This window comes from Carassius auratus, chromosome 13 (assembly GCF_003368295.1).
Source record: "Carassius auratus strain Wakin chromosome 13, ASM336829v1, whole genome shotgun sequence".
Classification (NCBI taxonomy): domain Eukaryota; kingdom Metazoa; phylum Chordata; class Actinopteri; order Cypriniformes; family Cyprinidae; genus Carassius; species Carassius auratus.
Genome location: NC_039255.1, coordinates 9189801 through 9307641, shown reverse-complemented (window position 1 = coordinate 9307641; position 117841 = coordinate 9189801). Strand labels below are relative to the sequence as shown.

Sequence of the window (117841 nt, the reverse complement as noted above, 5' to 3'; positions counted from 1 at the left end):
AAAAAAACACTGTTACAACATTTTAAATCTCACTGAGTTAAAGTTTTCCATTTTTTTTCATACAGACTTATCAGTTTTTAAATTTTTGCCACTTTATGATTACAGTGAAACCTGAAAATGACATCAAACTCTTAAAAAACTAGTTTAATCATTTAATTTCAGTGCGTGTGTCTGTCTGTCAGCCTATTCTCCGTTTTGGATGTGTTTAACTGTCATCCATACATCCAGGTTGGCTCAGACCACCTCAGAGGCCTTAATGTGCTTGAACCCCGTAAATGCTGCTTGCAGCTTTAATTATTATTATTATTATTATTCTTCCGCCTTAAAACTGAACGTGCAGCCCAACCGTAAGGCCTAGAGAGCTGAAACTTGGTCAGATGGTAGTAGTCTTGCTCGCTACTCAGATACAAAGAACCGGCCAATCGGCCTAACGGGGGCGCTACAGCGCAAAAAACAAAAATTTTGGACAGTTTTGGCCGTAAATCGTATACCGTTAGCCGTAGACTCAAAAACATGGCATTGTTGCAATCCTTGGGTTAGCCCGAACAAAAGTGCACGGCGCCTTTTTGGGGTCTACGACGCACCGTTTTCTCGCAAAATCGAGCTATATCCGAAACCTACTTTTGCGAACTAGTCCTAGGATTTTCAACCAATCAGAACCAAACCAATTCATAAATATTCCCTGGACACTCAATATCAATAATTATCAAAAAAAAGTTGAAATTTCAATTCTTACGCGAAACAGTACGCCAAAAAGCGTCTATGCTAACGTTAGCCAAAGGCTATTTTAACTATAACTCTTGAACGGAATGAGATATCTTCACCAAACTCGGTACACATATGTATGAGCTCAATCTTTGGTCAAATCAAAAAAATTGCGCATCTCTGCCACTTGGGGGCGCTATAAGATAGAAAAAACACATAAATTGCTATAACTAGGCAACCGTTGGCTCGATCGACTTGAAAATCGGTATGCAATGTCTTGGTCTGATGGGGCACAAGTACCTATGAGGACATTTGCATATCTCAAAAAAACATGGCTGCCATTGGCCAAACAATTTTAAGCACCTATTTGAAAGGGTTAACGGATGTTGATCGGAACGAAACTCGCTGGGTACGTTCTACTCATGAACCTTAAGGTCTGTAAGAATTTTGAAAGAAATCGGCTACTAGTTGGCGCTAACGAGTTTTATGGCTCTGTAATCACGTGGTGTTTCACATATCAACACAATATGCATATCATTTGATAGATCTCCTCGTAATGCACAACTTTGCCTCAAGAACCATTGCTGTCAATCAAATCGTTCAATTGTTATTTACAAATATGTTAAAAACCTACTTTTACGAACTAGTCCTAGGTTTTTTGCCCGATCGGAACCAAACCACTGCATTAATATTCTGTGGACTCTCTAGATCAATAATTATTAAAAAAATGTTGAATTTTGTCCTTTGGTTAGCTGTAAGGGGATAATTTAGGAAAAGGGGTGTGGCCATACATACCCCAAAGCCTATAAAACCTAAACGAAAACTCAAAACTTTATGAAACTCAGTGAAATCATGTGACACATGACTCTTAACAAGCATGCAAAGTTTCATGGAGATCAGACCATAGGTGGCGCTATAACAGTAGAAAAGGTCTCAAAACACAAGATTTATATGGTAAAGGGCCCAAATTGTTTGAAAATGCTCATATATTCACTCAAAAACACTAAATCTTCATATCATATGATAGATCTCCTCATTCTGAACAACTTTGCCTCTGGGACCAATGTTGTCAATAAAGCTGTTAATTAAATATTCAAGATTATTTTAAAAAGTTACTTTGGCATAGTTGTGATACTGTTTAAGATGAAAATCAATAAAACCACTGAAGTACAATTCTCTAGACTCTGAAGGTCAATAATTATCAAAAACATGTTGAACAATTGCATTTGGACAACTATAAACCAGTAATCTTATAGTATGTTCTTTTCATAGTGTACACAAAGGCCTATTAATACAAACAGAAAGCCCACAAATTATCAAAACTGTGTAAAACAATGCATAATTTCATTCTAAACAAGCATGCAAAATTTAAGAGAGATTGGGCAAAAAAAAAAACCAAAACACTATAACAGTTATGTTTAAAAACAGTGTTGCTTGAGTAAATGCAATTTATAACCTCTAGATGGCAGTGGAAGACCACTAATGGGCTCATTCAGTTAAGTTGAACAGTACTGTTGAAAGGATTCATGAATTCATCCCAAAACATTAAAAATGTAAGTGTTATAACATTTTAAATCTCATTGAGTCAATGTTTTCCATTTTGTTCTTACAGATATATCAGTTTTTACTATTTTGCCACATTGTGATTACAGTTTAACCTGAAAATGACATCTAAACTCTTAAAAAGAGAAGACTTGCAATAAGTTTATTGTCACCTATCACTTATTTCAAATACCTATATCTGCAACAAAATGTTTGTGCATGTATATGTGTGTCTTTCTGTGTGTGTGTGTGTGTGTGTGCATATGCTTATAGAGTATACATATATTAGTCTAATCATTTACTTTCAGTGTGTGTGTCTGTCTGTTAGCCTGTTCTCCATTTTGGATGTGTTTAACTGTCATCCATGCATCCAGGTTGGCTCAGACCACCTCAGAGGCCTTAATGTGCTTGAACCCCGGTAAATGCTGCTTGCAGCTTTAATTGATTTTTATTTCCTCTTCACTTTTATCCAAGGAGACAAAACTATTTGCACTGTATTTACAGTGGAACAATATTCATACAATACTATAACCTAGACATAATTTAAAGGCGTGACTTGCAAGTCACAGCAGCACGAATTATGTGCGCAGCAACATCTGACTCAAATATTATGTTAATTAACAGTGAGCGGTGGTTTCTAGACACTACTCTTATAAGACTCTTATTCTGAAAGAATGTAAGATCGAGTTGAAGGCGGAGCGATCCGACCAATCAGATGAAAGGAGCGTTTCAGCTCCGCCCACAAGTGCGAATGAAATATTGAAGCCATAAGCCGTTTTTTAAACCCAAAACGACAAAATGAGAAATCAAGTCAAAAACTCATTTTCCGTTTGTTAACCCAGATGGAATAACGAATAAACGAGCCATTTTTCCATTTCTCGTTATTTAATTCATGTTCTCTCACTTGAATCCTCTTGAGTTTTTCGTTTTCTGTTTTTTTAATTTGAAACGGATATGGAATGGACGGAAGATACCCTGATTAAACTTTGATGATGATTTTTATATTTCAGAAACATCCAAATAGCAAAAATTTTTTGTTTTTTTCTAGTATATGTTTATTTGCATGTGTAAATGTGTGTGAGTAAATGAGTGTGTGTTTGTTTGAGAGAAAAAACCAATGCAATCACAGTCAATGGTGCAAATGCAGCAAACATGGATTAGTCAGCTGTAGGGCTGGATGAAATGAAATGGCTGAACACAGCATTACTCACCTTGGCTATAATGAGACCATCACTTTTCTATTTCAATACAAACTGTTTCAACACCAATTGTGTTGAGGATCATTTCTGATGATGACAATTAATAATACAAATTGGTCACACACAGGTAAACATATTAATCAGTAAGCTGTTTTCCATTTATATTTTCTAAACAAATAAGTTAGTTTATCAAAATAAACTTGTGGTTGAAATGGTGGCTAGACAGAAACTGAGGGGATTTTGAAGGGAAGTATTGTACATATATTTATAAGGTTGTTTAAAGTGTGAACTGACTGACAAGTTTTTGAGTTTAAAAGCAAGGCCAAAGCAGGAGTTCTCCTGTGACAAGTCTGAGAACATTGAGAAACTACAGACAACATCCTAGATATGAAAGCAGCTTCCCCAAGTGACTCTGCACTTACAAGGTTCAATGACAGCTGCTACTTATATAATAAACTGTTTACCTTATTAGTGTTGCAAGGCACATCTCTGTGCTCCTCCATCTGAAATCCCTCCTTATTTGGTGGCCTTACAGTTGCCTTGTGTTTCCTTAGAACTGAATGTTGTCTGAAACAAAGTCACATGGAGCCTTACTTGTCTAAAGAACTAACCTGTAAATTATGTATAATGATTATACTTGAACATTATTTTCCTGTAAATATCCTAAACACATAACCAGATGTCTAAATCAAGTCCTGTCCCTTTGGTAGCAAACTGAGTGTTTCATTATGGGGAGTCAGTCTCTCCTTAATTAACCAAATGTTTATTCTTGACTCTAAACACATCATCTAAAGTATTAAGCTAAATCAAACAAGGTCAGATATTAGATTTCCAATGCTTAGCCTCAAATGAAGAATTTCTACAGTGTCTCACCATAGATTCTTTATAACTGCACTTCAATTGGTACAATGTTACTCAGTTTGCAAGTGTTCACTTCTGTGGTCACATCTAAATGTATGGGTACATGTGTGTGTGTGTGTGAAAGAACTAATACTTCTATTTAGCATTGCCATGAATTTTTCGTTTTTATTTTTAAGTGGCAGTAAAGATTCACAATGTTTCAAAAGATTTCTATATCAAATAAATGGTGTTCTTCTGAACTTGCAATTCATCAAGGAATACTGAAAAACAAAGTATCACACTTGCATTTTAAAATAAATTACAATGGAACACCATTCTTTTAAACTATAAAAGTTTAAAGAATGCCTAATGGTTAGAGAGTCAGACTCCCAATCGAAAGGTTGAGGGTTCGAGTCCCGGGCCGGCAGGAATTGTAGGTGGGGGGAGTGCATGGACAGTTCTCTCTCCACCCTCAATACCACGACTTAGGTGCCCTTGAGCAAGGCATCGAACCCCCAACTGCTCCCCGGGCGCCGCAGCGTAAATGGCTGCCCACTGCTCTGGGTGTGTGTTCACAGTGTGTGTTTGTGTGTTCACTGCTCTGTGTGTTGCATTTTGGATGGGTTAAATGCAGAGCACAAATTCTGAGTATGGGTCACCATACTTGGCTGAATGTCACGTCACTTTCACTTTTTTTTGTCACTTTTCACTAAAAATATTTCACATAAAAAAATTCACAGTTTTGGTAAGTTTAAGAGAAACTTTTGAACGGTTGTGTTCAATAAAAACCTAGATTTAAAAGTAGCCTATATATTTAAGACTATATTACTGTAAAAAGTCATTTACCGGGCACGTGAACTTCTGGACATTGTGTGCTGCTCATCAGGATTATCTTCTAAAACTAAGATTAATCAATTATCCACCTACACATTTCGTTCATTCACGCAGAAATGATCACATGAAGAAGACATCAGCAGATGATCCGAATTAAACGCCTCAGCCTGAATCCAGACATGCCTGTCAGTTACTTTGCTGCCATTTTACTAACATCATTACCTATCATTAAATCAAATGTAATCCGCTGAATCCTCATCCAATCCGAAGCATTCCCTTTTTGGCTACAGTCTGCATGACGTAGTCAGGGAAGCTCTTATCACAGGTAGGGTGGGGGGGAAGAGAGTGGAAACAGAGAACAGTGTCAGCGCGCACCAATCAAATGCTCCGCCTGGCGTGAAACCTTTGCGCTGATTGGTTGACGAGCCCTGGCTCTTTTAAGCCGCGCGTTCTCTCGTACTTTGGTTATCCACAAGAAGGCGTCGGCCGTTGGGGAGGTGTTTCGGGATTTCTCTGCATGAGTGGAATATACCCTGGAATAGACATTACAGGGGAAAACGCTCCACAGTGCGAACTCGTGCCTTTTTCTCACTTGTGTTGAGGATATTTAGATTTCAGGATGCCAGTTTTCCACACCAAGACGATAGAGAGTATCCTGGAGCCGGTGGCTCAGCAGATATCCCACTTGGTTATCATGCATGAGGAGGGCGAAGTTGATGGGAAGGCGATCCCAGATCTCACCAGCCCAGTGGCGGCAGTGCAAGCGGCTGTCAGCAACCTCGTGCGGGTGAGGGTCCTGACATCCATACAGCAGTTTTTTTTTTTTTTTTTTTTTTTTTTTGACTCTTTTAGTTTAACTGTTTTATTTTCTTTATTAAGGCGCTTTTCATTTCGTTAAAACGTCTCCCTTTATAAAAAATTACCATACACAATAGGTACCAAAGTTATTGTTGCTGCCTCATAATATGGTTTTACTTATTATTATTTACTTGTTATTTAGTTTATTTTTAATGACAGTGACTGACAACAAGTATTGCTTTATTTTAGTAACAATGACACTGTGTAGGCTACTTTGGTGGAAATTATTGTTAATCATGGGGTGAAGGGTCATGGTCTGATCAGGTTAATATGTTTCATTAGGAATTGTAAATACCAACAGAGTAAACTGATCATGCTGAGTTTGGCTTCATAATTGCATATTACTTTCTTAGTTTGTGGCTATAGGAAATAATAGTTGATATTAAACACTTGGTCCTGATGGGTCAATGAGGAGATGGTCTGAAGCAGAGCATTTTTTTTCTCATAAAACATAGTTTACACATGGTAAACTAAAGTTCCTACATCTGAAAAGGGTTGTTTTTCTGTTAAAAAGGTTGTATGCAATAGTTGAAAATGAGTGTAGCTAAATTATTTTCAACTTGACGCCCCCAGCAAGAGCAGAGGGATGTTGTAATTAAAGACATGCTGTAAACTTTCCAATTCTGTCAATATTTTAGATGTTCCCTAAATGCATTATCCTGTATAGGAGTAGTTACAGTTTTTTAAGTACAGTAAGTGAACTGGCAGGAAGCAATGATGTTTGCATCATAAAGGTGAAGTGATTTTGGTATAGTGGAGTCTTTATAGGTGGGCTATATTCTTCTCTGTACAAGGAGTTCATGTGTTTAGAAAAGTAAGCTGTTAGTTCCAGGAAACATCAAAAACAGAATCATCAATCCCAGAAACCTCCAAGAGTGTTGTACCATTATTTTCCCAGTGTATCCACAGCAACTAGACAGAACCTTGCTGGTATGTTCTCCTTCCTCTCTGGTCTCAGTAAGGGTGTCTCTATTTGAAGAAAGTTACAACAACAACAGTCTCTTATTGAAGCATTACTTATTTGAAAGAATTAATTTGATTGCTGGCATATATACCGAAAAGTTATAGAATCATGTTTATTGTTTATGAGTTTGATTTAAACATTTCTGATTTGAACAAGCTAACATTTATTCTGGTCTGTTCTGTCATGTGTCCTACAGTATAAGTATTGTAATGCCTTCAGCCATCTGAAACACATTTTTGTTTTAATAAGTATATACCTGTAGTTTAATATTCTATTTTAGAATAGAATATTCTAGAATAATTATATTCTATTCTGAGAGGTCAGAAGGGCTTCCAGTATTAGGCTATTTCTTCTTGTTTATCTGTAACAAGATAATTAACTGCCAGCTGTCATTAAATAAAGTAACGTGAAAAGAATTTTGTGCCGGGAATAAAAAAGGCTTCTAGTCTGGGAAGTAACACGGTCTCACAGTGCATGGCCAGACGGGTGTTTCATGTGCAGGGAAAGTGACTCCCTGCTGGCTTGAGGAAGTCTAAGGTGTCAGCGTCTTCACTGGAGAGGAGACGCACCCCACCCCCCTCATATGTGGCACCTGTTACTGCTGAAGTGTCCAGCACATCAGCCAAGCCTGGAAATCAAGGCTGAGTGAAGAGGCTTTATACATCTCCTCACTCTAAAGACCGGTCTGTATCTTGGAGACTGTTCTATGTTTAGATTGTCAACATTCTCGTAGTCGCTTTGGGATTGTGGTAAGAGATTAGATTATATATACATAGTAGTCAACTAATATGTATATAATGGCAATATAATTGTGACAAATAAAGAATTGAATGTGTAATTGTTTGTTTTAATGGTGACTCTCTCACTAGTTCAAGCTTCTGCAGAATATATGGCCAAGATATAAAAGATACAATCCAGAACCATATTTGGTCTTTGGTAACTCGAACTGATTAATGATCATTGCTGGGTGGAATGAAGCCAGTGAGGAACAGCCAACTAGTTGTACCTGGATATGGACTATTTGAGTTGTTTTATCCCCTTTCTCTGAATGCTTTTTATGGATCTTAACGGAGAAGACGGCAGGGGTCTGGCATGGAGGGGAGTCTCCATCTCTGTCTGTCTGTCTTTTCAGCCAAGTCTGTCACAGTGCTTTGGAAAAGAGCCATTGGCATACTGTCCATGTGCATTTGTAAATGTGTGCTGTTTATGTCATCCATGGCTAAGCTTTTAGATTCCCTTTGGACTGGAGCCAGCAGTAGTGCAGAACTACAGGATATGTGAACTACTGCTGTTGTTTTGATGTCGCATTTAACAGTTAAATGCAGTTATTTAACAGGCAGTGCCTGAAAATAGTCCCCAGCTAGTTTGTAATATCTTTGCGCCTGCTGCACCCATGGTACGGCAGCCAAGCTGCTTGATTATTAGGCTGGAATGAGAGTTTAGTTTCTAGCCATTTTAGCCTAGAAAATCGCAATTTTAAATTTTCCGACAGTTTTAGCACACAATGTAACTACATAAGATTCATGTTTTTTAATAGGTAAAATATAGTAACTCTTTGGTCATTTTTGAGCGAAATGTAAACGGTCTAATCAGATTCAATGATCTATGCTAAGCTAACCTAAAAGTGCTACCGCCAGACCCGGAGATCGGCTGAATAGATCCGAAAATGGTAAAACTCAACTGTTTAACTCTAGGGGGTTGGAAAATGAGCCTATTTTCAAAAAAAGTGGAGTGTTCCTTTAAAGCCAAACTCCTAGTACATTAGTGAATTGCCACTCGCAGGGAAAACTCCCTTAGTGATAAAATGATTGTGTGAGACGAGGTGATGCCCTTTGAAATGTGTTAAACTGAAGTAAATTCTAGCCATGGATACAGATCTGTCATAGTTAGACCCACACTGAGGACACAAGCAGAAACTACTTTGCAGTTTACTTCCCCCAGCTCCCATAATCCCTCAAGTACTTTAAACAGGCATATTGTTTTTAAAGCAAGTCTTCCATTTAACTAAATCCAGCCTTAGAGAATATATGTTGAGTGGCAAAATAAATGCCTGTGTGAGTTTATCTGTGATGGTTGATCGATCTCTGTATCGACCACTGGAAAACCAATATGTAGAATATAACATTTGATTTATAAACAATACTCAAAAGTTTGGGGTTTGTGAGATGTTCTTTTTTATGTGTTGCTGTTTGAAATAAATCTCTTATGCTCACAACTCAAAACATGACTCAATGGAGGTCTTAGTTACTTTGCACTTAATGTATGTTTAATGTATGTTTTGGGAAATTGGGCTTGATGTAATCATCCACAATAAATAACAAGTTCTTTAAGTGTAACCTCTTCAGTCCTGTTTGCTGAAATTGTCTGAATTGTCCTTAATGATATCTGACAGGCGGGAGCAGGAGCAGCTGCTGACCCGGGCTGCTCTCTCAAAACCCATTATCACAGCAAGAATGCACCTGAGATCAAAGAGCCTTTTAGTGAAGCTACAGTTGCTAGAAATACTCTACATTAAATATGCATCAAAAGTGCATAATCAATGCTCTGATCCCTTTTGAGTCTGTCTTTCTGTTACCCATATGCTTTGTTTGACACCATGAAAAGTGCCAAATGTGGTAATTTGAGGGGCCTTTTATCAACCTTTTATGGATCTGTCAGAGTGTGTGCAAGAGTTTCCCTTTAAAGGAGTCTTAAGTCTTTGCAGAGGTTGTGGGAATGAATGCGAGACACTTCAGAGTTCGAGCGTAAACAGTCAACAGATGACAGAGTGCTGTGACAGTGCAGGAGCCTTGTTATATAAACAGCCATCATCATGGAGAGAGAATGCAGTCGCACCCGCTCCGCTTTCACACACATATGAACTTTAGAGGAATATCTTATAGTGGGCTCTTATTTACCATCATTTCTTCTTGCCCCAGACCAGGACACTGAACTAAGAATAACTGTGTTGAATGTGGTTGCAGGTTCAGTATCTGAAGAGAAGCTTAAGGTGGAGGCCCCACTAAGATGAGCGTTTCAATGTATCAGGTGCCAATAGACACTAATAAGCCTCAGATACATAGAAAATAATAAGTGTAAGTGTTCAACTCTCTGACCACATGACAGTTTGACTGTATTTAAAAAGTTTTTTTGGAAGGGTACATCATGTTTATCCAGAACTGCAATGAAAGGGTTTTTCATTCTGTGCAATACATCTAACTGTACCAAACAGGCCGTGCAGCATCCTTCACAGTGTGCACAGGGTTGATGTTTGTGACTGGCTGCTGTGTGTGCATATGAGATCTCTGTTCTCACTTTATCCCAGCAGTTTACCAAGTTAGCCTTATTTATGGGTCCCCTTCACCCATTTAGATTAGAACTCAGTAAAAGAGCGTTCTGGACTACAAAAGCACCATCCTCCATTCACAGCTGCCTGCTTTGGTCCTTAGCAGGTCATCGGCTGTGAATCAATGCACTCTATTATTTACTACTTGCGTTTGTTTGTTTGGCCTGTTTCTCATTGTTATTCCTTGTTATTTTCACCCATGCAATCAAATAAAAGTGCTATATGTATGTATATATATATATGTATATATGTGTATATATTATTTCCAAATGTTACCTCATGAAAAGCTTAATGGAAGCTTAAAAATCTTCTTCAAATATGATTCCGAGATGGAGGAGAGAAATGAATGTGACCGCCTCAGTGTAAAAAAGAGCAGGCGGGAAGTGGCCATGTGCATGTGGAGATAACAAACATCTCTCTGTTACGCTGCTATCTCTGCATTAGTGGACTCTAAAAAAGGACACTGTAATGTCATTCCTGAAGTCCAGTGAGAGGGCAAATAGACCATGTGCATGGGAGCAAAGTGTGTGTGGTCTGATATCTTGTCACCTCAGGGTTATGTTTTTAAAATCAAACAGTGGTTTTGCTGTGATGTAAGAGAGAATTGGGACACTTTTCTTTGCTTGGACACACTGAAAATGTTCAGATTAATGGTTGATGGGTGATTATAGCTAAAGAAAATCTCTGTTTTTGTCTGATGCATCATGCAAATAAAGCAATGACTCAGTGACAGGTTTTGAATCGATGAAACTGACCATTTGAACTGATTTATGTTGTTTAATTAAATAAAGCATTGGATCAAAAAAAGAGTTTAATAACATGGTGTTTTGTTTAGTTTGCAGATGTGTTGATTGCATCTTCGTCTTCCAATGTGTTCATTCTGGAAATACTAAATAACTGGGTGTGATAATGGCAGATGAGCAGAATGGGTTGTTGTTTCAGACTGGACAGTTGGAAGTATTGGCAGCATCCCAGACAGCGAGTTGTAGATCAGCCTAAGGGCTCATCCAAGACACACAGGCCCTTATTGTGTCCAGACACTCAGAGCGACTCCATTCACAAGCTGTGTCAATCTGGTCTGCCTAAGGGCTGAAGCTTTTCCTAATGAGTGTGTATAACCTTTTTGAGTGGCAGCTGGTGTCATAAAAATAGAAATGCATTTAATGGTCTCATTAAATGGTCTTCATCTTGTAAACCAGCTTGTCTTACATGTGTTGTCAGGTGGGGAAGGAGACGGTTCAAACCACAGAAGACAAGATTATGAAGAGAGACATGCCTCCGGCCTTCATTAAGTAAGATCTATGCTTCCTGTATCTCTCCAGGCGCTTGTCATGTGAACACACATTAGTTCTAATCACACTGAACACATATGTGCCCATTGCACAGGCTACACTCACAACCCTCTACATTATGAGTGAATCACTCGCATATGCAAACAAATCTTCACTCTGGGTGACTAAATGATGTCTAATATTAGCAAATGGATAATAAATTCTCAGATTTAACTCGCCATTGCTTGAGTTGGATAAGTTTGGCACATACAGATTTTCAAGCTCTGTCACGCGATACAGTATGTGCTGTTTTTCAGTTCATCTGAATGGATGTGCAACGCACCTGTATTTGACATACTGTACTGTAAACTCCAGTGTGAAGGCGCATGACTCGCCGTCGCTTTGTCTCACATACACGCATCTGTTTTGATTTCAGCAAATCAGTTCGAGAGAAAGCACAAAACCTGATTAATTTTCATGAACCCAGCAGCTCAGTAATCCTTAGTAATCCTTAGTGTGTTTTATAGTTCTTATTAGTAGAATTTGTATCATTATTATCTTATCAGTATTTTTGTTAGCACCCCCAAAATTTGTATTTTTTTTTACATTTTTTTACAAAAACACTGAATGACCACCACCATTCCAGTTAAAATGTTCAGTTAAAATGACTAATATGCGTTCAAACATGGTGATCCAGTTTATTTCTATTACTAAAGTTCTATTATTAAATAATACATGATTATAATGCTTGACTGACTGATGTTAAGAGTGTACTTTCAGATAGATTCAGTCTGGCGAGTAAACCAAACTATGTACTAGCCAATGGCGATTCAGTTGCTAATGAGGGTTGCAGGATGAACAAAGTATGTGCCTTTACCTTGTAAAGAGAAGTTTAAAGTGATGATAGATTGTCAAAACTGATTTTAGATGCCTACAAAGCCTAATGTCAGAGTTTGAGGTCTTTGATGTATTGAAATAATGTACAGAGTAATGGAGGTTAAATAAGGTCTTGCAGGTGCGATTGCCTGAGTTTGGCTGAGTCATCCGCTCACTGCTGAAGCTTGGGGGTTGTTTTCCACAGAGCTTACGATGCATTATTGATAAGTCTACGCAAAAACTATATGACTGCTCTCCCCAGTCCCCCCGGCTTTGTGAAGTGATGTCTTGGCAGCAGATGCAGATGGAGCAGTTAGTATTGAATCTGTTTAATATTGATGCACACTGTCTGTTTGTTTCTCTTTCTCCATCTTTTTCATCACTCTCTCAGAGGCGCTAAGTCAGAAAGTCACAGAGAACTTGTTCCTCCCTTGTTCCTCAAACCTTAAAACAGTCCAGAAAACAGCAAAAGTCATTTTTTTAAAATGCTTTTTTGACAAGGAATGTGAGGAGATGACTAGCAACGAGAGAAGAGGAGGTAACTGGGTTAAGACATTATTTTCTACATTATATATTAAATCTATTTATGTATAATTATTATCTGTTAAATTTGCATAAAAATTAAATATGTCTGTGTGTATATATATATATATATATATATATATATATATATATATATATATATTGTAAGTGAAGCGATGGCAAAAAATTATGGAGAGAAAAGGAGAGAACTGGATTAAGAAAAACTATTTTATATATTATATGTCTTGTTTTTATATTATATGTAATGAAATATAATATTCTAATGTACAGTATATTTAAGTTGTATAAAATAATTCATTTAATAATTTATATATATATATATATATATATATATATATATATATATATATATATATATATATATATATATATATATATATATATATATATAATATACACACACAGTGCCCTCCATAAGTTTTATAACAGTAAAAACATAATTGCTTACTCTGCTGTGGAGTCAAGACATTCGCAAATATGATTAAAGGATGAATAGGACATGACAAAACTACAGAATGTCACATTTTATTATTAGGTCTTTCGTTACATACATGTTTTACTAAATAAAAAAGGACAGCACTTTTAGAGTTCATCCCACTATTCGATGTTATCATAAGGATTGTAACAGTTGAATTTAAGGCAGATGTAAAAGATTAAAATCTAATATTTAGTTGCAGATCACTTGCATGCAATCAGAGCAGTGAGTCTGCAACCCATAGACATCAGCAGACTCTTGGTCTTATGCTTTGAAATGCTTTTCTTCAGCCTTTAATGCAGCCAATTCCAACTGTTGCTTGTTTGGGGGAGTTTTTGTCTTTAGTGTCCTCTTCAGCTGGTGGAATTAATGTTCAATCGGATTTCAATCTGGAGATTGATTTGGCCAATCTAAGACTTTACATTTCTTTGCCCCGATAAAGTCTTTGACTGAACCGGCAGGGTGTTTTGGGTCATTTTCCTTTCTAAAACGTTTGGTGTCATTTTCTTGAATATTGGTAGTCAAGATGATTTTGTACCCTTCCAAATTTATTCGGCTACTGCCATCATACATTAAGTTATCATTAAAATGAAGTGGTCCTGTTCTAGAGACAGCCATGCATGCCCATGCCATGATACCACCTCCACCAAGCTTTACAGATGAGGTTGTATGCTTAGGATCATTTTGCAGTTCCCTTTTTTCTCCACACTTTTGTTTCCAGTCACTTAAATAAAGGTTCATCTTTGTCTCATCAGTCCATCAACTCAGTTCCAAAACGCTAGTGGCTCACATTTGTGAAGAATCTTTACTTTGTATTTTTGGTGCTGATCAGAGGTTTGCATCTTGCTGTGTAGCTTCTGTAATTCTGTGTCAAATTCTCCTTTAGGCTGTAGACTGACAGAGCATCACCCCCGCTTTCTGGAGGTTGTTGGTGATTTTACAGATGTGTATTTTAGGGTTCCTTTTCACAGCTTTTATGATTTGTCTGTCATCAACTACTGTTGTTTTTCTCAGCTGATCAGGTCGTCGTTGGTTGCTGATGTCGCCGGTAGTTTCCAGACTCTTGATTTCTCCATGCCCTTTGTTTTTCCTATAGTCCTAACTGACTTCCTCTTTTCTTTTAGCATCCAAATTGCTTGCTTTTCTTTCAGAGTCAGCGTCCTCGTCTTCATCCTGGTTTGTGTGTGTCATCATCAAATTCAAGACTTAGAATGCAGAAGCAATGGATATAACTGAATTAATGCAACAGGACACAGCTGAACACTTAGATAGACCTGTGAGGCAACTTTTCCAATACTTATGGAAAAGTATTCCATATAAGTATATTTAGTTTTTGCCCCCTTTTTCATGAGCTGAACTCAAACATCTAAGACTTTTTCCTAAGTCCTATTTCTCTCAAACATTAATCACAAATCTGTCTAAATCTGTGTTAGTGAGCACTTCTCCTTTGCTGAGATAATCCATCCACCTCACAGGTGTGGCATATCAAGATGCCGATTAGTGTGCCTTAGGCTGGCCATAATAAAAAAGCCACTCTTAAACATGCCGTTTTACTGTATTGGGGGGTCCGGAAACCAGTCAGTATCTTGTGTGACCACCATTTGCCTCACGCAGTGCAACACATCTCCTTCGCATAGAGTTGATAAGGTTTTTGATTGTGGACTGTGGAATGTTGGTCTGCTCCTCTTCAATGGCTGTGTGAAGTTGCTGGATATTGGCAGGAACTGGAACACGCTGTTGTATACGCCGGTCCAGAGCATCCCAAACATGCTCAATTGGTGACATGTCCGGTGAGTAGGGTTGTGCAAAAAGACAATAGTAGCGTGTATCGACGATAGCAGATGTCTCTGTCAAAGGTCAAGATGATATTAGGCTCATTCTCCTATTAATGTATTAAATTACAATAATTTATATATATTTTTAAATTAGGCAGCCTAATTTGGCTATCAAACTGCCCAGCTATTTCATTTAAGCACCGCACTTCACACACGCAAAGAAGGATTTGAGCCTGTAGTGGGGAAGAAGTCTCCATCTTCAAACAGACGTACATCATCTGCAGATGTAAGGTATTTCATTGCGCTTTAACAACTAATCTAAACAGCCTATATGTGCAATATTTTAGACGAGCCCTCACTAACTAAAGTTTAATGTTATGTTAGAATGCATCTCATTCTTGTTTCTGTGGTGGTGTGTCAGGCTCGTCATGGGGCGCACAGGAGCGATGATGACTGATGCATCAGTTCAATTCAACTTTACTCTAAATATATGAACTTACCTGTTTTCAATACTTTATATTTAACGTGTTCGTTTATGTCCAATATTAGTGTTCAATTGTTGGACTGAAAATGTGAAATCTACTATTGATTTTCACCGTTGATTAATTTTGCAGAACATTTAGACTGATAACTTCCGTGCGCAGATGGGGCAAATTTGTCACAAGACAAGTGATATGACAGTTGCATCCGACTACATATGAACTAGCTGTTTTAAGTACAGTTTTTTTATATTTAACGTTAGTTTATCAGTATGTTTGAAAGTATATTTTTGATAGGCTCTATCTCACACACCTGCATGGTTTAAAACACCAAATAGTTATGCTATGACAAGAACAAAGAGTCTCTCTCTTGCTCCACCCATGCATGATAATATAGTGTATCGTTGATCTCACGGGCTGACTATATGGCGATTTGAAAAATGACCATATTGATCCACAATGTTGACATCAGCAAACCACTCACTCACATGACGCCATACACACTGTCTGCCATCTGCCCTGTACAATGAAAATCGGGATTCATCTGTCAAGAAAACACCTCTCCAAAGTGTCAGATGAAATCAAAAGTGAGCATTTGCCTACTTACGAAGATGAACTGCAATCAGGTCAAGACCCCAATGAGGACGATGAGCATGCAGATGAGCTTCCCTAAGACTTTAAGGTTTCTTTGGAGATGGTTTATGGTAGAGAAATTAACATTCAATTCACGGGCAACAGCTCTGTTGGACATTCCTACAGTCAATCGCACGCTCCCTCAAAACTTACGACATCTGTGGCATTATGCGGTGTGATAAAACTGCACATTTTAGAGTGGCCCTTTATTGTGGCCAGCCTAAGGCACACCTGCGTAATAATCATGCTGTCTAATCAGCATCTTGATATGCTACCTCTGTGAGGTGGATGGATTATCTCAGCAAAGGAGAAGTGCTTACTAACACAGATTTAGACAGATCTGTGAAAAATATTTGAGAGTAATAGGCCTTCTGCGTACATAGAAAAAGTCTTAGATGTTTGAGTTCAGCTCATGAAAAATGGGGGCAAAAATAAAAGTGTTGCGTTTATAATTTTGTTCAGTGTGTATGTATATATATATATATATATATATATATATATATATATATATATATATATATATATATATATATAAACAAATTTAGGTAAAATTTAGAAGAAATATTTACAAGATTAAATTAATACAAGATTAATTTAAAAATTATTTTTATTGCTCATAGTCAATTATAATAAGGTTTTAGTTTGCATTTACACCATTTGTCCTGCAGGCATGAATTATAACTCAAATTATAATTGTGCTGTATATCAAGGAGAAGGTGTGCTGTTACCTTTCAAAGTGATGAGACTTGATCAGTCTTGGTGGAAGATAAAGTGTTGGTATCTGTATTAATCTGCATCTATTTGAAATGGCTGGGCAGATAGGCTTAGTTGAAGACAGCAAAAGTCTTAGCTGATTTGGCACCATAAACACAAGCTGGCACAGGGTTTATCAATCAGCACACATGTGGTTGGTGTCAGGAGATGTGAACCTCTCTGTAAATAGGCTGTGTTGTAAGCACTGACACTGCTGCTCTCATTCTGGAAATTGAGTGTCATCTTGATTTGTGATTTAGTGGGCCATTGATTTAATTGCAGTTAAATCAATTAGTAATGTCACCTTCAATTTAAATCAACTGTATAGTTTTTCTTTTTGCACTGAATATTGCATTTATTTGAACATTTTTAATAGTGCAAGCCATTACATATTTGTATAGATTTATACAGTATGAGTTAGTATAAAAGGTTCAGTAGTTAGTGAGTCATGATGTTTTTCTTTGTTTCTCAGGGTGGAAAATGCCTGTGCTAAGCTGGTGGAAGCCGCTCAGATGCTGAGGACAGACCCCTACTCAGTCCCGGCCCGTGATTACCTCATCGATGGCTCACGGGGCATCCTGTCAGGCACTTCAGACCTGCTTCTGACCTTTGACGAGGCAGAGGTATGAATGGGAATGGGGGCTATATCTTGATGATGAAGTCAAGGATTTCAATAAAAATAATTGAGATTAATGATTTGTTTTATTCACGTCACTTACAGTGTAGCCTTAGCCTGATACACATTCAAAAGAAGCTCAGTATTCAGCAAGGTGCACTGGCTTTTATTCCGGCCTATCAACATTAAACACATAGTCCCTTATCATGCGTTGTGATTTGCTTTCTTAATGTGCCATGCTCCACGTATCCAGCCTTCCCTGTGAGCACATGATCTGAGGGAGCCACCTCACACACAGTGTGTCTTCTATCAGCAAGCGTTAGTTTGAAAGTTCCTGCTTCTGTGGGTCACAAGATTTCTCATCACAAGACAAGACATGAACCCAGCAGCACAGTGGAAATGGGCTTGTAATATGTATTCAAAACCAAATATGATCCTTAAAACTAGTGAGAACACATGCAGATTTACTACCAATGACTGCTATACTATTATACAATAATTAAAAAATTATATTCTAACAGGTACATCTACCGGCAAGATATTAGATCATCGGTTTGTGGTGAAAGCTTACTCTGAGCTATGTTAATAGTACTGCTATCATCTTTCTCAAGGTGCTGTGTTGTTCACAGGGCACTGAGTAAGCATGATGTTATGATACTTTATCTTGTGGGTCTGTCTGTTTGTGGCAGAGACCTGCAGAATAAAACATTAGTCCACTGGGATCCCTGTTGCACAAATAGTAGAGCATGGTGCTTGCAACGTAAAGGTTAATTCCCAGGAAATACTGATGAATTATGTAGCTTCAGTCCACTGTAAGTTGCTCCTGCCAAATGAAATGCAAATGGTCCTTTGTGTCTTTTTATATTGTATCATTCATATTTTTGTGTCTTTTTAAGGTGCGTAAAATTATCCGTGTTTGTAAAGGCATCCTGGAATACCTGACCGTTGCAGAGGTTGTGGAAACCATGGAGGACTTGATCACTTATACTAAAAACCTCGGACCAGGTACATCTGATAAATGCTTTTACTTCTGTTATTTCTTTTTGAAGAGGTTTCTTTTTATTTTTTTTTTATTTTTTATTATTTAAAGTTGACACTTGACATCTGGCTTTTGCAAGTGGAGAGTTGGCAGAGACTTTCTGAATGGAATTCATTGTTATTATGGCTGAACTATTATTTTCAGATGCTTTTGTAACTTTGTTTGTTTTTTAGAGATTCATCTCTTTGAATTATGGTATGACCATGAAAACTGATTATTTGTTACTTGTCTCCTCTTCAACTGTTTTTATTAGCTGGTAGGTTGTTTTTGAAGGAAGAATTTTTGTTCAAGTGAGGCATTTTCAGTTTCTAGTAGCCTTGATCAGGCTCTTTTCCTCACTTTTATTTGCACTTTATGTATGGCATACGCTATTAAAAAAAAATATTATTATTTTTTTAACAATGTACATTAAAAAAAAAAAAACTATCACAGTTTTCACTAAAATATTAAAATATTAGTTCACTCTTGAATCAAAATTTCCTTTTAATTTACTCATCCCCATGTCATCCAAGATGTTCATGTCACTCTTTCTTCAGTTGAAAAGAAATTACGTTTTCTTTTTAGGAAAAAGTCCAGCGAAGCATTTAACCACAAATGCTGATCTTGCACTAACTCTGCAATGCGTGTCTATGACTTCACCATTATGTAATCACGTTTGAAAGGTCACGCGCTTAGTCTCAGGAATGAATTACATTTGAAAATAAATAAAAAATGGGAAACAATTATTTTAAGTTGTAATAATATTTCACAATATGATTGTTTTTTGTTTTTTTTATTAAATCAAATAAATGCAGCCTAAGTGAGCATATGAGACGTTTTCAAAGACATTTAAAAATCTTACTGACCCCAAACGTTTGAAAACTATATTTTTAGATTTTGATGTTGGATATACATGTATTAACTTATATTGGATGTTCAGTTGTTCATGCATAATTTTTACATAGATTACCCATGTTGTCATCACGTTCACTTAAAGTTAATCTTTAAAAATCTAATATAATTACACTGTTAAATGTAATCTTTGTCAAATCACAAAGTGAACATCAATTTTTGACCTCTACATCATCACTTTATTGACGTATGAATTTGTTAGGAATGACGAAAATGGCAAAGATGATTGACGAGCGGCAACAGGAGCTGACACACCAGGAGCACCGTGTGATGCTGGTCACCTCCATGAACACAGTGAAGGAACTGCTGCCCGTGCTTATATCAGGTGAACTGCTGTGTGTGTGTGTGTGTGTGTGTGTGTGTGTGTGGTCTCAGTGTGCCAGCTTGTTGATATGGCAACACTGATAATTGAAGCCATTTAACCGCCTTGTGGGGAAGGATAGATTTTTCCCTTCATTCATTTGGCTTTCTGCTGTTGGCTCAGTAATAAAGAGCCAGGTTGATTGCAGCTTATCTGCACACGCGAAAAGCAGAAAGGCTTTTAATGTTGATGTTTGCAAATATGTCTACTAATATGGTGACAATTAGTAGCCTGATTTTAAACCACACTCTCATCTTCATCTGTACAACAGTCTTTAGATAAAAGAAAAGGGAGGACTAACAAAACTGTTTGTTTTTGGATACCCATCAGCCATTAAAATCTTTGTGACAACCAAGTGCATCAAGAGTCATGGTGTGGAGGAGGCCTTGAAGAACAGAAACTACACGTTTGAGAAGATGAGCGCCGAGATCAACGAAATAATCAGAGTGCTGCAACTCACTTCATGGGATGAGGATGCCTGGGCCAACAAAGTATGAGCTTTATCATGTACATACATACATACATACATACATACACACATAGACTCCTTTAGAAAATCCCACCTTAAACAGCTACACTAAGCTATGTAGGCTTCCCTGGGTGAGACAACTACTGTCCTGCAGTCCCTGGGCAAGTTAAGTGAACACACTTAGTGTTATTGTACTGTGTTTACAAAAGACATTGGCAGCGGTGAAGAGAAGTCCAAATCTCACACATTTCGTCCGAGAAATTCACTTCTAGGGATAATGTGTCAATCTTTGTGATTTCTACATTTTAATAAAATAGTTTTTCTTTATTTTATAAGACACTGAAAATAATCTGTAAAGTCTCTGTTGTTGTAGAAATAGCAAAATATCTCAGCACTGATCTTAGCTGCATATGCACACAATGATAATAGTTTTACCAAAATAAGAGGGATCATACCAAATTCATGTTATTTTTTATTTAGTACTGTCTTGAATAAGTTATTTCACATAAAGGACGTTTACATATAATCCACAAGAGAAAATAATAGTTGAATTTATAAAAATGTCATCGTTTAAAATAAGCTTGATGCTTAATGCTGTGTTGTCACCTGGATGAGCCAACTGTTTTTGGTTTTGTTTAGTTATAGTTGTTCTTGTGTCCCTTGTTTGTACTGAACAGTTAAACTGCCCGCTGTTTTTCAGAAATATCCTTCAGGTTCCACAAATTCTTACATTTTTCAGCATATTTAGCATATTTGAACCCTTTTCAACACTGACTGTATGATTTTGAGATCCATCTTTTAACAAGGATGACAACTTAGAGACTCATATGCAACTATTATAAAAGGTTTAAATGCTCACCGATGCTCAAGAAGGAAAAACAATTCATTAAGAACCTGGGGTGTAAACCAAAAAAGATGTGTACATATTCCTTATTTTGCCTAAATATTATATATATCTTTTAATTATTACTGCCCTTCAGAAGTTACAGAAGATACTTACATGTTTCCCCAAAGACAAAATAAGTTAAATTTACCCTGATCCTCAAATCAAAAAAGTTTTGGCCTCCAGGCTCTTAATGCATTTTTTTTATGTACATATTAAAATTTACAGAAATTATACATTGCCACTTCAAAAGTGGGCATTCATTGCTGTGCTCTATTGAGACCTCTTGGTGTATCTTTGTTTTTCTCCCTGAATGATTGTTATACTCCCCTCCTGCTAATGCAATAATCTGTTGCATTTCCCAAAACTGTTCACTGACTATATGACATAAAAACACAGGCCTGATAACCAGCATAGGTGTAAAAACATCACTTATTACTGTACACATAGCATAAATGTTTGACAGTAAGATTAATGATCTACTTGTCAATACTTCATGAAGTCTACTGAACCATTTGATCCCTTGCTAACTGATGACACCCTGCTTGCTGAGCATGCATATTAAATATTTCCTTAAGAAATCACTCTACTCTCAAAATCAGTTTCCTAAGCTTTCCTTTACTTTGCTGTCACCTCTGTTTTTCAGTTTGCCCTGGTATAACTCTGTAAAAATGCCTCTTTCTTTTTGCTCTTTCTTTTCTGTGTTCTTCCATTTTTTTTCCCTTCCCATAGAAGGTAAGCTCCTCTCTCCTGCTCTGTAATGCAACAAACTGCATGCCAGATCATTGTGTTGCTAACAGTATGAGTGTGTTAGTATATACATTCTTGTTTTTCCTACATGATGTTTGATAGAAGCCTTTTTTCTCAGCCTGGCTTGCCATATTATATGCTGTAAACAGTGAATTGCAATTAGAGAGGTTATTTTCAGCCGTGCCGTAGAATGACACCGTGCCATCTCTCACCCTCCACATCCATATTTACTTCAGTCTCATTTCATCCCTCATTTAGACACACTCTCACAGTTAACCACTAACATCTGAACACAAGCTGTCTTTCCAGATTAATATGAATTTATGCTCTATGTCTACCGAGACACAGCTATTCCCACTTTTAAAGATTGAAGTTTGCTTTCATATTCACATATTTCCGGTTGTAATAGGAAATTACGGTGGGATATATTGCACCTGTTTTTATTAAAATATCGGTTAAACTTTAAGGTGTCCTTGTCACAGTGTAATTAATAGTAAGAGCATAGCCTTTGTTTTACCTTTCAGTTTAGCAATTAAAAGTGGTTTAATCTAGAGCTGTGCAATTAATCGATATACAGTTTCAGTTCCAATGGTTATGATATTATAACCTCATTTACAGAAAATGAAAAATAAATCACTCATGTACAGTTTTGGTCATGTGGCCCACTCATAATCATGATTACAATATTGACTTAAATAATCGTGATAATGATTTTTGCCATAACAGAGCAGCCTTGGTTTAGTTGGCACCATTCTCTATATAACAATTTCAAGTTATAGTTGGCCCAAATCTTTCTTGACACTATTTACTCTGTTAGCCAAAGAGAGACAGATGTTGTCATCCAGCTGAATAATGTTTAAGCTTTCCAGTGTCTTATTCTTGAAGAGTAAGTTCATCAGTCTACCTTTTTATATTGTAATTCTCCACAGCTTGAGATATCGGTCATGAGATCAGGCACATAAGAAGAATGCATATTCAAGCAGATTGTTCAAACAGGCTCCATCACGAAATATTGATCTGGTTTAGACATCCTGGCCTATTTCTGAACTCTTTGCTTGTAATACCACATCAAGGGAAATACTAATGCAACATCAAATTCTAAAGCTAGCATTAGGTTCGTTTTTATACATTTTACATAGAAATATATAATGTTAATTTCTTCTGTACACTAACGGTCAGTTTGTGGTTGTTTTTTTGCTTTTATTAGTAGTCTCTGTTCATGAAGGCTTCATTTATTTGAACAAAATTACAATAAATATTGTGACAATAATATTGTGAATTATTATTATTACAATTTAGAATAACTGCATATGTTGTAATCTATTCCTGTGATGGCGAAGCTGAATTTTCAGCATCATTTCTCCAGACTTCAGTGTCACATGATCCTTCTGAAATCATTATAATATGCTGATTCAGTGCTCAAGAGACATTTCCTGTCATTCTCAGTGTTGAAACCAGTCGTGGTGCTTAATGTTTGTGGGGAAACTGTGAAGCATTTTCAGGATTCTTTTATGAGTTGAAAGTTCATATCCTAAGTAAAAGTAAAAAGCAAAAAAAATAAAAAATAAATAAATAAATATGTACTGACCCCAAACATTTGAACTGTTTATAAATGCAGATGCATTTACTACATTGAATGATATTTTTCTGCAATAATATCTGAAGTAAAAAGAACAAAAAAAACCTGAATAACTGCATATAACATTTTTCCCGGCTTGTGAATGAAACCCAACCCTGAGCTGAATCTATCCAAGAATGCACACAAATAGGAAATGACTCATCAACTTAGAAATAATGTGATCTCTCTTGCTAGATGCTGAACAGTTGGCTTGAAAGCGGCAGTTACTGGACAGCAGGAAGGCAAAGCAGGCAGAGGAAATGGATTGGGTGGATAATTCGTTTTAGCTGAGAGAAGACGCATTGATTTATACTTGTGCTTCAGTTCTGCTTTGGGATGACCACAAACTATATTAAGGCTTTTTGATATGGATTCTTGAAAGCTGGCTGACATGTATTTAGCTGCATATTTTAGAGAAATTTTAACATACAGTATTTTACCGTTGAGATTTAGTGTAATATGCAGCAGAATTTCCTGCCCATCTCTCTCTCCTGATTGGATCTGACTGCTGCTTCAGCTGCCTGAGTGTGTCTCCTGCTGGGAAGACCACAAGCACAAAACAAGAGCTCAAGGTCCATTATTGTCTTGTCTTGCTGAGTCAAAGACAACAAACATTTTCAGGTCACTATCTTGAGTGGGGCTTGCCACAGAACTTGTGGCCAGGATGCCTGCTGCACCGAGTCAAAAGAGACAATTCCATGTTTTAAAGATATAAGTAGTAAGACTGAGACCCTCAGGGGCCACAAAACACTACCAGAAGTCAAAATACAAGAAAATGCAAATATATTTGCACTGAAAAAAGAAATGGTATAAAACCCTTTTTTCACTCAGAAATTGTTAGTACATTTCACAAACAAGTAAAAAAAACCATGTAAACCAGTATTGTTTTTGTATCTAGATACTTTTAGTTTGATTAATATTTTGAATAATTACAATTTGTATATTTTCCATTTTCATTTTTAATTTAAAGTTTTAGTAATGGTGTGTTTTTGTCATTTTTAGTTGTTTATATGTCTTTATAGTTTCTATACATTTTTACTTTTATTTATTTATTTTATTTTATTTAATTTAATTTAATTTTATTTTATTTTATTTTATTTTATTTTATTTTATTTTATTTTATTTTATTTTATTTTAGTACATCAAGTTAATTTGAAATTATAAAATGAGACATGTTGCCTTTGGCAACTGGCCAAAATTAAGTTTTTCTTAAAAAAATGTTCATAACATTATGGTTTTAGTTTTAGTTGACTATAATAACCCTGCAAGTAACACAATACATTTAAATTAAATTCAGAAATTAAATTCTAAGTAGAAAAACAGAAACAGTATTTTTTATTTTACCTACTCCAGTAGTCTTTGTTTTATTAAAAAACTTTGTATAATGCACTATGCATGTTTTCAGTTGCTAAGGTGTTATGGATGCTCGGTTTTGCTAGGGTATTAAAAATTGCCAGCAAGCAAAAGTCTGATTGCTTAGAAAATTAATTGCATGCATCTCCTTAATAAGCCTTAATATTTTTAGGCATCAGTATTGAAGGCATGACCTTGATACTTGTACTGAACCTAATTTCACACCCATGCCCTTCATTTGTCTTTCAGTGTAATGCTCTTGATGTGAATGCAGTGCCTTTGCAGATGACTATTGCTTTAGACTGCAGTAGAGAAAAGTGCCATACACACGGCTGAGTGACCGAACCAGACGGGTTCTTCTTTAAATGTGTGTGTGGTGCAGTGGAGTGTGAAGTGGTGATAATGTGGGCCGCTCTCACACTTTTTGTGTGTGATTGAGGGAAAGAGCTGCAGAGCCCCCTCCCTTCAGAATCTACTCCTTCATATGACCACATAAACTGTTACTGCAACAAATAGCTGTAACCGCTCAGATCCTGCCCTGTGGGCCAATATGACAGACATTACTGACTAACACACTCTCTCTCTCTGAAGGACACAGAGGCCATGAGGAGAGCACTAGCACTGATCGAGTCAAAGATGGGTCAGGCTAAAGGCTGGCTGAGGGACCCTAACGGTCTTCCAGGTAACATAACATCCATTAGCTCACTGGGATATTTCAGCTTTTTGTGCTAGAAACACTGTGACTTTCAGTCAAAACTTCCACAGTAAAATAAGACCATTTATTGAAACTATGCTGTGGAAATTACTAATTGTCCTTTAGCTTCCATATTTAAGCACATACACACGATCGCTAAAATGGATGCATAAATGATGTCTATTTGGACCTGTGTCTCATTTTACATGCTAAGGGAGCATGTACAATGGAGTCATTGATTATACAGGTCAGAGAGATTGATTATACACTGGTAAAACAGGGGTAATGAAAAAACGAATTATGCATGTTTTTGAGATTACAGTATTCTCGAAAAAAAAAAATATTCCAAAATTTTTAAAACACTAATTAAATTATGAATAATTAAAATAATACCCTAAATTTAGGGGAATAATAATATGACCCCTGGTGTTAGTCCTGTATGAAATACCCTTCTGATCAAAAGTTTGGGGTTCAGTAGGATTTTCAAATGTTATTTGATAATTCCTGTGATGTCATTACTCGTGTCTTCAGTGTCACATGATCCTTCTGAAATCATTATTTAATGCTGATTTGGTGCTCAAAAAAAAAAAAAACTTTCTTGAAATCAGTTGTACTGCCTTATATTTTGGTGGATTTATTTTAATCAGGATTCTTTGATGAATAGAAAATTAAAGGACCAGCATTTATTTGAAATGTAAATATTTTGGAACATTATAAATGTCTTCAGTGTTATTTTTCCAATACAATACACAATTTAAGGCATCCTTATGGAAAAATGTATGAATTTCTTATTAAGAAAACACTCTTATAGACTCTAAACTTTTGAATGGTACACAAAGCCACAAAATCTTTTCAAAAGGTACTAATATGTAATTTGTACCTTTTTTATGTACTTCATATTTGTGTAATGTACATGATTTGAAATGGATCAAAAGTGTATGTGTAGTGGCCTAACACTGTGTTTTTAACGTCTGCTCTGGACGTTCTCGTACAGGAGATCCGGGAGAGCATGCGCTGCGTCAGATACTGGATGAAGCAGGAAAAGTGGGTGAGCTTTGTGCGGGGAAAGAAAGACGAGAGATCCTAGGAACAGCCAAGACCTTGGGCCAGATGACGGATCAGGTGTCAGACGTGCGCACCAGGTACGCCCCATTCAGGTGCACCCGGAGAAAAAGCAGAATTATAATCAAAGCCCATTATACTGCTGATTCAACCGACTAAGAGATTCCTCAGTTCAGCATTTCACACTGAGAGCCAAATGCCAACACATGTTTCTGTGGCGCTTGCGTGAGCTGAATTATGCATCAGTGCAACCGTGTGCTGTTAATAATGATATTCATCATCATTTATACAATGCATTACCCCTGTGTGATGTTTCTCAGGGGCTGTAACTGCGTCTAATTTACGAAACGAGAAAGTGTGTCAGGTTTTTCAATAAACACAGTATAGACGTTGTTTGTTAGCGGGCTAATTCTCCAGGGATAGTTTATTTCTGACTGCTGAGTACAGGAGAAGGAAGGAACGGTGTGGTACAGTTTGGCTCAACATGTCAGGGATGTTGAAAGCTGGAGTGAAAGTGAAAGATCAGACGCTGGGCTCTGACTTCATTAGATAGACTCAAGGAAAGCAGATTAAAGCTGCAGGGCCAGATAATTAGTGGCTGCCTCGGCCCACTGATCACTGTCAGACACGGCTGACCTACACATGCTATTCAGATGCTTTTCATGTTCAATTTGTTAACGGGTAGTCAGAGAGATCTTAATGTATGATCAAGTCATTCTCTTCTCCCGTTGATTGTGTGATCATGTAATTCTACTATTAAAATAGATTATATTATATTGTTTCTTCAGAGGTCAGGGTGCCACCCCTATGGGTATGCAGAAAGCTCAGCAGGTGGGCCAGGGTTTGGATATTCTGATGGGGAAAGTGGAGAACGCTGCTCGGAAGCTGGAAGCGCTGACCAATGCCAAACAAGCCATCGCCAAGAGAATCGACACGGCCCAGGTCAGTCCTGAAGCATGTTTTGTTAGCGGATTGCAGTGCTCAGGCAGGGTTTCTTAGGTGTTGCTCAACTGGTTTTGGTTAGAGGCTCAGTTGACATGTCAACAAAATACCAACATTTATAACCCAATCATAGCAATGTCAACAACTGTCTCTTTAACAACAATGGAATGTATTATTACTATTATTATATCATTAAGTATATATAAAATCATTATTAATGGATATTATGTTTGTTATAATTAAAGCAGTTACATGACCCATAATGATTAAACGTTACATAAATCTGCAGCTTGGATAGTTTCAAACAAGTCAATGAATGGCCATTGATGTCAACAACAAAAGATATGTGAAGCGTTTTTTCTGAAAAGTTCTATCTATATTGTGGTCTTTTGTTTAGATTTTATGATATTGATTTGAAGAGACTGTATTTGTGTCCCAGAGGACGTGTGGGTAGGGTACACTTAATTACAGACATGTCCACATTTAAAGAGCTGTTGCAGACATCTGTCTGGTCTGATGTTATTTAGTGGAGATGTGCTGTGACTCAGACGTATTTAAAGGGTGGATAACCGGAGGAATCCTTGTACTGTGTGCTGTGACAGAAAACCACAGATGAGTTCAGATGACAGCAAACTATATGATTAGAACATGATTGAATGACAATATGACTATAAATATTCCTTCAAGTTCAAAAACAGGAAATGTTGACAGTGTCAGTAGTATGTTTGCTCTGATAATAAAAGAACAGAAGAGCCTAGTTTACTTTTAAAATAACAAATAAAATATTACATAAATGAACACATTTATTCACCTTTAAGTATGAAAGGATTGTGACAGTTACATAATTTGTATCTGAACTTGAATGGTTGTTTCTGTACAGAGCTGGCTGGCTGATCCTAACGGTGGTCCGGAGGGGGAAGAAAACATCCGCGCTCTTCTGGTGGAGGCCAAGCGCATCGCTGACCTGTGTGAAGACCCTAAAGAGAGAGATGACATTCTGCGCTCCATCAGTGAGGTCGCAGGACTCACTGCGAGACTGGTTGAACTCCGAAAAATGTAAGTACAGACCTACATTACATGTGAGTTCTTTAATTTACAAAAGCATTCAAAGTGTTCTTTCCACTTTCAAAGGACAGATGGTTTGCAGCTTGATATCAGTCATGCCAGTCTGTCATGTTTAGATAATGTTGTGTCTTTGATCAGCACTTGAAAAAAATTGAAATCATGTTCACGGTAAGAACAGATTATCGTATTTTCCGGACAATAAGTCACACTTTGTTTTCATAGTTTAGCAGGTCCTGCGACTTATATTCAGGTGCGACTTATTTAGCAAAAGTAATTTGACATGAACCAAGAGAAATTAACTAAGAGAAATGAACCAAGAGAAAACATTACCGTCTACAGCCACGAGAGGGCGCTCTATACTGCTCAGTGCTCCTGTAGTATACAGGACGGTATACGGTTTCAAATAAATGCTGTTTGATTTTTTTTTATTCATCAAATAACATTTAATCTAAAAAAATTCACTGTTTGCAACATTAAAAAAAAAGAGAAATATTTGTTTCCGTAAGAAATGTAGATTTGCCCTCACAGGAAATGTTTCAATGATTATTTTATATATTTTTTGTCTTAACCTCATGGTAATTTTGTTAAAAAAAAAAAAAAAATTTTTAATTTGTGTTAAATTTGATTTTCTGGCCTTTTTTTTGGCCACAGTGGTAAAGGAGATACTCCTGAGGCTAGAGCGCTGGCCAAGCAGATTGGCACAGCTTTGCAGAACTTGCAGGCAAAGACTAACCGTGCTGTGGCCAACATGAGACCTGCCAAGGCTGCTGTTACACTAGAGGGCAAAATGGAGCAGGCCTTGCACTGGATCAACAACCCTGGAGTGGACGATCATGGAGTAGGTGGGTGGCAATATGAGGTTAAACATTACCACTTAAACACAAAAAGAAGCTTGGCAATACATTTACATTTAAAATTAAATCAGTAACTGTTATTATATCTGTGTTTGTTATTAAGTGCAGTAAAATATTCATCTGGTCATCTGAGGCTATTATTTTCCCCCAAAGGATAACACTGGCATATTGAATGACTTATTCATTAGTATGGAACTGGTCACTTGACTCTGGACCTTTATACTGTGTGATGTGACAGATGGCTATTTTCTCTGTCCCGGTTGTATTTATGGTCATACTTAAACTATTTCTTAAACATAAATAGCTGCTTCGTGTCCTATTCACAACAGGTCATGTTACTTTCAAGTTAACTTAGTCTTGGAGTAACTCTAGACCAGAACTGCACAGTTTAGTACCAGAGTTTGTCCCAGTTCACATACTTACACTATCTAAACGTTTAGGAGAAAGTCCACAATTTTGAGTGTATGGCAAGACCAATATTAGGACAGCTCTTCCTAGCTTTATAATGGCAATGAATGGTGAGATTTTGAAGCAAAATAAAGTGCATCCATCCATCATAAAAAAGTGCTCCACACTTCCTTCTAAAGTGAATCGATGCGTTTCTCAAAGAAAAATATCCGTATTTAAGACTTTATAAAGTTTATTAAGAATGAAATTCTCTACCTTCTGCTATCTTTCCAAATTATTTCCAAATTCCCAGACATTTTTCTTTAATAATTTTTCTTTTTCTTTCTAATTATGTTTTGTTTTGCTCTGTCTCCTGCACTTTGCATTCATCATTTGCAGTTTATTTCATGATTCAAAAAGAGTTCAAACTAAAAAAATCACTTTTAAAATAAATATGACTTAACTTGATAAAGCATGGCAAAGACATGAAACTCACATTTGTGGTCTACAGCATCAAAAGATGACAAAGCTAGACAAAGATGCATGGCAAAATCAGGGCTATAAATACAACCTACTAATGAGCAAATGTGCACCTGACCAAAAAACACATGACCATAATGAAAGCAATGAACCACTGAGAATCAAGCACAATTGAAAACACATTACATGGCATTACATGTGCATTACATGGCATAAACACAAGGGAAATGTGAGTTTTACTTCAAATAAATTGCATCTGGTTAGGTGGTAACACATGGACTATGAATGAATGACTACCAATCTTTTGTTTGTCAGAGATGGTGAAAAAATGGCTTGAGATATAAAATGTTTTGATTATGATCGTGGCTTAAAGATAAAATGTGTAATGTTTATCAGCTTTAAGCAATCTGTTGGTTAATTTCCCTGAAGAGACTCTGTTTGTCCAAACAGTAGTATGATGTAGTCAGCAGTGTTTGGGACACCTGTTTGATTGTTCAGGAGAAATGGCACATTTCATTGGGAGCCTGTCATGTCTCTGTCTGTAGGCCAGGCTGCCATACGGGGGCTGATAGCAGAAGGCTGTCGGCTGGCAAACTCTCTACCAGGGCCGTACAGACAGGAACTGCTAGCAAAGTGTGAGCGAGTGGAGCAACTGATGATGCAGTTATCAGATCATGCGGCGCGGGGAGAGGGAGAGAGTCCTCAGGCGCGCGCCGTGGCTGCTCATCTCCTGAATGCAATTAACGTGAGGCAACGAGTCCCCCTATTCTATTAAAAAAGATCCCAGTATCTTTCTCCCGCAGCAGGTGTGGGTGAAGCATTATCAAATAGGAAGTGCAGAGGTCACATCTGCTGGCTTTAAAGTACTCCAGTACACAAAGAACAAGGGCTTTTATCTCAGTATGATATATAAGCAAATGCCACCCTCTGCTGGGAAATATTTGCATGACAGTTTTTTTGTTTTCATTAAATGTTTATTTTTGTTTTTGAATGCACACTTAAATAACCACATCATATCATATTTTCCTTTAAGGATCTAAAGGCAAAGATGCAGGAAGCAATGACCCAGGAGGTGTCTGATGTTTTCAGTGATACGACCACACCAGTTAAACTCCTGGCTGTGGCAGCAACTGCGCCTCTTGAGACCCCCAACAGAGAGGAGGTCAGCTCAGTGTACAGAGCGCAGCATGCTTTTCAGCGTCATATCAAATATGTTAATTCACACAAAGCATTCCAAGCCATAAACCTAATTGTAAAAAAACTTTCACCATTTTTTAAAAGACTTTCGCCATTTTTAGAAGGTAATATAAACTTTTATTCTTAGGGATAGTTTTTATTTCATTTGGAAGGAATCCCCAAAATCATTATTTTATAACTAGGTCAGAAATGCATACAAACATACTAAGTCATTATTTATAGTTATTATAGTTACCTTATACTTATTATTAAATTAAATTAGCGATAACTAAAATAGAATATAATATAATAGAACTTAGTTGCCAAGGCAACTTTTAGTGCTAAAATAACTAAAACTAAATAAACTATAAATAATACTAATAATACTAATAAAAAAACTATATAGATGTAAAAAAAAAAAAACGAATTCAAATAACAAAAACACAACAAAATTACTAAATCTTTCAAATAAAATATAAAAATATTAACAAAAGCTATAATAGTATTCCAATAAAGCTAAATGATTAATGATGAAATAATCATTCTAATTTATAACATGAATTCCAAAATGAATGCGTTTTTGTATTTTCTCCCCTCTAGGTGTTTGAAGAAAGGGCATCTAACTTTGAGAATCATGCCAGTAGACTGGGTGCTACAGCGGAGAAGGCCGCTGCCGTGGGAACAGCCAATAAGAGCACAGTTGAAGGCATCCAGGCGGCTGTGAAATCATCCAGAGATCTTACACCTCAGGTATGTGTATGTGTGTGTATCTGTGGACGGCCAGAGCTACTTCAAGAGCACATAATGGCGTACTTGACCTGATAGTTGAACATTAGCAGAGTCTCCAGGGGCATTCAAGCTTTTTTTTTTTATGATCAACATTTTATTCAGATTAATTTCACTTTCACAAATAAATCACAAATCAAGATTCAAAAGAACTATGTACAAACAGATGCCATGAAGCCGTCCACTTATACAGAGAAAATAAAAAAAATAAAAGTACTAAAAAATCAGTGAAGCATAGTAGGGATGTCAACTTTTCATCCGATCTAGCAACATTTGTCCAAGGGCATTCAAGCTTTTTGATGCCAGATATTACCAAAAATTATGATCTCGAATGTGACCTCATTCTTAAAAATAGCACCGTGTGAGAAAAGTTAAATTAGAGTGTCACAGTAATAATACAGTACTTTTTTCGCCACTCACTTTTATTGTGATTTAAAACATACAAACCTTTTGAAACAATATTTATTTGTTAAAAAGTGTGACTTTAGACATTACTGTAATTTTGACAGCCTTTGTAAGAAAAAATAAAAGATTTTTTGAATATAAAAGATATATCAGTGCACATCATTTTTTCTGTTGATAATTCTTCCAATAAAGGCTTTCAGAATGAGTACTATTAAGCTGGTTGTGATTGAATTTAAGTGTGCATCTGTCTTTTGTTGTTCTCATGAGTAGGTCACTTCTGCTGCACGCATTTTGCTGAAGAACCCTGGCAACCAGGCTGCATACGAGCACTTTGAGACCATGAAGAACCAATGGATTGACAACATTGAAAAAATGACCAGTAAGCAAAGCCCATATCAGATGAAGTACCCCATGCAATCTTTTGAAAATCATTGAAATATTCCAACTCTTTATTTCAGGTCTTGTGGATGAAGCCATTGACACTAAATCCCTCTTGGATGCTTCAGAGGAGGCCATTAAGAAAGACATCGATAAATGCCGGGTGGCGATGGCTAACGTTCAGCCCCAGATGTTGGTTGCAGGGGCCACCAGCATTGCCCGGCGGGCTAACCGGGTCCTTCTGGTGGCCAAACGGGAAGTGGAGAACTCAGAGGACCCGAAATTCAGAGAACTGGTCAAAGCTGCTTCAGATGAACTTGGTAGAACAATCTCACCCATGGTTATGGCTGCTAAAGCCGTGGCAGGAAACATCCAGGATCCAGGTCTTTTTTTTTTTTTTTTATGTTCTGGATACATTTATAGAAAACAATTTATTCTGATTACTGACAGAAATCTTTTTCTCCTCATGATTAGGTTCTCAAAAGAGCTTCCTGGACTCTGGCTACAGGATCTTGGCTGCTGTTGGGAAAGTCAGAGAAGCCTTCCAGCCTCAGGAGCCTGACTTTCCTCCTCCACCTCCAGACCTTGATCAGCTGCATGTAAGTGCCGCAGCTCTACATCATTAAAGCTTCGATTCAGGTCTTAAAGGGACAATTCTGTCCTTATTTACTCACCAATATGATTCTGTCAGGTCAGTGATGATCAGGCTCCTCCCAAACCGCCCCTTCCAGAGGGAGAGGTACCTCCACCGAGACCTCCACCCCCAGAAGAGAAAGACGAGGAGTTCCCTGAGCAGAAAGCTGGCGAGATGGTGAGCGAGCCGATGATGGTGGCGGCCAGGCAGCTACACGACGAGGCCCGTAAATGGTCCAGCAAGGTGAGTGGAACTATCATGTTCTAGGCACAGAATCATTCCTTGTAGTTCTTAAGAAATACATTATCCCTCAAAAGTTTGGGGTCAGTACGTTTTTCTCAAGAAATTAATACTTTTATTATGCATGGATGCAGTAAAATGATCAACAATGACAGTAAAGACTTTTACGTTGTTACTAAACATTTCAAATAAACTGTGTTCTGTTGAACTTGTATATACATTGGAATATCCAAAAATAAAATATTAATAATAATAATAATCACGGTGTCACGGTTTCCAACAAAATATTAGCAGCAAATCAGCTGCTCAACACTAAAGACTCGAGTGATGGCTGATAAAAATACAGCTTTGCCATCACTAGAAACTGAAAACAGAAATAACATTTATTTTTTTGTCTTGTAATAATATTTCATTATAATAATTTTTTACTGTACTGTATTTTGAAATGAACAAATGCAGCCTTGGTGAGCATAAAAGACATCTTAAAAAAAAAAAAAAAACTTACCGACCCCAAACTTTTAAACTGTAATGCACTATAAATAAAATACAATACTTATTAATACTTATTAAATTATTATACTTAATAATTTAAAGGAGGGATGAAATGCTATTTCATGCATACTGAGTTTTTTACACTGTTAAAGAGTTGGATTCCCATGCTAAACATGGACAAAGTTTAAAAAATTAAGTTGTAAGTTTGAAGGAGTATTTCTGTTCCAAAAATACTCCTTCCGGTTTGTCACAAGTTTCGGAAAGTTTTTTTCGAGTATGGCTCTGTGTGACGTTAGATGGAGCGGAATTTCCTTATATGGGTCCTCTGGGCACTTCTGCCGGAAGAGCGCGCGTTCCCGTAGAGCAGAGCACTGAGAGCACAACAGACATTCACTGATCAGAGCGAGAGCGTCGCGAAAAGTCATAAAAGGGCAAGACAACCCTGCACAGATTACCAAAAGAGAAACAGCATTAAGGGACCAGTGGATGGAGTTTATTTTTAAAGAGCATCGACGGAGTTGTGCAATTGTTTTTGTTTGTTCCCTGCATTTCGAAGATGCTTGTTTTACAAACAAGGCCCAGTTTGACGTCGGATTTGCACATCGTTTATTTCTTAAGGATAATGCAGTCCCAACGAAAAAGGGTCACGATCGTGTGTTGGAACCGCAGGCGGTGAGTAAAACTGCTTCAAATATCTCTGCCTCCATGTTAGTGCGTCCGCCTCCCATGCCGAGACTCGGGTTCGAGCCCCGCTCGGAGCGAGTCGTTGCTGCTGCTGCTCTCGTTCAGTTTCAGCCTCGGGATCTGATTCTGGATCATAAATAAACGGCTGAATCTGACTGTTAGCCATGGTTTGTTTTGGATGATGTTTTTTTTCCTCACGGTAATGTCACAGCTTCCAAACGCTCTCAACGCAAAAGCTTACTCGCGCTCGTGATTCTTTAGCTCCGCCCACACGTCACGCCTCCAGCCGGTCGTGTTTTTCCGGGAAAAATCGGTACAGACTATCTTTCTCTTATGAATATAATAAAACTAAAGACTTTGGAGTTATGAAGGATGCAGTACTACTCTATAGGTACTCAAGATTAACAGGATATTGAGTGAAAACGAGAATTTCACAAAGACTGTCAAGATGAAACTGGAAAAAGTTTATGTAATAAAAAATTGTTCAAATGTTTGAGATGCGCTTTGTGTACTGGTCTGCTTTCTATGATTGTCAAATGTTGTTTCTGTTGAATTCGGATCGGTTTTTTGTTTTCTTTAACCTGAAATGTGGAAATCTCTGTGATGATTCCAGTTTCAGGGGGAAAAAGAATGGAAACTGTCATCTATGAAAGAAATGTTTGCATGCTCTAACGTTTTAACAAAGCCTGTTTTATCTCAGTCCCTGTGAAAATTATTTGTGCTCTTGCGTTTTAACATGGTCTTTACCTGTTTGTATCTTTTTTTTTTTTGTTCAGTTATGGTCATTTTCACTAACTAACTGGATTAATGAGATGCTGATTTATTGCAGGAAGATAGACCGATATGCTACTATTCAAATATTTGGGGTCAGTAAGATTTTGTTTTTGAAAATGGTCTCCTACGCTCACCAAGACTGCATTAATTTGTAAAAAAATAAAATAAAAACCGTAATATTTAGTGATCGACCGATATTGATTTTTTTATTACCGATACCGATTATTTGTATGTTTATGTACCCGATAACCGATATGCAGAACCGATATTTATTTACTGTTATACTTCTGTTTCTGACAATTATTACAACACAAATGAGCTGAAAAAAACATTTTATTTATAACAATCACTCCCTCCTTGCATACAAAAAAAAACCATTATATTTATACACAAATAAATAGAGGGGTCTGAGTCCAAAAAATTTAAGCGCACTGTTACTAAGTGTCTTTGTTTTAAAATAAAAGCTTTGATGAGGTAAAAAAATAAAAACAGGTAAAAAAATAAAGCACAAAAATGATTCTAACATATTGGTGGGGGCGGGAGGGCTATTTAGGAGTGCATAGCTATATAGTAGTGTAACTTAATACTCCCAGTTAAGCAGAACTAGGTTTTAGTGTAGAAAACAGAGTCTTTCAGCATTCTGCCCTGTAAGCCTGCTTCCTTCAAAAATTTTATGCAGTGGCCGTGCTTGAGGCTTCCTGAGCATCAACCCAGTCAGGTGCTGAGCAATATGAACGAACTTTTTTTCCCGAGACTATATAAAGTTAAACAGCACTTGTCAGTTGGCATTTTATGATCTAGATTCAATCTAACGTTAGATCATGAAATGCCAACTGACAAAGTGCTGTTTGACTATAATTTAATCAACCGCGATCGTGCATGGAGATAATAAATAATTAATTTCCACAAAGCGGTAGGCTATATATTTATATGTGTATTAGCGAAATAATTGTTATGTAGTAAATGATAATATAATCTAGGGTGTTTAAACAAGATAATCTTGTCAAAAGTTTCATTCAGTGGCCGTGCTTAAGCCTCCAGATCATCCGTCAGTTGCTAAGCAATATGAACAAACTTTCTCTTCTAGACTAATGGTGAGCAAATACAACAGATAGAGAATTAAATTCAACGCTTTTATTTTCAACATGCACTCATTCATGTCTGTTTTATTTAATTCATGTAAAGATACGTCTTTATTGGGGCAGGACATGATGAATTACACTACGTGACTCAATGAGTTCGTCTCAATTGTTTAGAAACAAGCTGCATAAATTAACTATATCAGGAATTTATGTCTCAGATCTCATTTGTGCATGTCTGTTATGTTAAATAAAGTTTATTAATTAAAGCAAACCAAGTAGAACATATATTTACCTGTGCACTGAGTTGTTGTTGACTGATCTCCTCAGACGCCTCGGGCTGCAATGGCGGAAATCTCAAAACGGCCACAAGATGGCGCCGTAAATCGGCGAATCCGATATTACAAAACCGATACCCGATTATGGAAAAATGCTTAAATATCGGGAAAAATATCGGTAAACAGATACATCGGTCGATCACTAGTAATATTGTGAAATATCATTACCATTTAAAATAACTTTTTTCTAGTTTAATATAATTTTAGATGTAATTTATTCCTGTGATGGTGAAGCTGAATGTTCAGCATCATTACTGCGGTCTTGAGCGTCACATGATCCTTCACAAATCATTCTAATATGCTGTTCAAGAAACATTTCTTATTATTATTATCAATGTTGAAAACAGTGTGCTGCATAATATTTTTGTGGAAACCATGACATTTTATTTACGGTTTTGTTATATATATATATATATATATATATATATATATATATTAGAATTAATATTAGAACAATATTTTATTTTATAAGTAACAATAAATGTTTGGAAAAGTAGAAAAAAATAAAAATAATAATAAACAAAAATATTTTTAAACTAATGGTCAGAAATTTAAATCTCTGTAATAATAATAATAATAATAATAATAATAATTAATTTGCAGTAATGTAAAAGCTGCTTTTTTTGAAGAACCCATTATGAATTTCATCTTATCTTGTTGGGGGCTTTACTTGTTCGCTCTCTGTCCAGTTGAACCACCCAGTTTCTATTCTCTGCGAGGATAGATCAGTTCCCAGATTTTTCAGTTGACATCATAAACCCTGTGGCAGACGTTACCCAGCAGGACTCTCTCCCAGCCATCCTAAACCCAGCTGATCCCACAATCATATCCTGGGAATCTCCATACAGTGCCTCTCGTACTAACTCTGTCCTTCTCTCTCCATGCTGGATCCCTCCTTCCCAGCCTCCCCAGCCTGAAGGGACACACGACGGGTTTGAGACCGCTGTAGATATAGACAATGAGGATGAATTCACAGACATCGAGGATGATTTTGAGCCAGAGCTTCTCTTAATGTCTTCAAATCAGCCAGTTAACCAGCCCATTCTGGCCGCTGCGCAGTCTTTGCACCAGGAAACCCGCAAATGGTCCAGTAAGGTACTCTGCTTTCTGGCCCCGGTGGGCTGCAGCATCTCTTGTGCATCCAGATATTACTATGGGAATGCTGAAACCAGATAGCTGCTGCTGCTGTTGCTTCACACTTGGGTCCGGTTGTTTTTTTTGCTGCTGGGGGTTGCCAATGACCACGACTGGAATTGCAAGTTTGTTGTGCATTTCTTGGACAAACTGATACTGGCTTCACAAGTCTCCCTGCTCATTTCTGATAGTGTCACGCCTCTGTGCCCTGGTTTGATCGAGGAGCCATTCACTCACAACACTCTGCTTTTGCCAGCCTGTCAAGCCATGGATGACAGTTTCCCGATGACTTCAGAAGTCATGTCACATGCCTGTTTGTTTGTTGGCCACTTTTTCTAACAATTTAAATGAACCATGTCAAAGCCATTGTAGGATATTACATTTTAACACACTGAAACTTTGCATGCATGTGTATAAACACAACTGTCTCACTAACGGATCATGCAGAACTCTACTCAAAGTAGTATAAAGATCAAATGTATATTTAGATTTTTATTTTTTTAATAATTATGATTTATTCGTTAGATGGGCATGATATTTCTGACAAGTTGGAGGAAAATACATTAGATTATGTCATTAGACACTGTCAGAGTTTCTTGTGCTGACAAAATAACAAATAAAAACTTCTGTCATGGCTAAAAAAAAGAAAAAAGAAAAATTTTATCTTACAATCTTACAAACTTTTTTCTTGCAATTGTTAGATAAAGTTTCAATTGCATTGAAAAAAGTCATAACTGTGAGATAAAAAGTAGCAATTACCTTTTTTTAATTCTTAAAAAAAAAACATGAATTTCGATATACTGATATATACTGTATATAGAATTCCAAGAAAAAAATTAGAGAAACTTATGTGCAAATGAATACTCTTTTACAATGGCAAAATAGATTTACAAAATGGTAACGAGCATGCATATGCTTTTTCGTTTGCACTGAAAATTTCTCGTTAGTGTGCTTTTGTTGTATTTCTCACATTTAATCCAACATATGTGACTTCAGGAGACATGACAAAACCTACACTAATTTCAAAAATGCAATGACTGATGTGCACTGGATGAATATGATCTAAACACTTTGTCTTCTAAATAGACGTTAGACAGAGATTAAAAACGGGCAAAAATAATCTACTTGAACAAAGTACATCTGTAATCAAACCCTTATTTAAAGTCCTTATGCTAAGGGTTTCATGGGTTTTTTCTTCTTAGGGTAATGACATCATTGGAGCAGCTAAGCGCATGGCCCTGCTCATGGCGGAGATGTCTCGTCTGGTGCGTGGAGGCAGTGGGAATAAACGTGCCCTCATTCAGTGCGCCAAGGACATCGCCAAAGCCTCCGATGAGGTCACACGGCTGGCTAAGGAGGTAGCCAAGCAATGCACTGACAAACGGATTCGCACAAACCTGTTGCAGGTCAGTGGCGCAAATATTAATATTAGTTGAGCACTGTTAAATGAATATTTGCTAATTGGCTTGTTTTGTCCAGTAAATTTGTAAACTCTCAAATGTTTATTCCAGGTTTGTGAGCGTATACCAACTATTAGCACTCAGCTGAAGATCCTGTCCACAGTAAAGGCCACAATGCTGGGACGGACAAACATCAGTGAGGAAGAATCTGAGCAGGTGAGGAGACGAGGCACATTCACACCCATCTTTAATGAAGGATTTATTGGATTGGAATTAAAATGATTGTTTGGTTTTAAGGCAACTGAGATGCTTGTGCATAACGCACAGAACCTCATGCAGTCCGTGAAGGAGACGGTAAGAGAAGCAGAAGCTGCCTCCATCAAGATCCGCACAGATGCAGGGTTCACTCTTCGCTGGGTCCGAAAGACCCCTTGGTACCAGTAAACCGAGGACTAGTTGTTTTCAATTAGCAATTAGCAATTCACACTCTTGCCTTTTCAAGCATCTGAGATCTGACAACGGTTGGCAGAAAAAAAAAGCACCCGATCTGATTCTTCTATTTTTGGACATCAGTGTTTGGCTCTAGTTTCAGGGAGACTGGTATTACTTATTTTTATTTACTTGCTAGTATGGGTACCTAAACTGCTCCTCCTAACAGAGGCTATTTTTGTCCTGAAAGTTTGCTGTAGTTACCTTTATCTCACACTACTGAGGTATAGTGTAGGAGTAAACAGGAAGCACATTTTAAATATATATTTTTGGTATATTGGGTTTCCAAATTCCACGTATATATATAATATATATATATATATATATATATAATTTTATTTTTGTTGCATGAAAAAGTCTTCTATTTTGTATCGGAGAAAAATGGCATGATGCCTCTCTCGAACAATGTTGGAGTTTCATGATGAAATTTACTTTATAAATTAGTTTTTTGACAAGGAAATTTTCTTATTGAATGTGTATATATTTATATTTCTTATATTTCATTAGAAAACTATCACAGATCACTTTCTTGTTGCAAATATACAATGTTTTGTTTTACTTTGTTATTCACAAACCCTTTGGCTGGTTGTTTTTAAGATATAACTCAAACTATAATTAACTGTTCTTTGCTCATATTTATAATGGACTTAGCTATTTATTAAAAAGGATAATGCATTTTTTGATGGGTCGTGCCATTACAGAGATGTATTTTGCATGGCATGGTTGATGCCAAAGATTTAGTTTTTTACACCCAATGTCCATTGGCTATCGAATAAACACATCTGTGGTGTAAATCTACACAGTCATGTGAAAGCTTGGATAGTTAACACTGAAATTATGAATTCTTTCTGTTGAGCGAGAGAGAGTGAATGATTATTTACATTTCTTTACATAAAAGCACAATCCTCACAACAGTTGAACTGTTCTCTCTCTCAGCTCAGTTTACAGCTGTGATTTTGACGTTTCTCAGTGTGATTCTCTTTGCAATTGTAGTATATCGATGATGGAGCTTTTACTGTTTTTACCCATTTCAACTGAATGGGTAACAAGACCCAGGTGGCTTGTTAAAATGTGATACCTATGTGTTTGATGCTTAAAGTCTGTTAACACCCTCATTTTATTATTAACTGAAAAGGTTTTTGTCTATGTAATGAAAGTCAAAGCGGTCCAGAATATGTTGTTTTAGACTCTACTGACTTTCAATGTATGGACAAAAACTAAGGCATTTTTAAAAAATATCTTCTTTTGTATTCTTCAGTCAGGTTAATGATTAAATTGCAGGTTTTGGATTTTTGCGTGAACTGCCGTTTTATGGACAGTAAATTTACAGTATAGAATCAAATGTGTGGAAATTGTGCATAGTATGAAAAAGTCAGTAGCATGAGCTCAACACTATTATTACCGTAGCTGAAGATGCACTCTGAATCTGTATAGCTACACGAACGCTATCGTGATGCTTCACTGCCTTGCATTCACTTAACTACAACATTTACATTTTAAAGAGTACCTTTTCAGTCCCCAATATAGTGCCTAGTTATGAAAATTTACAGGGCTGTATCTGTACGAGTAAAAGCATGTTGTGGGTTCTGATGACATTTGGACCGGGTGAAAATTACTTCTTTGTGAATGTATATATGACACTAATGTTGACTTTTTTTTCAGTGTCACAGAAAAAAAAAATCTTATGTGCCTCAAATGAATAAAAAAAAATTCTGTTAACGTGTTTTGTTTGGAAAATTAATTCCCCAAATATGTGAATAAAGGGACAAGTTACTTTCTAATTTGTAAAAGGTACTGCAGTTCAATAATTAGACCGAGATTAAAAGACATTCATTGCTAATATTTTCCAACACATTCAAGTGAAGCTATAATAAACCGTTATAAGTCAGAAGTGGAAACACACAAAGACCTCATTTTGTTCACAAACTTTATAAATCGGAAGGCTTTTGGTTTAAATACATATCTTAAAATGCAGTTCCCTTGACATTTTACAAAATAATGCAATAGTGTGTCCTTCTACATATCTAGCGTATCACTGCAAGTGAGCGCAACTGAACAGATTGTATCACTTGTGCTCATAATGGCTCCATAGTGCTTGCATGTGGCAAACTAATTTAAGTGTAAATTGTCTTTCAAGCTGATACAGCTTCCGTTCACCTCTGAGCATTGATGTGCTTGTATAGTAGATTGCATCACTGTAAATGTATCCTGCTATAAGCATGACTGTTCTTTTAAAGAAAGTCCATTTGAGTGTATGAGGCCTCCTCTATATATATGTAAATGAAAGAACAAGGCCAGAGAATATGTGCAGAAACTCGGGTACTCTTTTGTGCCAGTATCAAAGACTGTAGAGCAGTATTGTGATTAATGTAATGCGTTTCTGGCACAGATTTACAGTACCTTCAATCTAATATAATACAGTGTTAATAGATTAATGGAATGTTGTTGATATGAAGTTAAAGATTCCCAAAGAATGTGCTCTCCAAATACTCGCCAGTGGAAAGACTTTCACTTCTTGCCAATTCCCAGTTGCTTCCCACACAACAAGAAATATAAAAACTACAATAACAAATGTAACTGCAATGGTTTAAAAACTTAAGGGAGACTGTGCACAAGGTTGCCATCCTGTATGATTTGTCACTTAGAAAATGGCTCCTCTAATACACTTTTGGCATATCTTTGTTAAACTCTGCAGCTGGCCTCATGTCCTGACCTGGAACTTCCCAGCTTTGGTCACATATTTCACACCCTTGAATGGTTTATATTTCTCTCCATACATGTCTAGACGATTGACTTTCAATCCTGTGAAGCAGATGAGAGAGTGAAGTAAGCATAACTATTTTATGTACCAGTGTTTTAAGGTGCTTTACATAACATACATGGGGGTCCCCAAGTCTGGAAATGGGATTTTTGTACACTATTACTAAGTATTATTCAAATAAGAAAGTTTTTGACATCGACCATGTGAACGCCCTCTCGACAAAAGATCAGATTTCTTTCAATGTCATTCTCATTGCATTCTCAATGCTCATTGGATCACATAATAATTCGATTTTACAACCTGCGTAGCTTTAACGTTTTAACAGAAAATTCAAAAAGCATAAAAAAAATTATATTTTCATTCTAAATATCATTTACTGTAATTGTTTTGTCAATCTGATGCATCCTTACTGAATATAAGTAAAAATTCTATTAAAAAAAAAAAAAAAAATATTGACCCTAAGCATTTGATAGTTGTGTATTTCAGCGATCACATTCAAACATGTGGAAGGAGATGAAAATATTAAATTAAGTTTTAATATTAAGTAGGGTTATAGCAGCTTATTGTGCTTTTTAAAAGCATGTTAATAACAGATGCTTTATCACAATCTGCTGCTGGCAGTGAATAATGACTAAAGCTGATCAAGGACCCTAGCCTACCTGAGATGGCTAACTGCTGGATTTTCAGGTCAATGTTCAGACTTGGGTTCTCTTCTGGTTTAGGAGCTCCAGACTGCAGACTTAGACTTCCTTTCAGATTGGGAAGCTTCTGGGGGTTAAGTTTCCCTATATCCCACAACAAAATCTACAAGACATTCAGAAACTATTAGCCAACATTAAAGGGGAAAAATTGTGTTTCAAATTATCAAAAGCTGTGATGTTACTAGAATAATACAACTACAATAAATCAATAAAAATGGAAAACAGAGAGTTGCATCTGACCTTTGTGACAGGGTCATAGTTGTAGGTTCCCTGAGTCGCATTGAGGTTGGCACTGAGAACCACTTTTGGCATGTGTATGGTCACTACCAAGCACTCTACAGTCTTTCCCATGGTCTGCTTAGGACCCACAGTGATGTCCAGTCGTCCTGAAGAACCAGTCTCAAAGAAACTGATGTTCTGCTTCACATATATTGGGATTGCTACAAGGCTGCAAAAACAGGTAAAAACTTTTAATGGGCAATATCTAAATATCTTTAATACATGTTTTAAGTTTATTGCTTAACCGTTTACTTCAAATCAGCGCTTACTTTTGCGCACTGATGTGATACGACATGAGCTGAAAGTTTCCATCGGGGGGAATGAAGGAGATAACTCTCTCACTTTCCCATCTCTTATAACGGACACATGGATGGAAGCTCACGTCGTCCAGGAGTCTGGGGTTCTGTGGATAGGGAACATACAGTTTTGTTCAAAATAATTATTTCTAATAATACTCTGAAAAGTCAATAAGCTATATAGTCCCTTGATTTAAGAGAGATAATAAAAACTGCATGCATGATAATTTTACAAGGAAAGAAATGTTGATTAAAATTGTTTTAGATCTAAACAGATTTAATTTTAATGCTTCATCTATTGTTCGTTTTTTTACTATCCATTTTTTAAATGCATGTTATAGTAATTGTGAACAATTTATCTGACTGTGTCTATGTTTCATGTATTTATATTGACCTCATAATGTTTAATGAAAATGTCTATAACTGGACCTTTTGGTGAAAACGTTTAACCTAGCCCTATACAAGCCTGCATCCATCTGCTTTCATTTTTGAGTGCAATGGCCACATCCAAAATTATAGCGAATAAAGCAATGGACAGATCCAGTTCTCCACCAATACATCCCAATATGAAAGGAAAAGACATGTCGCTGATTTGGTTTCATCACAACTTTACACTTTTTAACACAACACACCATAAATGAGAGAGTAAGGTCTGGCATTCCAGAAAGCTTGACACAAGCATCAATAACTCCCTGGATTTCTGCAAAAACTGTAGTTCCTGAAACAGAAGAGTACACCAACATTAACCTTGAAAGGAAGTAGATACCTCAAAACACTGACGTGAACGATATTCCTGTGACATCAAAATATCCTTACCAGACTTATCCAGGATGGCATCGATTTCTTCCACCACATCAAAGTAAGCCTCATTATTGGTATATTTCACACCTGCTCTTCTCCATGGAATGCTGGAGAGCTGACCAGTAGGGAGGGTTTCGCCAACATTACTACTGCCTGAAGATTATTAATCACTTAGATTCTCAACATCACATGGCCATAAACAAAACCCTGAGTGAGTGTGTGTGGTGTCTTACCTGTGATGGTGTTGACCATCGACCGTAGGATTGTGGGAGGTCTGATGAGTTCTTTCAAGATGTTGGATTCTGTAGCGAGGGGGAAGCCGTTGTCCAACATTTCCTCCAAGAGTTCATAGACTATGACCACATTGTCCTTGATAGTGGTTTCAGAACATTCTCCAAAATAGTCCTGCATAAATGATTATACAACACATTATGATTATTCATCACACATAATAGACCTATAATAAAACGCACACCAAATAACAATAAAAATATTAATTGCTTAAAATCTTTCTAAACCCATATATTTTCTACGCCACACCGTCAAGTGGGTAATGAATACCTGAAATGTCTCTGCGACCCGATGCAGAAATTCTATTACAAAGAGTGGAGGCACTTCTGTTTGGATGACAGAAACGAAGAAGATCTTCTCACGGTAGATGGTTATGAGATAGTGATGAGGGGTGGGGATGACAGGAGGCACATTGTCAGGTTCCACTGCCTTCTCTCGTGCTTCGAAAAAATAATCACAGACGGAGCGGCTTATGACACTCTTCCAGTGTTTCTCCAGGAATAAATCGCCAGCAGTGTTTATCAGAAACAAGCTGTGGATCATGATGAGGGCTGGGAGAGCGACAGGATAATAAATGGGACCGTGAGAATGGGAGTCACAGTGCTAACAGCAGGTATGAGCTACTATGTTACTCCAGTGTTTGGAGAGATATATGCCTAGAAGACAAAGAGTTTTTATAGCACTGGTAATTACAAACTAAATATGTATATCTTAAAAAATATATTTTGTCGTAAACATAACAGACCCGGAAGAGAAGACAATGCTGAATAAAGTCGTAATTTTTGTTATTTTTGGACCAAACTGTATTTTCGATGCTTCAAAAAATTCTAACTGACCCTCTGATGTCACATGGACTACTTTGATGATGTTTTTCTTACCTTTCTGGACATGGACAGTATACCATACACACAGCTTCAATGGAGGGACTGAGAGCTCTCGGACTAAATCTAAAATATCTTAAACCGTGTTCCGAAGATGAACGGAGGTCTTACAGGGTTTGCAACAACATGAGGGTGAGTTATTAATGACATTATTTTCATTTTTAGGTGAACTAACCCTTTAAGCTAGGTAAACTAGCACAAAACCCACAAATATATTTCCTACCCATTTATTGCTTTATATCTTCCTAATCTGCTGTATATCCAAAACAAATACTCTCTATATAAAATAAAACAATATAATCGCTTACAGTAATTATGTTAGTGTCTTTAAAGCAGATAACAATTTTATCCATATTATATCAACGTTTATTCCTCTAAAATCATTAAATAATAATAATAATAAAAAATTATTTAAAAAGAAATAATACTGACCAGATGTTAGGTATAAATGCGGTTCACTGTGCATTTTATGAAGCTACGTTTAAGTTAACGTTACTGAGCTCTGTGCAAACAACTTTATCAAACAATTTACATTTCAAACTAAACGTATCTAACGTTATTTGTGCTGGTCGGAAACAAACTTGTAACATAGATATTACTTTGATATTAAAGACAATGCAGAACTGTGTGATAGTTAACATGAACAAGTTACTCAGAAAAACTAAAAACAAAAGCATAAAGTTTTGTTTCCTGAAACAAGAGTTACAGGATATCCTATATCTACCTATTATTTAAGGCTATAATGTTCAGGTGAACAAACACAGGCAGTCGGTTGTCCATAACTAACTTACACATATCTAAACGTATTTATTTTTTTAAATAATACTTACCTATAGACAGCTGTCTAAATTAACGTTGTCAGACAGTATCCTCCGCTTGGCAGATGTGTCACTCACTCGTCGTTCGAGGTTCATGCGTTCGAATCTGTGCCTGTAGCGAATTAATATTAAAGTCGTTTTAAAACACAAACATTCGCTTCTCATGAAAAGAGCTTAAGTCGAAAATGGTAAACGATACCTCTGCAATTAACGTGTTTAATTAAAGTTTATATATTAACATGGGAATCTATATTTTTGTTCCGGCAATGCACAGGGACAGCTATGTGTCTGTGGTAAGTTTTTCTCTCCACGGTTGGAATCATTTCATCGATTCGGTTCTTTTGAACAACTGTTTTCAAAGAGCAATCAACTGGACATATTCACTGGTTCTTTATATTATCACGTGGTTCCTGGTGTGCAGAAACTCTCGGTTTATTACGTTTTTCTATTAAAGTTTATTTAAATGGGAGTTTATTTACAAATTCAAACATTTGCAGTTGGATTTATTTGTTACATTTCTGCTATTTGGCTATTAAAGTAACTTCCACCCTGTTAGTCAAATATTCGGTTCAATCGCGATATCTACTGACTCACTGAACATAGAGTCGAATTATTTTATTAGCAGCTCATTCATCGGTCCTTGGCACATTACGAAACGGATGTGATCGAGAGACACGATTCTCAGTTCAGTGGGTCCGTGAGAACCCAGCTCGGACCGGTTCGTGAAGCAGTAGTTCTGAACGGTTTTGTGAATCGATTCAGTGAAAAGATTCGAATCAAAATAACTAAACGCCGGCTGCTGCGTCTCCAGATGCTTCACTCGCGCAGCAAGGTGTTTGGAACGTAATTGAGAGACCTCTATCACACTACAGCATGGCGTCCGATGAACCTAAAGCCAAGAGGATTAAACTCGATGAAAAAAAGCTCAGGTACAGTAAACACAAGCATCGGCTGAATAGCGTAGACGGACAGAGTCAAACGTGTGTTTGGTGTTTTATTAAACACGGAGTGGTTTGTTTGCGAGCACATTTAGGTCAGAAGGCTAGTCTGCGTGTCATTTAAAGTACACGTGCTGTCAGTTCAGTGCTTTCTCTCAAAAGCACATTGCTGTTTCATTGGAGAGCAAAATATCTGTCATTTTCCCTTCATAGAGCAATGCCGATGACTCAGTTTGATAATGCTGCAAAGCCTTACTCGAAAACTCGTGATCATGGGGCATTTCTTTATGAGTGTACATCCAACATCCAACTTTCCAACGATCACTTTAATTATACATAAGCGACTGGTGAGTTCGTGTTGTTGTGTTTAATGCTTTTGGACATCCGTTGTCCTTGAGTGTTTTATATCTACCTCTGGACTGGAGTGCGTCCCTCCGGCTCCACGTGTCTTTTGTTATGCAGTCGTGCTATGCTAAACAGAAAGTCTTACAGCTCTATGCTGACACAAAATCAGCCATGAGTCTAATAGAAGTTACCATAGTAAGGTATTCGTCTAATGGCTGTTAAGAATAAATGTCAATGTTTGCACACTGTCATGTATGAATAAGGTTTGGTCACAGCTGCAAATTGGCCATTATTGTTTGTATTTGCACATTAGGTGTCAAATGTTGTACTTACGTTTATTAGTACATTTAGGATTATTTTTTACATTTGGCGCCAAATTTTCAGCCACGAAAAATCATAAAGGGGGAACAACTAAGCCCTGCCTGCTAATCAGCCAATCAGCACCCAGTACACCCGGCTGCATCTGGGGCGGGGCTGCACGTGTCGCCCCTCCCCATACCTACTCTGATTGGTTCGATCTTCTTTCATAGACGTACATGAAAGGAAATGTGTGAGTAGTTGTAGATTGGAGTATGTTTAAAAAAAACTAAAAACGTTGTGGAGTTTTAAAAAGCCTTCATTATAGCCGATAACCGATATGTTGGCCGATAAATCTAAATCCATATTCTCACCCCCAATTTTTTGAGAGCCTGAGTGACGACGGATTGTGTTGAAAGACATTAAGAATATTTGGCATTTCCAATTAATGTAGGCCTGTTATTTTCTGGCTATTAGGCTAATCCTTTCTAAAAATGTTTTTAAAATGTCTTTTAAAACAGGTTTATTATAGCCTGCAATAAATTATAGGCCTATAGTCTAAAAATTGTTACACTTCAGTAAGACTTTATCGGTGAAACAAAAGAGCAGCTTTATTTTATGCACCGACTTTCAAAAATGCTCCGTTCAACACAAGTTGCATTTCTTCGTTGTTTTCACTATGTTCGGGCCACAAGAGAAACATTAAAGAAATTAATTAAAACAGTTAGATATACCACATATTAGGAGATTGATCTCCCGTCATCTCTGAGAGAATACACACTGTAAATGTGTTGTTATTTGTTATTTTCACTATTATGGTGAAAAACGTTCACTGCCATAAGTGTGACTTGCACAAAGCTTGCACGTTGCTTATATGATATCCACTCCCTTGCCTTCACTGTTTAAAACAGAAGTAGTCTCTTTCCAATATTGCAATGCACCCTTGCTACAACCCGAATAGACAGATGTGTCGTGGACACGCTCTTGGCTCTTTCTGTAACAACGCGCTGAAACATGCCAACCCCCCAGCCCCCCCCCCCCCAAAAAATATATATATTACGGAATTATTCTCTTTATTCTGTTCATGACATTCCCAATTATAGTTATTAGTGGTGTGCATTGCTGTTGTACACAAGCTGCGTGTGCCGAAGCTAAATAGCTGAATGAACACCGATAAACTGAAGTGCTGCCAACTTATTTAACACAAGGAAACGCGTCATATATTCAGATATAACAAATATAATCTTACAATTTATATATTTCGTGCTAATCTGAATGTTTAACTTCTGTTGTGGATGCGCTCTTGGCTCTTCCCTCAACAACGCGCTGAAACACGGAAACCAAACCGAAAGAATTCATAAAATTTTATTATAATAGTGTTCTCATTATAATGTTATATGACAATCTCAATCATAGTTATTAATGTTGTAATCTGCTGTTTGAGCTGCGTGCGCTGAGCTAAAGATGATAACTATCAAACTGAAGCACGCTCTATTGGCCTATAGCTTAACCAAACGCATTCTATTTGAGAAAAATCAGGTTTAAATGCATAAAATAAACACAATATTACAACATACAATTGCACAAAAAACTGAAAATGCACAAGCAAACTTAACTGTGCTAATTGTGTGAATCCGTTGTGGAAGCGCTATTCCCTTAACAATGTGCTAAAACACGGCGAACAAAGATTCCTTTACATTATTTTACAGTAGCTAAAGATCTCATTGTAATATGACAGACTTGCCCTGCACATGTTGCAGTTCACTGTATTTTCATTTGAAGTAATTCCACTAATATTTCAAGCAATTAAAAACCATAATTGTGTAATCTGAATTGTCCCTGCAGGACATAATTCATTATTTATCGGCTCTAAGATATCGCCCAAATTCTCTCATCGGTTCGATAATGATAACAGAAAAATGTACATTAATCGGCCAACACCAACATGGTGGCCGATATATCGTGAATCCCTAAAAACAATCCTGATACGTCCTCTTCATTTCCTTTCTCATACTCTCATGTTATGAAATAATCACATTTTCAGAAATTATTTAATTCATAATTAATTCTTCTGAAGACCTGATCCTCCCACTTTGGATAATCAACCCAATTCATTTATTAAATGTAAGCCTAAAGATAAGCTTAATTTAGCAAAGCAATAATTTCAGGGGCATGGCTAATGTTTTTTTTTTTTTTCTGTGCATTATAATGAAGGCGTTTTAAAACTACAGTATTTTTAGCTTTTTAAACCACATACTTCGTCCTACGCCAATCATGCAAACATTTCCTGTCATGTATGCCTATGAAAGACAATCAAACCAATCAGAGTAGGTATGGGGCGGGGTGACACGTTCAGCCCCGTCCCAGATTCTTCCCCGCCTTGCTCTGCAGGCTGCAGCCGGTTGCTTCTCGCTGTCTGGCTGTCACTAAATTCCAGTGAGGATCACCTCAAGCCAACTTCATGCCTACAGCAAGGTAGGGCTACACCGGATAGTCAGACACCTATTCAGCGATTTATCGAATTTTATAAGTTTTATAATTTTGTCAGCCCATTTTCCAACCAGAATAGCATGTAGTTTTAAGAGAATTTGATGTTTTGGCAATGGAATCTCACAAGATATGATGCTATAGTTTTCTGGATAGTTTGCTTATTAACAGTGTTTCAGGGATGGCAGTTTTTTTTTACTTTTAGTTGTACAGAGAGATTATTTTAGTCACTACAGAAATGATATTCACATTTCTTTATGCACTGAACAGCACCCCCTAAACATCTGTTTTAGAGCACCACAAGCTTCACAAACTCCCACACTGACACATCTGCACTTATTCACACGTTCCCCAACAACTGTCTTTCTTTGAATGTAGGAGTACAAATGATCATTCAGACGAATTTTGTTGCCTGCTCATTTGTGTCAGTAGAAATCATAGTATTTGGAAGTGCTCCCTTATTTATTTACATTAATAATAAAGAATAATATGTTATGGAAAGGCATGCAGGCTTTTATCATTACTCAAAGCAATGTTATCACATCTGTCAACAATCTATTAGAGGCAAAGTTTTAATCTTAGGGTCTCCACCACACGTTTCGTCCGGGGTGAATGAACGGTCAGTCACTCAGCCACGTGCTTGAATGCTTGGTTTGTTAGATGTGGTGGCTGTCTGATGGTTTCGTAAATGTTTTAGTGCCTGGATTGAAACATTTATGACATGCTTTTCTGCTTTAAAACTATTTGTGTCTGGCTAAACAAATACTGAGTATTTCTGCATCTGATAGACAAAATATCCAGCTTGTAGCTCATCATAGATTTCATCAAAAAGCAATGCTTACTTTCTTCAGATTGTGTAATGTGCTGTAGTTTATGCTCGAATGGATCTTTTGTGTTTATGAATTTCTGTTATGTAAAGTCCCTTTTTGAATTTTTGGTGAACATGTTGAAAATAGTAGGCTAGGTCAAAGAAATCTCCTTGCTATTTTTAGAAGACCCCTCGTGCAAGTGAACCACAAAGGCCATGTGTATATTATTTTAGTGTAATTCTGCTTACGTCTGTTGTCAGAACTACTCCGATGTTTTCCTAATGTCTTAACTTGGCACACATTTTGTTTTGTTTTTTGCAGTCAAAATGCCCTTTTTGGGATGGGAAACCCCCTGCTTGACATCACTGCTGTGGTGGACAAAGACTTTCTAGACAAGTAAGTCACATGTTTCTTTAAATTCAATTTGATTTTAATTAAATTGATTGCATGGCTAGGCACTGCTGTACGTTTGCTTTTGTATCAGCGTGTTGTGACATGTGAGCTAAATCCTCTTTTTTTTTTTTTTAACATGTTACTGAGTGGTTGAACTTTAGTCAGCCCATGTTAGATTTGCAGAGATGCTGCAAGCCCAGTAGCTTTTGGGTTCATGATATAATTTTTCTTCTTTGTAAAGGAATTAAACCTATTACGTTTAATAGGCCAAGTGTCTTTGTTCTTTAAGGAGGCAGCATGTGGCACCATGGACACTCCGTGTTTTGCATGTAGGTCACAGATTGCCATTCTAGCACTATAGCAGCCACTCAGGTCTAACTGGTTTTTGTAGACGATCACTTCATTTGTGAGTTCTTCATTTGGAAATGTGTGAGCTGATCATTCTGATCAAATTGTAGAATGTACCAGATCAAATTTTATTTGGTAAATAAATGTTTTTCAAACAATCAATATAGTTAATAATAATAATATAGTTTATTGGCTCCTAATTGTCTGTACCATTGCAAACAGGTTTGGTAATCTTAAACCTGCTGGACCTGTGGCAGACTTTGACTGTAATGATTTCCAATTGATTTGTTCTTAGTGTAGAGCAGTTTTAGTTGCATGACCTGTTGTTTGCAGGGCAGGGTCAAAGAATAGCTTACTAAGATGCATTAAGAGAGATCAATGAGCTGCCTATTTAATGTTTAGATATTGGCCCAGAACATGATTGACTACATGCAAATATAAAAAGACTATCAAGATAATGGAAAATAGTTTAAGCGGCTTGAGCAAGCAGTTCGATTGGTTGATGAGGGGAAGAAAAATCTATAAAAATATATTGCTCCTTCAGGACACCTAAATCATATCACTTGGTCACTTATGTTCTCTTAAAGACATTATTCACTGACAAATTAAGGTTTTTTGTTATTTATTACAACTTGGTTTAATTTGTTAACCTTTCCTTTCATTTGATTGAGAGAGAATCACAAGAAGATCCCCCACAGTTTACCTGCATGTACACTACTGTTAAAGTTTTTTTTTTTTTAAGAAATCCTCACCAAGACTGCTTTTATTTGATCAAAATACAGAAAACACCGCTATATTGTTAAATATTATTACCATTCAAATTATTACCATTACCATTCTTCAGTGTTACATGATCCTTTAGAAATTATTCTAATACGCTGATTGGTGCTTAAACATTTTTTGTCTGCAGTTCATTTTTTCAGATCAGTTCAAAACTTCTTTATTTTTGTGAAAACTGTAATGCATTTTTTTCAGGATCCTTTGAATTTAAAGTTCAAAAGAACAGCATGTATATTTGAAGTCTATATATAAATGTCTTTACTGTCTTTGACAGTAAAAAACATTGAATGGTAGTGTAAATAATACTCAAGTCATTCTGTTTTTTTTTTTTTGCCTTTGTCTCCAAATGTGTTTTATTGATGGTTGAAGACCTCCTGTAATTGCAATAGGTCAGTGTCTAGTTCCATAATCCTCTTCAGATGTACAAACTCACCTTATTAGGTGAGCTGTTATGACCATTTGTGCTACAAACACAGACTACAGACAGTCATCAGATGGTTTCCATTTTTAAAAGCCAACCAAGTTCAAGTTCTGTTACGAATGACTCATAATAGCCCATGTTTGGTAAATATAGTTTTTGCATGGAATCAGACACAGAGTTCAGTTTCAAATGAAATGGTTGAATTATTGTACTCACTTTTAAAGACGTTTTAAGTTGATGAAGTGATTATGGCTCAATGAAAGAAGCTTTATTTTGTCTTAGGCCTAAGACCTTCACCTACAGCTGTCTTAATGAAATGAGCTGTCGCATGTGCTTATCTTTATCTTGGGGCAAATGGATCTGTTCTGTGTAGATTGCTACATGATAATATCTGTTTGAGAGTGCATTTCAATATTAGTTTAGACATAGGTCATATTTTGACCACAATGTGTTATGCCACTAATGTTGTTTTAATGAATGGAATTAAAATAAAATAAAAATAAATCAAGAAGAAATTATTTGTTATTTTAACTTAGACTTGTTCTTGATGAGTAGATCTGGTGTTACAAAGATTTGGTTTGTGTGTCTAACAGGTATGGACTCAAGACGAATGACCAGATATTAGCGGAGGAGAAACACAAGGAAATGTAAGTGTATTTCACCAGAGCTATATTGTTTGTTTAAACACAAGCCATTTTTGTATATTCAGTGATCCTGAAGGCTAATTATAGACATTCACCCCTCCATGCGAATAGAAAAAAACATCGGTTTCTTTTACATCATGTGATGTGGACCCGGAGTCTAGTGTTCATGAGAATAGCTCTCATTGTTGCATGTGGCATGATGTACTTCCCTACTGTAATGCTTTATTTAGTAGCACTAAATAAGTAGCACATGTCTTAAATTATTTTATTCGCATGGCTGTATGGCAACAAAGAAATTTCTATTTATTTTCACCTTTCGGCGATGTGAGAGCTCTTTATTATGCATTACCAGTTTTGTTGTCATCTTGTGTATTGATGTTACTCCATATTGATTAGCATCTGATCTAAACCATTGATCCTCTTTAATGCAAAGATTAGAAGGATGTTTAGTGCATTAGTAGGAGACTGACAACTCTGAATTATTTTCAGACGGCTGGATTCATCTGATCCCATTTCTCTTGATCTAATCATGTATGAAGCTGCTATTTGATAAGTCTGAAATTGTTTGGTCTCAGCAGTGACTCCAATAATGATTAGACCCTCAGAGATCGAGGGTGTGGCACCAGTAATTTCAGCGTCATGGGAAACTCGCAGTAGATTTAGGGTAACGTGCTTTGGGCTGAGCATCTTGAAGTCCTAGTTGCATCATAAGAGGCTGAAATGCATCAGTCCAGCTTTAGCAAAATCCAGTTTAGATCCGCACTCAATTCTGCTTTCATTTCTGAGTGGCTAGAGCAAGTTTAGAGTGCTTTTAGTCAAAATTCAGTATTTCCTGCTTTTCCTTCTTAGGAGTCAACTGAAAGCCTTAGGAAGTAGAAGAGGGATGTATTGTTTACTTCATGTAATTGCATGTAATTTTGGACTTATTTAATTCGTTTTGAGAACTTAATTTTAGCCCAAAATATATTCCTCATTCATCTTGGTTTGGAAATTGTTGGTGGTGTTATATTTGGTCAGAAGGTACCAAGTGGATTCTGAAATTGACTAAGTTTGAGAAGTGGGCTTATTGCTGTTGCAAAAGAGGATATTACATACTGTTAAAAAAAAAACTCTGCCAGAAATGTTTCATTAACTGATATAATGCTAATATACCAACCTGTTGAAGTACTAATATCTGTTTTGTACCATTGCTGTACACCGACAACCACCAAAATCAGGTGATGAAAGCTCATCACAAACAGCTTTTCCACAATCTGAGGAGGGAAATACTTGTATAGAGAAGGTGCACACGTCATTCACACAAATGCTGAACACTGAAATAATGCAATAAATGTTAATTTAACAACAGTAGATGTAAGATAAAACCCTTATGTAGACAACTGATAAGAAAAAAACTAAGAAGAAACTGTTATTTCAACATAAAAAAAACCTCAATTGTGAAGTGTCATGCAGGAAATTATGGGAATTTATTTTTTTAAACTGTAAATTATACAATGACTTGTATAATGTTTTACTATAAAATTACATATGAGGTTAGATCTGTTACGGTTACTTGCCATATATAGTACTGAAATATACTGTTAACCAATTTTAGGATCTTAGCCCTATTTGCCACTGGATTAGTATTACCTGGTGAACTCTAGACATGGTGGAGGTTGTCTGTGATCATGCGAATCAGCCATTTCTGTAATTTGTAAAGTAAAAATTCCCCCGCAAATAACCTACCATATTTCCCCAGACACTGAGGTCCTGTGATAATATTAGTCCTGTGCAAATTGGCATCTCTGTGATTTGGCGGGGTTGTATATCAATTTCATAACAAAATAGAAAAAGCAAGGACCATCCTACATCCCATTAGCCGTGTTTCCACTATCGAGCTAAGACCGGGCGTGCTAGTGCGTGCCAGGGCCAGTCGCGTTTCCACAGTCACTTCCGGGGCTTGATCGTGCCTCGCTGGGGCTTCCTCTGGGCCAACGGCCAGGGTTTTTTGGCCAGACAAAAACCTTGGGCCAGAGCGGCCAGCTGGGGCTAGAGGAGGGGTTATGAACCAAGGCGGAGTTTCTCCGTGTCTAGAGAGCTCAGCACTGCGGATCATTTCAGAAAGATAACAGCTTTGACACCGGTATTAGAGACTTTTTAAAATAAGTTGAGCTCAAAACTCACTCTTAGTTAGCAGCAAGTGTTTGAAATAACTTGATCCGATGTGGATTCTAATCACTAAACAAGGCAAAAATATTTATAAGCGACGAAAAAGACTATGCACGCTAAACATTAACGTTACCATAGTAAACATGGTAAATATAGAAATCAGACATCAGCTTCTTATTCTCTATTACAATTGTATTTATTAAGTAACATTTTATCTGTCGTTTCGTGAGTTTAGCTCCACGTTGCATAATAATGACTTTTGTTCGGGAGCTTTTATGAAAATAGAGAGTCTGCACTGCGGATCATTTCAGAAAGATAACAGCTTTAACACCAGCATTAAACTCTTTTTTTTTTTTTTTTTTTTTATAAGTCGAGCTCAAAACTCTCTTTCAGTCAGCAGCGAGTGTGTGAAATAACTTGATCCAATGTGAATTATAGAATAACAAGGCTGAAATATTTATAAGCGATGAAAAAGATATGCACGCTAAACATGTTAACATAAAATATGACCGCTTGAAGAAATCAGACGTCAGCTCCTTATTCTCTATCACAATCGTTCATTTATTTAGTAACTTATATTATCAGTCACAAGCCTCGTCTCGAGAGTTTTTCTCACGTTGCCTATCATAAAAGAATATAGCCTAATAATGTTTTTTTGTTCGGGAGCTTTTATAAAAATAGAGATATTATCATTCATTCTAAATATGACGGCTACTGTGGCTAATAAACAGAAACAGACTCGACTGAAAAAGCAGTCTATTTTCACGAGCATTAAAAATAAATAAAATAGAAATAAGCGTATTTATGTGCGATTAATTTTGAGTCCTGATAATTTAAATCAATATGATCAATGTATCACTTATTCTGGTTAAAACATCGATGCTTTTGAATTTTAATATATAACAAAGCATGCAAACAAACTGCCGCTTTTATCATGTTCGTTTTGTGATCGCGCATGTCCCAGTGACTTATTTCTTAGTTTTCTGATAACTTCTCTTTGATGGTGAAATTTTGAGGTTGCATGGCGTTGTTCTGAGAGGCATGTAAAGGGCGTGTTTTAGTGACATGCAGCGGTGCTTCAAGCTCCACTGTGGAAACCCTGCGCTATTCTGGCCTCGGTGCTACTGGCCCGGGGCTATGAGCCCCGCGCGGCCCGCTTTAAGCCCTGGCTCGCACTGGCCCGACAGTGGAAATGCGGCTATTGTGTTTAACCTGTCAGCCAGCACCCCCCATTATGGGACTCACAGCTGAAAGTGCTTTACCTAACTTATAATTGTAACAGATTCCTACTTCAGTGTGTTACAAACATAATTTTGGTGTCTTCGGCAAGAAGCACTTAAATATTTTTTTTATTTGATATAAAAATCCATGAAATGAGTCCTGGAGCAATCTAGAATAGTAATGGGTTGAAAGCCACATGTCTCGAGAGTTTCTATTTCAAATCTGAATAAGATTTCATGAAAAATGAGACTCCTGCAAATATTTTTATGAGACTATGTCTACACCCCTCACCCCCAAAATATAAGAAAATATATTTCCCAATAGTATTGAAGGCTTCTACAAACTATTTAGTCAGTAAACATACCACTGCATAGTTTTTTATTTTCATAGAAACTTAGACATCATATAAGTGATTTTAAGTTGCAGAAAATAGGGTGACCATATTTTAGTTTTCCAAAAAGAGGACAGTGGGTGTGTGTGGGGTGGGGGCTGGGGTGTGGTTTGTGGTTAAAGTAATGCCAAAAGTGCCCAAAGTAGTGCAATCTCAAATATCAAAACTCAAAATGTCATTTCCATACCTAGTATACATATTTTACTGTCACTGTTAAGCATATTTATCATAAAAACAGCTAAAAAAAATTTCCTACCTGCAGTGGCTTCAAAAAAGCAATTTTTAAACATCCTTCAAAGAAATGCTTGTTAGAACCAAATCGTGTAGTAACAGCATCTACAGCAGAGATTTAACTGCCACGCTAACCAGGAAAAAAAAGATCCTGTGTCCCAATGTTCATACTGTCCATCCTAAATAGTATGTGAGATTAGAATAAGTGTGTCCCAAAACGTAGTATATTGAAAATAGTTTGCCTCGGGTGGTCTACTATTTCAGGTAGACTTTTGAAGCGTGGATCTTTGCACACTCTAATAGCTAATATTGCCCACAATCCATTGTGCTTTGGCTAAGGATTCAGTTCAGAACAAAACACAGATAAAAAGCATTTAAATTAACAAATATGGAGTATGTGCATGACCAACAGTTAAGGGGGTTGACTTACTAATAATCAACATTTGACCTGGTAAAAATATTTCATGTTATCTGTTATTTCATTGCAATAACAATGTGAACTTATAGCGATCGCCTTTTGCTTTGTTTTATTTTGTAACAGTTTTTATATATGTGAGAGTGTGTTTTATGTTGAATGTGAATGTATCTGCATGATTACCATCTGTTTGAGTGCAAATCAGCCCAAATCAGCTCGCTATTACTGCATGATCACGGCTATCAAAGTGAACGCGTCTATATGAATAGAGAGTGTGGATTATTTACTTTGTGTTATTACCATTTGTATAAGTGGCCATCAGCACTTATTTGCATCGTAATTCATTGTAAATGCTGCATTTATAGCAATCACTGGATTTTCTGTAATTGGCAAAGAAAGTTAAAAATTCTTCTTATTTTTCTTACTCAAATTATTCTTATTGTGTTTTTGTAGTGCTCAAATCATTTATGATGTCTAAGTTTCTGTCTAGTGTTTTATAATTGAAAAAACTATATAGTGGTTATGTTTACTGACTAAATAGTTTGTACAAGCCTTCAATACTATTGGGAAATATATTTTCTTATATTTGGGGGGTGGGGGTGTAGACATAAAAATATTTGCAGGAGTCTCATTTTTCATGAAATCTTATTCAGATTTGAAATAGAAACTCACGAGACATGTGGCTCTCAACCCATTACTATTCTAGATTGCTCCAGGACTCATTTCATGTGTTTTTATATAAAAATATATATATAAGTGTGGTAAAAAAAAATTCAATGCACTTCAGTGGCTATAATTTTTAATATTTTTGAGCATTATCAAATCTGGTTGATAAAAAGTAAAGCCCAAAGGGTCTTCTTGCCAAAGACACCAAAATCATGTTTGTAACACACTGAAGTAGGAAACTGTTACAATTATAAGTTAGGTAGAGCACTTTCAGCTGTGAGCCCCATAATGGGGGGTGCTGGCGAACAGGTTAAAGGGATACCCCACCCCAAAATGAAAATTATGTCATTAATCACTTACCCCCATGTTGTTCCAAACCTGTAAAAGCTTTATTTGTCTTCGAAACCGTTTTGATGTCCCATAGACTGCCATGTAATTTACACCGTCAAGGTCCAAAAAAGATCATCGTCAGAATAGTCCATCTGCCATCAGTGGTTCAACCTTAATGTTATGAAGCAACAACAATACTTTTTGTATGTGAATAAAACCAAAATGACAAAACTGAATTTTTTTTTTTTTTTTTACAATTTGTCTCCTCTGTCACTAAAAATTATTCTCGTCACTTCATGACGTTACGAATTAACCACTGATGGCAGATGGACTATTCTGACGATGTCTTTCAATCTTTTCTGGACCTTTACTTGGCAGTCAGTGGAACAGTCACGAGCCTCTCGGTTTTCATCCAAAATGTCTTAAATTGTGTTCTGAAGACAAACAAAGCTTTTATGGGTTTGGAACGACATGGGGGTAAGTGATTATTGACAATTTTCATTTTGGGGTGGAGTACCCCTTTAAGGGTGTAGAAGGTACATTGGGATCCCTGCAGAAACCCAGACGTTTAAACTCACAACACTGCCATCTTGTGACAAATAATGTATGTATTTTAATTTGTGTAGTCCCCCTTTTTTAAGCTATAAATTTCAGGAAACAAAATATTCAGCAGTTTTAATGCGGTTCATTAATACTGGAAATAAAATTTTGAATGGGTTTTCTTAAAATTTTGAAGTGAAGTGAGATGAAGGCCATGTATGGAAACCCATACTTTAAATTCTTCCTCTGGATTCAACCTATCCAAGTTAGCGCGCACACATTAGGAGCAGTGAGTAGTGAACACACACCATGGTCACACACTCATTTTTTAATTTAACATTTATTTTTTTATTTTATTATTTATTTAATGCTGGTCAAGTCCCAAATATCTAGAAAAATGAATAATCTCTGAACAAATGAAAAATCTCTAGCCCCGCAGTGTGTTCTTATGTCATTGTAACAGAAGTCATTTCTGTTTTAAGAGGTGGCATGTGTGCCAGTGTATTAAAGTAGTGAACAGCCGCCTCTGGTCTAGTAACACAGAGGCATGTTTGAAAAGGGATCCGCTAATGTGAACAGACACCAGGTGAAGTACCACTGGCAGCCAGCAGGTGGAGGCATATGCTCAGGCATTTTAACAGTTTTACACAGCACCATGCTGCAAGGTGGCTTTTGCTTTTGACAACAGGAAATCTTATCCGATTTCAGATTAGATTTGTTCAGCTTGGGATGGACAATTGAGTTGCTTCCCAGGCTGAAAGGCAAAGCCTGACTGAAGTTATTGGTTTTTAAATTCATTAATTGAGTCATTTGTATATACTGAAACCATTATTAAGAACACCTCACATTGAGTTCTTAAATACCAAGACCATCGCAGAACATACCAGCCCTGATTGGCGTCCTTTTGTTCTGTAGATTGTCCTAACACCACACAGCCCGCGAGCAATCTGCCTCCCCCCGGAGAGAGCTGAGTCTGACTGTTTTCTGTGTCTCAGATGGGGCTGGTTTTGATGAGTGTGCTGTTCTTTATTTGAGAGCGGGTAGGAAAAAGAGCTGTTGCACACCAAAAGCTAAATTGCAGGTGCGCGAAAGATCGGGAAAAATAGTATATTTGAGGGGGACAAACAGTTTGCAAATTGTGCACGCTTGCAGTTTGAACAATTACTCAGCAGTGTTTGGGCCAAAACGCTTTGTCAACATTAAAAAAAGGAAGTAAAATAGATTGGCAGGGATGCTTAGCTCTTAAAGTTGGAGGAGACTGCTACCATTAATCAAAAGCGCTGCATTCCTGCCACTTCTGTCGAGAGCTATATGTTCAGAAAACATTGTTCACTTAAATGAGCCACAAACTTGTACTGTATGTTCCTGTTAGGTTATCCCTGTGTGAGCCATCCTTACTCTGACTTCCCATCGGCAGATACACACCAGTGCTCATCTAGCCTTGGCTGGAAGCATGTATAAAGTTCCACACCTCAGGATCATGTTCCAGGGGTCAGGACGGTGACCTTATCCTGACCTTACAGATGTGGAGGGAGGGTTAAAGCAGGTGGTTTGTCTACCGAATCCAGATTCTAGTCCGGCTCAGGATCAATGGTCTCTGGTGGCTCAGACTCAAACTCTGGCTCCTGCATGATTCATTTCCCATCAGCCATCCCTTCACAGCCAGTCCTCTAAGTGATTTCCCCTAATGGCTGGATGTCCGAGCGGTAACCTTTTAGCGCTCGGCTCTGCATCCACTTCTGCCCGGTCTCTGCTCAGTTCATCTTGAGGAATGAGAGCGAAAGAGGATATCGCCTGTCATACTTTCTCTCTCGCTCTCTTTTCTTCTCAGTCTTCATCATCGTTGAAGCCCTGCTGTACGTTATGACTGCTTAGATTTATGTGCTGTGAATTACGGCTGCAGTAAGCTGACTGCCAGGAAAACTCTAGACTACACTGCGACCCAGTGTAGAAACGCAACATTGGCTTTTATGGCCACTATGGGACTTTCCATTGGTCTTTGCCCTCTCAGGTGGAAACATAGATCTTTTTCTGCTGAGATGCATTAGGTAGGTTGTAACCAAGTGTTACAGGGAGTCAGGTAGAGTGTTTTTTTTCTTAAGTCTGTTTTTTCTCCAGTCAAAGCTGGACAATCTCTAATTGCTAAGCTGCAGGCCACCATGGAGCCCAGCCAGGCCGTCTGTTTTCCTGTTGCACTAAATGCTGGCCTGATGGTGGTGGGCTGGTCCCTCTCCACGCTCCCCTTACAAGCATGCATGTCTGCCATGTTTACGACAGCATTCGGATGCCTTTCCCTCTTCACTCCTGGTTAAGTGTTTGGTTCTATACACTCAGCTGTGAGGTTTGGAATGGCCACAAACCCCAGCTTTGACTTTAATCATCTCGAATCACTCTATAAAACTGACCTCAGACCTGTTGCTCTGTGCTTACTGTCAACCTAGCACCTCATTACCAACAGAGCCGAATGATTATGTGCACTCTATTGCCCCCAAGTCCTGTGTGGCCTGCAGTTTAGCTGAAATGCACCATGGGGGTCCTCCTGCAGGTGGAGCTGTAAGTCACTGCGCTCTTGAGCTTCAGCCAGCTATCATCATGGAAAATATGCTGGGTGTGTAATGAAGTATTGTGCTGGGTGTGTTGTAGAGGAATAAGTCTTGCCTAATGTGGTATTGTTGAATGATCCTCAAGATTTGAATAGCTGTGATAAATGGCATCTCATGCAGGATTCGTTCAGTTTCAGCAAAACAATTCTAGATGAAGATTTGCAACTCTGTGTGTGAATGTGTACATGTATGTATATTTATTTATTTATTTATTTATTTAGATATACTGTAAAGCCAAAGCTGCACTTTTAACATAAAATTGTAAAAGTGGTGTAGAATTTTCTTTTTTCCTTTTCTTTCACAAAACTATCAGCAGACTCAAAATATTACACACAATTATTTTAATTATTCTGATGCTTTTCTGGTGCAATTTATTTTTGTCATTGTATGGAAAAGAGCAGCTTGAACATTGTTCAAAACAACTACTTTTGTGATCCACGGACAAAAGTAAGTCATACAGTTTTGGAATACCATATGTGTGAATAAATTACCAAATTTTATGTCTACTGTCTTATTTATTATCATGTTTTCAGGGAACAGATCAGAGACACAGCATTTGCACTAAAGAAATGGCATGTTGTTAGAAGAAGAAAAAAACCCTCATTATTTTGCTAAAGGAAACCAGTAGTTTGTTTTAGCCCAGCAGTTTAAAGTATTGTAGCCTAACTTGTAGTTGTAACCTTATTTAAACAGTTTGGCCATGTGTATAAATAGCCTCATTTATCTCTTACTGATTCACAGTCAAAAGTTTCTTAAATGAGCATACTTTTACAGAAACGGATATCCTATTGGAAAATTCTTCAATGTCTTTTTTCTTTGTTACTGTTGGAACGCTGTAGTCGTGCACTCTTAGATGGTTCACATTAGGCCATGTGGTGTTCTCTGCATGGATCTGAATTATTGACATGGAACATCATAGCTGAATGGATTATCACAAGTGTCTCCCTTAGGAGATCAGCTAAAGACAGTCTTTTTACTTTTGGTTTGAAGCAGAACCGTCTCTCTCACACCATCTGTCTGCTTTCAAACCCTGAATTGCATTGAAACCAAGACTGTCACCACGGACACATTGCTTCAGACTAGACAAAGGGTCCAAGCCACGATGGTGTGAGGGTCCTGAGATGATCTGACATCAGTAGCGTTACCTTTGGGGCGATCTGGTAGTGCAAGTCAAAGGGCTCAATGATGTCCGTCTGATAGGTTGAGAATGATGTCATGTGTCCACCAAGCTTCATCTGCACCTGCGCAGCTCATCAAAGACAGATTATTTCCGATTTGTACGTCTCGTCGTTAATATGTGTAAAGTTAATGAGCAGATTCAGATTGATAGATTGCCAAGGAAACGGAACACAAGGACCACGTCTGTGACATCACTGGATAATTAGGCCCATGAGTGCGCGCGAATCCGCAACTGCGCTGATTTGCATTTTAATATGTTGTTAGCATAGGTGAAGGTTTATCTCCTCTTGATTAGATTCCAGTGATGTAATCACAAAGCAGAGTTTTACTTCTCAGAAAGGGCACCACGCATAAACATCAATATGATTACCAGTAATTGTTTCAAAACAAATAAGCGGTTGGGTAATCAGTCATCGGGCCGCCTCGGAATTGTTTTGGAAGACGCCCTCCGCTACAGCACATCGGATTCGACTCATTTTAACATCTCAGTTTAAATTGGCTTTCCACTTGTCAGAGTAAAGAATATTTTAAAGATGAGTGGTGAAGGCTCAGAGGTAATCAGTGCTTTTAATGATCTTATTTGTGTGTGAGTGGCTCTGTAGACATTACTTAAGAGTCATTGAGAGAGCGGAGACACTGCGTTTGAAAAGCTGTCCCCTGACAGCCAAATCCATCCATTTATAAAAGAGGAATTATTATTGACTTTCTCTCTCTCTCTCTCTCTCTCTCTCTCTCTCTCTCTCTCTCTCTCTCTCTCTCTCTCTCTCTCCTTAAACAGATTCAACCTTGGGAGAACAGGCACAGTGGAAGCTTAGAGAACAGAATAAGTAATGACACTGTGTTCTTGCTGGGACGTGGCTCACCGTGAAATGGGCTATTGATTTTAAACGGATAAACTGTGTTCTCTTTTGTGTTGAGAAATTACTGAACAATTTAATTAGGGCTGGAACAACAATATTTATTATCAGTTTTTCACCCCGATCTGCCCCCTCTCTACTTTTTTTTCCCCCCATGAAGTCCTTAGTCTCCTTGTAAACTACCAGATTAATTAAACAAACCATGTTGCTTAGCTTGGTGTTGCTGATTAGCAGCCTCACCCAAGAGAGAAAGAAAAAGGGAAATTCTATCCACTGATCACGCAGCTAATTCCTGAAGGTCTGGAAGAATTGGCGCACCAGACGACTCTGTTGAAATGAGGATTGACTGGCACTTTTACATTCGCCGTCGTCCTGCATTGAGTGCATCCCAGTGCGTCTGTTAGCTGTTTGTCTAAATATAGCCTTCAGTGCCAATCAAATGGAAAACTCGCCTCTCGAGAGATTTCGAGAGAGAATTCTTGTGGCATAAACACTTGTCTTTCTTTCTTCCTGTAGTTTTGTTGATGTTTTGAAGTACTGATTCCTGTTGGCAAATGAGTCTATGGTTTAGATGTTACTGTCATTGGTAAACTCTGTTTGATTACATGTGGAAAAAGTGTGTGGATACTTGGTGGATGTCAACTAATATATATATATATATATATATATATATATATATATATATATATATATATATATATATATATATATATATATATATATATATATATATATATATATATATATATAACCTTGTATTTACCTTATAAATTAATTGGTATATGTTTTATAGCACTTTTCATATAAAAAATGCAACTCAAACACAAGGAAAAAAATAAAATAATAATAAACACATTGACAATGCAGTTTGACACTATATACTCCAAAGCAACTTAAATATATAAAATATTTAAAAATATATATATATTGGTAAATATTTCAAAAACATAATTCAAATGAATTAACCAAATATAATAACATTAATTCATCTTAATTATTATTTCTAATATTCTTAACTTTTTTTATATAACATTTTTAAGGCATAAATATTATTAGTTGTCTTTTAGGTTACATGACAAGATAATATTTGTATGTTTTTATGGTAAAATAATTTTTCAAAAAGGTAAATGTTGCTTGTTTTAAATTGAGGTACGAAACCTCCATACCACAGGACAACTTTCCAAAAGTATTTATTTAATGTCAAAACCCATTTAGTTGCTGTTGGATTTGTATTTAAATGAACTTGAATTGCATCTTGCACAGCTTTTTTTTTTTTTTTTGCAGACTGCAATTTATCAACCATACACATCAAAAGCTCTTTACCCAGGACGTCCTGACATTGATTGAGTAGCATCCCATGGGATAACTTTGTGTCACATATAAAATACTACATTGTTTCAGAGCATGTTTTATAGCGGTTAATGACGTCCTCTGATTTCAGCGGCTCAGGATGGCCTGTGACAGCTGTTTAGGGTGGAGAATGATATGTGTGTGCTCTCTGCTAAATGATTAAATGGTTAAAAGGCTCTTGATTGTAGCGGAGCCACGTGATCGCCTGGGCCCCTGCAAGGGGGGAAAGGTCCCGAGGCAGCTGCTGCTTTTGAGCAGGACTCTTTAAGCCCTCTGAGAGCAGGGCCCCTCGCCGTCTGTGCTCCAAGGTGCTGTAAAACAGTTATTCAAGCCCAAATCCTGTGAGCCCCTGTCTGTCTGTGCCTGTGTGTGTGTTCGATTCCAGTCCGTTGGAGTCCCCTCATGTGAAATAAACACCCACAGATTCCCCAGTGTGGATGACTAGGAGCAGGTGTCCCACCAAGCTTTATTAAGTCCTCCCCATCGCTCCTCCATTGACGTGGTGAATGTGGACCGTTGGGGAAGAGGGCCTCACAGGAGGCTGTAGACACTCCGTCTGTCTGCGATTCAGATGTAAAGGGCCATATAGGCATGCACGTCAAGCACTACATTCCACACAAGAGCTGGCTTAACCACACTGTTTCATGCCTTATGTAGCTTTATTTGAAATAGGGTTCTTATCGCCCTCAGCCCACAGGAAACTCCCCTCCTCTTTCACCTCGACCTGAGACCCATCTTCATTCTACTTCAATCATGCATGTTTGGTTTTCTAGAGCTATTGGCGACTACACCTCATGCCCCCCCCAACACAACACACACACACATTTGCTGAGTTGCTCTTAAACTGGGAGAAACACCAGCAGTTCATGAGTACACAATATTCAAGGTGTCATGTTTTATTGGTGTTTCTTTAACTTTTTTTTTTTTTTTTGACCTGTGGACCCTATTTTTCCATAGCTGGTCTATTTAATTTGTCCTCTTAAAATTTTTATGCAATTTCCACCACCTCAAATTATTATTATTATTATTATTATTATTATTGCATTTGTTAACATTCTCTTGAGGAAATTATATTCTGGCAGGATTTCCTAAACTGGGGATTGTGAAGGAACTGCTGGATAAGGATGAAAAGGAAATGATTAATTATGTCATAAAAATGTAAGTTTTATTATACATAAATGTTAAAATAATATCAGTCAAAATAAAACACTTGGAATATATTTTATTGGTTTAACTGCATGTGACCATTAACTGTCATGAGAGAACAGTGAACATACAAATGTTTTGTTTAATTAATAAAATACAAACCTAAAACCGCAGGTGGATTTTCATCAGTTGGGTTCAGTTTACAAAATTTGAGAATCCTTGGTTTATGTGAATAAATAAATTGTCTTGTTTAGACTAATTCCATAGCTAGCATTTCATGTGCTTTAAATTTTAAATTGTTTGACTGGAAATGTGCGACAAAAATACTCTCACAATTTGCCATCATGCCTAATTTCATACCAAACGTGTTTCTCCCCGCTGAGGGAGTACACTAACTTTTAATAAAACTTTATCAGGGCAAAGTTTTGTGGTGTGATATGACGCCACAATTTTATCTTAAAAAATTCAACTTGTGAAAATGATTTCCAAACTAGAAACAAAGTTATTTAATTCTATGTTTAATATATCATGGTTTTTAAAATGTAGTAACCAGTATTTTAAGATATATTTACAATGAAGATCTGGGTCTGGGACAGTGGTTAAACATTAAATTATATAAAAGACTTTTGAAAAGTAGCAAAAACGAATAAAGAAAACATGAAAAAAAGTTTTCAAAAAAAGTTTTAATGTGAACTTCACAAAAAGAAAGACATTCAAATCTGTTATACAAATCATCCCGAGCCATAAATGTGCTTGTAGTTGAAGAAACACTCATATATATTGTACAACACACTGCTTTGAAAGGTGTAGAAAGCCTTTACATCTTTTTCCTAACGTATAACTATGTGAGAAAGGAGATCCCCTCCCCTGCTAGGCACGTGTAAAGAAAAACCTCAGAGAACTATGTGTAAAAGAAGGCGGAAATTTCCAAGCGTGTTATGATTAACATCGAGAGAGGGCAAGATGTAGGTCCCCCCTTCCTGTGGAAAAGTGCTCTGTGCAGGTTAGCATTTAAGCTAGCATGCAGGACAGGAACAGCGAATACTGATGGAGACATTAGTCAGGCTGCAATTGGGGGTTTATTTTTAGAGGGTGGCATTTAAAGCCAGGACACTTGGTTCTGCCTGCCTGTTAATGACTCATCGTGAGAGAGAGATCGAGAGAAGGGCCACTGCCCAGCCACCGGTGAACTATACTCTGCTTTGGATGTCAATTTATAGATTCCAAGTTGTTCTGTGTAGTCCAAAGATTTTTTTAAGCATTATAGCTCAAGTCAGCAGCATTAGTTGCATGACCTTTTTTTGTTTCATTTTTTAAGCCATTAAATGTAACTTGTTTGTTTTGTTTTTTCATCTCTAAAGTATACGTTTTCTGTTAAATCAAAACCTTAAATCCGTTTTGTGACAGGCCTGTATAATTCACTTGTTTATTGAGAGGCTAACGTTGACGTGCAGCCATTGACCACCTTGTTTTTATTTAAACGTGCGGCGCTGGCGAATGAATGGCTGCTTTGTGGCTTCGGTCAGTGAGATGCTTGTAAATTGTACATTTCCTCTCTGTTCCTGTGTTTATGTGGAATTTACATGACAGCTACATTAATAATGTCCCACGCTCTTGCCACCTGGTATGTGCATTTCCAAATAAATGAACCCATCTATTTCACTTCATAATTCAGACGTAGTCAGAAGTTTATCCGGACTTTTTCACGACCACCCAACAGCAGGTTAAATTTGTTCTCTGCCATTAATCCTGACTGTGTCTTTCTGTGTGTGTGTTTTTCTATATATGTGAAGGTGTCTGTATTCATGTATAGGTGAGGACATGTGTTGGCTCACTCCCGATTCGGCCTCTGCAGAATTTGTTCGACAAAGAGCCCAAGTGCTTGCCATGATTTCAAATGGGAAAATAAGGCAGCTCTTTCTGAGGTCATGGTTGTATGTCAATAGCTCTAACAGATGCTATATAAATCTTTGATAGAAAGCTCAGTTCTAGTATAGACATGCACCTATGTGCATCCCAGTCCAGACGGTCTCTCCTGAGCACCATTGGATGAATACAGCACATCTGACATTCACTTTATGTAGTTCACCCTAAAAGAACATTTGAATTTTTTTTTTTTTTTCCTGAGACAAGAACGCATTTTGGTTTTAGGTTTTATGACCTCTTCAATTTTCAGTGAATCCGATTGTTTAGTTCACAACATTCATCTCATTGAATCATTCATGAATCAAACTCATCAGTTTCTCAATTCAAGAATCATTCAAAAGTTTGGGGTAAGTAAAGTATTTGTAATGAAAATTATTTTATTCTCCCCAAGGCTGCATTTATTTGATCACAATTACATTTGTTATATTTTGAAATACTTCAGTATTTTTAAAAATACACGTTAGCTTCATGCCCCAGGTAAAGAGACCTCTTGGCCCAGGACTGGTGAAATATAGCCTCTTTGAATAATTGTACATTTTGTGATATAACAACAAAATTAGCAATTTTTTAAAAATTATTTATTATCCCTAATAACAGACTGGAAAATGCATCATCATCATTCTGTGCATGCAATCATCCTGCAGACCGGTTTCTAAATATGTTACAGTTTAGAAGTACACATTGTATTTACTTACCCTTTCATAAAGTGCATTTGGGTTCTTTTCAAAACGTGAACACTCCTATTTCCATCCATTTTAACTGCATGGAAATTTTTTCTTTTATTTTTTAATTGAATTTATTTTAAGTATTTTGAACAATATAAGGCAGAATTGGCAGATCACATTTGCTCTCAGCGTACTTTCTCATTTGATATGTAACTTTCCACTAAAAGTGTTACTACACTAGCTATTGCAGAGTTTCTCACCATATCTTAACGTTTTGGCATTAGTCTCAACATGCACTTCACTTTATTATTCAGTGGGGTGATTACTCACAAAACAAACTGTTCCTAGTAAAGTGTTTCTGTTCTTTTATGATCTCCCACTCTTGCACCCTTTAGTGTTTTCTATCCAATCCTCATGGACTTAAATAAACCCTTGTTTACAACAAAAAGGCTTTTATTTATTTGTCAGTTGTCCTGTCTAGTGTACAACACATCCTAAGCCAGGGACCCATTGGCATCTATGAGGAATTGTGGATTCAGTGCAATCGTTGCTCGGCTTCTTTGCCCAGCCTTCTCCCCAAACCACTACTGAACGGTTCATCAAAAAGCATTCTGAAGGATCTCCATGAATCATTGAGGAGCTTACACATAGACACACACACACACACCGCTCAGATTGTTTAACTGTCTTATGTTTCAAGCTTCTCTTCTATATCTCTTGCGATCTGGATGCGTCCCTGACAGGTTGTTTTATATCAGTCTGCTAATGAGTATTTAAGTGGTTGTTATTATTGCTAGTTCTGTATGTTTGGCTTGAGCGGTGTCAGCTGTCATAAAGGCAGGTTCTGTGTGAAGCTGTCAGTTCTGTTTAGAATATGGCCTGCATTAGTAAAGCGCTGTATTCTTCCTTCATTAGAGGTCTTCTGTGCAAACAATGATATTGGCAGAGCAGAGCATCTCACTTCAGCGTTTAGAGCGAGCTGTCTCATTGTTCTTGTTTAATTGTATCCAGTTCTATTGACAAAAACAATGTTATTGGAGTGGAGGCGGATATTCTGGATCTAATTAACTGCGATTGTTGTGCTTGAAAGCTCCATCTGAAAGAATTCTGAAGACTTGACCTGGTTTCTCTCTCCCCGCCTCCATCCCTGTGCTTTTCTCCTTATTTTTGCAGCTATATTTTGGTTAAGCTTCTTATGACCAAAAAATAAATAAATTAGACCCTAAAAGTCCTTAAATAGTGGCTTTTTAAAAAATCTCTTTCTGAAAAAATCATTTTGGATCAACACTCAGTCTCTCATCTTGCTTTAATATGTATAACCACAAGCATATGCAAGACATGTTGCCTATGGTTTTATCAATCTGACATTTAAGCGCATTCTTTTCGGCTCTTGTAACATTTGTGTTGGGGAATTTCAAAGAGTGCAGTCTGACGTTCCTCACTGTGCCCCCTCTTTTTATAAGTGAACATTTGGTGCTCACAGGATAAAAAAAAAGTGAAAAAAAAATCTGGTCCTCTTGCTTCACTTAAATTAAATGGTTTGCTGTGTTTAAGATCCATCATTGATCCTGTGGGTTATATTTGTTAGGGACTTCATAGCTACATACCATATGGATTAGATTTTTTTTTATTTTTATTTTTTTATAAAGTTACCATACTTAAAGATTATATATAGGTGTGTATATGTGTATATATTTGTGTATATATAAGTATCATCAAAGTTTTTCACTAATTCCATTCAAAAAGTGAAACTTCTAAATTATATACATTCATTACAAACAGACTGATTATTTCAAATGTTTATTTCTTTTAATTTTGATGTTATAATTGACAACTAAGGAAAATCCCAAATTCAGTGTCTCAGAAAATTTGAATATTGTGAAAAGGTTCAATATTGAAGACACCTGGTGCCACACTATAATCAGCTAATTAACTCAAAACACCTGCAAAGGCCTTTAAATGGTCTCTCAGTCTAGTTCTGTAAGCTACACAATCATGGGGAAGACTGCTGACTTGACAGTTGTCCAAAAGATGACCATTGGCACTTTGCACAAGGAGGGCAAGACACAAAAGATCATTGCAGAAGAGGCTGGTTGTTCACAGATCTCTGTGTCCAAGCACATTAAAAGAGAGGCGAAGGGAAGGAAAATAAGTTGTAGAAAAAATTGTACAAACAATAGGGATAACCGCACCCTGGAGAGGATTCTGAAACAAAACCCAATCTAAAATGTGGGGGAGATTCACAACAGATGGACTGCAGCTGGAGTCAGTGCTTCAAGAACCACTACGTACAGATGTATGGAAGACATGGGTTTCAGCTGTCGTATTCCTTATGTCAGGCCACTCTTGAAAGCTACAGTCGGTAACTTTTGATGCTCTAGCGGTTAATAAACAGAACTGCTTGCGTCTTGCAGAAGAACATCGTTGCCGGAACTACTTCTCTCTGTTTATGTCTATGAAGAATCACAAAGGTACTGGGTTACTCCGCTGCGGTACCCCCGAAGCAATCTTAAATAGTCAGAATATAAACACTTATTATAGGTGCACCCTAGTGATTCAGGACAAGCTAAAAACACGGTTTGTAAAATGGATTCATGGTGTACTCTCTTATTATTATATACATTTTTCTACATTTTTAACAACAAACAAAGTTATGGGCCGCAGCTCTGATTGGTTGTTTCTTAACGGGAGCGATGTATTTCTGCAAATGGCAATAGGACCACTGGGAGGAGCCAGAGGAGCTTTTTTTTTTTTTTTTTTTTTTTTTTTTTTTTTTTTTTTTTAAACAGATTATCGGTCTCATATTCTACTGTCAGGACATAATGACAGGTTTAACAAATATGTAAAAAAAATATTTTTACAGAAGTTACCTACTGCAGCTTTGAACAGCAGACAGCGTCAGAAGCATCTCACTTCAAAAAGGACAGGACTGCTGCGGAGTATTCCAAAGTTATGTTCTCTGATGAAAGTAAATTTTGCATTTCCTTTGGATATCAGGGTCTCAGAGTCTGGAGGAAGAGAGGAGAGGCACACAATCCACGTTGCTTGAGGTCCAATGTAAAGTTTCCACAGTCAGTGATGGTTTGCGGTGCCATGTCATCTGCTGGTGTTGGTTCACTGTATTTTCTGAGGTCAAAGGTCAACGCAGCCGTATACCAGGAAGTTTTAGAGAACTTCATGCTTCCTGCTGCTGACCCGCTTTATGGAGATGCAGATTTAATTTCCAACAGGACTTGCCTGACCTTAACCACATAGAAAATCTATGGGGTATTATGAAGAGGAAGATGCGATATACCAGACCCAACAATGCAGAAGAGCTGAAGGCCACTATCAGAGCAACCTGAGCAGTGCCATAGACTGATCGACTTCATGCCACGCCGCATTTCTACAGTAATTCAGGCAAAAGGAGCTTTGTGTGTGTATATATATATGTGTGTGTGTGTGGCGTGTGTGCGTTTTAACTTTAGATTCATTTTAGTTGTTAATATATGTGCAAAATTCATTTTCATTCATGTTTTAGTTCTGATTATCACTGTTAAAAATTATAAAAATATATTGCCCACATTGTGTTTTAATATTTGTTTTAAAATTTACTAGCTAATGGTGGTTTATCAATGTGTCAATTAGTTTTTTGTTTTTTTTTAGGCTTGACATAAAAATTTATTAACACAAAATTGTTTGTATATATAAGGCAAGGTACCGGATATATTGAGAACTTCTATTATAACATTCTCCCGTTGGCGCAACAGCTGTGTCTGACTTTAAACCCATTTCTGTCCGTAGATTCACACCACCTCCCACTGTACCACTTACTCCCTTTGTCACCGCTCTACAGCCGCCCAATTTACATTTCTGAAATAAAAGGCTTCTCACAATTGATTGTGTTTTCCACAATCTGACTGGAGTGCTGCTTTGATGTTGTTCGTGGAGTGCCTAGACACAAGACTGTGTAGAGTCGTGTTTGCCTGTGGCCACTGATGAACAGTCCCTGCTTCTCCCCACAGGCTCGCTGTTTGTTTGTGCGAATTGCCTATGTAGCCACATCAGCTGCTTCCAGTCGAGCTACTATACAGTAAATAAAACCGCCGTCAATATTGAGTATCGGTGCTTGTGCTTCTTGCTGTGAGGTAGACTGCTTTTTTCCTTTGCTGAGGTAGTAAACAGTTCTGAATAGCACCTTTTTCAATAAATAATGCTCCCATGTATGCTCCTTGCCTCTCTTAGTATCTTATTGTTAGTTTTCTAAATCTATATGTGCTCAGTTTTTCTCTGAGGGACGTGTGTGTGTGTGTGTGTGTGTGTGTGTGTGTGTGTGTGCGTGCCTTCTGTAACCCTACACTAAGGTGCTGTGGCAAATCTCCCATCCAGAGTTTTTCTTCTGATCCATTTCAGGCCATAACTAAGATGTGTTCTCCAGTGAAGCACTGGACAAAAAGTGCAAGAGTTCTTCCTTGTGTGAATGTGTGTAAATGGTGATGTGTGTGTGTGTGTGTATGCTCGTGGTTTGACTTTCTTAGCTCAGTCCCACGCACTGTGGTCAGAATGGTTAGTAATTTTTTTCTGAAGGCCGAGGAAGTGTGTATATTGTTCCCACGCTATGAAGAGTTCAGGGTCCCGTGCTGCAGACAGGGGGCGCTGATGGGCTCTTCACTTAGCCCTGACCTGGGCTGCACAGGAATGTTGGAAAAACGCTTTTATTGTTATGACCTGATACTAAGATGTTTGTAAACAGACGGAATGGTTAAGTAAACTTCAGTGAACTTTGCCATGTGAAACAGAAATCTCCATTTGGTTCTCTTCTTTCTAATGCTTAATATTTTATTAGCTTTTTCCACTATTTCTGATACACCAAACGTAGTTCATTACAAACATGTATTTTCTTTTTACCGTGAAACACAACATGAGATGTTAAGCAAAATGTTTTAGTGTGTCTTTTCATAACAATGAAAGTAGATAGTGATTTATAATGGCTCCAAAATGTCCTACAAAAAAAAAAGTGGCACATATAAACCTTGCTCCATATTTCAAGTTAGTCTGCAGTGATATGATAACTTTCTGTGAAGTACATTCACATAATACAATTTTATAACAAGACATGCAAGAACCAACTGTGATGCTTTTTTTAAAATAATTATTTGAACAGAAATACAATTTAATGGGGTCATATGATGCAATTTCAAGTTTTCCTTTTTCTTTGTAGTGTTAGGTAAGGTACCTAAAGTTACAAAAACTAAAGTCTTAAACCCAAGATGTTCTTTATAAAAGTTAAGACTTTTCCACACCTTCCTAAAATGCCTCGTTCAAACACACCCCCATGTCTATGTGACGATGTGGGAAGATTTGCATAACGCCGCCCAAATGTTCACACATAGAAAGAAGGCGCAATTTTATTCTCGCTGTTGCCATGGGCACCATGTTCTGGAGATGCCGTTTCGTTGTGAAAGCGAAACCACTTTGATTGGCCTTTCAAAAGAAGACACGACTAGAAATCAGTGGTTTAGTTGTATTTACAACACCGTTCCAGAACAGTAAACCCAAATATTCAGTTTGGGCTGTTTGGACTTTTTCCTGATCCTGGCAGAGAATACTACAATGCTGGCTGTTCTGACTCACAGTCTACAAGCATGTTTACATATTTAAAGGATTTACCACTGATGATTCAAATGCGAGTTTTGAGCAGTGTAGCACTACAAGAGTAGCACTTGTTGTTTGTCCTCCTCAGATCACAAATGCAGACATTGTTTTATGTTTATGCAATGCAATGTATAAAAAGACAGTAATAAGTCATTATAATCCATAATTATGTCCCCACTGGATGCAACAAATGCCTTGTTTGTAATAGGTTTTTATTGTTTTGTCTTGTTGCTGTTGTTCTGGCTGGGACACACATCATGGTTTGTTAAAGGACGTAACATTCCCATCACATGCTTGAGGCATTCAGCCAATCACAATGCACTGGATAGCTGGCCAATCGGAGCACAGCTTGCTTTTCAGAACGATGAGCTTTGTAAAAAAAAAAAAAAAAAAATGACGTTGTTTTTAGAAAGGCGGGGCATAGAGGAGCAAACAATAATGTACAAACAGGGCTCTGAACCGGTTCAAGGAACTAAAACGAAAACCGGAAACGAACAAAACTTTGACAGGAACAGAACCAGAAACCAAAACTGCCTGAAATGTCTGCTCAGCTGTGAACTCATTATAGGCAAGTCTCAATGGCAATGCACCTCCTTAGAGTTTACTACTGAAGCTTCTTGAGTTTTTTTTTTTATTTTTTTTTAATGCAGCAAACATTTTTAAATCCCTTTAAAAATACTTTAATGTCTTTAAAGTGTTGCTAGATTTTTTTAGTTTTTGTAGCCTACATTTGGCCCAAATCTAGAAAAGATGAGGCTGTATTGGCTGTGACTAAGCGCGGGTTATTGGCTTACATTAGATCTCTATTTTTTCCTTTTCTTTTGACTAAAGGAAACGTTACTTATTATATTATATTATTATTATTATTATTAGGCAAATTATAGGCAAAGAATATCGTTTTAAAAAAAAAAACCGTTATTAACTGGTATTTCTTCCACCCGAACTGGTTTTGAAATGGTAATAATATCAGAGGAACGCAAGAACGGAAACGTTAAAAAAATCGATTCTGCTCTGAGTGATCAGATTAATTCATTTTTTTTTTTAATAACCTTAAACTGCATAAGTTCTTTTAATTAAACCAAATACATAAAATATATTTTTTTTAGCAACAACATATGATCCCTTTAAATAACTGTTCTAGTATGTTGATATGCTGATCATTTAACATTTCTTATGATTATCAATTTTGAAAACAGCTGTGCTGCTTAATAGTTGTATGGAAACTGTAATACTTTTTTTCCCCAAGATTCTTTGGTGAATGATAAGTTCAACATTTTTATTTGAAGATCTCCAATGGTGAATTTTTTTTTTTTCTCTAATGACTAGTATTTTGTTCTGTTATCCACTCAAAGCTATTGTGTACAGTACAAAATTTATGAAGTCGTATTGATGACATCTCTTCTATAAAATTAAAGAACCTAAAACATCACAGATCAACTTGGACTTTCTGTCTTAAGCCAGTAAGTAAATCGGAATGCCATGTACCGTATTTTCCGGACTATAAGTCACACTTTTTTTCATAGTTTAGCTGGTCCTGCGACTTTTATAGTCAGGTGCGACTTTTCAAAATTAATTTGACATGAACCAAGAGAAATGAACCAAGAGAAAACATTACCATCTAAAGCCGCGAGAGGGCGCTCAAGCTGCTCAGTGCTCCTGTAGAATCTCACTGAAATCATAGAGCACCCTCTTGCGGCTGTAGACGGTAATGTTTCTCTTGGTTCTAAATAAATGCAACTTATGCAACTTTTTTTTCCTCATCATGACGTATTTTTGGACTGATGCGACTTATATTCAGTTGTGACTTATAGTCCGAAAAATACGGTAGGTGATTTAAGACAATTTAAATATTTAGGTAAATGGTCCCTTTAAGAGGCATTTCTCACAGGCACACACGAGGAAGACGCATGTGATTATGCTCTCAGGAGGTGTCACTCCACTGTTTACAAATGCTTCAAAAGGCTGAAGACAAGCTGGAGTGAGAAACTGGTACATTTGTTGTTGGGCAGCATCTTTAAGAGCCTCTACATGCCAGCCATCTCCAGCCTGAGCCTTTTGTTGCCAAGCATGCAGAGCTCCTGTTGCTAAAGGAAGTACTTAAATGCGTAGTTATGCGAGACCCCCACCCCTCGCTGAAATCGGCCCCCTGCTGCTTCTTCCTGCTCCTTGGCTGGATATGAAGTGTTGCTTGTTGGGCTTTTCCCCTCTGACAGTGTCACAAGAGCAGTGACAGATCCGTGGGAGAGCTGACCGACTCCCCAGAGAAAGTGCTGGGAGCCAGCGGTGGCCCATTCAGTGCCCGAAGGCCACTCTCTTCTAATGGAACATAAGCTTTTCATGAGACATTGTGCAGTGCTGTTTTTATGCGCTTGTGTCTCTGTGGGCTCTGAGTTCATGAGAACACAAATTGTGTCATTGAGAGCCACACCTATTTAAGGTTACCACCTTTTCTAGTATGTGTGAAAGCTTCAACTAGACCTTTTTAATGAAAGTGATTCCAGCCAGATAAAAATGCTTCATTTATTTTTGTTTTATTGATTACTGATTATTAATGGCTAGCTCTTTTGGTGTGTTCACACCAAACGTGAAGCGAATATGCCCATCACGTCCCTCGCTCTAAATTTCTCGCAGGATGTTTTTCACGTCCCTCGTGGTATGTCTTTATTCGTGCACGTGAGGTGAAAAACATCCCACGAATATAACCTTGGTGAGGATATTGCCCTTGCTCTTCCAAGCCTTTCAAATGGAGGTAAGCATGTGTTTGTTGTCAACCGTTCAGAAGACGTGAAATAAAGTGTGCATATAAAACATCCCTCACATGGCTCCGGGGGGTGAGTGAAAGCCCCCTGTAGCAAATCCATGTGTTTTTGTAAGATAAATATCATGATTTCAAACGTAATAAACACTTTTTTTCCCCCCTCTATTTCAATTGTGACATTCTTTTGGCGCAGAGAAGAGTCCCACTTCCCTTAGCAACAGCTGCCACTTGATTCACTCCATGAAAATATTGTTTAATATCAGTGTAACAGTGTTTGTCATTTCAGAATGTCAGCTGGTTTTTGAATACCGGATGAATATTAGCTTCAGACATGGCGGTTGTGTGGAGAGGAGCTAGGGGTGTGTGTGGTTTTATGCTTGTGTTTGGACTGCAGAGGCCATGGTAGGTCACGTCCTTCAGTGAATCAGACTGTTTGCATGCTGTTAAAATCTGTTGCACAGACAGGTTTGTGGTGGATTCTTTTCTCTGCAATAATTTCCAGACATGGGCCCAGGTTGTTTTTTGTATTATGTGGGTCTTTTGTGTGTGCACGTGTGTATGTGTGCTCATGTCACACACTGAGAGATGCTTTCAGAAGTACAGTTCATGCACACTTTCTCAGAAATCTCACTGCCCTGCGGCACAAGGCTTCAAGTCCTCCATTTCCTGTTTACAGTGTCTGAGGTTTCCTGTTCTCGATGCATCTCCATTGGGTGATCCTGTGATTGTACTCTGGACAAGGCCGGTGTTAAAAATAAAACACCCTTGTTTCAGTGGCATCAAAAGTCTAACCATATAGGTCTATTGCTTGTAATTATATGTGTGCAAGCATAAAGCTCTTTTTTATGTGATCTTTTTCTCTCTTCTCTCTCTTAGGTTCGAAGAGTTAGTCAAGAAATTCAAGGTTGAATATCACGCTGGAGGTGCCACTCAGAACTCTGTAAAAGTCGCACAGGTTGGTGTTCAAAGCCGTAGCCAGTATTTAATGCATGCAGTGCTAGCAATGACAGGGCCATGAGTTACTAGGGTATGCAGCAATGGATAAAATGTATAGCTTGAATGCAATGCAAGTTGATATGGATAGAAACACCTGCCAAATGCATCATACATATCTCCCTCAGATGGACTGGAGGTTTTATACTTCCTCTGTGGTCTAAAGTGCTCAACTAGGATGTCTGTAAAAACCACAAAAAAAAAAAAAAAAAATTGCTAACGTATTTCATTTAAGAAGTTTAGTGCACAAGAAATGTACCATAAAACCATCTTGTTTTTGTGAGAATAATGTCAGGGGTGAGACTTGTACACAGTAATTCTTATACAGCTTAACTGTTAAGAACATGGTGCATGCAGTATATTTATCTTTTTTGGGTCCAATTTTACTCCAGTTTTACAGGTTTATATTTGTGACATCAGACACAGCAAGATTTAGAGTTGGATGCATCTCCCTGATTTATAGCCCAAACGAGAGACTGTTATGTTAAGATCTTTTCAGCCCTTGACATTAGCTGGCCTAGAACACATTCATTCTTGAGTTAGGTGTTTCCAGAAAGTCTAAATATTGTTTTTCTGGGTATTCCCAAGACATGATGCTTCATGTCTGAGTGGGATATTTTATTTGTGTGATTATATTTTAAGGCCAACAACAGAAATAATCTTAAGTCCCTGATGGTCCAGTAGGGTGCTGTCACAGCAGAGGATGAGATCTGCTCAGATGGCCTTGTTGCCCTCAGGGCCCAACTATACAGAGTTTGATTCCTCCAGCAAATGTCCAGTACTGCTGTGTACTTTTGCAGGTGGCTGCAGACATCAACGTTTTTAAGACCTCAAATAGAGGCGTTATTTAGATATATATCATCGAAACAGACCCATGGAATTTTCTGATGATCTCCAGATGATGCACTGCATTCAGATCTACAGATGCATTAGGCTGCAGAGACTGTCACACTCATTGCATCTGTCACCATGAAATGCAGACCTTGGTGTGTGATGAGGTAAGACTGTGGATAATCATTTGGGAAAGTGCCAGTGCAAGCAAATGTGATTTCATTACTTTAGTGTCTGACTCCTTGTGTTGTCTGGCACATTTGTTATGACCCGAATACAGCCCGAAAGGACATGGAGAAATGAATCTTAATTTAAGTCTTTCTTTTTCTACTGTGTTATTTTGCTTAACAGGATTTGCTGTAAACATACTTGCGAGGATGCAGCTCTTCAACTGCCGTCGCAGATAACATAGTTGGGGCGGTTAAACTTGTGCCCATTTGAAGCGGCGGTAGTTAAGAAGGCTCCTAGTGATATGTGGGTTGTTAAGCAGTGGTTTGATCAGACAGCTCTTCAAAGCCTGTTCGCGTAAGAAGGCGATGCTTGATGCGGAACCAGGACTCTGAGATTAACACATGGCAGCACCTGGAACGCCAGGAGCAATGCAACCTGTGTGTCAGTGCTGCGGAAAACGAGAGCTTTCAAACGCAATGACATGGGCTGCCTTGTGTGTGTACATCAAAGCGTCCATGTGGAGATGAGGTGCTCCAATCGGAGGCTGCTCTCAGCCTCGGGCACTGCTCGGAAGTCGTGGAGGAGGATGTTCCACTCCCAGTACCTGACCAAGATAGGTAGACCATTTACACAAGGACAACTAGTCACTGGAGAGGCAGAGCTATCTGAAATCAAACCGATCTGCTTTTTTTTTTTTTTTTTTTTGCTAACTTATTCCCTCTCCTTTCTCATCCTTCCATTTGTGCGCTTCAGAGAAACACACAGCAAAAACAGATTCCCCAAAGAGTCTTTCTTAAAGATCCAGTCACTCACAGTTCACTCACTCACCTTCATGTGTGACTTGCTTTCTTCTGTGGAATACAAAAGTTGTAAAAAATGGGACCGTCAAATTTCAAAATGACAAGAATACATGAATTGTGCACTATATTTAAAGTCTTTTAAAGCCATTTGATATCTTTTTGTAAGAAATAGACTAAAATTGTCATTGAAAAAGTTCACTTAAAACTCCGGCTTAGATCTCCTTCATAACTGTTGAGGAGTCAAGTAGAGATATCTGATTTGTGAATGAAGCATTTTATTTTATTAAGATCTTATCCATTAATAATTTGATTCACTTTGTTAAAGTTTTTGAACGACTCAGTCATTATTTTGAATGAGAACCTTTTAATGAATTGGTTGATTCAGTTTACGGAATCATTCTCAGTGATTCATGCACACACCAGACTGATCTGGTTTTACAACTTACCTTTTCATCTAATGGCTTTGTAAAATATTGAAATGAAAATTTAAATATTACATTTATGATGCTCTTTGTAGTTTGAAAGCTCTAGTACCCGTTCCTTGTAATCATATGGAAAGAGCAACAAGCATATTCTTTAGAATTTCTCTTTTTGTGTTGCACAGAAGAAAGTAAGTAATATGGGTTTGGAACAGCATAAAGTTGAATAAGTGATGTCAGAATATTTATGTCTGGACAATCCCTTTAAGACATTTAATTCTGTTACTGCATACATTCCTCGTTCTTGTATAGGACGTCAATATAAATCTATTAATGGTTCAGCTCTAAGCCTACCCGGATGGTTCTTTTGAAGTGTCTGAATTGGTAAGTTTGTGCAGGAGACATATAGGCTTAGTCTAACAGGCACCACTCTGCCCCACAGGATTTTCACAGTTGAAAATTCTCACCTGCAGAAAGTAATGATCTCCCATTCTCTTTATATAGCACTGCAAAGAGAACGCACCAGCGCTGCTCTACAGCCCCAGACATCAAAGCCAGGGCAGAGAATCACACTCTCCTCCACTGTATATACAGTGTTCCCCAAGCATTCTTCAGCACTGTGATCCAATGCTCTGCTCTGTTACATGTGCACCCCTGGTGTGGCCCCTTGAGCAACGGAGAGTTTGAGAGGGGAAGAGGCTGACACTTACTAACAGAGAGCAATTGTTAGGTGCTGCCCCCATTGGGAGGTTAAATTACTCCTCTAGAGCTCGATAGGCCTTCGGCTTTGAACAGTTGCCACTTCTGAGCACATGCATATTGTCGCAGGAAGATATTGAGTCTTAATAAGGTTGATTATCTAAAAAATTTTAAAAACAACTTCTAAAATCATAAGTGTAATGCAATTGGTGTTTCATATTAAAGGGTTCACCTAGAAATAAAAAATGTCATAATTTGCTTACCCTCATGTCATTCCAAAGCTAAATTACTTTCTTTATTCTTTTGAACACAAAAGTAAAAATATCTGTCTTAATTTTTTTGTCCATACAATAGAATTCATTATTCACCAATACTGTTTGGTTACCACCATTCTTAAGAAATATCTCCTTTTGGTTTTGTAGAGAAAAGTCCATTCAGGATTGGACTGACATGAGGGTGAACAAATCATGACAATTTTCATTTTTGGGTGAACAAAAGCAAGCAAGCAAAAGGATATCTTTGCTACTGCAATCTTTCTTTCCTCAGCTTCTTATGTTTTCCTTTTTTCCATTTGTCGCTGGCCCATGGTGCCTTCACAGATTCTTTTTCAAAGTGGTGAGGGGGCCCAACCTTGGACTCAAACTGGACTCTTTTATTGGAAACACATGTGCACTCTGTAGTTGGAACTCTTCTGTGAAGAAAATCACTTAACTCTCTTCAGCACTCAAAGGCCTTTCCCAGTTCATATTTTTTTGCATGGAAACTTAAATTGGGGAAAAGTTGGTGCCTAGAACCAGACATCAGACTAGAAGACGAAACATTCCATGACCTCATGTTTGACTTAACAGACTTCTTTACTTTCCTTTGAAAAAAAGTCTCTTGTGTGTCCATCTGACCTTTCTCGATAAAGAGTTAATATATATATATTTTTGTCTTTCATGGAAGTGCTAGTCTCAGTGGAAAGAGGAGGAAAATGGCAAATGTTACACGTGTATCAAACTTGGCAATGGGAAACGTTTGACGAAAGGACATTTTAGTGCAGAAGAAAGGAAAGTTTTGAAAGCTCTCAAGACTCCATGAGATTAACAAGACACATACCAGGGAACACTAAACTCTCCATGCTGAATGGCCGTAACATCTGTGTCCGATATTCACAATGTAGAGAATGAAAGTAGAAAAACTTCTCAATACCTCCCTTTATGCGATTGAGGATTTAGATACATGCAAGTTTAAAATCCTCCTCATTGTTCTGGATTTCTGCAGAGGGAATTTTTCATGTACTTTGAGCACAGGGAGGTTGTCTGATTAATGATCGCTAAATACCTGCAGGTTTTGGAGATGATGTGCAGTGAGAAGCTGAAAACAGCCCCATCATTAAGCATGCTCCTCTGTTTCTCGACAGAAGGTTAATTGAATGTTAACATTCAAAAGCGCCAGCTTCTCAGACAACTGCGCTGCCAAGAACCGTTTATTTCCTTCCTGAGTGTATGAAGGGTCACAGACAATTAAGCACCCTGCAAAGGAAAAGCCTAACAGACTCACCTTGTGCATTCCTGGAGAGCAGTGGACTGGCATCCATTTCCGTTTTGCACAGGAAGCGGAGCATTTCTCGTGAGACCAGAACAACTTACACAGGTTACACCCAAATGCTGAGGGAGAGCTTTAGCAGAATTCTTGTGAAATCGCACCTTTTCTTTTCCTTCCACCCAAAGGTTGTTTACTAGAAGTGTGTAGGGGTGGATACTCTAGACTACTAGGCTGTCTGTAGCTGGAGCACATGGGCTGTGTCTCAGCTAATATTTCACCATTTGTGCCTCATAGGGAGTTGGAGAGCGGAGTAGATCATAACAGCTCTAATCTACGGTTTGATCAGTCCACCGGCCTCCCAGCATGGGCTCCCAATTCTCTTTGAGCGCTCTCGTTTATCAGAGTGCTCTCGTCTTATCTCAAGACCTCATAGTCTAAAAGAGCAGGTGATACACTGTTCATAGGCTTGTGCTTTATTTATCTGACCTATAAATCCATTCAATATGGTTGGTCTCTAAAAGAAAAAAACACTTGCTACAGGCAGTATATACTTATGCAGATTGGATTTATTTATTATTATAATGTGCTTATTATTATAAGTGGATGGTAATCACAGCTAAAACATACAATAAACCAAATAAAAATAAACAAACACAAATTAAACCCTGTGACTCGTGACAATACATTGATAAATACACAAAACCATCAGTCTGTGCAAGAAACTGAACTGTATTTATAGAATTTTTACTTCTGATTCATGCAGTGTCCGAACTGCTTAAACTCTCCTGAGTGCTGCTCAGCAGAAGGCCTTGAGGCGTAGTCTTCTTCTTGCTTGATCACAGACTTATAAATGCATTACTGCCACCTATCACTCAAATGGACCATTGATATTCGATCTACAATTTCAATTAGGAGTGTCAATGGTCCTCTTGAGAAATAGGTGGCGGTAATGCACTTATAAGTCTGCACTCAGGAGGATGTGCTTAGGAGAGTTCAAACAGTTTGGATATTTTGTGAACCAGAGGTTAAAAAAAAAAAACCTATATAAATACTGTTCAGTTTCTTGCACAGACTGATCGTTTTGTGTCTTTATGCATCAATGCATTCCAAGATGGCGTCGCTGTCCAGGTCGCTCCACTAAGATTCAGCTTTTCCGTCTCAGGAATACATTGCACTTTCAATTTTTAAAATCGAAAACATTTATGTTACACGATATAGCATGGTGGTGTTACAAAGGCAGCAGAGATGAGTCAAGCCCTGGGACATTGTGGAAAGGTCAAAGTGAGTGGCACATGCATAGTCACCATGTGTATTTATAGATGCAGGCGTTCAGATGTGACAAATGGTGATGAACACGGAACTCTTAGATCCTTCCAGCACTTAGTGTTACGTGACATGGTGAAGGTGACGCTTCCCCCGCATTATGAATAATGATTAACTGCAGGCAACTACCAAGGAGGGCTTGGTGGGGAGAGATATAAATAGACTGTCTTTTCTTCATTCTCTTGCTATCACACTAAAGAAGGGCCTCAGACTGTAGGAGGAAGCAATGAGACGTGGGATATGGCAGGAAAGGATATTTTCTCACTGTTACAAACAAAGCCATACTGTGCGTGAGCATTTGCATATATACACACCCACCCACAAAAACATGTTCAGAATATAGTTAACCTTTCACAAGCACGTGGTCTTGGTATCAATGAAAAACATATGTTTAGTTTGTGTGAGAAATGGCATTGAGCAACTGTCTCGCTAATGCATTGCAGAGTGATGAATATTGTTAATCAGTGTTTATAATGTATAGTTATTATATGAAGATCTCACTCGGCACTAAATTGACTATAAAGCTGAGGCTTGTGGTTTATGGTTTACTACAGCATCCTGCTATGTTGGCAAAAATGAATAAATTAAGCTTGAAAATGCTATTGGAGTTATGTGATATAACACATTTTCCAGTAACTCTAAAGTAGAACCAAAAGTGTTTTTCTTTTAGTTATTATATAATTAGTAATAATACAAAATGGTTGGATAACACATCAAGTGATTCAATCTCTCTCTCGCTCTCTCTCTCTCGCGCTCTCTCTCTCTCTCTCATATGTGTGTGTACATACATAGATACATACATACATGTATATACATACATATACATATACATATACTTAGCTGCTAAATTCTGTTTGGAATTTGGTAAAAAAATCACTTTAAAAGAAATGTAGTGTAATATATGGGAAGTATTTGTATAAAGTATTATTATAAAAAGTATTGGGTTCATGTGTAAAATATATTCTAAAACTGTAAAACATTTTTAAAAGTGAAATTAATTAATGGATTCAATGTTCCATTCAAATTCTCTTTAAAACCTATACCCAAAAAGAAAGCTTTATGTGAAGAACAGACTTCATTTACTTGTCGTTTAAATCCTCATTCACTATAAATTTTGATGTTCATCCTAGATCTACTTGTCAACATTCATCATAGAAGTAGTGATGCGTTTTGTGAGCATAGGTTGAGTAAGAAATGACGAAATGTTTATTTTGGTAAAACTATCCCTTTAAGGACACCCCTACACATACCACCGGTTGGAGATAGAATATTGTAAATAAAAATATAAACATGCCTGGTGCTTAAAGATCTTTGTATTGTTTAAATGACAGATTTATTAACTAAATCCAATAGGGTTGGATGTAAAACTAGATCCTGTTTTTCCTCAACATGAGCTTTTGAAGAATCAGTCAGTGGATTTAGTCAATTGCTTTACTGGTGGTGTGGTTGTAATTCTCACCGCTCCCTGAATTAAATTGACTGCAGCTTTCTCAGGTCTTAATTAAAGCACTCATTCATTCAGTACTAAACCGTGCGGTTCAGTGTGTGGTTACACAATCAGCTCCATATCATGTACCTACATATAAAATCAATGTCTTGACTAAACCACCGATAATATGCGGGATACAGTTTACAAGCTGTGGGCTGTATGGATTTCCATATTGGTTAATTAACTCTTGCAGGGCTGTCATTAGCTGGCGGGGGTTTTACAGTGTGGGTAGCGCCTCGTAAGTAAGCTTGTTGATTAATGTTATGTACTCCAGGGAGGCATTGGAGATTCATTTGAGACACAAGCATCTGAACGACATATGGACATAAACTGTGTGTTTAGGGGCCTGAGGGTGAAATACGAAACTCTTTCCCCATTCTCGCGCACACACGCAAACAAACGCACTCGAACTCTGTGTACTTTGCGGCCTCTCTTATTTTTGGCACAATTATTCATTGCAATCTAAATTGCTACAGATCTCTTTGAGGACGAAGCTTATAGAAAGCTCAGCCTGGTCTTGTCTGTCCTTTAACCCCGGCCTGTTCTGGAGGATAAGGCGCTTTTTAGCCATCCGTTCAATATTCATGACACGGCACCTTGCTGAACACTGGGCCCCCAGTCCGTCTCATAACTGGAGCAGTAACAAAGCTGTTCATTTGGCATCAGCACCGGCTCCTGATATAGAACAGGCAGAGCTCTTGCTTGGTGCTTCTCTCTCAGCAAATCCTGTTGTCAGTGTTGTTTTTCCCTTCGTCCGAACTTAGGACTCTGTCCAGGAAATTAGTCACTTCCTTCTAGTTTATTTGTCTATAATGGAGCACAACATCAGTGTCCTTTTTTTGATGAACATCTGAAAAGTGAAGTAGTGTTACCCCCCCTGCATCATTATGGCTAAATTAAGACTGATTTATGTGCCCATTGGTACAATTACTGTACTGTGGATTTCGGCAACTGTACTGATAAAGAAAAGTAGCACGTCAGACTTCCCAGATCCATCCCAAATCCCCTTACGTCATGTGAAAGATCTCGGGCAGTAGCACAAATGCTAGCTGGACTACATGAAAAGACGCTTTGGCCTTTTTAGCTTCGGTGTGTTCCCTGCCAGTCCCGGATTCGCTCTCCTGTTTATGTTTGCTCTGCTGGAGTCTTAATGCAGTCCTGAGGAAGCCTCCAGATAAAAATCAATGACAGATGTGACCAGGAGAAAGAACAGCTATTACATGGAAAGTCATCTTTTAGGGTCATCATCCTCTTTTCCCTAGTTGTCCTCTGTCTTACTGACTTTTACCTGCTTTCTCTTTTTAATCTTTCATAGATGTTTTCTCCAGGGAGGCAGTTCATTTATAAAAAAATAAATAAAAGTTTGAGGAAAATAATAAATGGTACAAAAATAAAAGAACAAAGTGTCTTGAGGTCTTTTAAGCTTGTTGCCTTCTGAGGTGGCAGCAGCGAAATACTGGCAGTCTGCACAAATGGGTTGCTGGAAAACTGTTGGAAATGGCCTCTGTTAACAACCCAATGGATAGGTAAACAACTCACTCACTCAGAAATCATCACAAGCTGAAATTTCATGAAATCAGTAATCTGAGTGATTCAGGTTGACACCTGTGGTGTTCATGACTAATGCAGGGTTCTTGGAAAACCTGGAAATATCAGGGAATTTCAATATTATGGTTTCCAGGCCTGGGAAAGGAAAGTGAATAAAATTTTGTTGTTGAATATAAATTGTTCTAGTTATGCTCAGCTCTGAAATATTTAGTTTTTGAGAAACTGAGTGTAATCACTGTGCATTTACAAATGATTAAAAAAAAAAATCCTCATCCACTTACCACGAACAACAAAAGTAATTTGCTGCTTATTAATAATAATTGATAGTTAGTTAGGTAGTTTTTAAGTTTGGGTATGTAATATAGTCATGCAGACAGCTGGAGCAGAGCAGAATAAACAGGTTATATAAATTTTAGATGACGAACACATCCTTTTATCTGGTAGTGTCAGTACTAGTCTTTTCGTGTTCTGTTTCTCTTCCCAAAATGACAGCGTTGGAGGAGTATATAGAGGAGATGGAGAGTCTAAGTGTTGAGTGACTGTGAAAAATGAATGGGGGGAAATGACAGGAGCCTGGTGACACACAGCAGGTGACAGACAAGACACTAACATTCTGCTTCGTACCATTGCATGCTTGCTCAAGCTCCCTGCAGAGCTGCAGCCTGCCTTACTGCGCTGGGCTTTTGGATGCTTGCGCTCATAGGATGCCACTAAACCAGAAAAGTCTTCCAAATGGTGTGGAATCGAAATCTTTCCACTCTCCTTCCAGCCAGAACATTTTGTTTTTCTGTTCTGAAGTCGTGATCTATAAAATGTCCTTTCTGTTCTTTCACACTGAGCGATGTCAGGAATATTTGGGTCATTAAGAAGTGCTGGAATTTGAACATCTTTCATATCCTAAATGCTTTGCTTCCTCCTTTGAGGGCTTGACTCGATTTCGTAGGGTAGTTTGCAGATAGCTTCCACCGATGCCAGGTCATAAACCTTTAGTGGCATTAAAGTTTTTGTCACATTCCAAGAGAATGGAGATGTTAAAGTCAGACTCGTAACTACATCTCAGCCTGTGCTGATTAAATGTACTGATTCATGTCTTTTCTATCCCATTGTCTATAAATTTTGTAGTGTCGAAGTGTGCTGTTGGGCTTCGTTCTACTGGGTATTTAAGCGCGGTGATGGATGAGGTTAGGTAAAGCTTATGTTATGTGCCGTCATGCACAATATTTTTAACAACTGAACAATAGAAACCCAATCCTTAAGCTTGTTTCCAGATATGATTATAAAGCAAATGCTCTTTGGTTGTTTATTTAAACACTGGACAGTTGAGTAGCAGATGAAGTAAAGTTTTTGCTCCGAAGTTCATCAAAGAGGCCCCTGTTTTCCCAAGTTGACAGGAGAATGTACCTCCCCACCAGAAAGACAGAATGAATTGGGTCTGTCCAGAAATGAGCTGTTCTTTCTGCAAAATTAGAAGCAGGCAGGTTCCAAGAGCAGAGCTGGCAAGAGTCATGATGTCTCCATGTTATTGAGAGGACCACCAGGGATGGATTTTTCAGTCTGTTTTTAATCGCCATAATATTCTCCGTAATAGAACTGGCTGGAGGCTGCAATTTACTGCTGCAATGTTACAGATCAGTTTCTGCTTGTCATTAAGTGTGTCTAAACAAGAGTTTTTCCTCTTGCTTTTTTTTTTTTGTAAGTTTGTGTAATTAGTGACATTACTCAGTCTGTTCTTTTATATACAAATGTCTGTGACCTTGCTCGAGATGGCTTGAAGAAATGATTAGACTCTGTGAGTCATAGTGTCTGCCTGTCTAGATGGATAGATTAATCCATTTACAATTATCTATTCAGATTTTTATTAAAGATCCTGATTAAAAAAAGAGCATCTCTCTCTCTCTGTGTTTCCACAAAAATGTTAAGCAGTACAAATGTTTCCAACAATTTCTGAAGTGCAAGTCAGCATTTTAGAATAATTTCTAAAGGGTCACGTGATATTTGAAAACTGTAGATTCAGCTTTTCCATCTCAGGAATAAATAACATTTTATTACATATATATATATATATATATATATATGTATGTATATATATATATATGTATGTATGTATATATATATATGTATGTATATATATATATATATATATATATATATATATATATGTATGTATGTATATATATATATATATATATATATATATATGTATATGTATTTTTTGTACTACAGGGTAGCACTGGGCATGTGACAAATACAACTTTGAACCTTGACTTAGTTCCTCATAGTGGCTAGGGCTCTGTTACTAGTGGCACCAATGACATAAGAACTCAACGATCCATTCTTGCTTTGAAAAATGATCTTGAAGCCACAGAAATGTTCAGAAATCTCCATCTACTCCAGGATCCCTGAAGTGAAGCACTTCCTGGCCAGTGTTTTCGGCATGAGTTGAAAGTGACCGCTTCACAGCATGCTGTGTAATGGCTTTGGGATCCAGCCGTGGCTGTAATTCTTCAGATGAGCATCCAGTGTCGGTTCTGCTGTCACCGTCCGCCTGTCTACTGTCACATGCCTCACATCCCCAAGAATTACTGCACACACCTGTGCACAGCGATTTACAGCTTTGGCAGTCTGTGCACTCTCTGGAGAATCCATGGATTGCTGTAAATTGGTTTTGAACTCAGATATTGTTCAATTTGGTTTTCCACCAATTGTTTTCAACATTCGCAAAGATCTGATTTTAGTTCCTTCAGCTAATTTTTAATTGCCACATTATAGCTCTTCAAATCTTAAAGGATTACTGTAGTTCAGCTTTTTTTACTTACAGGGATAGTTCACCCAAAAATTATAATTATGTCATTAATAACTATTTGTTCCAAACCAGTAAGACCTCCATTTATCTTCAGAACAGAGTCTAAGGTATTTTAGATTTAGTCCGAGAGCTCCCAGTTCCTCCATTGAAACTGTGTATGGTATACTGTCCATGTCCAGAAAGGTAAGAAAAACATCATCAAAGTAGTCCATGTGACATCAGAGGGTCAGTTAGAATATTTTGAAGCATCAAAAATACATTTTGGTCCAAAAATATCAAAAACTATGACTTTATTCAGCATTGTCTTCTCTTCCGTGTCTGTCTGTGAGAGAGTTCAAAAAGCAGTTTGTCATATCCGGTTCGCGAACGAATCATTCGATGTAACCAGATCTTTTTGAACCAGTTCACCAAATCGAACTGAATCTTTTTAAACTGTTCACGTCTCCAATATGCATTAATCCACAAATGACTTAAAATTTGGCTGACGCTCCCTCTGAGTTCAAACAAACCAATATCCCGGAGTAATTTATTTACTCAAACAGTACACTGACTGAACTGCTGTGAAGACAGAACTGAAGATGAACACCTAGCCGAGCCAGATAATGACTCGTTCACGAGTCAAGAACCGGTTGCATCGGTTTTTGGATCACCAGTAGTTCTTTCGGACAGTTCGATTCAATAAATCAGTTAAAGAAAACGGTTCACCAGTTCTTTTGTGCTCTACGTAATGGCGTCATTGGCGATGATTGCCCTTGATTCAAGCCTTCGGTTTACCTGGGCACAGAATCAGTTCAGAATCAATCACCAAAAGAATCAGTTCAGTTCAGATGCTCTGTGGGTCGGTCTGCTTAACGCTGAGTCACACATGCGCGGTATCATCAGCTCCTCGGTTCTCGAATCGGATGCGTCTGACAGAAACGGTTCTTGACGGTTCGTCAACGAGTCATTGTGTGGCTTACGAGTCATTATTACTCCGGGATATTGGTTTGTTTTAACTTCGAGGGAGTGTCAGCCAAATTAAAAAAATTAACAGCTTAAGTCATTTGTGGATTAATGCATATTGGAGACGTGAACAGTTTAAAAAGATTCAGTTTGATTTGGTGAACTGGTTCAAAAAGATCTGGTTACATCGAATGATTCGTTCGCGAACCGGATATCATAAACTGCTTTGTTTTGAACTCTCCCAACAGACACGGAAGAGAAGACAATGCTGAATAAAGTCATAGTTTTTGCTATTTTTGGACAAAAATGTATTTTTGATGCTTCAAAATATTCTTACTGACCCTCTGATGTCACATGGACTACTTTTATTAAGTTTTTCTTACATTTCTGGACATGGACAATATACCGTACACACAGCTTCAATGGAGGAACTGAGAGCTCTCAGACTAAATCTAAAATATCTTTAACGGTGTTCCAAAGATAAATGGAGGTCTTACAGGTTTGGAACGACATGAGTTATTAATAACATAATTATGATTTTTGGGTGATCTATCCCTTTAACCTAATGTCGTTTCAGTCTTCTGCAGAACACAAAATATATTTTTTGAATGTCTCACTGTTCCCACACTGCCCCCTATAATGAAAGTCAGTGGGGTCCAAACTAAATTGAGCCTAAAAAAATTATTAAAAAAACAAAAAAAACTGTGAACTGCATTCAAAATTTCCTTTTGTGGTGTTCCACAGAAGTAAATAAAACCGGTTGGGGACAACATGAGTGAGTAAGTGATAACAGAATTGTTGGTGAACTTTTCCTTTAAGACTGGTTAAGGAGTTATACATCGCAGAATATGAGCCTCATTTCATCCCAGAAATAATATTATTTCCATATGACATTGAAAAGTTTATTTTTCCAACCAGACTGCTTGCAGCAGCAAACAAGATGGCTGTCAGAGTCTTCAGGCTCCTTCAGAGCATAAACTGTCAAGGTAATTGCAAGTTTTATAGAAATGTTGTTCCTGCATGTCATTAACCTGTGCAGTGATCCATGCTGCCATTGTTTTGATTGGTATCATCCCAGGCAATAAAGGCCAAGTTTCCACTCCCAATTAGCGGTTTAAAATCCAACTGTTAGGTTCTTTATTTTTTTATATATATATAATCACTCAGCTTGTCTGTCTAGGCCATTTTATAGTATAGTGGTGCTGTTAAATTCATGCCTAGTTAGCATGCACTAATTAACACCACTAACATCATGCTGATTTACCTGTCTGCTCGTATGTCTTGTTCACATTGCTGACTTATCATTAACATACCAGTTGAATGATGCTTATAGTGTTTTACTCCTCTCTAGTTACTTTTAATAGCTATTAATAAAGGCTTGTATGATTTATGAATTAAATACTTGGGTCAGGGTTCAACTAGCCTTTAGATTTCTGTTCTGCAAAGTCGAGTTTAGTTGCAGACATGCTTCAGTTGGTGTTGCTTATGGACTGTCATTGAAACCTATATCAACTTTCCCAAATATGCTTAAATGTGCATCATTCTGAGAAGATCTTGTTAGAAGCCAGAAGAAACAGTCAGAGAAATTAATAGCTCTCTCCTTAGCCATTGACTTGATTTGTAGATGTTGGCAACCCAGCATAGTGTAGCGTGGACGTTTGTGCCCAGGGATATTACAGTACAGAGGAGGAGTTGTCTCATATGTTGCTTCTAGGCTTCCCATAGAGACGACATTGCACACTCAGACCTAATTAAAGTGAAGGCAGTATGCTTTAAAGCTCCCTCCATAATTCATAAAAATCGTCAGGCCTCTCGGGGAGAGCATGCCATGCTTTCTGGGATGTTTGATGACCTCTGTTTATCTAAGTGACAGGGGGAGGGAGAGAAGGGGGGTGAGAAATTAGACAGGAATTAGCATAGCAATAGCTGTAGTTGTGTGCGAACACGGGAGCATCTCCGGCGTGTTCTTGAAAAGAAAGAAGGTCGTATTTTGATTGGCAGTTAAGATTGGTGAGGTGCAGCTGTGCTGAGATCAGTGCCAGAGCATCTCCGGAGACCTGCAGGAGGTCTGCTGAGGAAGCAGGTCACCCTGTGACAAGCTACAATTGCAACTATATTTGTCTTTAAAAAGAAAGTGCGTGAGAAAGAGAAATGGTAGCATGCACCCTGAACAGGTGTTACTGTGTTGTCTCGTTGTTTTGATGTATTGCCTTTGCTGTACAGAGCTACTTCTGTACTTGCTTGCCTCACACAAGTGCTTCTGTTTATTTGCTTGTGAGGGTCTGGGGGTCTTAGTCCAGGTTTGTTTGCCTTTTTTAGCGCATTATGCGCAATGTCCGTGGTAGGGAAAAATTGATTTGCGAAAGTTTTAGAGCTTCCAAGATAACTTAATTAAAAAAAAAATTTTTTTTTTAATATATATTAAATGAGTTAAATACAAAGAGGTTAAGTTAATGTGATTTGCTGATCACAGCCCATTTTACTTCTGTAATGTGGCACAAGTGAGCAGGATTGTATCCATCAAGTGTTGGATGATAAATAATGCCCCGTTAAAAATAAGAATGGACTGAGATGTGAGAGGTCACTAAAACCATAATCAAATAGTTTTTTGGTTGTTGAAATTTTTTTCATCCAGTATCTTGATCCGTTTCAGAGAAGAAGCTGCTTCAGAGGTAGAACAAGTTCTAGATCAATTTCAAAGACAAACATACTGTGCATGAATATCATTCACAATAAGACTACTTTAGAAAAATGGGGTCAAATCAGATTTTACATTGTGTTGACTGTTATATTTTGATTAGTTAACTCATTTGTCTTGTTTAAACTGTTCTTAATTTCTAAATGGTCTAAAAATTTTACTAGTTTTAATGTGAGATGTGACATGTTTTGTAAATTTTATTTTCTTGATGAATTAAATGCATTTAAACTTAATGAAATTTGTGTTGAGGCACATTTCAGCAAGTTGAGGTGAATCATAGTTATTTAAATGTACAGTTCTTATTTGTAGTCTTTGTTCATATTAAACACACAAACACAGTAACTAACTATATTTTATTTATGTATATTTATGGTGCAGGGTACTACAGTGAACAGGTTTTTAAGTCTTTTAGGGGTATTGGAGGTTTTTGATTGACAGTTTAAAGTTGCCATGACATCAAAACTGACAATTCTGATTTCTTATGGCATGTTGAGGTGTTTATTATATCTGATTTATCGATGCTCCAAATGTTTTACTTTCCACTGTTCCAAGTGATTCTCACACATGCTCGGTTACTTGAAGGATAGTACGATAAAGTATGAATGTATGATTGAATTCATCACATCATTGCCTGGTATGTACTTATTAAGCTCTTTGTAATTTGTAAGAGCAATCAAGTAATGATTTGTGATCTCAATAGTCTTTGTGACGGCTGATCTGCACTTTATTCAGCAGGTAGCGTGTGTGTTTTTAGAGGTGGGTGTAGTTTCTTCATGCCAATCATCAGTGCCGGTGGAGCAGCCGTGGATTCCTGTGGTGGGCAGCCGTTTGTTATTCTTCTGTACTGCTCTTTAAGGAGCGGCGGGAGGTGGAGATGTGGGCTCTAATCATTAGCACATTAGCCTAACACAAATACTCTGGTGTGGGTGTGTGAGAGAGCACGGGGGAGATTAAATCATTAGAGATTTGCTTACAGCTTTTCTTAAGCAGTATTAATGAATGAAACCCCTTGATTATAGCTTAAATTAGCGGTGCAGTGTAGAGTAGTAAACTCGGGTCGGGGATTTTGAAGAAGCAGTATTGTTGGCCAGTGCCCTGAGGCTGAGAAGGAGCCGCTCATAGCAGGATTTGACATTGGTAAACATGGTACATCATGCTTTTGACTAAGAAATAAAAGTGACTGGATTTGGCTCCATAATTAGTCCTGACCTTGATCGTGTCAAATGCACACTGTATGCTAAACAGAGGACAAAAGGAAAAGAACAACCTTTAAAGAAAAGCATCAGTGGAATCATTTTAATTGACCGGGATAGTCGCCCAGCAGGGGGATTCAAGATGCTTGGTAATTTTCTTTGTTTGTGAAATTGTATCCCCTTTTGAATCTGTATTGTTCATTACTGGTCCGAATTGTGCTGTGGATCGGGAAGCTCCTGAGATGAATATTTCATCATGAGCTATGGAAACTAGAAGTCAAATTTGGCCTGACAAGAAATTATGGCCCACAAGGTCATCATTGAAATAATATTAAACAAGTGGTTGTTGTGCCACAGCTGTGCTTCTTCATTTTGTTTCAATCTCAGGAGGATCTGAGCAAGATTATTTGTTTTTGGTGTTTTTTGTGTGTTCCTTTCTTTTTTTTTGAAAATCGAAGACTGATAGTCTTCGATTTTAATTTTCAGACTGGGCCACGTAAAATTATATTCAACCCAGTACAATGAGATACAAAGAATACAAAGAATTTCCATGGTCAAATGAAAGTACGACCTTCATAAATGCAGCTACCGGTGAAGCGTGTAGCATAACTATTACTTTGAAAATATAAAACTTCTCCCTTTTATTCACTTCCTTTGTTATGCTGCACTGTCATTGTTTGAGTGTTTTATCAGACAGACATTTTATAACTAATAGTTTTTTTGTGCCCAGTGAATGCTCATGAGGATCTGTTATTGATTTCTTTGTGTGAACGCCAGACTCAAGAATAATTACAGCTAACCAAATTTTAAACCTCTGCCAGTCAGTTCAAGTAGTTAAAGTTGGACGGCGAGCGGCTTCGGCATTCCCAGGTGTGCTGGATAATTTCTCCAGCTCCCAAAAGTGTCGAAAAGAGAAAAGAAGCGTGGCGCAGAACAGCCCCATTGGTGTTTGCGTAGCGCTACAGCTGCGTTTCACATGACTTGCCAAAGCTAACAGGGGCTGGATGTGGAGAGGCAAATTTGCCAGCGTTAACTCGGATAAACAAGCTTTTCATTCAAAGACGAAATTCTCGCTGTAATCTCAGGCAGGGCTGTCAGGGCCTGGCCCCTCTCTTTTGGATCTCTTGCTCAGACTTTTAACAGGAACCCAGGGGTCTGAAAGACAGGGAGAGAATGAGAGGGTTTTTTGGTGGGCGAGGGCAAGTCAAATGAGAGCGAGAGAGTGGAGACCTGGACTGATCTGCGTCTCAGGTGCCATGGCTCGATAAATCAGTATGTGGCCCCAAGGACGATGGGATAATTGAATTGTTTTGGTATGGTTGTTTGTTTAAAGACAAAGTTAAATGTGCATTAAATGTCTCTCCTTCTCCGTCTGTCTGTCTTTCAACTTTTTTTTTTCTAGTTCTGGGAGGGGTAGAAGGGCTGAAATCTGATCCAGCAGTTGGCTTCGGGGAAGCTTCTTTTGGCCCGTAACGCCGGGACCTGCGGGAGCCATTATAAAGCAGAATTCACATTTTTACATTTTCAAATAGATTTAACTGCAGGGCTCAATCCCCAGCACTGACCCTGTTAACATTCTGCCTTGTCTGGGAACGCATAGAGTGGGCCAACCTTTATAGGCTGCATCGCAGCTTTGGAGCAAGAGGTGTTGCGTTTGGCAAGCAAAGAGGGATTTTGAGAGAAGGCTTTATAGGCGCAGAAATACATCTGCCACGGTCCTTAGTGTATCTATTATTCTATAGTGCATTAATGGTCTGGAGAGGAATCATTTCCTGAGTGTAGTTAACTACATGCTTAGAGAAACCTTATCCAAAGCTGGGGATTGAGAGGACCTAATGGCCTAGTTCCCAGCCCTGGCTCTCCTCAGATTCTGTTACAATACAGTTGCAGTCTGCCCAGTCTGAATGACCTTGATTTATCACCATGATTAGAGTTATGGTGCAGAATGCAGGATAAAATATCCTACTTGCCCTCCGTTCCAAAGTGTATAGCGTGTGAGACCCATTTGTGATTTGAACCCTTGTTTAACCTTGTTCTGGCTACGACGTCTTTAAGGGAACCACAAACCTTAATTACGGGATTGGCTACACTGTTGAGGTTTGCATAGCTATCGGTATAAATTAGCAGAGATAAAATCATGTTTTTATAGGTTTTTGCAGCGAAGAACTGAGTTTGTCTAAGAAGGTCACAAATTGTGGCTCCTTCTCAATCAAGATCTTTCTAACACCGAGAAGCTATTGTTAGAAAATAAATAAGGGAACGCTGATTACTTCAGTAATCATTACGTGAAACGAACATCGGTACATGAGCCTTGAGATCTTAGTTTAATTAAATTCCCGGTTTAATAAATAATGACCAAGCTTTCCTGTACTGAATGCTGTGTAAATACATTTTTATCCATTCCGGTGAGCATTGAACTGACAGTGTGGGGTGAAAGTGGTAAATAATTGTGTTTTCAAAGAGAGTCAGCTGTTCAGCTATTTTATAAATCCATTCATTCAAATTGAATGTTTTGGCACAGTTAATTTCATGTGTGACACGCTCTGTGAAGGACCATAAGAATGCGCTTTTGTGCTGACAAAGATGCAATGTGGGCAGTGGAATAGGAAAAAATGCAGGAAGATGGGACTGCCACATTTTTAGACAAATAGATGTGAGCAAAGCATGGGAAAGTCAGCTTAATCTAATAAAATCCTGTAAAGATCTACTACTGTATGTCTGAAATGTCATGTTTGAATCATGGTGACAGACAGAAGGATCTGTTCATTGTTTTTACTGAACATTTATATCTAATATTACTCTACTGGTGTTATACATTCAGTCATTTTTTTTTTTTTTTTTTTCTTGTATTATTTCGGAACATGTGATTATGTTCAAGACAAGTTTTTACCAGATGCAGCTGTAGTGCATGCATCTTTTTTTAAAAGATATTTAACAAGTGATTTGTTTAACATTTACATCATGTTGACAGCTTTATGTGTGGTGCACTTGAAATAAACATTTCTTTAACTAGAGGGTTAATAAAGAAAAAGATACTTGAATCAAGTTGCTCAAACGTTCAAATGTTTTTTTTTTTTTAATTTTTTTGCCATATCACCCAGCCCTACAGGGACGTAGAATTGAATTTCAAATAAATTAATCATTTTTACTTCAGGAAAGGAGGCATGGATATATAGATAGATGCCTATATCTGTAGAAAATTTTGATCTAGCTTATACATTTCATCATCACAAGGTGAAATGAAACATTAATTTCCCAATATGCATTCCATGTGTTGTTTTTCTTTGTATTGCATTTACAATTTTTGCTGTCGGTTTCATTCTGAATTTTGTCCGACCCTGTTTAGAACTGTACATATAGCTTTTTGTTTGAGTTTACCTTTTGTTAAGGCAAAGGAGTCCCTTTTATTTTTAAGTCACTTGATTATCACATAATAGCCAATTTTAAACATAGCTTTGTCATATATATATATAGCTGTATTTCCAGAAGAGACTGTCCTGTTAAACACCGTAACCATACTCCAGATCATCAGGGCCTGCAGTTTGCGAGCTTTGCCCACACTGTCGCACTTAAAGGGGGCTATTGAGACAGCTTGCTTTATGGTTTGGTTATGGCGTCCTTATTTTTCACCAGAGTGGGGCTGTTTTATTTATCAGGCCAGTATTTATGGAGATTAATGAAGAAGAGTTGGGCTGGCTGTGCTGTAGTGGAGTGAGGAATCTGGAGTGCTATTGGTCTCATAAATCAGGCACTCCGTGCTTGCTCATGTCTCAAACAGTCATCTCAAGCGCCAGATATGAGTCTTACTGCTCTCCATTAAACTCCCACAGATGTTTCCAGGCCTGTCGGGGGGTCGAGCGGGGGGTGAGATTGTTGCTCACAGCAGAGACATGTAATCGCATACACACAGCTGCTCATCGCTCCTTAATGTTGTAGCTGCTCAACACTCTATTGTTACACCCTTCCACACTCACACACTTTTTCTACTAAGGATTCCTTGCATTTATTATTGTTGAGTGTACTACAGTCTGTTGTAACCTTTTCTCTGTCATCTATATTTAGTTGTCAGAATGTTTGTTTTGTTTGTTTACACACACACACACACACACACGTTCATTCATTCATTCAGTTTTTTTTATTTTTATACCCTGCTTGTCTCTCAAATGTGTTGAGAAGTTTATAGATTTCTCCTTTTACATCTCTAGCTGTACAGCACAAAGAAATCCAAGGTCCTCTTTTCTCAATTCAGCAAGTAGCAGGCGAGTCTCAGTGTTGAACAAAATAAAAACAGGACTCGTATTCACCTTTGTGTAAAAGGTTGTAATGTGTGAATTTAAAAAAAAAAATGCATTCATTAACTCAGTCAACCAATATTCTCCTGGCTTGTTTTCATTCTTTGGATAAATTGACAATTTCCTACCATGTTCTTGTCAGGCTGTGAGGGATGTAAAACTGGCTTTTGTTGCTTTGCAAACCCTTGTGGCACTGTGGGGTCAAAGGTCACCCTGCAAAGCCTCTGATCCTGTAGCTCGGTTTGAATGGAGCACTGCCTCCAGCTTTTGAAAGGCTCTTTCTTTCTCAGAGGAGGGCGGGGGGGTGGGGTCAATTTCTGCCAATAAAAGAACACAAAGCAACAGAGCAATGAACAGCCCTGTCAGACAGGGGAGTTTATTAACACACCATGAATTGCACTAGAGTGGCTCCTGGTCTCCTGTATCAGAATCAAGCTGCGGGGCTTGGGAAAGACAAACAGGAGCTCAATGAATCTGGTTGTGTTCAAGCCCAAAGCCACTTATACCATCATACACCATTTTTGAAACCTTTTATGGGAGTTCATTTGCCGTCAGTTAACATACAGTTTGATGCAGACACACACACCACCCAGTAAGAGAGTGGTCTCAGTCATGCTACAGCATTAATAAACATGACACATCCATGAATACACATCACGTAAATGGATTAATGTAAATATATTTTTTTAATAATATGTTAGGGTGGGGTCATATATCAATACAAGAATATGTATACCATTATCTTTTTAACATAACCCTTTCTTAAAATTTCAGCAGATGGTTAAAAAAAATAATAATAATCCTCCCCCACATTAGAACCATCATTTTTACAAACAAGTTTATTCTAAATGTGTAATGCAAATAGTAAATGATCAAATAATCAAGTTTTTTTTCCACGTTTTTAAATATTTTTATAAAAAGTTATAATAATACTTTTATAATTTATACATTAAATAAATGTATTTTTATAGATTATTATTATATGATATTTTATTTTATTAATACATAATTGTATAAATGCATTTATTTATTTTTGCTTGTTTTGTTTGAATTAGTAAATAGCCACAGATTTTCATAAAGATGGCAGACAAATAAAATCTGAGTTTTGGATCATTTAATTTACACAGTTTAAACTGATGTATGAAACTAAGTTACTGTCTACTAATGACAATCTTAAAGCAACTTAATGGCCAAACAAAAATGCTTAACAGCTTAAGATTGTGAATGTTTCAATACATTGCCTAGTCCAAATGTGAAATGTGAAGCTGAGCAAACAATTATGCAATTTTCATTTTTGTTGATCTATCCCTTTAAGACATGTACACATTCTCATTCACCTCTCTGTCTATCCCTCCCCTGTTTCTCACACCCCCCACGTCTCTGTTACTAGCACCATGTCCCAGTACACCACTGATCTTTTCCCTATAGGCGTCTGGCATGTGCTGGAGATCAAAGCAGAGTGCCAACCCAAGGTTAAGGGGCAATACCAATTCACCTGCAGCTCTGTCTGGGCAGGGGGAAGTTTCTGTTTTTCTCACATACCCTCCCCTTTCTTCCCCCTTTCACACCGCAAACAGGATTAGCCTCCAGTGCGTCATGGTCCCGGACCAATGAGTGCAAAGCACTATTTTATGACCAGATAAACTCTAGCCATAAATTGACCAGTGGGTTTCCAACCTCTCACTCTCATATTAACGAGAGATTGAGAGAGACTAGTCTGCTACGAAATCCTCCCAGACTATGCCCCCTTCGACAGCACCAACTCTCTGGACACCCAATAGAAAGTCCATTGTGACAGATCATTGTGCGTCAGCCCCGGCAGCATGGGCTTGTTTGTCTCATGAATAATTCAGCAGGCCTCTCCAGCACTAAACAACAGAGGCCTGTACTGTATATTTAACCAGTTGGGTAGGAAAACCAGTATGTTTGTCAGATAAACTCTGCATGGTCTTAACAAGCAATCATTCTGTTCGGCCGTGCCTGCAAGGTTACTCTGGGAAATGGGCCTTCGTTGGTGCCTCTGATCTGATCTCTCAGCAGATAGCACCAGGTGGTTCCCTACAAGTGTGTGTGTGTGTGTGTGTGAGAGAGAGTTGCATAGAAATAGAGAGAGTCAGACCGGATGGTGTCATTTACACTGTGCTACCGCAGTGTTCAAAGACACTGGTAAACTAACTCCATTCTCTCTCCCAAGCCCTTGTCTGAAATACTAAACCGTACAGTCACACTGGAGGAGGCCACCCTGGCCAAGAGGGGAAGTGGCGTTCACAGGCTCTCACAGAGACCTGCTCTCTCCTCTTTGAGGACACTTTCACACTGGGGCTTTTGGTGAAGGCCTGACTTTGGTTTGTATGGTTGGTTTGAAAGCCACTCTCTTACTTCACCAGCAAGCCACACTCAAGTCCACTTAAAAATGGTGATTTGGGAAACTGTTGGTGTGGACTCCAGTACTGTATTCCTTTAATATGAACACATTCTGGTGAGAGTGAACTGATAATGATTCCATATGATTAGACTATTAGCTGATAATGCATTTTCTGTTGCTGCTGCTTTCCACAGAAACTGACTTTAGCGAGCGCACACACGCATGCACATAATTTATTGTTAATAGACTGAGAATAGATCATAATGTTAAATTAAATACTGTAAATCAGTGAAGTCAGTGTTGCCCCATTATGGGAGTGGTTAATAGTAGTAATATAATACTTTTATAAATTATTTGATTCAATGCTCCAACTTTTATCTCAAACAGAAGAACACATCAAAGTAAAAAATGTTAATGTTTTTTTTTGTTTTTTTGTTTTTTCATAATTAGTGCTACAATTGCCCCTCACCTCACATCTGGTAAAATTGTATTGCTACCAATAAGTCTTTGCAATTTTGCCTATATTTAACAATTCTCTCCTACGGTTTAATATTTTAAATTCAAAGACAACAAAATCAAATAAAGTTAGAAGTAATGTAAAAAATCTTAAAACTGTTCAAATTCTTGTTGTTGCTGAAAATGTCTCACAAAGAGGAAAAATTTTTTTCAGCTAGAGTACATAGAGCATGTGCTGAATATGTTTCATACATTTATTGTGTTACTATTGCCTGCAGTATTCACTGCTTATCTGGATGTCATGATGACACTGAATCATAATTCAGTTCAGAAGCAGATATTAACGGAGACCTGCAGGGAAAAAGGATGCTGAAACTGAACTCTGGTTCTGAAAAAGCAGTCCAACCTTGTATTTAAACAGCCTGCATTTTAGCACATTACCCAGCAGTTTTGTGTGTGCATGTGTGTGTGTGTGTGTGTGTGTGTGTCCCTTGATTGTTACGTTAGATTGCTGTAAAACTGCCACTTATTGGGATGGTGTGGGCACTGCAGTCGCACAAGCAGCTTATGTAATGAGACTTTTTTCTCTCTCTCACTTTCCCCTCCATCTCTGTCTGCCTACACTCTGAGAAAATTAGATGGTGCCGAAATGCCTTGGATTACAGGGAATCGTGGCTGTGTGTTTATGTTGCTCCCCAGGCTGTGGATGGGAAAGATGAGATCTGGATGTTTGACTTGTTGCCAGATCTGTTGTGCAAAATTACATATTTGCTAAATCAACTAGTTGATGGTTTGCATAAAATACTAGTCATTCTTTAGAAAGCCCGGTTCTATCTGTCTGTTTGTCTCTCAATCTATTGTTCTACCTATTGTTCTATCGTTTTATCTATTGTAAGAAACTCCCATTGATTCGAAGTCTGTACATTCTAAATTATTATTTTCTCATTTTAAACATTTGAATGTTTGATTTATTATACTGAATTGGTTAATTTGAACAGTTTTTGTAAATAAACAGTCTCAAGGTTCATGGATTCATATCCTTGCATAGCAAAAGATTACATTTCCACTGTTTGCTCAGTTGCAGTATATAAATTAAAGTTTTTAGTTTTTCCTTTTGTTGCATTTAGTGCACGTTTTGAACTTTTTTTTAAATATTAAAAAAACAACCATGGCCCAATTAAATTGTGCAATATGGAAATGTAATGTAGGAAGTATGATTTGCTTCTTCCTAAATGGTCCTTTTTTATGAGTATTATTGGAAAAGATTTGTTCTACTGAATCTTTTCTCTCATATGAAATGTTACAGTTCAATTCATTTTAGTGCAACTAGAAACTTTGTTCAGGATGTTCTTGTAGATAAACTTAAAAAATAATAATTAACATTTGGATTTTGGTGTGTTTATTATAACTGTATCAGTTCAAACTATTTGTTACAGAATATTTGGCACTAATTAAGTTAAATACATATTTTAATTGCTTAATAGTATAGTTTTCTTCATATACTGCAGTTAAAGCACTTCAAGCAAATCATTTAAAGTAGTCTTACCAAACTGGGTTAATACCAGCTGTGTTGGTGTCTCTTTCAGCTGGACAGAAAAAAAAAAAGAAAGAAAGAAAAGGTCTAGTCGATCTCCATAATCGACTAGTCGGTTCTTGAATAACTCAAGCAGCATGACTTATTCCTAGTCTGGACGGAGCGATGAAGACTCCTGACAGGCCCGCACGCATCTGATCATCCCTCGCCGAGTCGCCGGCTGTCTTCCTCCTCCGGCCCTGTCGCTGTGGTGAGGATGTCACATCCCAGCGGAGGGAGGTGTTAAAGAGAAGTCACAGACAGCAGTCCAAATATGACACCATTGGCAGGGGGCACGCAGCGGAAATGGCACACAACACCCCATAAGCGTGAAATAAAGCAGATAAGAGAAACTGACCAGATGTTTCACTTTGCGGGGGGGACATGAGAGTAAACGGCTGAGAGAAACAGTGAAGTCCTGAGCTTGTTAGGCTATTGAGAGAACCGAGACTCGAGTCCTATAGCGATGATTGATTGATTTAATAGAAGCAGACAGTGCTCATCATTGTCAATCACAGTGATGGGCCGCTCTCTCTTCCTCTCCTGTCTCGTTCTGTCTCTCGATCTTTCTTCTTTTTTTTTTTAATTCGCTCCTCTCTTTCTCTCCCTCCTGAGCTTTGGTGCCAGGCTGGGCAGGCTCGGATGGGCAGACGGAGAGTTGTCTTCATTATAATGCCTTTATTTATTCATGTGTCTGCGGCCAGTGACAGCCGTGCCTGTGCACAGCTCTCCTCTCTGTCTGCATCCTTAGAGATATGACTCATTTTCATTTCTCTCTCTCTTTCTGCTCCCATCATTCTCTCTTCTCTGTCAAGTGCTGCTTTCAGTTAGCTTCAAAACTGACACACGAATGCACAACATGCATCAGTCACATCCAGCGGCCCACGTCAGTGTGCAGAGGGTACGCGTCAACATGCGGCAGAAGAATTGTTCGACGCTGGTGGCTTGTGTGGGCCAGATTGCCTTATGACCACTTTTGGGAGGCCAGTGCTGGCGGTCTATCTCGGTTCGATCTATAAATAGCCGTGCTGCGGTTTTTGTCAGTTTGATAAGCTTGTAATTGGAGTTGCATCCATCAGGTTACCGAGGGCTTTTAATCCTTAGATGTGTTGGCTGGGTTCTGGAGCTGCTTCTGGCTGGGTTTCAGGTTAAAGAGCATTCACCGCCATTGTTTAAGCCTGGGTTCACTGAGCTAAATGCTATTAGATTATTACAGTGTGTCAAAAGCAAATTAATCTAATTTTGCCTATCCGTGGCTCTGCCAAACAGTCATCCCTAATCAGGCATTGTGTTCAGACCTCCCTTTTAAGCCCCTGGCATGAGGTACGTCGGGTTTTTCTAAGGATTATAGATCAAAATTAGGTTATGTCGCTCTTTCACCTGAATTAATGTAGTTTGTTGGGATTTTACAGCTCTGTTGTAGTTGGTAGTCAGCCTCTTTGTGGTATAGATCAAAAGAAAAGCAGTGATTATGAAACGGATCGCTTCACTCTAGGCTCTTAGGGGTTTTTTTCTTCCATGTGCTTTGATGCATCAGAACCCGGTGGGCTTCTGTTATGGAGCCCAGTATTCGGCAGCACTGCTGTAGGGGCTGTCAGTGGACTCTCTGATTGTCCTCTGGCAAATGAAGGATAGCTGCAGCAAGCATGTGACTGAGAAGAGAGGCAGTTAGGATACTGGGATACGTGTTGGGTCACCTCCCCAAGAAAAAGCCCTCACATCTGTAACCATTAATGCTTCAGACATTTAAAGGAATATCATTGTATAGGTCATTAGAAATGGATAGATATTGATAAATGAATAAATTCTGACTTGTTTAGTAAGAATTATGGTAAGAATTTTGCATTTTTTTTTTTTTTTTTTTTAAGAACTATCTTATGCTCAACAAGGCATTTATTTGATCACAAATACAGTAAAATTGTCATATGTTTATGCGGGCATGTATCCATGTACCGATTTCTTTTTTTATTCTTGTAATGGCCTAATCTGGCTCTACACGGTGGGTTGTTTTCTTATTGTAAAAAAGAAAAAAAATTCCATACGATCAGCAAATTTTGAAGGAACATCAGCGTTTTACATAACTTGTTATATTTCTGTTTGCATGTTTCTCTTCACTTCCCCGAACAACCCTAATGCATGCACGCACACTGTACAGTATGAGTGTGTGAGAGTCTTCGCTTACGTGATCATGTGCAGCCACATTATGTCAGAGCCGGGCTGTGCGTTCGAGGCCGAGGGGCTCAACACAGCGGGAGACACTGCTGTTTAATTTCAGCACTTCATCCCCCTCCGTAATGAAGCTTCCCTCACACACGCTTGCTCACACCCTGCCAGTGCTGCTGGCGGGTAATTGGGATGTGACTGAGCATGAATATCCCTTACGCCTGCCTCAGACCGACCTCCCCACGACCCTGCAGATAGCTTTTTGTCTTAATGGACATATCATCTTTTATTTAGATCTCCATTTGAAAGTAATTGTCAGCAGGAAGGGGTCATTGCAATAGATGGAGACGAATAGACTGGTGTTTCACAGCAGACCTCTTTGATTGACTGCAGTTTTAGGCTTGCTTTGATTATGTGAGTCAGAACAAAGGTGTGTGCTGTGCCAAGCTGTTTTTGGAGGCTTATTAGAAGCACCGCCCCGACCCCATCCTTCCTAATCAGCTGCCATTGGAGCTCTGCTGTCTCTTAAACAATCAAAGATGCATGCATGTATCTTTTGAATTACAATGCTGACAGGTATACGTTTAGAGGTGTTTTTTACGTTTACAATCATTTTTATTTTTATTTTGTCACCCAAGGTTTCCCATTAAGTAACTGCACCTGGTGAATCAAATGTGTCAGCGTGTCATATGGGAGTGTTGTGGTCTGTAAGTGTTGAATCTGTACACAGCAGCAGCAGGAATCATGGGAAATGACCTCAGGAAATCTTAGATTCAGCAGGGATGATCACAGAGCTTTGAGCATTTGCTCCGAGTTATCACGATTTGTATTTTTCAACTATACTCCAGACTGTGCCTAAATAATTTATGCCCAAAAATATCAATTTGCGAAAGATCACTACTGGCACCTGTAGAAATGTGCTTGTTATGACCTACAAATTTGCATGTAATGCTTTTATTTGTGCTTGTTTTGTGATCACATCTTTTGCTATGTTGATGTAATAAACTGAGATGATGCACATCACATTTTTCCTCAGAGGAAACCATTTGGCGTTCTGTAAGTTCATTAGGTAGCTAGAAAAAATATTTGTACTTGACCCACATACCATATTTTTACAACAGACTTGATGTGTGAAGGGCACACGACAACATTTATAAGATGTATTGAAGGAAGAGCCCAAACTTCACTCAATTTCCAAGTGATGCTGACATACTGTGGTTATGGTCCATGATATTGGCACAGATTCTGTGTATCAAACAATTCTTTGTGACTGTATATAGTTCTGAAGTTGGAAAAGACATTTAGCTCCTACTTTAAGTGAATCTTAGTTCCCAGGACATCTACAAGATGGATTAAAATGCTAATTCTGTAAAAGGATGGGAGACATAAACACAAAACAGGATGACTGTAATTTTAAAGTATTTATAAAAAAAAAAAATATATATATATATATATATATATATATCTATATATATATATATATATATATATAAAAGAGAGTAAACATTTATTCTGTGGTATTTAAAAAAAAAAAAAATTTACTTAGCGACTATTTTTGTTTCTTATAGGAGCCAGTGGCTCCGTATGTGAAATTTTCAGAAGACTTCATTTCGATTCATGCAGATTGTTTACAATGTCTTTATGAACTTTTAAAAATTGCCATGTTTTGGGTGAATGGACTTTCAGTGGAAGCATCAAATCTCTCAGGTTTCATTAAAATATATCAGTTCGTGTGTTGAAGATGAAAGAAAGTCTTTGGAATGTCATGTAGATGAGTATTTGATGACAGAATTTTTAAACTATCATTTCATTTGGCTTTGATCCAGAACAATTACAAGTATGAATCCAATATAACTGATTTGAGAAGTATTGATCCATTTTAAACAATCAGTAGTGTGACCAGTTGGTTTTAGAAGATGCATCAATAGTTAAATGGAGGTAACCTGTGTGCAGTCAAGGGCTTTCAATTGATTTTAGTATAAATACACCATCTGGAAGGTTTAATTTGGCAAGTCAATATTATGGCAGGACTTTCACCATCAACATTAAGCTACAAACAACTCAACAAAAAAGTAATTAAAAGGCACAAAGCAGAAGATGGATACAAGAAGTTTTCCAAGTCATTGAATATCCCTTGGAGTTCATTTAAGTCCTTAATTAAGGAATGGGAAGAGAATGGTACAGCTGAGGAAACTTTTGATTGACAAGACATAGTAAGTCAAATGGGTTGTGAAAGTGATTTCACATTGAACCTTAGGTGCCCACTGCGACATTAGCCTCATCAGCAGCTTTAGGATGTTTATGTCTTTTTAGTCTAATATTTAACAGACTGTACACCGTAAACAAAGGGGTATTGCTCCACAGACGGACAAGCTTCTTAGGCTGGACTGATTACTCTCTCAGGCTGAGCATCTCATTCACAAGGGACTCCATCAACAGACATTGCAAGGTTGCAATAAAAGCAGCAAACATAGCACTGTGGACTCTAATAAATCTTCAGAGGATAAACCCCACAGCACTAAAAACCTAGAAATACCTTTTCATCATCCCCATAAAAGTGGCGATGTCATAGTGTTTGTGGTAAACCACCGTCCAGGGTGCTGGAATTAATGCAACTCTGTAATCTATTTTAACACAGTTTAACATCAGTTATAGTACAATACAATAATTGTGGGGTGAAAAAGAGCTTTTTCTGAATGAGTTCAAATGTAAATCAATATCTGATATCAGCTAGGTTATGTGCTTCTAAATATAATTATTTTCTTAATTTTGTCAATGTACTCTGTTTTAGAAGTCTTTCGCCGTCTCTACATTTAGTTTTTTTTTTTAGCACTATTCCCACCACATTTTTAAGACGCTGTGTCACAATAAAACGACACGCATATTAATAGTCAAATAAATATATAAATAATACAAAAGAATAAGCAGGAAAAGTATTTTAAGTATTTGTAAATATTTAAAACATTATAAATAAATATTTAGAGGTTAAAAAAAGACTGTATTGAAATGCTTAACGAATGACTCACTTGTTGTTCCTTGATTTAAGCATTTTTATCAGTTCGCTATTACTTCCTTTTTCATTAGTCATTCTCTAGTTATTCTCTTGCAGAGTTGCACGCACAGGTCCATTTTGCCTTTCCAGGAATTGTCAATATATAGACAACTTCCTAGATCCTGGATATGTGATTTCCAGTCTTTTTTTTTAACCGCCAGATATGGAAGCTATGTTTACGTATAAGAATAATCGCTTTTCCTCTGCTCTCTTTCCTTTGCCCCCCCCTTCCGTCTCAATCTGTCTTTCCTCTCAGTGGATGATCCAGGAACCGCACAATGTGGCCACCTTCTTCGGCTGCATTGGGAAGGATAAGTTTGGGAAGATCCTTAAGGAGAAGGCAGAGGAGGCCCACGTGGACGCCCACTACTACGAGCAGAGCGAAGAGCCCACGGGGACGTGCGCTGCCTGCATCACTGGCGACAACAGGTCAGCCACCCCTTTCCTCTAGGGAGGGCCCTTATCGCTTCCTCAGGATAGCACCCCCCAACACACACACACACACACACACACACACAGCGCACATTCACACACCCCACCTCACTATGCATTGGGACTCACTGTTCCCTTGCCGGCTGTTCTGCTCTTTTCCGCTAGAGCTCTTGATTTATTTATTTGCCGGGGTTAGATCAGCACAGAGGTATTTTGATACACCGCATGACTTGGCCCTGAAGGGTGCTAGATTCCATGACTGAGCAGATATGTGAAACCGCTTGGGACGAATAAAGTGCTACCTACACATTTGAACAGAGCTGATTGATGTGTTTATTTAAGTGTCACTTACTATTTCTCTGCTTGTGAAGAAAATGTGACTGTAAGCACGGAAGCTTATTGACTAATCTGTAATCATACGAACTGTGAGGATTTGTTCAAATGAACAGCAAATTTAAACTTCTGATGGCCCGCTGACACATTTTTGCGGCTTGCCCGGATAATCTAAAAGGAAAAAGCTATATCAGAAAGAAAAAAAAACTGCCGCCATGGATATTAGGATTGGGAATTAAGGAGTTTAATGATACTGAATTTCTGTCAATGATCTTTAATGTTTTTTAATAATTTCATTAATGATTCTTTTAGCACTTTGTAAGATATATCACCATTTTAGATTTGCATTCAAACTGAAAGAATGAATGTAGATTTTGTGCTGCTGGTTTCACAGCAAAATGTAGAACTGACATTTCATTCACTTCTGCACTTCACACGACGACGCATATACATACTTGACAGCAACTCTTTAAATTTAAATAAATAAATAATCATGTAAATATTTTTAATAGTGCACTGTAAAATAATAGTATTATCACACTTTCCTATTTTATTTATTTTATAAAAAAACTAAAATACTAAAGTGCATTAATGTTGTTATTATTACAATAATAATTTTTTATAGCTATATTTAATGGGTCACATTATGTGCAGTATGAGCACCAAACCGAATTTCCAGGTGGCCTCATAAGAACCAGACTGAGAAACTTATGTGCACCCCTGGTTATTTGTACATTTACTCATATGTTAAAATTTTATATCATAGAATTGTATTATATTTATTTATATATATTATATTAAGTCAGACGTGACCATGAATATCTTTCAGTTCAGTTTGTTGAGTCTTGTTAATGAGAATAATTCAGTAACCACACTGGCTGAATCATATTTTTGTTCCCTAGAAAGAACCGGCTCATAAGAGTCTTGTATTAATTTTTCTTAAAATTCCTGTCATATGCACATAAATTGACAGTCACCACATATAAGCTACTACTAAATATTGAAGAAACTTCATTATCTGTAAAGTTGCCTTGCAATGATTTGTATCGTAAAAAGCGCTATACAAATATACTTGAATTGAACTGAAAGAGTCATTTGTCCAAGAAACAGACTGTATGTTCTGTGCTATTGAATCACAATGGTGCTGCTTATACTAGTGGAGAAAAATGTTTTTTGGAGCTTGACAAACACAGTCGCTGTAAACGTTTTTTTATTGTGCTAAGATATTCTGGGTTCACTGAAAAATATACACAGTTTATTACATAATTTTAATTTCTGGCAGGACTATTCCTTTAATGAAAAAAATGCATACATATGCAGGGGCACCGGTCTCAGTGACATCAGCTGAATAATAGATGCTCCTCTGAGGCAGCTGTGATCGTTCAGGTGGTGATCTGCATTTGTTTTGCATGTTGTCAGCCATGCTACTGCCTTTTAATCAGAGCTGCTAACAAAACTATTGGAATGGTGCGTGTACATGAGCAGCCACTCACAGGTGTGTCCTCTCTGAGCTAAGCTGACAAATGAGAGACACCGCAGATCATCCGGTGTAGTTTATTGTGGATTCATGCATGTGCTGTAACAGAATTGATGTTGAGAGATTGTTTATGAAAGCAAATACTACCGATTAGCATTCTCCAGGTGTTATAGACCCCCTTTGGAGTGCACATACTTATAGTCATGTAATATACATTTAAAAGGTCCCATGTAACCAGTGAAGATATGAAATTCGAGAAGGAGATTTATGAGGGCTGGTCTCTTTGTTTAGACTGTCATAGTGTTAGTGTGAGTGCATTAGAGACCGTTTGAAAGAGCAGCGGCTTGTAGAGCTGTCAGCCTTGGCCTTATGAGACTCTTCTCATTAGCACCTCACCTGTCAAAGCAGACCCTTTCATTACAAGAGACTCGCAGACCTGCAGCTCAAGGCCTGAAAGCAGTTTGATCAATATCTTACTCAATACTTTCTCCCTCCAGCTACGCAGTGCACCTGTATGCAGCCACTGGTGAGACAGGTCAGACGAGAAACAGTGTTAAAAGGCCACTGATTTCAGACCCGTTTGTTGGAGGGAGGGAGAGAGGTCATGGGTCTACAGCCTGCAGCGAATGGTCTGCCCTTCCTCTCTGTGCCGCCTCTCACTGTAAGCTGTGGAGAAGAGTCGTGACACATCTGCCTGGTCAGATCAGCGTGACTCTGCCACTCGAAATGCTTGTTATGCCTTAATGGATTTGATTTTAATGAAAATGATGACATCAAGCCGGGGGAGTGTCAGATCAGCCTATTGCATGTTCTTCTGTGAAAATTACAGTCAGATGCTTTTTTTTGGTCAGGGAAAGGTGTTTAATTAGATGGATACACATAGTAGAGATGCACAACATAAACACATATTGTACCCGTTGCGGGCTGGACTTAAACTGGACTCCTAAACCTGCATCACCTGCCTGAGCACCGTTGCTCTGTCTCTTGAGTCTCTGCTACAACACAGCAAATCAAATTTGTAAGGCGGAAATAATATATACAGTATATGTACTCATTTCTGATTACATGATTAACATTTGTATTCTCTTGAACCCGTTTTAACGAGCATGCACCTGTTAATCTATTCTCTACGTCTGCCGTTTCTATCAAACCTGTTCAGTTTTCCTCCAGAAGCCGCAGGTCTATTGATTCTCATTTGTGGCCTGACTGTGCATAGCAGTGCTTTTTCTCTAAGGCTAATGCTGCTTCATTGTAGCGGCTGGCCTGTTGGGACTGCATCCTCTCAGTAACAAGTGAATAATGAGAGTGGTTGTTTTTCAAAGTGGAATTAGTTGTTTTTGTTGATACGAGGACCACCGGGAGGTTAATGGAGAAACAGCAGTCCTGGTGGACGTTTGCAGTTCTCCTGCATTGATCTGTTTGTTCATTTATTCATGGGAAAGGTCTTGTAAGGCATTTGCACTTAAATAAAAATAAGAGAAATAAAGAAAAAAAGTATGTTGATATTTAATTCCGGTAGAGCTGACACTAAGCAACTGTTTAGAAAACCATAGTCCATATGTTAATCATATTCCGCCTACAGCAATTTACAAAGCTACAGCAGCAGCACGTTTCACTCCGTGAAGGAGCTGTATAATTTACACAATCACCCTGAAGATAAAGTCGGTTTTCAACTGCTTTATGTGGTTTGTTTTATGCAAAGCCATTTAAAAGAAGGAAATTGGCATTGGTGTTATGAGAAATAGACAGTACCCTTGGGTCATATAATGGTGGTGATTTTAAAGATAAAGCCTTCTGGAAACAAATGCATTTGTGAAACCATGTATTCAGCTACATTCAACTTTTTTATAATATAAATCTTGCTGGACCATTTGTCTTGCTGGAGTAATTTTTTTTTTTTTTAGATGCACACCAACATTTTCACTGAACTCAAGTTATTTACTTATTTATTAAACGCTACTACTCTTCAAATGTATAAAATATTGTATCATGTACAAAATAAAATATGTAAAATAATATATTTTTTTTGTTATCAATTGTTTGTTGAATTTTCTTCTGGGAACAGTTGTATAAAACAAAAATCAACTGTGCAAATTTAGAACCCATGCCACCCCCCGTAGACTTAAAAAATAAATAAAATAAATGATAATAATGAAAAATAAATTAATACCTTAACAAAAATCTTTTTTTAAATATTAAAAATGTTAAATATATTTTTTATTTAAATGGTTTTATTTTTTGCAGTTCTGAAATCTGCAAATTATATTTCCATAATGTAACCCCATTATGTAATATTTAAATACACATTTTGCTGGAAAATATAATAATGTTGACTCCTCTTTATAATCTGACAGTGACTGTAGTTTTGTGTTTTTGTTGTCTGTTAGGTCTCTTGTTGCAAATCTTGCAGCTGCTAATTGCTACAAGAAAGAGAAACACCTCGATCTGGAGGAGAACTGGAAACTTGTTGAGAAAGCCCAAGTTTACTACATCGCTGTAAGTAGAACTGCCTCTCTTGACGCTTTTGCCTTGTTTGCAGTTTGTCACCACATGATGTGATGTGTTAAAATTCAGTTTTTCAAGTTGTTGGCAGTTTGCTTATTCTTTTCTGAGCCAAACACAGAAAAATCAGATTGCAGAGGGTGCAACTTTTTCCTCTTGATGATGGATGAGAGATTTTTTTGGGGATGTGTGTTTTGCAATGTGTGTCAATTGAAATTGTGAAGTCCTGAAGGGTCGTAACTGTTACTGAAAGATGAGGGGTGGAGTGTAGAGCACAGTCAGTGCTCTTTGACCTGTGAGAGTCGAGAGCTTTGATTAACAGGTCACGAGGGGGTGGGATGTCTCACTCTGAAGGTCACCGACTGACCTGTTGCCTTTGTATATGGTGCATGTACCTCAAGCCCTTAAAAAATAAGTTTGTCTAAGCGCTCTTCCACTTCGCTAGTCAACTGTGCTGGTTAATTCTGAGTACACACCATGAGAAGAGAGAGATGCAAAAGCCACTGCTTGTAATTACAGGTAATCAAGGTTGGTGTGTAACGAGCGACCCCTATTACACTCTGACCTTATTGTTAATGAGCCATTGCAAATGTGATTGGGATGGCTCTCTGTGTGGGTCTGTACCTGCTGTAAGCTCCATTCATTGAGGGAAAGTCTGGCATCCGCACAGGCTTGGACATCATTTGTTGAATACCTGTATTGTAGGAATGTGATTAACCTCGAGGCAGGAATCAGTCTTTGAAGCTCAATTTGGCAGCCATTGTAACGTGACACTCTAATCAAATCATTTTCGGCCCTGATTAAACATTTTTCATCACACTGTCGTTTGGTGAATGGGAAGCTTGAGGCTATACATGAATATTGAGGAGCTGTTGCGTGTTGACGGCCTTTGTGTTTTCAAACTTGGCTGAATGCGCCAACATTCACAGGAAAGTGCCCTGATGGCTCTGCCGCTCCATCGGCTTGCTGTCGCCATCACTTTTTTTCAGCATGTTTGTTGCATAAGCATGCAGTCGCACAAGACGCTCCGCCGAGCATCGAGATCCACATCAAGCTGTGCCATTGGATGAATGGCTGTCCTCGACGGCAAAGAACGCAAGCAAGCACATTCCAGTGTTTACTGAAAGTCTAGTCCCTGTTTTGTCAGGACAGGCTTTTTGGTAGTGCTTGTTTGACAGTGATCCTTAGGGAGAGATGATAGTTTCTGTTGTGGATGCCCTGCTTAGTTTGTCCAAGGCTCAAATTTCAGCTGAGATTAGAGTGCTGAGTGTCCCAGTGGGCAGGCTTGTTTTTCCTCCACCGGTCCGAACCGAGTCGTGAATTCAGCTTCTCCAGGTGCGCTGCAGGTCTCCGCTCCACAGACATGTTTAATGCATTTAGCCAAGCTGCACTCCAGCCACACATTTTTCTTGTTCTCGCGCTCTCTCTCTTTCTGGCCAGAGGCGGCCCGGTGATGGTCGAGGAGTGTGAGAATTGATTATCCAGCCAGAGAAAGTTCATTACAGGAGTAGATCTTCTCCCACCTTAATGGTGGAGCGAAAGTTCCTGAATTCTGCCTCTGGTCTAAGAGCGGTGAGCAGGTAGAGATGGACATGGTCCCTAAGCGAGCCGACTCCAATGTGTCAGGACTACGGTCTCGATGGTCGAAATCTCTACGGATTTCCTTTTTGTTCTACACGAACTTGTTTCAGAGAAGGGACTCCGGAGCTTGTTTTGGCTAAACGTCAGATCTTGATTATTTGAACTGAGGAACTGAAAACAGGCCAGTTGATCAAATAAACTGAGCACTCTTGTTCGTAGTCCTGCCGGTTATCTTGGAGTCTTTGTATTCAACTGACGCAGGATTATGTAAGCGATTTCCTCTTCCATATAACCATCACAGGCTGTGGCACCAGCCAGTCTGGCCTTATGTATCAAGTCACATCTGTCTCTCTCTCTCTCTCTCTCTCTCTGCTGACCTTAATTTTATTTTTAAGTATGAAATAACTGGACATACTGTACATTGTTTCTCCTCTATGCCCGGCGTTCTAAAATGCGTAGTTTTTTACAAAGCTGATTAGTCTGAAAAGCAAGGTGTGCTTTGTTTGGCCAGCTCTCCATTGTGTTGTGATTGGACAAATGCCTGTAAAAGTAAAAGTCACGCCACATATCATACTGTAGTGACGTGTGCCCGCACAACAAGTCAAAAACAATAAAACCCATTTCAAACAGGTTTGCATTTGTTTTACACGGTGGGGAAATAAATCCTGATTATAATGACTTACACAGTCTTATTACGCATTACCTGTGTAAACATAATACCATGTCTGCATTTGTGATCTGCTCAAAACTTGGATTTGAATCATCAGTGGCAAATCCTTTTCATATGTAAACGTACTTGCATACTGTGAGTCAGTGGCACACATATTTGGGTTTAACTGTTCCGGAACAGTGTTGTAAATACAACTTAACCACTGATTTCTAGTTGTGTCCTCTTTTGGAAGGCCAAACAAAATAGTTTCGCTTTCACAATGAAAAACACAGCTTCTCCAGGACACGGTGCCGGTGGCAACAGAGAGAATAAAAGTTACACCACCTTCTTCGCATGAATATTTGGCCAGCGTTATGAAAATATTCCCACGTTGTGACATAGACATGTGGGGGCATGCTTAAAAAGGCATTTTAGGAGGGCGTGGACAAATCTTAACTTCTATAAAGAATATCTATTTGGATTTAAGTCTTTAGTCTTTGCAACTTTACAGATCTTTATGCACCAAGAGCTTGTAACTCCAAAGAGAAAGGTAAACTTTAAATGACATCATATGACCCCTTTAATGTAGCTCTAATTGAGTCAAATGGAGAGTTGGTGAATTAGAATGGAAACAG

At 37.8% G+C, this 117841-nt stretch overlaps 3 protein-coding genes and 1 long non-coding RNA gene across 9 annotated transcripts; 2 read left to right on the top strand and 2 right to left on the bottom strand.

The window, feature by feature from the left end:
* The first annotated feature begins 5581 nt into the window (after nucleotides 1–5581).
* LOC113112552 (vinculin-like) lies at nucleotides 5582–40515 on the top strand. Of its 4 annotated transcripts, none has more exons than XM_026278227.1 (22): nucleotides 5582–5907; nucleotides 11489–11559; nucleotides 17545–17695; nucleotides 18585–18693; nucleotides 19821–19943; nucleotides 20310–20470; nucleotides 25644–25734; nucleotides 26741–26888; nucleotides 27597–27750; nucleotides 28631–28806; nucleotides 29467–29657; nucleotides 31082–31281; nucleotides 31570–31698; nucleotides 32313–32462; nucleotides 33174–33282; nucleotides 33362–33664; nucleotides 33756–33880; nucleotides 33973–34158; nucleotides 38426–38617; nucleotides 39859–40062; nucleotides 40168–40272; nucleotides 40354–40515. In XM_026278227.1, the coding sequence occupies exons 1-22, from the start codon at nucleotides 5740–5742 to the stop codon at nucleotides 40498–40500; spliced, it is 3393 nt and encodes a 1130-aa protein (XP_026134012.1). In that variant the 5' UTR covers nucleotides 5582–5739; the 3' UTR covers nucleotides 40501–40515. The 4 variants fall into 4 exon arrangements, with proteins under 4 accessions (XP_026134012.1, XP_026134011.1, XP_026134014.1 ...); XM_026278226.1 differs by having other exon boundaries at nucleotides 25641–25734; XM_026278229.1 differs by lacking the exon at nucleotides 38426–38617.
* Nucleotides 40516–42457: 1942 nt separating this feature from the next.
* Nucleotides 42458–47495, bottom strand: LOC113112551 (AP-3 complex subunit mu-1). Of its 2 annotated transcripts, none has more exons than XM_026278224.1 (9): nucleotides 47386–47495; nucleotides 45945–46225; nucleotides 45617–45788; nucleotides 45399–45536; nucleotides 45215–45300; nucleotides 44556–44689; nucleotides 44248–44455; nucleotides 43966–44110; nucleotides 42458–43347 (listed from the first exon to the last, which is right to left on the bottom strand). In XM_026278224.1, exons 2-9 carry the CDS (start codon nucleotides 46215–46217, stop codon nucleotides 43247–43249), a joined length of 1257 nt encoding a protein of 418 aa, XP_026134009.1. In that variant the 5' UTR covers nucleotides 46218–46225; nucleotides 47386–47495; the 3' UTR covers nucleotides 42458–43246. The 2 variants fall into 2 exon arrangements, with proteins under 2 accessions (XP_026134009.1, XP_026134010.1); XM_026278225.1 differs by having other exon boundaries at nucleotides 45945–46330; nucleotides 47386–47474.
* A 632-nt stretch (nucleotides 47496–48127) lies between these two features.
* Nucleotides 48128–115048, top strand: LOC113112549 (adenosine kinase-like). 2 transcript variants are annotated; one of them, XM_026278221.1, is made up of 6 exons: nucleotides 48128–48302; nucleotides 52571–52645; nucleotides 54785–54838; nucleotides 79772–79850; nucleotides 110489–110661; nucleotides 114862–115048. In XM_026278221.1, exons 1-6 carry the CDS (start codon nucleotides 48247–48249, stop codon nucleotides 115031–115033), a joined length of 609 nt encoding a protein of 202 aa, XP_026134006.1. In that variant the 5' UTR covers nucleotides 48128–48246; the 3' UTR covers nucleotides 115034–115048. The 2 variants fall into 2 exon arrangements, with proteins under 2 accessions (XP_026134006.1, XP_026134007.1); XM_026278222.1 differs by lacking the exon at nucleotides 48128–48302 and adding an exon at nucleotides 51313–51428.
* LOC113112550 (uncharacterized) lies at nucleotides 100429–106823 on the bottom strand. The gene is made up of 2 exons (XR_003293448.1): nucleotides 104991–106823; nucleotides 100429–100940 (listed from the first exon to the last, which is right to left on the bottom strand). It is a non-coding gene; the product is annotated as an uncharacterized LOC113112550 (long non-coding RNA).
* Nucleotides 115049–117841: the final 2793 nt, after the last annotated feature.

What these genes read in the sequence shown, in the direction of transcription:
- LOC113112549 (XM_026278221.1), top strand. Translation starts at nt 48,247, where the DNA reads ATGGCGTCCGATGAACCTAAAGCCAAGAGGATTAAACTCGATGAAAAA. An exon ending in CTCGATGAAAAAAAGCTCAG is followed by an intron (nt 48,303 to 52,570) that starts GTACAGTAAACA and finishes TGTTTTTTGCAG; the next exon opens with TCAAAATGCCCTTTTTGGGA. An exon ending in ACTCTGTAAAAGTCGCACAG is followed by an intron (nt 79,851 to 110,488) that starts GTTGGTGTTCAA and finishes CTTTCCTCTCAG; the next exon opens with TGGATGATCCAGGAACCGCA.
- LOC113112552 (XM_026278226.1), top strand. Translation starts at nt 5,740, where the DNA reads ATGCCAGTTTTCCACACCAAGACGATAGAGAGTATCCTGGAGCCGGTG. An exon ending in CTGTCAGCAACCTCGTGCGG is followed by an intron (nt 5,908 to 11,488) that starts GTGAGGGTCCTG and finishes ATGTGTTGTCAG; the next exon opens with GTGGGGAAGGAGACGGTTCA. An exon ending in TACTAAAAACCTCGGACCAG is followed by an intron (nt 18,694 to 19,820) that starts GTACATCTGATA and finishes TGAATTTGTTAG; the next exon opens with GAATGACGAAAATGGCAAAG.
- LOC113112551 (XM_026278224.1), bottom strand. Translation starts at nt 46,217, where the DNA reads ATGATCCACAGCTTGTTTCTGATAAACACTGCTGGCGATTTATTCCTG. An exon ending in GGGTCGCAGAGACATTTCAG is followed by an intron (nt 45,789 to 45,944) that starts GTATTCATTACC and finishes TCATTTATGCAG; the next exon opens with GACTATTTTGGAGAATGTTC. An exon ending in ACTATGACCCTGTCACAAAG is followed by an intron (nt 44,111 to 44,247) that starts GTCAGATGCAAC and finishes AATGTCTTGTAG; the next exon opens with ATTTTGTTGTGGGATATAGG.